Source organism: Apodemus sylvaticus, chromosome 13 (genome assembly GCF_947179515.1).
Source record: "Apodemus sylvaticus chromosome 13, mApoSyl1.1, whole genome shotgun sequence".
In the NCBI taxonomy this organism is placed as follows: domain Eukaryota; kingdom Metazoa; phylum Chordata; class Mammalia; order Rodentia; family Muridae; genus Apodemus; species Apodemus sylvaticus.
In genome coordinates, this window is record NC_067484.1 from 96,748,960 (window position 1) to 96,893,138 (window position 144,179).

Sequence of the window (144,179 nt, forward strand, 5' to 3'; positions counted from 1 at the left end):
AATATATACATTCAATTTTTCAAATATATTCTAATTGCATTTCCATGCCTATCATTGTATCTGAGTGTTTTTCAAAAAAGTATTTTTAATATCAGTTATCCTATGTAATCCTCAATTTTATGATACATTTTTCATATAAAAATATTCAGTTTAATCAGAAAATGTTACCACTGCATTTCTCAATTATAGCCTAAAAATATTTGTATGCCTATTTTTTATCTGAGCTTTTTTTAAAAATCTTCAATATTATCAATTATTCTATGTAATCCTCAATTTTCATAAAAGGTAGGTGAAAATCTTCATTATTTTCAAAAATATCTAAACTTATTTTCAATTATATTTTAAATGCATTTGTATATCTAGAATTGTATCTGCATGTTTTTCTGAATCATTTCTTCAATTTTATCAAAAGCACTATGTAATCCACAATTTTATCATATATATGTTCTATGAAAATCATGAGTTTTTACAGATAATACCTCCACTTCATTTTTCATTTATATTCTAAATGCATTGGTATGCCTATATTTGTATCAGGGTGTTTTTCAAAAAATTGTGTTATAAATTATTTTATAAATTATAAATCATGCTATTTTATATCTGAGTGTTTTTATAAATAAATATTTGATATTATAAATAACACTATGTAATTCTCAATTTCATCATACTTATGTTTTATGAAAATTTTCAGTTTTATCAAAAAAATGTCTCCACTTCCTTTTTCCTTTATATTCTAAGTACATTTGTATTCTTATCATTTTATCTGAGTTTTTAATAAAAATATTCAATATTATCAATTATCCTATATAATCCTTAATGTTATGATACATATGTATAAGAAAAACCTCAGCTTTATCAGAAAATGTTTCCACTTCATTTTTCAATTATATCCTAAATGTATTTATATGCCTATTATATTTTCTGATTTTTTTTCAAAAAATCTCTAATACTATCAGTCATCCTGTATAATCCTCAATTTTATCATACATATGGTTTATGAAAAACTTCAGTTTTTTCAGAAAATGTCTTCACCTTTGTTTTCATTTGCATTCCATATGAATTTGTATTGATAGCATTTTATCTGAATTTTTCCAAAAAATTTTTATATTATCAATAGTTCTATGTAATCCTCAATTTTTTGATACATAAATTATATGAAAATCTTCAGTTTCAACATATATTTCCACTTCATTTATCATTTATATCTTCAGATTTATCAGAAAAAGTTTACACTTCATTTTAATGTTATATCCTAAATGTATTTATATGCCTATTATATTTTCTGAATTTTTTCCAAAAATATTCAGTATTATCAGTTATCCTGTATAATCCTCAATTTCATCATAAGTTTTATGAAATCATCACTTTTTTCAGAAAATGTCTCAACTTGCAATTTCGTTTACATTCTTAATGCATTTGTATGCCTAGAATTGTATCTGAGTGTTTTTCCAAATAATTTTTATATTATCAATAATCCTATGCAATCCTCAATTTTATGATACATAAGTTATATGAAAATCTTCAGTTTTATCAGGAAATGCTTTCACTTCATTTATCAATTATATCATAAATGTATTTATATGCCTAATATTTTATCTGAATTTTTTCCTAAAAATCTTCAATATTATGAACTGTCCTATATAATCCTCAATTTTATCACATACAAGTTAGATATAATCTTAAGTACTATCTAAAAATTTTGCCACTTCCTTTTTCAATTATATTGTATGTGCATTTGTTTGCCTATCATTGTATGTGAGTGTCTTACAAAAACTTTTATATTACCTATTATCTTTTGAAATCATCAATTTAATGAAACATGTTATATGAAAATCTTCAGATTTATCACAAAATGTTTCCACTTGATTTTTAATTATCTCCTAATTGTATTTATATGCCTATTATTTTGTCTGTGTTTTTTTCAAAAAATCTTCAATATTATCAATCATCCTATGTAGTGTTCAATTTTTTCACACTCAGGTTAGATGAAAATCTTCAGTATTATCACAAAATATCAACACGAATATCTATACAGCTTCTGTTCCAGCAACCTAGTTCGTAATTGCTGCAGGCAGCTATAGAATACAACAGATTGGTGGCTGGAAGAATCACTGAATACAAGAAGGCTTCCTGAGGTGACCCTGTCTTGGCGAAGCTTCGAGGTAAAACAAAATGATGGTATCCTGCATAGTGAGCAACTATAGGTGCTAGAGGATATGGACTAAGTGAGGAAGTGTTAACCCAGTGCTGAATTCCTTGCTTAGAGGGCAGACTGGAAAATGGGGTAGGAACTTGGTAGGCATTTGTCCACAGCTCTTAAGAGCTGATTCAGGCAAAAAAGAAAAGGGTTTAAAAATAGGCATATGTCCGCAGCCTACAAGAGCTGCTTTACGAGGAAAATGGATGCAATTGCTTAGCAAGCACACTTCTCTTTCTGTGTATCATTGTTTGTCCAGGTGCACCGACTATTTGTCTATTTGTACGTTATGTCCTCTCTGTGCTTTTGTGTGAATGACTGTTTGTTTGTTTCATGTTAAAAAGAAAATTTGGTAAGGATTTTATCTGCTGGCAACCTCTTGAGCCAACTGCAGTTTGTGTGGGGACTGATTTAAAGCTGCGCAGCAGCACAACTCACTCACCCAAGAGGCAAACATGACTCGGGGAAAAGCCGCTTTTAAAAGTCCAGAAGCCTCAAGGTTTGGGAAAACTTTTGTTTAACTTAAGAAATTTGAGTAATTGCTTTATTATTCTTTCTAATTGGTCTTAATGGTATAAGGTTTTTCATATATTGACTATGGAGTTATAAATTAATTGGTTATGATTTAAAAGTTATAGTGTTATTAAGAAAAGGTTAGTTTAAAACTGGTGATTAAGTGTTGGAGCCAACTTAACTAGCTACACTTGGCCTAACACAACACACACTTTATTCTTGTTTATAATTGGTCTTAAAGGTATGAGTATATTTTGCATGTCTTGACTGTATAGAGTACTGGCTTATAAGTCATTGTACATGATTTAACAGGTATAATGTTACTAACAGAGAGTTAGGTTAAAACTCGTAGTTTAGGGTAGTAGCTGTGTTAAACAACATGTGGCATGACGCAACCCAGGAAATACAGGCCTTTAAGACACTTCTACATTGGCATGGTATTTTGTGTGAATCATGGGCTGGCGATTGGACTTATAAGAAATATGATTTAAAATAATGTCTCTTTAATAAGTAACACTGCCATACACTTGAACATAAGAACTGGGAGACAAAACTTGTGCTGTAAAAATAATGTGTTTGCCATTGATTTTAAAGAAAATACATTGTTTAAAATTAGGATTTGCTTTCAAAGTTATAGTTGTGCTCCAATATTGCAAGGAAAAATTGAGTTACAATAAAAATTGCCAGTGTGTCATTGGCTGCAGTTTGCAGTGTGGTTAAAGATTCACGATTCTTAACATATTTTGTAATTAAGATAATTTTAAGAGTGATACAGCAGTGGCCATTATAGGCCTATTGCCACTTTTCTACAAGTTTATTGGCAACAATGGTAGAAGCAAAATTTAACACTCTCAGTGGAAATTTATTTGATATCAAGCAGGTTCCTTTGACTACAAAATTACAGGTTACTTTTGATATTTAATCCTCAAAATATCCTTGCAGGACAGGTGGGTTTAGGTCTGGTCTTAGATAAAAGGCTCGGATTAGAAGATGGATACTTTGAGGAACGACATATAATGTCCTTGCAAAGGAATCAAGGTGGGTCCTTGGGCAACAAAAATAAAGAAATTTACATTTGAGGTAATGCAAAGCTTAGAGCTGCCTCAGTGAAAGCTAGTGAAGAAGCTTGCTTTTTTTTGTTTTGTTTTTGTTTTTTGTTTTTTGTTTTTTGCCTTTCAGGCCTCACATAGGGAGTATTTTGCTAAAAATAACATTCTTGACTTACTTATCTAGCTGTGTTTTAAAATGCTGTTCAAATCTATGAACGTTCAATTAGGCTGTAAAGGCATTAAAATTTTCCTCCCTACTTCCTACAAAATTAATTTGAAATTGCTATATTGTTTCTTTAAAGTTAGAAGCAAATGCTTTCATACTTATCAAAATGTAAAGCAAAAAACAACCCTTTAAATCCACAATAATTTTGTAGGGAGTAGGCAGACCAAATTTTAATGCCTTTACTTTTAATGTATACATCCTTGACTTTAATTGTCAGATGTCCCAGGTTAGATAAATTGCCTTACTTCAAGCTTTTAGACTTTGTGGGACAGAACATGGAAAGTGTTACGCTAGCTTAAGAAAAATTAATCTAAAGAGGAGTTATAGTGACTCTTTTCCTTATTGTGATCAACTGACTCAACCATAGACTGGTCTAGAAATAAATCCAATATTGGAAATTCCAATGTTAAAAATGGCTAACAATCTTCAGCCAGCTATGTTAATTTAACAGTCTCCTCTTTTCCTGAGAAGTAACAGCTTATCTCTTGTTACACAAAGGCTACCTCTTCTACCCCAGAGGCCAGGCTTTGTGTCTTTTAAGTTGCTAATTGGCAACTGAATTGAATACCTCAGGGACATCACAGACAAGTTCTACCTTTAACTCTTGACCTTGTGTATTAAGCAGACTGGCTGTCTCCACCCAGGCTCACATGGATGGAAGGATTGTGTGTCTGTTAAAGACCCTTGCACACCCCCTGGCTTCAAAACTTACACAAGTGGATCTCCAAAGCGGAAGCCACATAGAACTTAAATCGATGTGTGTTTTTTTATGAACAAACATGGGTACCAGTGAGAAGTGTGAGGCAAGGCACAGCATCGGGTGGTGAATTTCTGCTTCCGAGACTCCAGAAAGTACACCTAATTACATAGGGGTTAATGTCGAGAGGCTATCCTTAAAATAATAAGGGATACTATTACCCCTCCTCTGAAAAAGACTTTATACAGTATTCAAGAACAATATTCAATTATGGTCAATGCTTTCCCTCCTGGTTAAGGCCCACCTTCTTATAAAGGATGTTTATCCACTTGTTTTCTACCTTCTCATTTTCAATTTAATATAAAGGGGACAAAATGTACAGAACCATAATGGGGAGTCATTCCACATTGTACAGCAGTAAATATTATCCTTTTGTAGAGTGCTAAGTGTGTACTTGACATTGGTCAAGGACAATCTCTGGCTTCAGGCAAGAATCTGCTGTTATGATATAATAGGGAATTAGGATAAGGCAGGAATTTTCATCCTAGGGTGGAGAAGCTCACTAAAAGTTAAGCTCATTGTACCTTCAGGTCTAGGATTTCCTGAATTAAGTAGGTGACCCATCCAGATGCCGGAGCAGTTGAGAAAAGGACCTCCAAGAGAAGCTAGACAACTTCCACCAAAACTCAACCTGGAGTCTGGGGGGAGAGATTGCACAAACTGTTAATGGTCTGACGGACATTAAATTTCCAGTGTTGATCAGTGAAAGATTGTCCTGGCCCTTCTTCCTTTTTGCCCCTTCCCCATCTATCCTTCAGCTTCTGTTCAAGCAACTCAGTTCCTAATAGCTGTAGGCAACTATGGAATACAAGCACTATTATCTTATGTAGTCATCAATTTTATGAAACATTTTATATGAAAATCTTCATTTTTATCAGAAAATGTTTACACTTCATTTTTAATTATCTCCTAAATATATTTATATACCTATTATTTTATCTGAGTTTTTTCCAAAAAATCTTCAATATTCTAAATTATCCTAGGTAGTCTTCAATTTTTTTCACACTCAGGTTAGATGAAAATCATCATTATTATCACAAAATGTCTACTCTTATTTTTTCAATTATATTCTAAATGAATTTCAATGCCTTGCATTATATCTGAGTGTTTTTCCAAAAAAAATTATATTTTTACTTATCCTATGTAATCCTCAATTTAATGATACATTTGTGATATAAGAATCTTCAGTTTCATCAGAAAATATTACCATTTCATTTTTCAATTATATCTTAAATGTATATGTATGCCTATCATTTGATCAAAGATTTTTCCAAAAAAACCCTTCAATATTATCATTTATTCTATGTAATCTGCAATTTTCACAAATATGGTGGATGTAAAGCTTCATTATATTCAAAAATATCTACACCTCTTTTTCAATATTATTCTAAATACATTTGTATGCCTAGAATTGTATCTGAGTGTTTTTCTGAATCATTTCTACAATTTTATCAAAAACTCTATGTAATCCTCAATTTTATCATACATATGTTCTAAGAAAATCTTTAGTTTTGTCAGATAATATCTCCACTTCATTTTTCATTTTTTCCAAATGCATTTGTATGCCTAGATTTTATCAGAATGTTTTTCCAAAGAAATCTAGTTTATAAATTATCCTATGTAATCCTCAATTTTGTGATACATATGTTATATGAAAATCTTCAGTTTTATTAGAAAATGTTTCCACTTCATTTTTAAATTTTATTTTAAAAGTATTTATATTCCTATTATTTTATCTGATTTTTTCCAAAAAAATGTACAATATTATCAATTATCATATGTAATCTTCAATTTTCTAGCACACAGGTTAGATGAAAATCTTCAGTATATTCCAAAAATATGTACACTTTTTCAATTACATTCTAAATGCATTTGTATGCCTAGAATTGTATCAGAGTGCTTTTCTAAAACATTTCTTCAATTTTATCAAAAACACTATGTAATCCTCAGTTTTATCATACATATGTTTTATGAAAGTCATCAATTTTGTCAGACAATGTCTCCACTTCCTTTTTCCTTTTTTATTTTAAATGAATTTGTATGCCTATCATTTTATCTGTGATTTTTTTTAAAAATATTCACTATTATCAATTATCCTATGTAATCCTCAATGTTATGATACATATGTATATGAAAATCCTCAGTTTTATCAGAAAATATTTCCACTTCATTTTTCAATTATATCCTAAGTGTATTAATATGCCTATAATATTATGTGAATATTTTCAAAAAAACCTTCAATATTATCAGTTATCCTGTATAATCCTCAATTTTATCATACATATATTTATAAAAATCTTTTGTTTTTTCACGAAATGTCTGCATGTCCATTGTCATTTATATTCTTAATGCATTTGTAACCCTGGCATTGTATCTGAGAGTTTTCCAAATAATTTTTATAATATCAATAATCCTATATAATATTCAATTTTTTCAGACATAAACTATATGTAAATCTTCAGTTTTAAAAGAAAATGTTTCCACTTTATTTATCAACTATATCATAATTCTATTTATATACCTATAATTTTATCTGAATTTTTTCCAAAAAATCTTAATTGTGCAATATAATCCAAAATTTTATCACACACAAGTTAGATGTAAATCTTCAGTATTATCTAAAAATGCCACTACTTCCTTTTTCAATTATATTCTACATGTTTTCACAGGCTTATAATTGTATCTGAGTTTCTTCAAAAAAATTTAGATTACATATCTTATGTAATCATCAATTTTATGAAACATGTTATATGAAAACCTTCAGGTTTATCAGAAAATGTTTCCATTTCATTTTTAATTATCTCCTAAATGTACTTATATGCCTATAATTTTATCTTTGTTTTTTTCCAGAAAATCTTTAATATTATCAATTATCCTATGTTGTCTTCATTTTTTTTACACATACGTTAGATGAAAATCTTCAGTATTATCACAGAATATTTTCTCTTAGTTTTTCAATTATATTCTCAATGCATTTATTAATAACACTATATAATCCTCTATTTCATCATACATGTTTTATAAAAATCTTCAGTTTATCAGATAATGTCTCCACTTCCTTTTGCCTTTATATTCTAAATGCATTTCTAAGCCTATTATTTTATCTGATTTTTTATTAGAAATACTCAATATTACCAATTATCCTATGTAATCCACAATGTTATGATACATATGTATATTAAAATTCTGTTTTATCAGAAAATATTTCCACTTCATTTTTCAATTATATCCTAAATGTATTTATATGCCTATTACATTATCTGAATATTTTCCAAAAAATCTTCAATATTATCAGTTATACTGTATAATCTTCAATTTTACCATACATATGTTTTATGAAAATCTTCAGTTTTTCCAGAAAATGTCTAAACTTCTTTTTCATTTATATTCTTTATGGATTTATATGCCTAGCATTGTATCTGAATGTTTTTCTAAATAATTTTTTATTATCAATAATCCTAATTAATCCTCAATTTTATGATACATATGTTATATGAAAATCTTCAGTTTTATCAGAAAATATTTCCACTTCATTTATCAATTATATCATAAATCTATTTATATGTTTATTTTTATCTAAGTTTTTTCCAAAATATCTTCAATATTATGAACTGTCCTATATAATTTACAATTTTATCACACACAAGTTAGATGTAAATCTTCAGTATTATCTAAAAATGTCACCACTTCCTTTTTCAATATATCCTACATGCATTCATATGCCTATCATTGTATCTGAGTTTCTTCCAAAAATTTTTATATTATCTATTATCTTATACAATCATAAATTTTATGAAGCATGTCATATAAAAATCTTTAGTTTTATCAGAAAATGTTTCCACTTCATTTTTAATCATCTCCTATATATACATATATAGATATATGTATATATATATATATATACTTATTATTTTATCTGATTTTTTTCCAAAAATCTTCTATATTATCAATTATCCTATGTAGTTTTCAAAATTTTCACACTTAGGATAGAGAAAAATCTTCAGTATTATCACAAAATGTCTACACTTACTTTTTCAATTAAATTGTAAATGCATTTCTATGCCTAGCATAATATGTATATTATCACTTATCCTATGTAATCCTCAATTTTATGACACATTCATCATATAAAAATTTTCAGTTTATCAGAAAATGTTACCACTTAATTTTTCAATTATATCCTAAAAGTATTTTTATTCCTATTATTTTATGAGTTTTTTCCAAAAAAATTTCAATGTTATCAATTATTCTATGTAATCCTCAATTTTCAAAAACATTTTAGATGAAAAGCTTCATTACATTTAAAATATCTACACTTCATTTTCAATTTTATTCTAAATGCATTTGTATGCCCAGAATTGTATGTGAGTGTTTTTCTGAATCATTTCTTCAATTTTATTCAAAACACTAATCTTCAATTTTATCATACAATTGTTTTATGAAAATCTTCAGTTTTTTTCAGAAAATATCTCCAGTTCATGTTTCATTTATATTCTAAATGAATTTGTATGCCTAGATTTGTATCAGAGTGTTTTTCATAAAAAATTAATTTGTAAATTATCCTATGTAATGCTCAACTTTGTGATACATATGTTATAGGAAAATTTTCAGTTTTATCAGAAAATATTTCCATACCATTTTTAAAATATATTCTAAAATAATTATATGCCTCATGTTTTATATGATTTTTTTCCAAAAAACTCTTCAATATCATCAATTATCCTATGTAATCCTCAATTTTCTCACACACACGTTAGATGAAATCTTCAGTATATTCAAAAACTATCTACACTTCTTTTTCAATTGTATTCTAAATGCATTTGTATGCCTAGAATTTTATCTAAATATTTTTCTGAAACATTTCTTCAATTATATGAAAAACACTATGTAATCCTCAATTTTATCATACATATCTTGTATGAAAATCTTCAGTTTCTTCAGAAAATATCTTCACTTCATTTTTCATTTCTTTTCTAAATGCATTAGTATGCCTAGATTTGTATCAGATTGTTTCTCCAAAATAAAGGAATTTTATAAATTATCCTATGCAATCCTCAATTTTGTGATATATATGTTTTATGAATATCTTAAATTTTATCAGAAAATGTTACAACTTCATGTATCAATTACATCCTCAATGTATTTGTAGGCCTACTATTTTATCTGAGTTTTTTAAAAAAAACTTCAATACAAACAACTATTCTATGTAATCCTCAATTTTTACACACAGGATAGATGAAAATCTTCATTATATTCAAAAATATCTAAACTTATTTTTCAATTATATTTTAAATGCATTTGTATGCCTAGAATTGTTTCTGAGTGTTTTTCTGAATAAAACTGCAATTTTATAAAAAACACTATGTAATCTTAAATTTTATCATAAATATGTTGTGTGGAAATCTTCAGTTTTTTCAGATAATACCTCCACTTCATTATTCATTTATATTCTAAATGCATTTGCATGCTTAGGTTATTATCAGAGCATTTTTCACAAAAATAATTTTATAAATTATTTTATAAATTATAAATTATCCTAATATATATCAGTGTTTTTATAAATAAATCTTCAATTTAATCAGTAGCAGTATGTAATCCTCAATTTCATCACACATATGTTTTATGAAAATCTTCAGTTTTTTCATACAATGTCTCCACCTCTTTTTTCCTTTATATTCTAAATGCATTTGTATGCCTATCATTTTATCTGAGTTTTTATTCAAAATACTCAATATTATCAATTATCCTATAACACATATAGATATGAAATTTCTCAATTTCATCAGAAAATGTTTCCACTTCATTTTTTCAATTATATCCTAAATTAATTTATATGCCTATTTCATTTTCTGAATTTTAGCCAAAAAATCTTCAATATTATCAGTTATCCTGTATAATCCTAAATTTTATCATACATGTTTTATGAAAATCTTGAGTTTTTTTCAGGAAATGACACGACATCCGTTTTCCCTTATATTCTAAATGAATTTGTATTCCCAGCATTTTATCTGAATGTTTTTCAAAAAAAAAATTATATTATCAATAATTCTAGGTAATCCTCACTTTTTTCATACATAAGTTATATGAAAATCTCAGTTTTAACAGAAAATATTTCCACTTTATAATTATATTTATATGCCTATTATTTTATCTGAATTTTTTCCAAAAGTTCAATATATGAACATAATCCACAATTTTATCACACACAAGTTAGATGTAAATATTCAGTATTATCTAAAAATATCGCCACTTCCTTTTTCAATTATTTTCTACATGCTTTCCTTTGCCTATCATTGTATCTGAGTTACTCGCAAAAATTTTTATATTATCTTTTATCTTATATATTCAATTTTATGAAACATGTTATATGAAAATCTCCAGTTTTATCAGATAATGTTTCTACTTCATTTTTAATTACCTTCTAAATGTATTTATATGCCTATTATTTTATCTGATATTTTTCGAAAAAAATCTTCAATATTATTAATTATCTTAAGTAATCCTCAATTTTCATACACACAGGTTAGATGAAAAATTTTCAGTATGTACAAAAAATAGCTACACTTCTTTTTCAATTGTGATCTAAATGCATTTTATGCCTAGTATTGTATCCGAGTGTTTTTCTGAATTATTTCTTCAATTTTATGAAAACACTATGTAATCCTCAATTTTATCATACATACATATGTTCAATGAAAGTCTTAATTTTTTTCAGAAAATATCTCTACTTCATTTTTCATTAATATTCTAAATGGCTTTGTATGCCTAGATTTTATCAGAGTGTTTTTCCAAAAAAATTTATTTTATAAATTTTCCTATGTAATGCTTAACTTTGTGATACATATGTTATATGAAAATCTTCAGTTTTATCAGAAAATGGTACCCCTTCATTTTTCAATTATACCTAAAAGTATTTGTATGCCTATTATTATTAAAAAAACTTCAGTATTAAAAAAACTTCAGTATTATCAGCCATTCTATGTAATCCTCAGTTTCCACACACAGAATAGATGAAAATCTTCATTGTATTAAAAAATATCTATACTTAATTTTCAATTATATTCTAAATGCATGTGTATTCCTAGAGTTGTATCTGAGTGTTTTTCTGAATAAATCTTCAATTTTATCAAAAACTCAATGTAATCTTCAATTTTATCATATATATGTTGTATGAAAATCTTCAGTTTTTTCAGATAATACCTCCACTTTACTTTTCATTTATATTCTAATCGCATTTGTATGCCTAGATTTTTATCAGAGCATTTTTCAAAAAAATTATTTTATAAATTATTTTATAAATGATAAATTATCCAATTTATATCTGTGTGTTTTTACAAATAAATCTTCAATTTTATCAATAACACTACGTAACCCTCAATTTCATAATACATGATTTATGAAAATTTTCTGTTTTATCAGACACTGTCTCCACTCCCTTTTTCCGTTATATTCTAAATGCATTTGTATGCCTATCATTTTATCTGAAAATTTTATTAAAAATATTCAATCTTATCAATTACCCTATGTAAGCCTGAATGTTATGATACATATGTATATGAAAATCCTCAGTTTTATCAGAAAATGTTTCTACTTCATTTATCAATTATATTTTAAATGTATTTATATGCTTATTATTTTATCTGAATTTTTTGCAAAAAAATCTTCAATATTATGAACTGTCCTATAATAATCCACAATTTTATCAAACAAAAGTTAGTTGTAAATCTTCAGTATTGTCCTAAAATGTCACCACTTCCTTTTTCAATTATATTCTACATACATTCGTATCCCTATCATTATATCTTAGTTTCTTCCAAAAAATCTTATATTATCCATTATCTTATGCAATAATCAGTTTTATGCAACATGTTATATCCAAATCTTCGGTTTTATCAGAAAATGTTACCACTTCATTTTTAATTATCTTCTAATTTTATTTATATGCCTATTATTTTATCTGAGTTTTTTCCAAAAAATCTTCAATATTATAAATTATCCTTTGTAGTCTTCAATTTTTTCACACTCAGGTTTCAATGAAAATCTTTAGTATTATCACAAAATGTCTACAGTTACTTTTTCAAATATATTCTAAATGTATTTCTATGCCTAGCATTGTATCTGAGTGTTGTTCCAAAAAGTGTTTTAATATCAGTTATCCGATGTAATCCTCAATTTTATGAAACATTTGTCATATAAAAATCTTCACTTTAATGAAAAAATGTTACCACTTCATTTCTCAATTATATCCCATAAGTATTTTTATGCTTATTATTTTATCTGATTTTTTCCAATAAAATTTCAATATTATCAATTTTTCTATGTAATCCTCAATTTTCACAAACATGTTAAATGAAAGGCTTCATTATTTTCATAAAATACACTTCTTTTTCAATTTTATTCTAAATGTATTTGTATGTCTAGAATTGTATTTGAGTGTTTTTCTGAATCATTTCTTCAATTTTATCAAAAAAATGTGTAATCTTCAATTTTATCATACATATGTTCTATGAAGATCTTCAGTATTTTGAGAAAATATCTCCAATTAATTTTTCATTTAGATTCTAAATGCATTTGTATGCCTAGATTTAATCAGATTGTTTTTCCAAAAACATTTATTTTAGAAATTATCCTATGTGATGCTCAGCTTTGTGATACATGTTATATGAAAAGCTTCAGTTTTGTCAGAAAATGTTTCCACTTCATTTTTAGCTTATATTCTAAAATAATTATATGCCTATTAATTTATGTGATATTTTTTCCAAATATCTTGATATTATCTTCCAAATATCTTCAATATTATCAATTATCCTCTGTAATCCTCATTTTTTTCCTCAAACACAGGTTAGATGAAATTCTTGAGTATATTCATAAATATTTACACTTATTTATTATGTAATCCTCAATTTTCATACAAAAAATAGATGAAAATCTTAATGATATCTGAGTCTTTTTCTCAATAACTCTTCAATTTTATCAAAACACTATGTAATCCTCAATATGTTTATCATACATATGTTGTATGGCAATCTTCAGTTTTTTCAGAAAATATCTCCACTTCATTTTTCATTTATATTCTAAATGCATTTTTTTGCCTATATTTGCATCAGAGTGTTTTTCCAAAAAATTTGGAAATTCAGATGGCTGAGAAGCACCTTAAGAAATGCTCAACATCATTATTCATTAGGGAAATGCAAATCAAAACAACCCTAAGATTTTACCTCACACCAGTCAGAATGGCTAAGGTTAAACACTCAGGAGACAACAGGTGTTGGTGAGGATGTGCAGAAAGAGGAACACTGCTCCAATGCTGGTGGGGTTGAAAGATGGTACAACCACTCTGGAAATCAGTCTGGCAGTTCCTCAGAAAACTGAATGTGACATTACCGGAGGACCCTGCTATACCACTGCTGGACATATACCCAGAGGATTTTCTGGCATGCAATAAGAACACATGCTCCACTATGTTCATAGCAGCCATATTTATTATAGCCAGAAGCTGGAAAGAACCCAGATGTCCCTCAATGGAGGAATGGATATGAAAAATGTGGTATATTTACACAATGGAATACTACTCAACAATTAAAAACAATGAATTCATTCAATTTGTAAGTCAGATAACCCTATCACGAAAGAATATACATGGAATGCAATCACTGATAGGTGGATATCAACTAGCCCAGAAGCTCTGAATACCCAAGACGCAAGTAGGATATTAAATGACTTATATGAAGAAGTAGGGAGAGGCCCTAATCCTGGAAAGGCTTGATCCAGCATTGTAGGGGAGTACCAGGACAGAGAAAAAGGAGGGAAGTGATTGGAGTATGGGTGTAGAGAAAGCTTATGGGACATATAGGGAGGGGGGAACTGGGAAAGGGGAAAGTGTTTGGAATGTAAACAAAGAATTTAGAAAATAGAAAAATGGTGAAAAATGACAGCTACAGTGTACTTACATAAAATAAATAAATAAATCTTTGAAAAAAGAATATAAATGAAAAGGAAAGTGGAGATATTTTCTGAAAGAAGTGAAGATGTTCATAAAACAAATGTATGATAAAATTGATGATTATATAGAATAACTGATAATAGTGAAGATTTTTTGAAAAAAATTCAGATAAAATAATAGGCATATAAATACATTTAGGATATAATTGAAAAATGAAGTGGAAATATTTTCTCATAAACTGAGGATTTTCATATAATCTATGTATCATAAAATTGAGGATTCCATAGGATAATTGATAATATAACTATTTTATGCACAAAACTCAGATACAATGATAGGCATACAAATGAATTTAGAATATAAAGAAAAAGGAAGTGGAGATATTTTTCTGATAAGACTGAAGATTTTCATAAACCTATGTCTGATAAATTTGAGAATTACACAATGTTATTGATAAAATTGAAGATTTGTTTGAAAAACACTCAGATACAATGCTTGGCATACAAATGCATATAATTGAGGATTACATAGGTAATTGATAATATTGAAGAATTTTGGATAAAAACTCAGATAAATAATAGGCAGGATATAATTGAAAAATGAATTGGAAACATTTTCTGGTAAAATTGGATATTTTAATATACCATATGTTTATTAAATGTGAGGATTACAAAAGTAAATTGATAATTGAAAAACATTTTGGAAATATCTCGGTTACAATGATAGGCATACAAATGCATTTAGAATACAATTGAAAAAGGAAATATAGATATTTTTTGAAAATACTGAAGATTTTCATCTACCCTGTGTGTGATAAAATTGAGGATTACATAGGATAATTGATAATACTGAAGATGTTTTTCAAAAATCTCAGAAAAAAAAATAGGCTTATAAATACATATAGGATATAATCTATAAATCTTCAGTTCTTTCAGAAAATGTCTCCCTTTTTGTTTTCATTTACATTCTTAATGCATTTGTATGCCTAGCATTATATCTGAGTGTTTTTTCGAATAATTTTTATATTATCAATAATCCTACATAATCCTCAATTTTATGATACATAAGTTATGTGAAAATCATCAGTTTTACCAGCAAATATTTCCACTTCATTTGTCAATTATATCACAAATATATTTATATGCCTATTATTTTATCTGAATTTTTTTCCAAAATATCTTCAATATTATGAACTTTCTATATATTCCACAATTTCATCACACGCAAGTTAGATTTTTTTTTTGAAAAATGCTCTGATACAAATCTAGGCATACAAATGCCTTTAGAATATAATGAAAAATGAACTGGAAGTATTACCTGAAACAACTGAAGAATTTCATTCAACATATGTATGATAAAATTGAGGATTACATAGAGTTTTTTATTAAAATAGAGATTTGTTCAGAAAAACACTAAGAAAAAATTCAAGGCATACAAATGCATTTTGAATATAATTGAAATATATATATATATATATATATATATATATATATATATATATATATATATATACATATATATATGAATATAATGACAATTTTCTTCTATCCTGTGTGTGAAAATTGAGGATTACAAAGAATAATTGCTAATACAATACAATAATTGCATACAAATACTTTTAGGATATTATTGATAAATGAATTGGTAACATTTTCTGATAAAACTGAAGATTTTCATATAATCTATGTGTCATAAAATTAAAGAATACATAAGTTAATTTATAAAATAATTTTTTTGGAAAAACACAATGATAAAATCTAGTCATACAAATGGATTTAGAAAATAAATGAAACATGAAGTGGAGAAAGCTGAAGAAACTGAAGATTTCACACAACATATGTATGATAAAAATGAGAATGACATATTGTTTTTATTAAAATTGAAGATTTATTCAGAAAAATACTCAGATACAATGTTAAGCAGGCAAATTCATTTAGAATATAATTGAAAAATCAGTATAGATATTTTGGAATATAATGAAGATTTTTATCTATCCTGTGTGAAAATTGAGAATTCCATATGACAATTGATAATATTGAAGATTTTTTGGAAAAAACTCTTCAATATTAGAATATAGTTTGAAAATGAAGTGGAAACATTTTCTGATAAAACTAAAGATTTTCATATAACATATGTATCACACAGTTGAGCATTACATAGGATAATTTATAAAATAAATTTTTTTGGATAAACACTTTGAGACAAATCTAGGCATACAAATGCATTTAGAATATAATTAAAAAATCAGTATAGATATTTTTGAGTAAAATGATGATTTTCATCTTTCCAGTGTGTAAAAATTGAGGATTACATAGAATAGTTGACAATACTGAAGTTTTTTTTTTAAATACTCAGATAAATTAATAGGCATACAAATACTTTTAGGATATATTTGATAATTGAAGTGGTAATATTTTCTGATAAAACTGAAGATTTTCATATAACATATGTATTACAAATTGAGAATTACGTAGGATACTTTAAAAATTTATTATTATTGGAAAAACACTCTGATACAAATCTAGGCATACACATGCATTTAGCATATAAATAACAAATGAAGTGGAGATATTTCCTGAAAAAACTGAAGTATTTCATACATCATATGTATGATAAAAATGAGGATTACATAGTGTTTTTCATAATATTGAAAATTAATTCAGAAAAACACTCAGATACAATTCTAGGCATACAAATGCATTTAGAATATAATTGAAAAAGAAAAGTAGATATTGAAAAAGAAAAACACTCTGATACAAATTTAGGCATACAAATGCATTTAGAATATAAATAAAAAATGACGTGGAGATATTGCCTGAAAAAACTGAAGTATTTCATACATCATATGTTTGACAAAATTGAGGATTACATAGTGTTTTTCATAAAATTGAAAATTTATTCATAAAAACACTCAGATACAATTTTAGGCATAAAAATGCATTTAGAATATAATTGAAAAAGAAAGGTAGATATTTTTTGAATATACTGAAGATTGTCATTTAACCTGTGTGTGAGAAAATGGAGGATTACTTAGGATAATTGATAATATTGAAGATTTTTGGAAAAAATCTCAGATAAAAAAATAGGCATATGAATACATTTATAAGATAATTAAAAATGAAGTGGAAATATTTTATGATATAACTGAAGATTTTTATATAACATGTTTCATAAATTGATGATTACATAAGATAATAGATAATATAAAAATTTTTGGAAGAAACTCAGTTACAATGATAGGCATACGAAAGCATGTAGAATATAATTTAAAAAGGAAGTGATGACATTTTTAGACAATACTTAAAAATTACATGTAACTTGTGTGTGATAAAATTTTGGATTATATTGGACAATTAATAATATTGAAGATTGTATTGGAAAAAATTCAGATAAAATTATAGGCATCTAAATAGATTTATGATATATTTGACAAATGAAGTGGAAACATTTTATGTTATAATTAAAGATTTTCATATAATTTATTTATCAAAAAATTGAGGATTATGTAGAATTATTGATAATATAAAAATTTTTAAGAAAAACATTCAGATAAAATGCTAGGAATACAAATTCATTTAGAATAAAATGAAAACGGAAGTGTAAACATTTTCTGAAAAAAACTGAAGATTTTCATAAAATATGTATGATAAAATTGAGGATTATACAGGATAATTGATAATATTGAAGAATTTAAAAAATTCAGAAAAAATAATCAGCATATAAATATATTTAGGATATAATCGAAAATGAAGTGGAAACTTTTTCTGATAAAACTAAGGATTTTCAAATACATATTTATCATAACATTGAGGATTATATAGGATAATTGATAATATTGAATAGTTCAATAAAATATTCAGATAAAATAATAGGCATACAAATGCATTTAGAATATGAAGGAAAAAGGAAGTGGAGACATTGATAAAACTGAAGATTTTCATAAAACATATGTATGATGAAATTGAGTATAACATAATATTTTTTATAAAATTGAAGATTTTTAATAAAAATGCTCAGATACAAAATAGGATAAATTTTAATTTATAAAATATTTTATGAAATAATTTATTTTTGAAAAATTCTCTGTAAAATCTAGGCATACAAATGCATTGAGAATATAAATGAAAAAATGTGAATGTATTAGGTGAAACAACTGAAGATTTTCACATCATATGTATGATAAAATTGAGCATTATATAGAGTTTTTGATAAAATTGAAGATTTATTCAGAAAAATACTCAGAAGCAATTCTAGGCATACAAATGTAGTTAGAATATAAATTGAATATAAGTATAGATATTTTTGAATATAATGAAGATTTTCATCTATTCTGTCTGTGAAAATTAAGGATTACATAGAATAATTGAAAATCTTGAAAATTTTTTTAAAAACTCAGAAAAATAATAGGCAAACAAATACTTTTAGGATATAACTGATAAATGAAGTGGTAACATTTTCTAACAAAATGGAAGATTTTCATATAACATGTATCACAAAATTGAGGATCACAGAGGAAAGTTTATAAAATAATTTTTTTTTTTTTTGGAAAAACACTGATACAAATCTAGGCATACAAATGCATTTAGAATATAAATGAAAAATGAAGTCGAGATATTTAATGAAGAAACTGAAGATTTTTATACAACATATGTATAATAAAATTGAGGATTACATAGTATTCTTGACAAAATTGAAGATTAATTCAGAAAAATGCTCAGATACAATTCTAAGCATATAAATGTATTTAGAATATAATTGAAAAATAAGTATAGATACTTTTGAATATAATGAAGATTTTCATCTATACTGTGTGTGAAAAATGAGGATTACATAGGATAATTTGGGATTACTTAGTGTAACTGAAAATATTGAACATTTTTTGGAAAAAAATCAGATAAAAATATGCATGTAAATACTTTTAGAATATAATTTAAATAGGAAGTGGAAATATTTTCTGATAAAACTGAATATTGTCATGTAACATATGTATCACAAAGTTGAGCATTACATAGGATAATGTATAAAATAATTTTTTTGGAAAAACACCCTGATACAAAACTAGGCATACACATGCATTTAGAATATAAATGAAAGATTAAGTGATATTTTCTGAAAATACTGATGATTTTCATAGAACATATGTATGATAAAGTTGAAAATTACATAGTGATTTTGATTAAATTGAAGAAATGATTCAGGAAGACACTCAGATACAATTCTAGGCATACAAATGCATTTAGAATAAAATTGAAAAAGAAGTGTAGATATTTTTGAATATACTGAAGATATTAATCTAACATGTTTGTGAAAATTGAGGATCACATATAATAATTGAAACTATTGAAGTTTTTTTGGAAAAAAAATCAGATAAAATAATAGGCATACAAATACTTTTAGGATAAAATTGATAAATGAAGTGGTAACATTTTATGATAAAGATGAAGAGTTTTATATGACAAATGTAACATAAAATTGGGAATTACATATGATAAGTGATAATATAAATATTTTTAGGAAAACCTCTCAGATACAATGCTAGGAATAGGAATGCATTTAGAATAAAATTGAAAAACATAAGTGTAGACATTTTGTGATAATACTGAAGATTTTCATCTAACCTGAATGTGAAAAAATTGAAGACTATAAAGGATAATTGATAATATTGGAGTTTTTTGGGGAAAAACTCAGATAAAATAATAGGCGTCTAAATGCATTTAGAAGATAATTAAAAAATGAAGTGGAAACAGTTTCCGATAAAACTGAATTTTTTCATATAACAAGTTTCATAAAATTGAAGATTATATAAGATAATAAATGATATGAAAATTTTTGGAAGAAACTCAGAGACAATGATAGTCATACGAATGCATGTAGAATATAAATGAGAAAGGAAGTGGCGACATTTTTAGATAATAGTGAAGATTTACATCTAACTTGTGTGTGATAAAATTGTGGATTATACATAAGGAGGTCAAAGGGATACAAATTGGAAAGGAAGAAGTCAAACTATCATTATTTGCAGACGACATGATCGTCTACCTAAGTGACTCAAAGAACTCCACTAGAGAGCTCCTACAGCTGATAAACAACTTCAGCAAAGTGGCAGGTTATAAAATCAACTCAAGCAAATCAGTGGCCTTCCTATACTCAAAGGATAAGCAGGCTGAGAAAGAAATTAGGGAAATGACCCCCTTCACAATAGCCACAAACAGTATAAAGTATCTTGGGTGACTCTTACCAAACATGTGAAAGATCTGTATGACAAGAACTTCAAGACTCTGAAGAAGGAAATGGAAGAAGACCTCAAAAAATGGGAAAACCTCCCATGCTCATGGATCGGTAGAATCAATATAGTTAAAATGGCCATTTTGCCTAAAGCACTATACAGATTCAATGCAATACCCATCAAAATCCCAACTCAATTCTTCACAGAGTTAGAAAGAGCAATTATCAAATTCATCTGGAACAACAAAAAACCCAGGATAGCTAAAACTATTCTCAGCAACAAAAGAAAATCTGGGGGAATCAGTATCCCTGACCTCAAGCAATACTACAGAGCAATAGTGTTAAACTGCATGGTATTGGTACAGTGACAGACAGGAGGATCAATGGAACAGCATTGAAGATCCAGAAATGAACCCACACACCTATGGCCACTTGATCCTCGACAAAGAGGCTGAAAACATCCAATGGAAAAAAGATAGCCTTTTCAACAAATGGTGCTGGTTCAACTGGAGGTCAGCATGCAGAAGAATGCGAATTGATCGATCCTTGTCTCCTTGTACTAAGCTCAAATCCAAATGGATCAAGGACCTCCACATAAAGCCAGACACTCTGAAGCTAATAGAAAAGAAACTGGGGAAGACCCTTGAGGACATCGGTACAGGGAGAAAGTTTCTGAACAGAACACCAATAGCGTATGCTCTAAGAGCAAGAATTGACAAATGGGACCTCATAAGGTTACAGAGTTTCTGTAAGGCAAAGGACACCATCAAGAGGACAGATCAGCAACCAACAAATTGGGAAAAGATCTTCACCAATCCTACATCAGATAGAGGGCTAATATCCAATATATATAAAGAACTCAAGAAGTTAGACTCCAGAAAACCAAACAACCCTATTAAAAAATGGGGTACAGAGTTAAAGAATTCTCACCTGAAGAACTTCGGATGGCAGAGAAGCATCTTAAAAAATGCTCAACTTCATTAGTCATTAGGGAAATGCAAATCAAAACAACCCTAAGATTTCATCTTACACCAGTCAGAATGGCTAAGATTAAAAATTCAGGAGACAGCAGGTGTTGGAGAGGGTGTGGAGAAAGAGGAACACTCCTCCATTGCTGGTGGGGTTGCAAATTGGTACAACCACTCTGGAAATCAGTCTGGCGGTTCCTCCGAAAACTGGGCACCTCACTTCCAGAAGATCCTGCTATACCACTCCTGGGCATATATCCAGAGGATTCCCCACCATGTAATAAGGATACATGCTCTACTATGTTCATAGCAGCCCTATTTATAATTGCCAGATGCTGGAAAGAACCCAGGTATCCCTCAACAGAAGAGTGGATGCAAAAAATGTGGTATATCTACACAATGGAGTACTATTCAGCCGTTAGAAACAATGAATTCATGAAATTCTTAGGCAAATGGATGGAGCTAGAGAACATCATACTAAGTGAGGTAACCCAGACTCAAAAGGTGAATCATGGTATGCACTCACTAATAAGTGGTTATTAACCTAGAAAACTGGAACACCCAAAACATAATCCACACATCAAATGAGATACAAGAAGACAGGAGGAGTGGCCCCTGGTTCTGGAAAGACTCAGTGAAACAGTATTCGGCAAAACCAGAACGGGGAAGTGGGAAGGGGTGGGAGGGAGGACAGGGGAAGAGAAGGGGGCTTACGGGACTATCGGGGAGTGGGAGGTGCTAGAAAAGGGGAAATCATTTGAAATGTAAATAAATTATATCGAATAAAAAAATTGTGGATTATATTATGTTCATAATATTGAATATTTTTTGGAAATAATTCAGATAAAATGATAGGGATATAAATATATTTACAATATAATTTATAAATGAAGTGGAAACATTTTCTGATAAAATAAAGATATTCATATATCTTATGTATCATAAAACTGAGGATTACATAGGATTATTGATAATATAAAAATTATTTGGAAAAACACTCAGATACAGTGCTAGTCATACTAATGCATTAAGATCATAAATAAAAACAGAAGTGGACACATTTTCTGAAAAAAGTGAAGATTTTCATAAAACATATGTATGATAAAATTGAGGATTATACAGGATAACAGATCATATAGAAGTTTATTTGGAAAAAATTCAGAGAATATAATAGGCATATAACTAAGTATAGGATATAATTGAAAAATGAAGTGGAAACCATTTTCTGATACAACTGTGGATTTTCATATACATATATATCATAACATTGAGGATTACATAGGACAATTGATAATATTGAATATTATTAATAAAAAACTCAGATATAATTATAGGCGTACAAATGCATTTAGAATATAAAGGAAAAGGGAAGTGGAGACATTGTCTGATAAAACTTAAGATTTTCCTAAAACATATGTATGATGAAATTGAGGATTACATGGTGTTATTGACAAAATTGAAGATTTATTTACAAAAATACTCAGATCCAATGCTAGGCATAAAAATGCATTTAGAATATAATTGAAAAAAAAAGAGTAGATATTTTTTGAAAATTCTGAGAGTTTTCATCTAACCTGTGTGTGAGAAAGTGGAGGATTACGTAGGATAATTGATAATATTGAAGGTTTTTTTTGGAAAAAACTCAGATAACATAATAGGCATATAAATACATGTAGAAGGTAATTAAAAGTGAAGTGGAAACATTTTTTGATATAATATAACATGTTGTTTTTATATAACATGTTTTATAAAATTGATGATTACATAGGATAATGGATAATATACAACTTTTTGGAAGAACCTCAGATACAATGATAGGCATACGAAAGCATGTAGAATATAATTGAAAAAGGAAGTGGCGACATTTTTAGATAATACTGAAAATTTACATCTAACTTGTGTGTGATCAAATTGTGGATTATATTGGACAATTCATACTATTGAAGATTTTTTGGAAAATAATCGTATAAAATTATAAGCATAATATATATTTATGATATAATTGATAAATGTAGTGGAAACATTTTCAGTATGTTGAAAATGAAGTGGAGATATTTTATGAGAAATCTGAAGATTTTCATAGAACATATGTATATTATTGAGGATTACATAGTTTCTTTTAACTATTATCTTATGTAATCATCAATTTTATGAAACTAGTTATATGAAAATCTTTAGTTTTATCAGAAAATGTTTCAACTTCATGTTTAATTATCTCCTAAATGTATTTATATGCCTATTATTTTGTCTGACTTTTTTTCCAAAATCTCTTCAATATTATCAATTATCCTTTGTAGTCTTCAATTTTTTCCCACTCGGGTTAGATGAAAATTTTCAGTATTATCAGAAAATATATACACTTACTTTTTCAAATAAATTCTAAATGCATTTCTATGCCTAGCAGTGTATTTGAGTGTTTTCCAAAAAATATTTATATTATCACTTATCCTATGTAATCCTCAATTTTATGATACATTTATCATATAAAAATCTTCAGTTTTATCAGAAAAAGTTACCACTTCCTTTGTCAGTTATATTCTAAAAGTATTTGTATTCCTATTATTTTATCTGAGTTTTTTCCAAAAAATTCAATATTATCAATTATTCTGTGTAATCCTCAATTTTCACAAACATGTTAGATTAAAAGCTTCATTATATTCAAAAATATTTACACTTCTTTTTCAATTTTATCCTAAATATATTTGTATGCCTAGAATTGTATCTGAGGGTTTTTGGTGAATCATTTCTTCAATTTTATCCAAAACACTAATCTTCAATTTTATCATACAATTGTTCTATGAAAATGTTCAGTATTTTCAAAAAATATCTCCACTTCATGTTTCATTTATTCTAAATGCATTTGTATGCCTAGATTAGTATGAGTGTTTTTCAAGAAAAATTTTATTTTGTAAATTATCCTATGCAATGCTCAACATTGTGATACATATATTATAGGAAAATCTTCAGTTTTATCAGAAAATGTTTCCACTTCATTTTTAAATATATTCTAAAAGTAATTATATACCTCTTATTTTATCTGATTTTTTCCAAAAATCTTAAATATTATCAATTATCCTATATAATCCTTAATTTTCTCACACACATGTTAGATGAAAATCTTCAGTACATTCAAAAAAATACCTACACTTTTTTATATGTAAGTTATATGAACATCTTTAGTTTTAACAGAAAATGTTTAAACTTCATTTATCAATTATATCGTAATCTATTTATAGGCCTATAATTTTATCTGAATTTTTTCCAAAAGATCTTCAATATTATGAACTGTCCAATAAAAGCCACAATTTTATCACACACAATTTAGATGTAAATATTCAGTATTATCTGAAAATCTTGCCACTTCCTTTATCAATTATATTCTACATGCTTTCATATGCCTATCATTGTATCTGAATTTCTTTCAAAATTTTTTCTATTATCTTTTGTCTTATGTAATCATCAATTTTATGAAACATGTTATATGAACATTTTCAGTTTTATCAGAAAATGTTTCCACTTTATTTTTAATTACCTTCTAAATGTATTTATATGCCTATTATTTTATCTGAGTTTTTCCAAATACTCTTCAATATTATCAATTATCCTAAGTAATCCTCAATTTTCTCATACAAGAATAGATAAAAATCATTAGTATATTCATAAAATATCTACACTTATGTTTCAATTGTATTATAAATGCATTTAAATGCCTAGAATTGTATCTGAGTGTCTTTCTGAATCAATTCTTCAATTTTATCAAAACACTATGTAATCCTCAATTTTATCATACATATGTTCTATGTAAGTCTTCAGTTTTTTAAAAATATCTCTACTTCATTTTTCATTATTATTCTAAATGGATTTGTATGCCTAGATTTTGTGAGAGTGTTTTTCAAAAAAAATTATAAATTATCTTATGTAATGCTCAACTATGTGATACATATGTTACATGAAAATCCTCAGTTTTATCAGAAAATCTTACCACTTCATTTATCAATTATATTCTAAAATATTTGTATGCCTATTATTACATCTGATTTTTTTAAAAAAAACTTTAATATTATCAACTGTTCTATATAATCCTCAATTTTCACACACAAGATAGATGAAAATCTTCATTATGTTCAAAATATCTATACTTATTTTTCATTTATATCCTAAATGCATTTGTATTCCTAGATTTGAATCTTATGTTTTTCTGAATAAATCTTCGATTTTATCAAAAACACAATGTAATCCTCAATTTTATCATACATATGTTGTATGAAAATTTTCAGTTTTTCAGGTAATACCTCCACTTCATTTTTCATTTATATACTAAATGCATTTGTATGCCTAGATTTGTATCAGAGCGTTTTTCAAAAAAAATTTTTTTAGAAATTATAAATTATCCTATTTTATATCTGAGTGTTTTTATAAATCTTAATTTTTATCAATAACACTATGTAATCCTGAATTTCATCATATGTATGTCTTATGAAAATCTTCAGTTTTATCAGACAATGTCTCCACTTCCTTTTTCTGTTATATTCTAAATACATTTGTATGCCTATCATTTTATCTGAGTTTTTTATTAAAAATATTCAATATTATCAATTATCCTTTGTAATCCTTAATATTATGATATATATGTGTATGAAAATCCTCAGTTTTATCAGAAAATGTTTTCACTTTTTTTATCAAATATATCCTAAATGTATTTATATACCTATTATTTTATCTTAATTTTTTGCAAAAAAATCTTCAATATTATGAACTGTCCTATAATAATCCACAATTTTATCACACAAAAGTTAGATGTAAATCTTTAGTATTATCTAAAAATATTGCCCGTTCCTTTTTCAATTATATTCTATATACATTTGTATGCCTGTAATTGTATCTGAGTTTCTTCCAAAAATTTTTATATTATCTATTATCTTATGTAATAATCAGTTTTATGCAATATGTTATATCAAAATTGTCAGTTTTATCTGAAAATGTTTCACTTCATTTTTAATTATCTCCTAATTGTATTTATATCCCTATTATTTTATATGAGTTTTTTCCATAAACTCTTCAATATTATCAATTATCTTATGTAGCCTTCAATTTTTTTCAAACTCAGGTTAGATGAAAATCTTCAGTATTATCATAAAATGTCTACACTTACTTTTTCAATTATTTTCTAAATGCATTTCTATGCCTAGCATTATATCTGAGAGTTTTTCCTAATAGTGTTTATATTATAAGTTATCCTATGTAATCCTCAATTTTATGATACATTTGTCATATAAATATGTTCAGTTTTATCAGACAATGTTACCACTTCACTTCTCAATCCTATCCTAAATGTATTTGTATGCCTATTGTTTTATCTGAGTTTTTCCCAAAAACTTTCAATATTATCAATTATTCTATGTAATCCTCAATTTTTGCAAACATGTTAAATAAAAGGCTTCATTATTTTCATAAAACACACTTCATTTTCAATGTTATTCTAAATGTATTTGTATGCCTAGAATTGTATCTGAGTGTTTTTCTGAATCATTTCTTCAATTTTATCAAAAATACTATGTAATCTTCAATTTTATCACGCATATGTTCTATGAAGATTTTCAGTATTTTTAAAAAATATCTCCACTTCATTTTTCATTTATATTCTAAATGCAATTGTATGCCTAGATTTGTATAACAGTGTTTTTCCAAAAAAAATTATTTTATAAAATATCCTACGCATACCTCAATTTTGTGATACATATGTAATATGAAAATTTTCAGCTTTATCAGAGAATGGTACCAATTCATTTACCAATTATATCCTAAAAGAATTTGTATGCCTATTATTTTATCTGATATTTAAAAAAAAACCTTCAATATTATCAATTATCCTATGTAATCCTCAATTTTCACACACACAGGATAGATGAAAATCTTCATTATATTCAAAAAAATCTAAACTTATTTTTCAATTATATTCTAATTGCATTTGAATGCCTAGAATTGTTTATGAGTGTTTTTTTTTTGAAAAAATCTTCAATTTTATCAAAAACGCTATTTACTCCTCAGTTTTATCATACATAGGTTGTATGGAAATTTTCAGTTTCTTCAGATAATACCTCCACTTCATTTTTCATTTATTTTCTAATTGCATTTGTTTGCCTAGATTTGTATCAGAGCATTTTTCAAAAAAATTTATTTTATAAAATATTTTATAAATTATAATTTATCCTATTTTATATCTGAGTGTTTTTATAAATTAATCTTTGATTTTATAAATAACACTATGTAATCTTCAATTTCATCATACATATATTTTATGAAAATCTTCAGTTTTATAAGGCAATGTCTCCACTTCCTTTTTCCTCTATATGCCAAATGCATTTATATGCCTATCTTTTTATCTGAGTTTTTATTAAAAACATTCAATATTATCAATCATCCTATGTAATCTTCAATGTTATGATACATATGTATAAGAAAATCCCTTGTTTTATCAGAAAATATTTCCACTTCAATTTCAATTATATCCTAAATGTATTTATAGGCCTATTATATATTCTAAATTTTTTCCAAAATATCTTCAATATTATCAGTTAGCCTGTATAAACCTCATATGTTTTATCATACATATGTTTGGTCAAAATCTTCATTTTTTTTTCAGAAAATATCTCCACTTCCGTTTTCATTTATATTCTAAATGAATATGTATTCCTAGCATTATATCTATTATTTTTCCAAAGAGCATTTATATTATCAATAATTCTACGTAATCATCAATTATTTTGATACATAAATAATATGAAAATCTTCAGCTTTAACAGAAAAATTTTCCACTTAATTTATCAATTATATCATAAATCTATTTATATGCAAATGATTTTATCTGAATTTTTCCAGAAAAATCTTCAATATTATGAACTGTCCAATATAATCCACAATTCTGTCACAAATAAGTTAGATGTAAATCTTCAGTATTATCTAAAAATATCTCAACTTCCTTTTTCAATTACCTTCTACGTGCTTTCATATGCCTATCCTTGTAACTGAGTTTCTTCCAAATATTTTATATTATCTATTATCTTATATAATCATCAATTTTAGGAAACATGTTTTAAGAAAATCTTCAGTTTTATCAGAAAAATTTTCCACTTCATTTGCAATTATTTGCTAAATATATTTAAATGCCTATTATTTTATCTGAGTTTTTTCCAAGAAATCTACAATATTATCAATTATCCTATGTAGTCTTCAATTTTTTCACACTCAGATTAGAAGAAATTCTTCAGTATTATCACAAAATATCTACACTTACTTTTTCAATTGTATTCTAAATGCATGTCTATGCCTAGCATTGTATCTGAGTTTTTTTTTCTAAAAAATATTTATATTATCACTTAATCTATTTATTTTATAAATTATTTTATAACTTATAAATTATCCTATTTTATATCTGAGTATTTTTATAAACACATCTTCGATTTTATCAATAAAACTATGTAATTTTCAATTTCACCATATATATGTTTTATGAAAATATTCAGTTTTATCAGACAATGTCTCCATTTCCTTTTTCCTTTATGCATGTAGTATATAATTAAAAAGGAAGTGGCACCATTTTTAGATTAAACTGATGATTTACATCTAACTTGTGTGTGATAAAATTGTGGATTATATAGGAGAGTTCATAATATTGAAGATTTTTTGGAAAAAATACAGATAAAATAATAGGTATATAAATACATTTATGATATAATTGAGAAATATAGGGAAAATATTTTCTGATAAAACTGAAAATTTTCATATAATTTATGTATCATAAAATTGAGGATTATGTCGGATTAAAGATAATATAAAATTTTTTTGGAAAAACAGTCAGATACAATGCTAAGAATACAAATGAATTTAGAGTATGAAGGAAAACAGAAGTGGACACATTTTCTAGAAAAAATGAAGAATTTCATAAAATATATGCATGATAAAATTGAGGATTATACAGGATAACTGATAATATTGAAAATTTTTGGAAAAAATTTACATAATATAATAGGCATATTATATGATATAATCAAAAATTAAATGAAAACATTTTCTGCTAAATGTGAAGATTTTCATTTACATATGTATCATAACATTGAGGATTACATAGGATAATTGTGAATATTGAATATTTTCAATGAAATACTCAGATAACATGATAGACATACAAATGTATTTAGAATGTAAAGGAAAAACGAAGTGGAGACATTTCCTGAAAAACTGAAGAATTTCTTACAACTTATGTATGATAAAACTGAGGATTACATAGTGTTTTTGATAAAATTGAAAATTTATTCAGGAAAACACTCAGATATAATTCTAGGCTTACAAATGTATACAGTTGAAAATAAGCGTAGATATTTTTTTGAATATACTGAAGATTTTCATCTAACCTGTGTATGAGAAATTTGAGGATTACATAGGATAATGGATAATATTGAAGATTTTTTGGAATAAAACTCATATAAAATATTAGGCATAAAATTACATTTAGAATATAATTTAAAAATGAAGTGGAAACATTTTCTGATAAAACTGAAAATTTTCATATAACATATGTATCACAAAGTTGAGGATTGCATAGGATAATTTATAAAATAATTTCTTGAAAAAACCCTCTGATACAAATCTAGGCAGACAAATGCATGTAGAATGTAAATGAAAAACAAAGTGGAGATATTTTCTGAAGAACCTGAAGATTTTCAAACAAAATATGTATGATAAAATTGAAAATTACATAGTTTTTTGATAAAATTGAAGATTTATTCAGAAAACACTCATATACAATTCTAGGCATACAAATGCATTTAGAATATAATTGAAAAAGAAGTGTAGATATTTTTGAATATACTGAAGATTTTCATCTAAACTGTGTGTGAGAAAATTGAGGATTACATCGGATAATTTATATTATTCAAGATTTTTTTGGAAAAAATCTCAGATAAAATAACAGGAATATAAATACTTTTAGAATGTTATTTAAAAATGACATTTTCTGAAAGACCAGAAGATTTTCATATATCATACGCATCACCTCATTGATGGTTATATAGGAAAATTTATAAAATAAATTTTTTTGGAAAAACACTGATACAAATCTAGGAATACAAATGAATTTAGAATATAAATGAAAAATGAGGTAGAATTATTTTCTTAAAACACTAAAGATTTTCATACAACATATGTATGATAAAATTAAGGATTGCATAGCGTTTTTGATGAAATTGAAAATTTATTCAGAAAAACTCGCAGATACATTTCTAGGCATAAAAATGCATTTAGAATACAATTAAAAAAGAAGTGTAGATATTATTTGAATATAATGTTGATTTTCTTCTTACCTGTTTTTGAAAATTGAGGATTACAAAGAATAATTGATAATATTGAAGTTTTTTTTTTTTGGAAAAATCACAGATAAAATAATAGGCATTCAAATACATTGAGTATATAATTGAAAAATGAAGTGGTAACATTTTCTGAAAAAACTGAAAATTTTCATAAAACATCTGTATCATAAAATTGAGAATTACATAGGATAATTGATAATATAAATATTTTTGGAAGAAAAACTCAGATACAATGAAAGACATGCTAATGCACTTAGAATATAAATGAAAAAGGAAGTGGAGTCATTTTCTGATAAAACTGAAGATATTCATTAGACTTATGTATGATAAAACTGAGGATTACATAGTGTTATTGATAAAATTGAAGATTTTTTTAAAAAACACTCAAATACAATGCTAGACATACAAAAACCTTTAGAATATAATTGAAAAATAAGTGTAGACATTTTGTGATAATACTAAAGATTTTCATCTCTCCTGAGTATGAGAAAATTGAAGAATACATAGGGTAATTGATAATATTGAAGATTTTTTGGAAAAAAATCTTTGATAAAATAATAGGCATATAAATACATTTAGGAGAAAATTAAAAATTAAATGGTAACATTTTCTGATAAAACTAAAGATTTTCATATAACATATTTCATAAAATTAATGATTACATAAGATCATAGATAATATAAAATTTTTTGGAAGAAACTCAGATACAATGATAGGCATACGAATGCATGTACAACATGATTAAAATGGAAGTGGGACATTTTTAGTTAATACTGAAGTTTTACATCTAACTTGTGTGTGACAAAATTGTGGAGTTTGTTTATGTAGTGGATTGCATTGATGGATTTCGGTATATTGAACAAACCCTACATCCCAGGAATAAAGCCTACTTGATCATGGTGGATGATCATTTTTATGTGTTCTTGGATTCGGTTAGCAAGAATTTTATTGAGTATTTTTGAATCAATGTTCATAAGGGAAATTGGTCTGAAGTTCTCTTTCTTTTTTGGATCTTTGTGTGGTTTTGGTGTCAGTGTAATTGTGGCTTCGTAGAAGGAACTGGGTAGTGTTCCTTCTGTTTCTATTTTGTGTATTTGTTTGAAGAGTATTGGTGTTAGGTCTTCTTTGAAAGTCTGATAGAATTCTGCACTGAAGCCATCTGGTCCTGTGCTTTTTTTTTGGTTGGAAGGCTTTCTATGACCCCTTCTATTTCTTTACAGGTTATGGGACTGTTTAGATGATCTATTTGGTTCTGATTTAATTCTGGTATTTGATATCTGTCTAAGAAATTGTCCATTTACTCCAGATTCTCCAGTTGTTTTGAGTATAGGCTTTTGTAGCAGGATGTGAGGATTTTTTAATTTCCTCAGTTTCTGTTGTTACACCCCCCTTTTCATGTCTAATGTTGTTAATTTGGATACTTTCCCTGTGCCCTTTGGTCAGTCTGGCTAAGGGTTTACCTATCTCAAAAAACTCTACTAGAGAACTCCTACAGCTGATAAACAACTTCAGCAAAGTGGCTGGTTATAAAATCAACTGAAGCAAATCAGTGGCCTTCCTATACTCAAAGAATAAGCAGGCTGAGAAAGAAATTAGGGAAATGACACCCTTCACAATAGCCAGAAACTGTATAAATTACCTTGGGGTGACTCTTACCAAACATGTGAAAGATCTGTATGACAAGAACTTCAAGGCTCTGAAGAAAAAAATAGAAGACCTCAAAAAATGGAAAAATCTCCCATGCTCATGGATCAGCAGGATTAATATAGTTAAAAAGTCCAGTTTGCCAAAAGCAATATACAGATTCAACGCAATACCCATCAAAATCCCAACTCAGTTCTTCATAGAGTTAGACAGAGCAATTCTCAAATTCATCTGGAATAACAAAAAACCTAGGATAGCTAAAACTATTCTCAACTACAAAAGAAATTCTCTGGGAATCAGTATCCCTGACCTCAAGCAATACTACCGAGCAATAGTGTTAAAAACTGCATGGTATTGCTACAGTGACAGGCAGGCCGATCGATGGAACAGGATTGAATATCCAGAAATGAACTCACACACCTATGGCCACTTGATCCTCGACAAAGGGGCTAGAAACATCCAATAGACAAAAGAGAGCCTTTTCAACAAATGGTGCTGGTTCAACTGGAGGTCAGCATGCAGAAGAATGTGAATTAATCCATCCTTGTCTACATTTACTAAGCTCAACTCCAAATGAATCAAGGACCTCCACTTAAAGCCAGACACTCTGAAGCTAATAGAAATTAGAATGGGAAAGACCCTTGAGGACATCGGTACAGGGGGAAAGTTTCTGAACAGATCATCAATAGTGCATGCTCTAAGACCAAGAATTGACAAATGGTACCTCATAAAATTACAAAGTTTCTGTAAGGCAAAGGACACCATCAAAAGGACAAATCGGCAACCAACAAATTGGGAAAAGATCTTCACCAACCCTACATCAGATAGAGGACTAATATCCAATATATGTAACGAACTCAAGAATTTAGACTTCAGAAAACCAAATAACCCTATTAAAAAATGGAGTACAGAGTTAAACAAAGAATTTTCACCTGAAGAACTTCGGATGGCGGAGAAGCATCTTAAAAAATACTCAAGTTCATTAGTCATTAGGGAAATGCATATTAAAAAAAACCCTGAGATTTCACCTTACACCAGCCAGAATGGCTAAGGTTAAAAACTCAGGAGACAGCAGGTGTTGGAGAAGATATGGACAAAGAGGAACACTCCTCCACTGCTTGTTGGGTTGCAAATTAGTACAACCACTCTGGAAATCAGTCTGGTGGTTCCTATGAAAACTGGGCACCTAACTTCCAGAAGATCCTGCTATACCACTCCTGGGCATATACCAAGAAGATTCCCCAGCATGTAATATGGATACATGTTCGACTATGTTCATAGCAGCCCTATTTATAATTGCCAGAAGCTGGAAAGAACCCAGGTATTCCTCAACAGAAGAGTGGATGCAAAAAAATGGTATATATACACAATGGAGTCCTATTCAGCCATTAGAAACAATGAATTCATGAAATTCTTAGGCAAATGGATGGAGCTGGAGAACATCATACTAAGTGAGGTAACCCAGACTCAAAAGATGAATCATGATATGTACTCACTAATAGTGGATATTAACCTAGAAAACTGGAATAACTCAAAACATAATCCACACATCAAATGAGGTATAAGAAACGGAAGAGTTGCCCCTTGTTCTGGAAAAATTCAGTGAAGCAGTATAGGGCAAAACCAGAACAGGGAAGTGGGAAGGGTTGGGTCGGAAAACTGGGGGAGGGAAGGGGGCTGATGGGACTTTCGGGAAGTGGGGGTCTAGAAAAGGGGAAATCATTTGAAATGTAAATAAAAATATATTGAATAAAAATTTAGAAAAAATAAAAATGAAGTTGAAACATTTTCTTATAAAACTGAAAATTTTCATATACATATGTATCATAGCATTGAGGATAACATAAGATAATTCATAATATTGATTTTCTAAATAAAACTCTCAGATAAAATGATAGGCATACAAATGCATTTTGAATATAAAAGAAAATGGAAGTGGAGATATTTTTCTGATAAAACTGAATATTTTTAAAAAACATATGTATGATGAAATTGAGGATTACATAGCGTTATTGATAAAATCAAAGATTTATTTATAAAAAACTCATATATAAAATATTTATGAAATAAATTATAAAACATATTTTTAAAAAATGTGATACAAATCTAGGCATATAAATGCATTAAAATATAAATGAACAATGAAGTGGAGGTATTATCTGTAAAAACCAAAGATTTTCATACAACGTATGTATGATTAATAAGAACACTACACAGTGTTTTTGATAAAATTGAACATTTATTCAGAAAAACACTCAGAAACAATTCTATGCATACAAATGCATTTAGAATATAATTGTATAATAATTTTAGATAGTTTAGAATATAATGAAGGTCTTCATCTCTACTGTGTGTGAAAATTGAGGAATACATAGAATATTTGATAATGTTGAAGTTTTTTTTTTTTAAAAACACCCAGATAAAATAATATGCATACAAATATATTTAGGCTATAATTGGTAAATGAAGTGGTATCTTTTTCTGATAAAACTGAAGATTTTTATATAAAATATGTATCACTAAATTGAGAATTACATAGGATAATTTATAAAATAAAATTTTTTTTGGAAAAACTCTCTGAAAAAAATCTAGGCATACAAAAGCATTAGAGTATTAATGAAAAATGAAGGCGAGATATTTTTTGAAGAAACTGAAGATTTTCACACAACATATGTTTGATAAATTTGAAGATTACATTGTGTTTTTGATAAAATTGAAGATTTATTCAGAAAAATACTCATATAAAATTCTAGGCATTAAAATGCATTTAAAATGTAATTGCATAAGAAGAGTAGATATTTCTGAATATACTGAAGATTTTCATCTAACGTGTGTGTGAGAAAATTGAGGATTACATAGTATAATTGATAATATTTGAAATGTTTTGGGAAAAAAATTAGATAAAATTATACAGTTATAAATACTTTTAGTATGTAATTTAAATATGAAGTGGACAAATTTTCTGATAAAACTGAGATTGTCATATAACATATGTATCACAAAGTTGAAGATTACATAGGATAATTTATAAAATAAAAATTTTTCTGGAAAAACACTCTGATACAAATCTAGGCATACAAATGCATTTAGAATATAAATAAAAATGAAGTGGAGATATTTTCTGAAGAAACTGAAGATTTTCATACAATGTAGTTATGATAAAATTAAGGATTACATAGAGGTTTTGATATAATTGAAGATTTTTCAGAAAAACATTCAGATACAATTCTAGGTATACAAATACATTTAGAATATAATTGAAAAAGAAGTGTAGATATTTTTGAATATACTGAAGATTTTCATTTAACCTTTGTGTGAGAAAATTGAGGATTACATATGATAATTGATAATATTGAAGGTTTTTTGGAAAAAAACTCAGATAAAATAATAGGCATATAAAAGCTTTTAGAATAAAAATTTAAAAATGAAGTGGAAACATTTTCTGATTAAACTGAAGATTGTCATGTAACATATGTATCACAAAGTTGAGCATTACATACGATAATTTATAAAATAAAATTTTTTGGAAAAACACTGATACAAATCTAGGCATACAAAAGCATTTAGAATAGAAATAAAAAATGACATGGAGATATTTTCTGAAGCAACTGAAAGTTTTCATAAAACTTGTGTATGATAAAATTGAGGATTACAAAGTGTTTTTGTTAAAATTGTAGATTTATTCAGAAAAACACTCAGATATAATTCTGGGCATACAAATGCATTTAGAATACAATTGAAAAATAAGTGTAGATATTTTTTGAATATGCTGAAAATTTTCTTCTAACCTATTTTTGAGAAAATTGAGAATTACATAGGTTAATTGTTAATATTGTAGATTTTCTGGTAAAATCTCAGATAAAATAATAGGCATATAAATACATTTAGGAGATAATTAAAATTGAAGTGGAAATATTTTCTGTTAAAACTTAAGATTTTCATATAATTTATATATCAAAAAAACTTGTTATTATGTAAGATTATTGACAGTATAACATTTTTTTGAAAAATAATCAGATTAAATGCTAGGTATACAAATTCATTTAGAATATAAATAAAAACAGAAGTGGAGACATTTTCTGAAAAAAACTGAAGATTTTGATGAAATATATGTATGATAAAATTGAGGATTATACAGGATAACTGATAATATTGAAGATTTTTTGCAAAAAAAATCGGAAAATATAATAGGCATGTAAATACATATAGGATATAATTGAAAAATGAAGTAGAAATATTTTCTGATAAAACTGAAGATTTTCATAGACACAAGTTTGATATTGATAATTACATAGGATAATTGATAATATGGAATATTTTTAATAAAAAATTAAGATAAAGGGATAGGCATCTAAATATATTTAGATTATATAGGAAAAAGGAAGTGGAGACATTGATAAAAATGAAGATTGTCATAAAATATATGTATGATAAAATTGAGGATTACATAGTGTTATTGATAAAATCAAAGATTTATTTATAAAAATATTCAGATATAAAATATGATAATTTATAATTTATAAAATTATTAATTAAATTTTTTTGAAAAATGGTATGATACAAAACTAGGCATAAAATGCATTTTGAATATAAATGAAAAATGAGGTGGAGGTAATATCTGCAATAACTGAATATTTTCATGCAAAATATATATGATAAAATTGATGATTACATAGTGTTTTTTATAAAATTGAAGATTTACTCAGAAAAACACTCAGAAATAATTCCTTGCATACAAATGTATTTTGAATATAAGTGAAAAATAAGTTTAGATATTTTTGAATATAATGAACATATTCAATTATCCTGTATGTGAAAATTGAGGATTATACAAAATAATGGATAATATTGAATTTTTTTGAAATAAACTAAGATAAATTAATATGCATACAAATACTTTTAGAATATAATTGATAAATTAAGAGGTAACATTTTCTGATAAAATTGAAAATTTTCATATTTTATATATATATCACAAAATTGAGCATTACATAGAATAATTTATAAAATAATTTTTTTGGAAAAGCATTCTGATACAAATCTTGGCATACAAATGCATTTAGAATAAAATTGAAAAAGAAGTGTAGACTTTTTTTTAATATAATGAAGCTTTTCATCTAAAATGATTGTGAAAATTCAGGATTACATAGAATAATTGATGATTTTGAAAATTATTTTGGAACAAACTAAGATAAAATAACAGGCATACAAATACTTTTAGGATATAATTGATAAATGAAGAGGTAACATTTTCTGATAAAACTGAAGATTTTCATATAACATATGTATCAGAAAATTGAGGATTACATAGGATAATTCATAAACAAATATTTTTTTGCAAAAACACTCTGACAGAAATCCAGGCATGTAAATGCATTTAGAATATAAATGAAAAACAGAGTGGACATATTTCCTGAAAAAAACTGAAGATTTTCATACAACATATGTACGATAAAATTGAGGATTACATAGAGCTTTTGATAAAATTGAAGATTTATTTAGAAAAACACTCAGAAAGAATTCTAGGCATACAAATGCATATAGAATATAATTGAAAAATACATTTAGATATATGACAAAGATATCCTTAAATTTTGGATTACTTAGGATAAGTGATAATATAAATATTTTTTTGAAAACTACTCAGATACAATGCTATGAGTAGAAATGCATTTAGAATATAATTGAAATAATAAATGTAGACATTTATGATGATACTGAAGATTTTCATCTAAACTGAGTGTGAAAATATTGAACACTACATAGAATAACTGATAATACTGAAGATTTTTTGGAAAAAATCTCAGATAAAATAATAGGTAAATAAATACATTTAGGAGATAAATAAAAATGAAGTGGAAACATTTTCTGATGAAACTGAAGATTTTCATATAACTTGTTTCATAAAATTGTTGATTACAGATGATGATAGATAATATAAATTTTTTTTGAAGAAACTCAGATACAGTGATAGGCATAGGAAAGCATGTAGTATATAATTGAAAAAGGAAGTGGCGTCATATTTAGATAATACTGATTTTTCATAAAACATATTTTTCATGAAATTGAGGATTACACAGTGTTATTGATAAAATCAGAGATTTGTTTATAAAAACATTCAGATATAAAATAGGATAATTTATAATTTATAAAATAATTTATGAAAAAAATTTTTTGAAAAACGCTCTGATACAAATCTATGCATAAAAATAAATTTAGAATATAAATGAAAAATGAAGTGGATGTATTTTCTGAAAAAAAAACTGAAGTTTTCCATACAACATATACATGATAAAATTGAGGATTATGTAGTGTTTTTGATAAAATTGAAGATTTATACAGAAAAACACTCAGATACAGTTCTAGGCATACAAATGCATTTAGAATACAATTGAAAAATATGTATATAGATTTTTGAATATTCTGAAGATTTTCATCTAACCTGTCGATGAGAAAATTGAGAATTACATAGGATAACTGATAATATTGAAGATTTTTTTGGAAAAAATCAGATAAAATAATAGGCATATTAATACACTTGGGAGGTAATTAAAAATGTAGTTGAAACATTTTCTTATAAAACTGAAGATTTTTATATGACAAATGTATCATAAAATTGAGTATTACTTAGGATAACTGATAATATAAATACTTTTTGGAAAAACACTCAGATACATTGCTAAGCATAGAAATACATTTAGAATATAATTGAAAAAGTAAGTGTAGATATTTTGTGGTAATACTGAAGATTTTCATCTAATCTGAGTGTCAAAATACTAAGGACTACATAGGATAATTGATAATATTGAAGATATTTTGGAAAAAACTCAGATAAAATCATAGGGATATAAATACATTTAGGACATAATTAAAATGAAGTGGAAACATTTTTTGATAAAACTGAAGATTTTCATACAACATATGTCTGATAAAATTGAGGATTACATAGTTTTTTTGATAAAATTGAAAATTTATTTGGAAAAACATTCAGATACAATTCTAGGCATACAAAATCATTTAGAATATAATTGAAAAAGAAGTGTAGGTATTTTGGAATATACTGAATAAACTGAAGATTTTCATGTAACGTATGTGAGAAAATTGAGGATTACCTGGGATAATTGATAATATTGAAGATTTTTTGGAAAAAAACTCAGATAAAATAATAGACATATAAATACATTTAGGAGATAATTAAAAATGAAGTGGAATTTTTTCTGATAAAAGTGAAGATTTTCCTATAACGTTTCGTAAAATTTATGATTACATAAAATATTAGGTAATATAACATTTTCTGAAGATACTCAGGTACAATGATAGGCATACAAATGCATGTAGAATATAATTGAAAAAGGAAGTGGTGACATTTTTATATAATAACAAACATTTACATCTAATTTGTGTGTGATAAAATTATGGATTGTATTGGACAGTTCATAATGCAGAAGTTTTTTTGGTAAAAATTCAGATAAAATTATAGTCATATAAATAGATTTATGATATAATTGATAAATGAAGTAGAAACATTTTCTATTTAAAATGAAGATTTTCATATAATTTGAGTAGCAAAAATTGAGGATTATGTAGAATTATTGATAATACAAAATTTTTAGAAAAACATTCAGATAAAATGCTAAAATTACACATTCATTTAGAATATAAATGAAAACGGAAGTGGAGACATTTTCTGAAAAAATAAAGATTTTAATAAAATATATGTATAATAAAATTGAGGATTATACAGGATAACTGATAATACTGAAGACTTTTTTAAAAAATCAGAAAATATAACAGGCATATAAATTCATTTAGTATATAATTGAAAAATGAAGTGGAAACATTTTCTGATAAACTGAGGATTTTCATATACATATGTATCATAACATTGAGGATTACATAGAATAATTGATAATATTGAATATTTTTGATAAAAACTCAGATAAAATGATAGGCATACCAATGCATTTAGAATACAAAAAAAAATGTAAGTGGAAATATTGTCTGAAAATTGAAGTATTTCATAAAGCATATGTATGATGAAATTGATGATTACATAGTGTTACTGATAAAATCGAAGATTTATTCATAAAAACACTGAGATATAAAATAGGATAATTTATATTTTATAAAATAATTTATAAAATATTTTTGAAACAACGATCTGATACAAATCTAGGCATAAAAATGCATTTGGAATATAAATGAAAATAGAAGAAGAGGTATTATCAGAAAAAACGGAAAATTTTCATACAACTTATGTATGATAAAATTGAGGATATCAAAGTGTTTTGATAAAAATGAAGATTGATTTAGAAAAAGACTCAAACAGTTCTAGGCATACAAATGCATTTAGAATATAATTGAAAAATAAGTTTAGATATTTTTGAATATAATGAAGATTTTCCTTTATCCTGTGTGTGAAAATTGAGGATTACATAGAATAGTTGATAATATTGAAGTTTTTTTTTGAAAAAAAACTCAAATAAAATAATAGGCATACAAATACATTTAGGATATAATTGATAAATGAAGTGGTAACATTTTCTGTTAAAACTGAAGATATTCATATATCATATGCATGATAAAATTGAGGATTACATAGGATAATTTATAAAATAAATTATTTTGGAAAAACACTGATAAAAACTAGGCATACAATACACTTTATAATTCCCTATTTTATCATGAATATATTGTATGAAAATATTCAGTTTTTTCAGATAACTCCACTTAATTTTTCATTTATATTCTAAATGCTTTTGTTTGCCTAGATTTGTATCAGAGCATTTTTCATCAAAATTATTATATGAATTATGTCATAAATTTTAAATTTTCCTATTTTATATCTGAATGTTTTTATAAATGAGTCTTCGATTTTGTCAATAAGACTATGTAATACTCAATTTCATCATACATATGTTTTATGAAAATCTTCAGTTTTATCAGAAAATATCTCTACTTCCAATTTCATTTATATTCTAAATGCATTTGTATGCCTATCATTGTATCTGAGTTTTTTAATTAAAAATACTCAATATTACCAATTATCCTATGTAATCCTCAATATTATGATACTTATGTACATGAAAATCTTCAGTTTTATCAGACAATGTTTCCAATTCAATTTTCAATTATATCCTAAAAGTATTTACATGCCTATTATATTTTCTGAATTTTTTTACCAAAAATCTTCAATATTATCTGTTATCCTGTTTAATCCTCAATTTTATCATCCATATGTTTTATGAAAATCTTCACTTTTTTTAAGAAAATGCCTCCACTTCAGTTTTCATTTATATTCTTAAAACATTTTTATGCCTACCATTGTATCTGTTTTTCCAAAATTTTTTTTATATTATCAAAAATCCTACATAATCCTCAATTTTATGATACATAAGCTATATGAAAATCTTCAGATTTATCTGAAAGTGTTTGTACTTCATTTATCAATTTTATTGTTAATGTATTTATATGCCTATTATTTTGTCATAATTTTTCTAAAACAATTTTAATATTATGAACTGTCATACATAATCCACAATTTTATCACACACAAGTTAGATGTAAATCTTATCCTGTGTAATCCTCAATTTTATCATACATATGTTTTATGAAAATCTTCAGTTTTTTTCAGAAAATGTCTCCGCCTCTGTTTTCATTTAAATTCTTAATGCATTTGTAGGTCATCGAATCTGACCGTTTTTCCAAATAATTGTTAATTTATCAATAATCATACGTAATCCTCAATTTTATCGTACCTAAGTTATATGAAAATCTTCAGTTTTATCAGAAAATGTTTCTAATTCATTTATCAATTATATCATACATGTATTTATATGCCTATAAATTTATCTGAATTTTTTCCAAAAATCTTCAATATTATGAACTGTCCTATATAATCTACAATTTTATCACAACCAAGTTAGATGTAAATCTTCAGTATTATCTAAAAATTTCACCACTTCCTTCTTCAATTATATCACATGTATTCGTATGCCTATCATTGAATCTGAGTTTCTCCAAATAATCTTAAATTATCTATTATCTTATGTAATCATCAATTTTATGAAACATGTTAAAAATGCAAAAAATGTGGTATATATACACAATGGAGTAATATTAAGCCATTAGAAACAATGAATTCGTGAAATTCTTAGGCAAATGGATGGAGCTGGAGAACATCATACCCAGTCTCAAAAGATCAATCATGGTATGCACTCACTATGAAGTGGATATTAGCCTGGAAAACTGGAATACCCAAAGCATAATCCACGCACCAAATGTGGTACAAGAAGAACAGAAGATTGGCCCCTGGTTCTGGAAAGACTCAGTGTAGCAGTGTAAGTCAAAACCAGAACAGGGAAGTTGGAAGGGGTGGGTGGGAGAACAGGGGGAGGAAAGGGGGCTTATGTGACTTTCGGGGAGTGTGGGACCAGACAAGGGGAAATCATTTGAAATGTAAATAAAAATATATCGAATAAAATAAAAAATTAATATAAATAAAAATGGAAGTGGAGACATTTCCTGAAAAACCTGAAGATTTTCATCAAATAAATGTATGATAAAATTGAGGATTATACAGGATAACTGATAATATTGAAGATTTTTTGGAAAACATTCAGATAGTATAATAGGCATATAATTACATTTATAATTGAAAAATGAAGTAAAACTGAGGATTTTCATATACATATGTATCATAACATTGAGAATTACATAGGATAATTGAAAATATTGAATAATTTTAATAAAAAACTCAGATAAAATGATATGCATAAAAATGCATTTAGAATATAGAGGAAAAAGTAAGTGGAAACATTTCCTGATAAAACTGAAGATTTTCATAAAACATGTATATGATAAAATTGAGGATCACATACTGTTATTGATAATATTTAAGATTTATTTAGAAAAAACACTCAGATCCAATGCTAGGCATAGAAATGCATTTAGAATATAACTGAAAAATAAGTGTAGATATTGTTTGTATGTACTGAAGATTTTCATATAACCTGTGTGTGAGAAAATTGAGGATTACATAGGAGAAATTATAATATTCAAGATTTTGGGGAAAAACTCAGATAAAATAATAGGCATATAAATACTTTTAGAATATCATTTAAAAATGAAGTAGAAACATTTTCTAATAAAACTGAAGATATTCATATATGTATCACAAAGTTGATAGTTACATAGGATAATGTATAAAATAAATTTTTTTTTGGAAAAACACTCTAATACAAATCTACACATACAATTGCATTTAGAATATAAATGAAAAATGAAGTAGAGATATTTTCTGAAAATACTGAAGATTTTCATACAACATGTTTGATAAAATTGAGGATTACATAGTGTTTTTGGTAAAATTGAACATTTATTCAGAAAAAAACTCAGAAACAATTCTAGGCCTACAAATGAATTTAGAATATAATTAAAGCATTAGTTTAGATATTTTTTAATGTAATGAAGATTTTTATCTATCTTGTGTGTGAAAATTGAGGATTACATAGAATAATAGATAATATTGATTTTTTTAAAAAACTCAGAAAAATAGGCATCCAAATACTTTTAGGATATAATTGATAACCGAAGTGGTATCATTTTCTGATAAAACTGAAGATTTTCATCTAACATATGTATCACAAAATTGAGGATTATATAGGATAATTCATAAAATAAATTTTATTTAGAAAAACACTCTGATAGAAATCTAGGCATACAAATGCAATTAGAATATAAATTAAAAATTACGTGGAGACATTTTCTGAAGAAACTGAAGATTTTCATACAACATATTTATGTTAAAATTGAGAATTACATAGTGTTTTTGATAAAATTGAAAATTTATTCAAAAAACACTCAGATCAAATGCTAGGCATACAAATGCATTTACAATATAATGTAAAAAGAAGTGTAGATATTTTTTGAATATACTGAAGATATTCATCTAACCTGTGTGTGAGAAAATTGAAGATTACATAGGGTAATTGAAAACATTGAAGATTTTTGGAAAAAATCAGATAAAATCATAGGCATATAAATACTTTTAGAATATAATTTTATAATGAAGTGGAAACATTTTCTGATAAAACTGAAGATTTTCATGTAACATGTTTCATAAAATTGATGATAACATAAGATAGTAGATAACATAAAATTTTTGGTAGAAACTCAGATGCAATGTTAGGCATACGAAAGCATGTAGAAGATAATTGAAAAAGGAATTGGTGACATTTTTACATAATACTGAAAATTTAAGTCAACTTGTATTTGATAAAATTGTGGTTTATATTGGACAGCTCATAATACAGAAGATTTTTTTGGAAAAAACAGATAAAATTATAGGCATATAAATAGATTTACAATATAATTGAATTAAAGTGGAAACACTTTCTGTTAAAACTGAAGTTTTTCATATAATTTATGTATCAAAAAATGAGGAATACATAGAACTATTGATAATATAAAAAATTTTTGGAAAAACATTCAGATAAAATGCTAGGATTACAAATTCATTTAAAATATAAATGAAAACAGAAGTGGAGACATTTTGTGAAAAAACTGAAAATTTTCATAAAACATATATGTGATAAAATTGAAGATTACAGGAAAACTGATAATATTGAATATTTTTTGAAAAAAATCAGTAAATATAATAGGCATATAAAGACATTTAGGATATAATTGAAAAATGAAGTGGAAACATTTCTGATAAAACAGGGTTTTCATATACATACATATCATAACATTGAAAATTACACACAGTATTTTTAATAAAAACTTATAAAGTAATTTAAGAAATATTTTTTAAAAAATGCTCTAATACAAATCTAGCCATACAATTGCATTTAGAATATAAACGAACAATGAAGTGGATGTATTATCTGAAAACAACTCATGATTTATATACAACATTTGTATGGTAAAATTGAGGATTACATATTGTTTTTGATAAAAATTGAATATTGATTCACAAATACACTCAGATACAATTCTAGGCATACAAATGAATTTCAAAAATAATTGAAAAATGCCTTTATATATTTAGGACTATAATGAAGATTTTCATCTATCCTTTGTGTGAAAATAGAGGATTACTTTGTATAGTTGATAATATTGAAGTTTTTTTTTTTGAAAAAAATCTCAGATAAAATAATAGGCATACAAATACTTTTAGGATATAATTGATAAACAAAATGTTACATTTTCTGATAAAAATGAAGATTTTCATATAACATATGTATCACAAAATTGAGGATTACATAGGATAATTTATAAAATTTTTTTTTTGAAAAACACTCTGTTACAAATCTAGTCATACAAATGCATTTATAATATAAACGAAAAAAGAAGTAGAGATATTTCCTGAAAAAACTGAGGTTTTCATACAACATATGTTTGAAAAAACTGAGGATTACATTGTATTTTTGATAAAATTGAAGATTTATTCGGAAAAACACTCCGTTACAATTCTAGGCATACCAAAGCATTTAGAATACAATTGAAAAATAAGTGTAGATATTTTTGAATATACTAAATATTTTCATCTAATCTGTTTGTGAGAATATTGAGGATTACACGGGATAATTGATAATATAGAAGATTTTTTTTGGAAAAAATATCTCAGAAAAAATAATAGGCATATAAATAATTTAGCAGATAAGTAAAAATGAAGTGGAAACATTTTCAGATAAAACTGAAGATTTTCATGTTACATTTTTCATAAAATTGATGATTATATAAGATAATAGATAATATAAATTTTTTTGGTAGAAACTCAGATACAATGATAGGCATACAAAAGCATGTAGAAGATAATTGAAAAAAGAAGTTGCAACATTTTTACATAATACTGAAGATTTAAGTCTAACTTGTGTTTGATAAAATTGTGGTTTATATTGGACAGTTCATAATACGGAGATTTTTTTGGAAAAAATCAGATAAAATTATAGGCATATAAACAGATTTACAATGTAATTGCTAAATGAAGTGGAAACATTATCTGTTAAAACTGAAGATTTTCATATAATTTATTTATCAAAAATGAGATTTACATAAAATTATTGAAAATATAAAAATTTTTGGTGCCGGGCGGTGGTGGCGCAAGCCTTTAATCTCAGCACTTGGGAGGCAGAGGCAGGTGGATTTCTGAGTCCGAGGCCAGCGTGGTCTACAAAGTGAGATCCAGGACAGTAAGCCCAACACAGAGAAACCCTGTCTCAAAAAAAAAAAAATCTAAAAAAAAAAAAATTGGAAAAATATTCAGATAAAAGGCTAGGAATACAAATTCATTTAGAATATAAATGACAATGCAAGTGGGGACATTTTGTGAAAAAAAAAACCTGAAGATTTTCATAAAATTTATGTATGATAAAATTGAGGATTATACAGGATAACTGATAATATTGAATATGTTTTTGAAAAATTCAGTAAATATAATAGGCATATGAATACATTTAGGATATAATTGAAAAATGAGTGGAAACATTTTCTGATATAATTGAGGATTTTCATATACATATGTATCATAACATTGAGGATTACATAAGAATTTATAATATTGAATATCTTTAATAAAAACTCAGATAAAGTGATAGGCAGACAAATGCATATAGTATATAAAGGAAAAATGAAGTAGAGACATTTTCTGATAAAACTGAAGATTTTCATAAAACATGTGTGATGAAATTGAGGATTACATAGTGTTATTGACAAAAATCAAACATTTATTTATAAAAATACTCAGACATAAAATAGGATAATTTAGAATGTATAAATAATTTATAAAATAAATTATTCAGAAAAAAGCTCTGATACAAATCTAGGCATGCAAATGCATTTAGAATATAAATGCAAAATGAAGTGGAGATACTTTCTGAATAAACTGAAGATTTTCATACAACATATGTATGATAAAATTGAGGACTACATAGTGCTCTTGATAAAATTGAAGATTGATTCAGAGAAACACTCAAAAAGAATTCTAGGCATATAAATGCATTTAGAATACAAACCCAGCCTAGTTCTTCATAGAGCTAGAAAGAGCAATTCGCAAATTCATCCAGAATAACAAAAAAACCCAGGATAGCTAAAACTATTCTCAACAGTAAAAGAACTTCAGGGGGATTCAGTATCCCAGACTTTAAACTTTACTGCAGAACAATAGTGATAAAAACTGCATTGTATTGGTACAATATCAGGCAAGCGGATCAATGGAATAGGATTGAAGACCCAGAAATGAACCAACACACCTATGGTCACTTGATCTTCGACAAAGGAGCTGAAAGCATCCAGTGGAAAAAGATAGTCTTTTCAACAAATGGTGCTGGTTCAATTGGAGGTCAACATGCAGAAGAATGTGAATTGATCCATTCTTATCTCCTTGTACTAAGCTCAACAAGGACCAAGGACCTCCACATAAAACATGACACACTGAAACTAATGGAAAAGAAACTGAGGAAGACCCTTGAGGACATGGGCACAGGGGAAAAGTTCCTGAATAGAACACCAATAGCTTATGCTCTAAGATCAAGAATTAGCAAATGGGACCTCATAAAACTACAAAGTTTCTGTAAGGCAAAGGACGCTGTCAAAATGACAAAACGTCGACCAAGAGATTGGGAAGGATCTTCACCAACTCTAAATCCTACAGAGCGCTAATATCTAATATATACAAAGAACTCAAGAAAGTAGAACCCAGAGAACCAAATAACCCCATTAAAAAGTGGGGTATGGAGTTAAACAAGAATTTTCACATGAAGAACTTTGGAGAGCTGAGAAACACCTTAAGAAATATTCAACATCATTAATCATTAGGGAAATGCAAATCAAAACAACCCTGAGATTTCACCTCACACAAGTCACAATGGCTAAGGTCAAAAACTCAGGAAACAGCAGGTGTTGGCGAGGATGTAGAGAAAGAGGAACACTACTCCACTGTTGGTGGGTTGGCAAGATGGTGCAACCACTTTGGAAATCAGTCTGCCGGTTCCTCAGAAAACTGGACATGACACTTCCTGAGGACCCTGTTATACCACTCCTGGGCATATATCCAGAGGATTCTTCAGCATGCAATAAGGACACATGTTCCACTATGTTTATAGCAGCCCTATTTGTAGTAGCCAGAAGCTGGAAAGAACCTAGGTGTCTTTCAACGGAGGAATGAATACAAAAAATGTGGTATATTTATACAGGAGTACGATTCATCCATTAGAAACCATGGATTCATGAAATTCTTAGACAAATAGATGGAGCTGGAGAACATCATACTAAGTAAGGTAACCCAGTCTCAAAAGATCAATCATGGTATGCACTCACTGATAAGTGGATATTAGCCTAGAAACTTTGAATACCCAAGACATAGTCCACAAATTAATGATGTCCAAGAAGAATGGAAGAGTGGTCCCTAGTTCTGGAAAGACTCAGTGCAAGAGTATAGGGAAATTCCAGAACAGGGAAGTGGGAAGGGGTAGATGAAGGAATTGGGGGAGGGAAGAGGGCTTATGGGACTTGCGGGGAGTGGGCACCCAAAAAAGGGGAAATCATTTGAAATGTAAATAAAAAATATATCAATAAAAAATAAAATAAATACAAAAAATAGAATATAATTGAAAAATGAGTTTAGATATTTTTGACAATAATCAAGATTTTCAAGTGTCCTATGTTTGAAAATAAAGGATTACATAGAATAGTTGATAATATTTAAGGGGTTTTTTTTGGAAAATCTCAGATTAAATAATAGGCATACAAATACTTTTAGGATATAATTTATAAAGTAAGTGGAAACATTCTCTGATTAAACTGAAGATTTTCATATAACATATGTATCACAAAATTGAGGATTAAGTAGAATAATTTATAAAGTAATTTTTTTTGGAAAAACACTCTGATAAAAATGTAGGCATACAAATACATTTAGAATATAAATGAAAAATGAAGTGAAGATATTTTTGAAAAAAAATGAAGATTTTAATACAACATAGGTATGATAAAATTGATGATTACATAGTGTTTTTGATAAAATTGAAGATTGATTCAGAAAAACACTCAGACACAATTCTAGGCATAGAAATTCATTTAGAATTCAATTGAAAATATAAGTGTAGATATTTTTTGAATATACTGTAGATTTTCATCTAACCTGTGTGTGAGAAAATTGAGGATTGCATATGATAGTTGATAATATAGAAGACTTTTTTTGGAAAAAAATCAGATAAAATAATACACATATAAATACATTTAGGAGATAATTATATGTGAATTGGAAACATTTTCTGATAAAACTGAAGATTTTCATAAAACATGTTTCATAAAATTGATGATTACATAAGATAGTAGATAATATAACCTTTTTGGAAGAAACTCAGATACAATGATTGGCATACGAAAGCATGTAGAAGATAACTGAAAAAGGAAGTTGCATTCCATGTGTATTATTTTGTGATTGGTTTTCCTTACTTATGATGATATTTCCCAGATCAAACCATTTGGCTAAAAATTTTGTGAATTCATTGTTTCTAATTTCTGAGTAGTATTCCACTGTGTGAATATACCACATTTTCTGTATCCATTCCTCCCTTGAGGGACATCTGGGTTCTTTCCCGCTTCTGGCTATTATAAATAAAGCTGCTATGAACATAAAGGAGCATGTGTCTTTATTACATGCCAGGGAATCCTTTGGGTATATGCCCAGGAGAGTTATAGCAGGGTCCTTGGAAGTGTCATGGCCAGTTTTCTGAGGAACCGCCAGACTGATTTCCAAAGTGGTTGTACCGTCTTACAGCCCCACTAGCAGTGGAGGAATATTCCTTTTTCTCAACATCCTCACCAACACATACTGTCTCCTAAGTTTTTGACCTTAGCCATTCTGACTGGTGTAAGGTGAAATCTCAGGGTTGTTTGATTTGCATTTTCCTAATGACTAATGATGTTGAACACTTCTTAAGGTGCCTCTCAGCCATGCGAATTTCTTCAGGATGATTACAAATGGAATGCAATCGCTTATAAGTGGATATTAATTAGCCCAGAAGCTCTGAATACCCAAGGCACAAATCACATAACAAATGACTCCCATGAAGAAGTATGGCGAGGGTCCTGATCCTGGAAAGAATTGATCTAGCATTGATGGGGAATATAAGGACAGAGAAAAAGGAGGGAGGTGATGGGAGAATTGGTGGAGAGAAGAATGTCTATCGGACATATGGGGAAGGGGAATCTGGGAAAGGGGAAATCTTTTGGAATGTAAATAAAGAATATAGAAAATAAAAATATCAAAAAAATAAAAAAAAGAAAAAGGAAGTGGCAATATTTTTAGATATTATTAAAGATTTACACCTAACTTGTGTGTGATAAAATTGTGGATTATATTGGACAGTTAATAATATTGAATATTTTTGGAAATTTTTCAGATAAAATTATAGGCATATAATTAGATTTACGATATAATTGATGAATGAAGTAGAAACACTTTCTGTTAAAACTGAAAATTTTCATATAATTTATGTATCAAAAAATTGAGGATAACAGAGAATTATTGATAATATAAAAGTTTTTGGAAAAAGATTAAGATAAAATGCTGGGAATACAAATTCATTTACAACATAAATGAAGACGAAAGAGGACAAATTTTCTGAAAAAAAACTGAAGATGTTCATAGAACATATGTATGATAAAATTGAGGGTTATACGGGATTACTGATAATGTTGAAGATTTTTTTGGAAAAAATTCAGAATATATAATAGGCATATAAATACCTTTAGGATATAATTGAAAAATGAAGTGGAAATATTTTCTGATAAAACTGAGGATTTTCATATACATATGTATCTTAACATTGAGGATTACTTAGGATAACTGATAATATTTAATTTTTAATAAAATACTCAGATAAAATGACAGGCATACAAATCCATTTAGAATAAAAAAGGAAATGGAAGTGGCGAATTCTCTGATAAAACTGAACATTTTCACATAACATATATTTGATAAAATTGAGGAATATATAGTGTTTGTGAAAAAAATTGAAGAAATGATAAAGAAAAACTCTCAGATTCAATTCTAGGCATAAAAATGCATTTACAATATAATTGAAAAATAAGTGTAGATATTTTTTGAATATACTGAAGGTTTTCATCTATCCTGTGTGTGAGAAAATTGAGGATTACATAGGATAATTGATAATATTGAAGATTTCTTGGAAAAATCAGATGAAATAATAGGTATACTAATATTTTTATGATATAATTCAAAAATGAAGTTGTAAGATTTTCTGATAAAGCTGAAGATTTTTATATGACAAATGTATCATAAAATTGTGGATTACATAGGATAAGTGATAATATAAATATTTTTTGGAAATCACTCAGATACAATGCTAGGAATAGAAATGCATTTAGAATATAATTGAAATAATAAGTGTAGACATTTTGTGATGATACTGAAGATTTTCATCTAAACTGAGTGTGAAAAAATTGAAGACTACATAGGATAACTTATAATATTGAAGTTTTTTTTGGAAAGAAACTCAGATACAATAATAGGCATATAAATAAATTTAGGAGACAGTTAAAATGAAATGGAAACATTTTTTGATAAAACTGAATATTTTCATATAACATGTTACATAAAATTGATGATTGCATAAGATAATAGATAATATAAAAATTTTTTGAAGAAACTCAGATACTATGATAGGCATACGAATGCAGGTAGAATATAACTGAAAAAGGAAGTGGCGACATTTTTAGATAATGCTGAAGATTTACATCTAAGTTGTGTGTGATATAATTGTGGATTATATAGGACAGTTCACATTATTGAAGGTTTTTGGAAAAAATTCAGATAAAATAACACACACACATATATATACAGTTATAATATAATTGATAAATGCAGTGGAAACATTTCCTGATAAAACTGAAGATTTTCATATAATTTATGTATCATAAAATTGAGGATTATGTAGGAGTATTGATATTATAAAAATTATTTGAAAAACACACAGACACAATGTTAGGCATACGAATGCATTAAGACTATAAATGAAAACAGAAGTGGAGACATTTCCTGAAAAAACTGAAGATTTTCATAAAACATATGTATGATAAACTTGAGGATTATACAGGATAACTGATCATATAGAAGAGTTAAGAATATAAATGAAAACTGAAGTTCAGGTATTATCTGAAAAAACTTAGATTTTCAGAGAACATATGTATGATAAAATTGTGGATTACAAAGTGGTTTGATAAAATTGAAGGTTCATTAAGAAAAACGCTCAGATACAATTCTAGTCATACAAATGCATTTAAAATATAACTGAAAAATAAATATAGATATTTTTGAACATAATGAAGATTTTCATCTTTCCTGTGTGTGAAAAATGAAGATTACATAGTATAATTGATAATATTGCTTTTAAAAAAACTCAGATAAAATAATAGGCATAAAAATACTTTTAGGATATAATTGATAAATGAAGTAGTAACATTTTCTGATAAAACTTAAGATCTTTATATAACATATGTATCACAAAATTAAGGATTACATAGGATAATTTATAAAATATTATTTTAGAAAAACAATTGGATACAAATCTAGGCATACAAATGCATTTAGAATATAAATGAAAAATGTAGTGAAGATATTTTCTGAAGTAACTGAAGATTTTCATACAACATATGTATGATAAAGTTGAGGATTATCTAACGTTTTTGATAAAATTGAAGATTTATTCAGAAAAACACTCAAATACAATTTTAGGCATACAAGTGTATTTAGAATATAATAGAAAAAGAAGTGTAGATGTTTTTTGTATATACTGAAGATTTTTATCTAACCTCTGTGTGAGAAAATTGAGGATTACATAGAATAATTGATAATAATGAAGATTTTTTGAAAAAAAACTCAGAAAAAATAATAGGCATATAAATACATTTAGGAGATAATTAAAAATGAAGTGGAAACATTTTCTGATAAAACTGAAGATTTTCATATAATGTGTTTCATAAAATTGAAGATTACATAAGATAATAGATAATATAAAATTTTTGGGAAGAAACTCAGATACAATGATAGGAATAGGAAAGCATGTAGTACCTAATTGAAAAGAAGTATCAGGATTCTTAGATAATACTGAAGATTTACATCTAACTTGTGTGTGATAAAATTGTGGATAATATTGGACAGTTCATAATATTGAATATTTTTGGGGAAAAATCATATAAAATTTATAGGCATATAAATAGATTTACGATATAATTGATAAATGAAGTGGAAACATTTTCTGTTAAAACTGAAGATTTTCATATAATTTATGTATCAAGAAATTGAGGATTATGTAGAATTCATAATATAAAAATGTTTTGGAAAAACATACAGATGAAATGCTAGTAATACAAATTTTGTTATAATATAAATGAAAATGGAAGTGGAGATATTTTCTGAAAAAACTGAAGATTTTCATAAATCTGCTGTATGATAAAACTGAGGATTATCCATGATAACTGATAATATTGCAGATTTTTTAAAACAATCAGAATATATAATAGGCATATAAATATATTTAGGATATAATTGAAAAATTAAGTGGACACATTTTCTGATAAAACTGAGGATTTTCATATACATATGCATCATAACATTGAATATTTCACAGGATAATTGATATTATTCAATATTTTTAATAAAAACTTAGATAAAATGATATGCATACAAATTCATTTAGAATATAAAGGAAAAAGTAAGTGGAGACATTGTTTGATAGATCTGATTTTTCATAAAACACATGTTTGAAGAAATTGAGGATTACATAGTGTTATTGATAAAATTGAAAATTTGTTTATAACAACATTCTGATATAAAATAGGATAATTTATAATTTATAAAATAATTTATAAAATAATTTTTTTGAAAAACGCTCTGATACAAATCTAGGCATACACATGCATTTAGAATATAAATGAAAAATGAAGTGGCGGTATTATCTGAAAAAACTGAAGATTTTCATACAATACATGCATGATAAAATTGAGGATTACGTAGAGTTTTTGATAAAACTGAAGATTTATTCAGAAATACACTCAGATACAATTCTAGGCATATAAATGCATTTAGAATATAATTGAAAAATAAGTATAGATATTTTTGAATATAATGAAGTTTTTCATTTATCCTGTGTGTAAAAATGGAGGATTACATAGGAATGTGATAATTTTGAAGTTTTTCTTTTGAGAAACACTCAGATAAAATAATAGAAGTTGTATTCCATAGCTGCCTGTAGCTATTATAAACTGGGTTGCTGGAACAGAAGCTGAGGAATAGATGAGGAAAGGGAGAAAATAAAGAAGGGCCAGGATAATGTTTCACTGATCGAGGCTGAAACATTAATGTCGGTCAGACCTTTTAACAGTTTGGGCAAACCCTTACCAGCAGACTCCGGCCTGAGTTGAGGTGGTAGTTGTCTAGCTTCACCTGGTAGGCCTCCTTGTCTTGACTGCTCCAGCAGTTGCGTGGGTCACCTGCTTAATTCAGGAATTCCTAGACCTGGAGGAACAATGACCTTAACCTTCACTGAGACTTTCTACACTAGGATAAAATTCCTGCCTTATGGAAAGAACCCAGGTATCCCTCAACAGAAGAGTGGATGCAAAAAATGTGGTATATATACACAATGGAGTACTATTCAGCCATTAGAAACAGTGAATTCATGAAATTCTTAGGCAAATGGATGGAACTAGAAAACATCATACTAAGTGAGGTAACCCAGACTCAAAAGGTGACTCATGGTATGCACTCACTAATAAGTGGATATTAACCTAGAAAACTGGAATACTCCAAACATAATCCATACATCAAATGAGGTACAAGAAGAAAGGAGGAGTGGCCCCTTGTTCTAGAAAGACTCAGTGAAGAAGTATAGGGCAAAACCAGAACGGGGAAGTGGGAAGCGGTGGGTGGGAGGACAGGGGGAGAAAAGGGGGCTTATGAGACTTTCGGGGAGTGGGGGGCTAGAAAAGGGGAAATCATTTGAAATATAAATTAAAAATATATCGAATAAAAAAAAAAGAATTATCCTATGTGTGACAGTCATTGTGAACAGCCTTCACAGGAAAAAAAAAGAAATGTAAATAAAGAAAATATCTAATTAAAAAATATTTAAGCAATAAAAAAAAATCCTGCCTTAACCTACTTCCCTATTATGTCCTAAAGGCAGATTCCTGCCCAAAGCCAGGGATTGTCCTTGGCCAATGTCAAGTACACTCTTAGCACTCCACACAAAACTAAAAATTACTGCTGTACCGTGTGGAATGACTCCCCATTATGGCCCTGTACAAATAGGCATACAAATAATTTGAGGATATAATTGATAAATGAAATGGTAACATTTTCTGATAAAGCTGAAGATTTTCATATTACATATGTATCACAAAATTGAGGCTTACATAGGAAAATTTATAAAATGTTTTTTGAAAAAGTATCTAAAAATATAGGCATAGAAATGCATTTAGAATATAAATGAAAAAGGAAGTGGAGATATTTTCAGAAAAAAATGAAGATTTTCATACAACATATGTATGATAAAATTGAGGATTACATAGTGTTTTTGATAAAATTCATGATTTATTCAGAAAAACACTCGAATAAAATTCTAGGCACACAAATGCATTTAGAATATAATTTAAAAATTGTAGATATTTTTGAATATACTGAAGATTTTCATCTAACTTGTGTGTGAGAAAATTGAGGATTACATAGGAAAATTGATATAAATACTTTGAGAATATAATTTAAAAATGAAGTGGAAATATTTTCTGATAAAACTGAAGATTTTCATATGACATATGTATTACAAAGTTGAGGATTAAATAGGATAATTTATAAATTAAAGTTTTTTAAAAAGCACTCTGATAAATATCTAACATACAAATGCATTTGGAATATAAATGAAAAATGAGTAGAGATATTTTCTGAAGTAACTGAAGATTTTCATTATAACATATGTATGATAAAATTGAGGATTACATAGTTTTTTGATATAATTGAAGATTTATTCAGAAAAACACTCAGATACAATTATAGGCATACAACGATTTTCATCTTACCTCTGTGAGAGAAAATTGAGGACTACATAGGATAATTGATAATATTAAAGATTTTTTGGAAAAAAACTCAGATAAAGTAATAGGCCTATAAATACTTTTAGAACATAATTTAAAAATGAAGTGAAAACATTTTCTGATAAATCTGTAAATATTTTCAGATATAACTGAGGATATTCATATGACAAATGTATCATAAAATTGAGGATTATATTGAGGATTACTTAGAATTATTGATAATACATAAATAATTTTGGAAAAATATTCCGATAAAATGTTAGGAATACAAATTCATTTAGAATGTAAATGAAAACGGAAGTGGAGACATTTTCTGAAAAAAAACTGAAGATTTTTCATAAAACATATATATGATGAAATTGTGGATTATGCAGGATAACTGATAATATGGAATATTTTTCAGAAAAAATTCAGAAAATATAATAGGGGTAGAAATACATTTAGGAGATAATTGAAAATTGAAGTGGAATCATTTTCTGATAAAACTGAGGAAGTTCATATACATATGTATCACAACATTGAGGATTACATAGGACAATTGATAATATTGAATATTCTTAATTAAATCTCATATAAAATTATAGTCATAAAAATTCACTTAGAATATAAAGGAAAAAGGAAATGGTGACATTGTCTGATAAAACTGTAGATTTTCATCAAATATATGTATGATGAAATTGAGGATTACATAGTGTTATTGATAAAATATAAAATTTTGTTATAAAAACACTCAGATATAAAAAAGAATATTTTATAATTTAAATATAATTTATAAAATATATTTTTAATTGAAAAATGCTCTGATACAAAATTAGGCATACAAATGCATTTAGAATATAAATAAAAAATTAAGTGGTGGTATTATCTGAGAAAACTGAAAATTTTCATACAACATATGTATGATAAAAATAAGGATTACATAGTGTTTTTGATAACATTTATTCAGAAAAATTCTCAGAAACAATTCTAGGCATACAAATGTGTTTAGAATATAATTGAAAAATAAGTTTAGATATTTTTTAATATAATGAAGATTTCCTTCTATCCTGTTTGTGAAAGTTGAGGATTACGTAATATAATTTATAACATCGAATGTTTTTTGACAAAAAAATCAGATAAAATAATAGGCAGGTAAAGGCATTAGGAGAAAATTAAAAATAAAGTGGAAACATTTTCTGATAAAACTGAAGATTTGCATGTAACATATATATCAGTAAATTGAGGATTCTATAGGATAATTTATAAAATAAAATTTTTTTGGAAAAACACTCAGATACAATGCTAGGCCTACAAATGCATTAAGAATATAAATGAAAAGAGTACTGGAGACATTTTTAAAAAAAAAAACTGAAGATTTATTTAATAAAACATATCTAAAAATTTTTTAAAATATATGTATGTTAAAATTGAGGATTATATAGGATAACTGTTAATATTGAACAATTTTTGGAAAAATATAAGAATATATAATAGGCATATAAATACATTTAGGATATAATTGAAAAATGAAGTGGAAACTTTGTCTGATAAAACAGGATATTCATATACATATGTAACATTGAAGATTAATATTCAAGGATAATTGCTAATATTGAATATTTTTAATAAAAAGCTCAGATAAAATGATAGGCATACAAATGCATTTAGGATATAAGGGAAAAAGGAAGTGGAGACATTGATCAAACTGATGATTTTCATAAAACATGTATGATGAAACTGAGGATTACATAGTGTTATTGATAAAATCGAGGATTTATCGAAGATAAAAAATTTCAGATATAAAATAGTTTAATTTATAATTTATAAAATAATTCATAAAATAATTATTTTGAAAAATGCTCCGAAACAAATCTAGGCATAGAAATGCATTTAGAATATAAATGAAAAATGAAGTGGAGTTATTCCCTGAAAAAAACTGAAGATTTTCATAGAGCATATGCATGATAAAATTGAGGATTACATAGTGTTTTTAATAAAATTGAAGATTCATCCAGAAAAACACTCATAAACAATTCTAGGCATAAAAATACATTTAGAATATAAATGATAAATAAGTTTAGATATTTTTGAATATAATGTAGATTTTCATTTATCCTGTGTGTGAAAATTGAGGATTACAGAGAATAATTGATAATATTGAAGATTTTATTGAAAAAACTCACATAAAATAATAGGCAAACAGATAATTTTAGGATATAATTGATAAATGATGTGGTAACATTTTCTGATAAAACTGAAAATTTTATATAACATATGTATCACAAAATAGAGGATTACATAGGATAAATTATAAAATAATTTTTTGGAAAAAAACTGTGATACATATCAAGGCATACAAATGCATTTAGAATATAAATGAGAAAAGACTTGAAGGTATATTCTGAAAAAACTGAAGATTTTTATCAAAGATATGTATGATAAAATTGATGATTACCTAGTATTTTTGATAAAATTGAAGATTTATTCAGAAAAAAACTCAGATACAATTCTAGGCATAGAAATGAATTTAGAATACAATTGAAAATAAGTGTAGATAATTTTTAAATATGTTGAAGTTTTTCAACTAACCTGTGTCTGAGAAAATTGAGGATTACATAGGATAATTGATAATAGTGAAGATTTTTTGGAAAAAAAAACAGAAAAAAATAATAGGCATATAAGTACATTTAGGAGATACTTAAAAGTGAAGTGGAAACATTTTCTGATAAAACTGAAGATTTTCATATAACATGTTTCATAAAATTGATGATTACATAAGATAGAAGATAATATAAAAATTTTTGGAACAAAATCAGATACAATGATAGTTATACCAAAGCATGTAGAAGATAATTGAAAAAGGAAGTGGCGACATTTTTAGTTAAAACTGAAGATTTACATCTAACTTATATGTGATAGCATTGTGGATTATATTGGACAATTCATTATTTTGAAGATTTTTTTGGAAAAAATTCAGATAAAATTATAGGCATATTAATAGGTTTATGACATAATTAATAAATGAAGTGAAAACATTTTCTGTTAAAACGAAAGATTATCATATAATTTATGTATCAAAAATTGAGGATTATGTAGAATTATTGATAATATTAATTATTTTGGAAAAACATTCAGTTAAAATGCTAGGAATACAAATTTGTTTAGAATATAAATGAAAGTGGAAGGGAGACATTTTCTGATGAAAACTGTAGATTTTCATAAAACATGTATGATAAAATAGAGGATTATAGAGGATAACTTATGATATTGAAGATTTTTGGAAAAAAATCAGAAAATATAATAGGCATATAAATACATTTAGGATATAATTGAAAAATGTATTGGAAACATTTTCTTAAAAAATGATTTTCATATACATATATATCATAACATTGAGGATTACATGAAATAATTGATAATATAAATATTTTTTGGAAAAAACTCAGATTCAACGATAGGCATACTAATGAATTTAGAATATAAATGAAAAATGAAGTGGAAACTGAAAAAAACTGAAGAATTTCATATAACATATGGATGACGAAATTGAGGATTACATAGTTTTTATGATAAAACTGAAGATTCATTCAAAAAAACACCTAGATACAATTGTAGGCATACAAATGCATTTAGAACATAATTAAAAAATAAGTATAGATATTTTTGAATATAATAAAGATTTTCATGTATCCTGTGTGTGAAAGTTGAAGATTACATATAATAGTTGATACTACTGAAGTTTTTTTTTTTTTTTTTTTTTTTTAGGAAAAAACTCAGATAAAATAATAGTCATACAAATACTTTTAGGATATAATTGATAAATGAAGTGGTAACATTTTCTGAAAAAAATGAAGATTTTCATATAACATATGTAAATGTATTTTTATGCCCATCATTTTTTTCTGAGTTGTTTATTACAATATTCAATATTATAAATGATCTTATATAATCTTCAATTGATATATATGTAAATGAAAATCCTGTTTTATCAGAAAATGTTTCCACTTCATTTTTCACTTTTATCCTAAATATAATTATCTTCCTATTATATTATCAGAGTTTTTCCCAAAAATTCTTAAATATTATCTGTTATCCTGTATAATCCTCAATTTTATCATACATATGTTTTATGAAAATCTTCATTTTTTTCAGAAAATGTTTACCCTTCCATATTCATTAGTATTATTAATTCATTTGTAAGCCTAGCATTGTATCTGAGTGTTTTTCCCAATAATTTTTATATTATCAATAATCCTAAGTAATCCCCAATTTTAAGATACATAAGTTAAAGGAAAATCTTCAGTTATATCAGAAAGTGTTTCTACTTCATTTATCAATTATATCATAAACATATTTATATATGCTTATAATTTTATTTGATTTTTTTCCAAAAAATCTTCAATATTACGAACTGTTCTATATAATCCACCATTTTATCACACACAAGTTTAATGTAATTTTTCAGTATTATCCTAAAATATAGCCACTTCCTTTTCAGTTATATTCTACATGCTTTCATATGCCTATCATTGTATCTGAGTTTCTTCCATAAAATTTTTATATTATCTATTATCTTATATGATCATCAATTTTATGAAACATGTTACATGAAAATCTTCAGTTTTATCAGAAAATATTTCCACTTCATTTTTAATTATCTCCTAAATATATTTATATGCCTATTATTTTATCTGAGATTTTTCAAAAAAAATCTTCAATATTCTCAATTATCCTATGTAGTCTTCAATTTTTTCACACTCAGGTTACATGAAAATCTTCAGTATTATCACAAAATATCTACACTTACATTTTCAATTATATTATAAATAAATGCATTTCTATTCCTAGCATTGTATCTGAATGTTTTTCCAAAAAAATATTTGTTTTATAGCTTATCCTATGTAATCCTCAATTTTATGATACATTTTTCATTTAAAATATTCAGTTTTATCAGAAAATGTGACTACTTCACTTTTCAATTATATCCTAAAAGTATTTGTATACCTATTATTTTATTTGAGATTTTTAAAAAAAACTTCAATATTATCAATTATTCTATGAAATTCTCAATTTTCACAAACATGTTAGAAGAAAAGCTTTGTTACATTCAAGAAATATCTACACTTCTTTTTCAATTTCTGAATTTTTTCCAAAAAATCTCCCATATTATGAACTCTCCAATATAATCCACAATTTTATCACATGGAAGTTACATGTAAATTTTCAATATTATCTAAAATTTTTGCCACTTCCTTTTTCAGTTATATTCTACATGCTTTTGTATGCTTATCATTGTATCTGAGTTACAAAAAATCTTATATTATCTATTATCTTATGTAATCATCAATTTTATGAAACATGTTTTTTGAAAAATCTTCAATTTTATCAGAAAATGTTTCCACTTCATTTTTAATTATCTTCTAAATGTATTTATATGTCTATTATTTTATCCGAATTTTTTCCAAAAAATCTTCAATATTATGAACTGCCCATCATAATCCACAATTTTATCACATACAAGTTAGATGTAAATCTTCAGTATTATTCAAAAATATCACCACTTGCTTTTTCAATTATATTCTCCATGCACTCGTATGAGTATCATTTTATTTTGGTTTCTTCCAAAAATTTTTATATTCTGTATGATCTTATGTAATCATCAATTTTATGAAACATGTTATATGAAAATCTTCAGTTTTTTCAGAAAATGTTACCACTTCTTTTTTATTATCTCCTAAATATATTTATATGCCTATTATTTTACCAGAGTTTTTTTCAAAAAATCTTAAATGTTATCAATTTGCCTATGTCGTCTTCAGTTTTCTCACACTGAGGATAGATGAAAATCTTTAGTATTATCAAAAAATGTCTACACTTACTTTTTCAATTATATGCTAAATGCATTTGTATGCCTAGCGTTGTATCTGGGTGCTTTTCCAAATAAAACTTCAATTTTATCAATAATATTGTGTAATCCTCAGTTTTATCGTACATAAGTCTTATGAATATCTTGAGTTTTATCAGAGGATGTCTCCTCATAATTTTTCCTTATATTCTAAATGCATTTGCATGCCTATCATTTTATTTGATTTTTTTCCAAAAAATTCAATATTATCAATTCTATGTAATCCTCAATTTTCACAAACATGTTAGATAAAAAGCTTCATTATATTCAAAAAATGTCTACACTTTTTTTTCAGTTTTATACTAAATGCATTTGTATGCCTAGAATTGTACCTGATCTGAGTGATTTTATGAATCATTTCTTCAATTTTATCAAAAACACTTTGGAAACTTCAATTTTATTATACATATGTTCTATGAAAATCTTCAGTTTTTCAGAAAATATCTCCACTTTATTTTTCATTTATCTTCTAAATGCATTTGTATGCCTAGATTTCTATCAAAATATTTTTCCAAAAAAATTTATTTTATAAATTATCGTATATAATGGTCAAGTTTGTGATACATATAAGTAAATCTTATGTTTTATCAGAAAATGTTTCCACTTTAATTTTCCATTATATTATAAAGTATCTATTTGCCTATTAATTTATCTGATTTTTATAAAAAATATTCAGTATTATTAATTATCCTATGCAATCCTCAATTTTTTCACACACAGGTTAGATGAAAATCTTCAGTATATTCAAAAAATATTTACACTTCTTTTTCGATTATATTCTAAATTCATTTGCATGCCTAGAATTGCATCTGAGTGTTTTTGCTGAATCTTTTCTTCAATTTTATCAAAAAAACACTATGAAATCCTCAATTTTATCATACGTATATTGTATGAAAATCTTCTGGGTTTTTTTTTTCAGAAAATATCTCTACTTCATTTTTCACTCATATCCTAAAAGCATTTGTATGCTAGATTAGCATCAGAGTGTTTTACCAAAAAATTTTTATTTTAAAAATTATCCTATACAATCCTCAGCTTTGTGATACATATGGTATATGAAAATCTTCAATTTTATAAAAAAATATTTCCACTTAATTATTAAATTATATTCTCAAAATATTTATAGGCCTATTATTTTATCTGAGGTTTTTTCCATAAAATCTTCAATATTATCAATTATCTTATCTAATTCTCAATTTTCTGACACCCAGGTTAGATAAAAATCTTCACTATATTCTAAAAATGCATACATTTCTTTTTCACTTACATTCTAAATGCATTTGTATGCCTCAAATTGAATCTGAGTGTTTTTCTGGATTAATCTTCAATTTTATCAAAAAAACTATGTAATCCTCAATTTTATCAAACATATGTTGCATGAAAATCTTCGGCTTTTACAGAAAATATATCTACTTAATTTTTCATTTGTATTTAAATGCATTTCTATGCCTAGATTTGTATCTGAGTCTTTTAAAAAAATTATTTTATAAATTATCCTATGTAATGATCAACTTTGTGATATATATCTTATATGAAAATCTTCAGTTTTTTCAGAAAATGTTTCCACTTCATTTTTAATTATATTCTATATATATTTATATGCCTTTTACTTTTTTTTGATTTTTTTCAAAAAATCTTCAATATTATCAAATATCCTATGTAATCCTCAATTTTCTCACACACAGGTTATATGAAAATCTTCAGTAGATTTAAAAAATATCTACACTTCTTTTTCAATCATATTCTAAATGCATTTGAATGCTTAGAAAAGAATCTGAGTGGTTTTCTGAATTAATGTTCAAATTTAACAAAAACACTATGTAATCCTTAATTTATTATACATATGTTGTATGAAAATCTTCACTTTCTTCAGAAAATATCTTTAATTCAATTTTCTTTTATGTTCTAAATGCATTTGTATGCCTAGATTTTTATCACAGTGTTTTTCCCAAAAAAAATTTATAAATTATTCTACATAATCCTCAATTTTGTGATACTTGTTATATGAAAATCTTCAGTTTTATCAGAAAATGTTACCACTTCATTTATCAATGATATCCTAAATGTATTTGTGTGACTATTATTTTATCTGAGTTTTTTTTCAAAAAAACCTTGAATATTATCAATTACTCTATTTAATCATCAATTTTCACACACAGGATAGATGAAAATCTTCATTATATTCAAAAATATCTAAACTTATTTTTCAATTATATTATAAAGGCATTTGTATGCCTAGAATTGTTTATGAGTGTTTTTCTGAATAAATCTTCAATTTTATCAAAAACACTATATAATCACCAATTTTATCATGCACACATTGTCTGAAAATCTACAGTTTTCTTCAGATAATGCCTCCACTTCATTTTTCATTTTTATTCTAACTGCATTTGTGTGCTTAGATTTGTATCAATCGTTTTTCAAAAAAATTTCTTTTATAAATTTTTTTACAAATTATAAATTATCCTATTACATATCTGAATGTTTTTAAATAAATCTTTGAATTTATCAGTAACACTACATTTATCAATTATATCCTAAATGAAATTATATTCCTATTATATTATCTGAATTTTTAACAAAAAACTTCAACATTATCTCTTATTTTGTATAATCCTCAATTTTATCATACATGTGTTTTATGAAAATCTTCAGTTTTTTCAGAAAATGTCTTCTTTTCAGATTTCATTTATATTTTTATTGCATTTGTATGCTTATCATTGTATCTGTGTTTTTCCAAATAAATTTTATATTATCAATAATCCTACATTATCCTCAATTTTATGATATGTTAGCTATATGAAAATATTCACTTTTATCAGAAAATGTTTCCACTTCATTTTTCAGTTATATCATAAATGTATGTGTATGCCTATTAATTTATCTGATTTTTTCCCAAAAAGTCTTCAATATTACAAACTGTCCTATATAATTTTGCACAATTGATCACACAAAAGTTAGATGCAAATTTTCAGTAATATCTAAAATGTCTCCACTAACTTTTTCAAGTATATTCTACATGCATTCTTATGCCTATCATTGTATCTGAGTTTCTTCCAAAAATTATTCTATTATCTATTATCTTAGGTAATCATCAATTTTATGAAAAATGTTATGTGAAAATCTTCAGTTTTATCAGAAAATATTTTCACTTCATTTTTAATTATCTCCTAAATGTATTTATATGCCTATTATTTTTTCTGCATTTTTCTAAAAAATCTTCAATATTATCAATTATCCTATGTAGTCCTCAATTTTATCATACATATGTTGTATGAAAATCTTCATTTTTTTCAGATAATAACTCCACTTCATTTTTCCTTTATATTCTAAATGCGTTTGTATGCATAATTTTGTATCAGAGTGTTTTTCAAATAAAAATGTATTTTATAAAATATAAAATATTCTTTTGTATATCTGAGTGTTTTTATAAAATATCTTTGATTTTATCAATAACACTATGTAATACTCAGTTTCATCGTGCATATGTTTTATGAAAATCTTCAGTTTTATCAGTGTCTCTACTTCCTTTTTCATTTATATTCTCAATTCATTTGTATGCCTATAATTTTATCTGAGTTTTTATTAAAAATATTCAATATTATCAATTATCCTATGTAATCCTCAATGTTATGACACATATGTATATGACAGTCCTCACTTTTATCAGAAAATGTTTCCATTTCATTTTTCAATTATATCCTACATGTTTTTATACCCCTATTATATTTTCTGAATTTTTTTCTGAGAAATCTTCAATATTATCTGTTATCCTGCATAATCCACAATTTCATCATATATAAGTTTTATGAAAATATTCAGTTTCTTTCAGAAAATATCTCCACTTGTGTTTTCATTTATATTCTAATTGATTTTTTCCAAAACATCTTCAATATTATGAACTGTACTATATAATCCACAATTTTGTCACACACAAGTTAAATGTAAATGTTCAGTATTATCTAAATGTGTTTCCACATCCTTTTATAATTATATTCTACTTACTTTCATATGCCTATCATTGTATCTGAGTTTCTTCTAAAAATTCATTATTATCAATTATCCTATGTAATCCTCAATTTTCTCACACACAGGTTTGATGAAAATCTTCAGTATATACAAAAATATCTACACTTATTTTTCAATTGTATTCTAAATGCATTTGTATGTCTAGAATTGTATCTGAGTGTTTTCCTGAATAAATCTTCAATTATATCAAAACACTAAGTAAATCTGAATTTGTATTCCTAGCATTTTATTTTAATATTTTTCCAAAAATATTTTTATATTATTAATAATTCTAAGTAATCCTCAATTTTTTGATATGTAATTTATATGAAAAATTTCAGATTTAACAGAAAATATTTCTATTTCATTTGTCAATTATATCATTAATATATTTATATGCCTATAATTTTATCTGAATTTTTCCAATAAATCTTCAATATTTTGAACTGTCCTATGTAATCCACAATTTTACCACAAACAAGTTAGATGTAAATCTTCAGTATTAAATAACAATCTTGCCACTTCTTTTTCAATTATATTCTACATGCTTTTGTATGCCTATAATTGTATCTGAGTTACTTCCAAAAAAATTATAGTATCTATTATCTTATGTAATTATCAATTTTATGAAACATGTTTTATGAAAATCTTCCACTTCATTCCACAAGTATTTCCACTTCATTTTTAATTCTCACCTAAATGTATTTATATGCCTATTATTTATCTGACTTTTTTCCAAAAAATCTACAATTTTATCAATTATCCTATGTAATCCTCAATTTTCTTACACACAGATTAGATGAAAATCTTCAATATATTAAGAAAATATCTACACTTATTTTTCAATTGTATTCTAAATGCATTTTTATGCCTAGAATTGTATCTTAGTGTTTTTCGGAATAAATATTCAATTTTATTAAAAACCCAAAGTAGCCCTCAATTTTATAATACATATGTTGTATGAAAATCTTCAGTTTTATCAGAAAAGGTTTCCACTTCATTTTAATTATCTCCTAAATGAATTTATATGCCTATTATTTTCTCTGAGTTTTTGTCCAAAAAATCTTCAATATTATCAATTATCCTATGTAGTCTTCGAATTTTTTCACACTCAGGTTAGATGTAAATCTTGAGTATTATCACCAAATATCTACACTTAGTTTTTCAATTATATTCTAAATGCATTTCTATGCATAGCTATATCTGAGTGTTTTTCCAAAAAGGAGTTATATTATCATTTATCTTATGTAATCCTCAATTTTATGATACATTTGTCATATAAAAATCTTCAGTTTTATAAAAAAAAGTTTCCAATTCATTTTTAATTATCTCCTTAATGTATTTATATGCCTATTATTTTATTTGATTTTTTTTTCCAAAAAAATCTTCGTTATTATCAATTATCCTATGTAATCCTCAATTTTCTCACACACAGGTTTGATGAAAATCTTCAGTATATACAAAAAATATCTACACTTATTTTTCAATAGTATTCTAAATCCATTTGTATGCCTAGAATTGTATCTGAGTGTTTTCCTGAATAAATCTTCAATTATATACACTAAGTAAATCTAAATTTTATCGTACATGTTATATGAAACTCTTCCATTACTTCAGAAAATATCTCTACTTCATTATTCATTTATATTCTAAATGCATTTGTATGCTAGATTTTTATCAGAGTGTTTTTCAAAAAAATTATTTTATAAATTATCCTATGTAATCCTCACCTTTTAATACATATGTTATAAAAATTTTTCAGTTTTATCAGAAAATATTTTCACTTCCTTTTTAAATTATATTGTAAAAGTATTTATATGGTTATTTTTATCTGAGTTTTTTCCAAAAAATCTTCAAAATTTTCAATTACCTTATGTAATCCTCTATTTTCTCACACACAGGTTAGATGAAAATCTTCAGTATATTCAAAAATTACCTACAAATTTTTCAATTATATTCTAAATGCATTTGTATGCCTAGAATTTCATTTGATTTTTTCTGAATAAAACATAAATTTTATCAAAAACACTATGTAATCCTCAATTTTATCATACATATATTGTATGAAATTCTTGTTTTTTCATAAAATATTTCCACTTCATTTTTCATTTATATTCTAAATGCATTTCTATGCCTATATTTGTATTAAAGAGATTTTCCAAAAAAAATATTTTATGAATTATCCTATGTAATCCTCAATTTTTTGATACATATTTTATATGAAAATCTTCAATTTTATCAGAAAATTTACCACATCATTTATTAATTATATCCTCAAATTATTTGTATGCCTATTTGTACAGAGCCATAATAGGGAGTCATTCCACATGGTACACCAGGAATTTTTAGTTTTGTGTGGAGTGCTAAGAGTGTACTTGACACTGGCCAGGGACAATCCCTGGCTTTTGGCAGGAATCTGCCTTTATTACATAATAGGGAAGTAGGATAAGTCAGGAATTTTTATCCTAGGGTGGAAAGGCTCAGTGAAGGTTAAACTCATTGTTTCTTCAGGTCCAGGAATTCCTGAATTAAGCAGGTGACCCACCCAACTGCTGGAGCAGTGAAGACAAGGAGAAACTCCAGGTGAAGCTAGACAACTTCCACCACAACTCAGCCCTGAGTCTGGGGGGAAGGGTTTGCCCAAATTGTTAAAAGGTCTGACCAACATTAAAGTTTCAGCCTCAATGAGTGAAATATTGTCCTGGCCCTTCATTCTTTTCTACCCTTGCACATCTATTCCTCAACTTCTGTTCTAGCAATCCAGTTCACAATAGCTACAGGCAGCTATGGAATACAACACCTATTTTTTTATCTAAGTTTTTTTCAAAAAAATCAAAATTATCACATTTCTACGTAATCTTAAATTTTTACACACAGGATAGATGAAAATCTTCATTATATTCAAAAATAGCTATACTTATTTTTCTATCATATTCTAAATTCATTTGTATGCCTAGAATTGTATCTGAGTGTTTTTCTGAATAAATCTTCAGATTTATCAAAAACACTATGTAATCCTCAATTTTATCATGCATATGTTTTAAGATAATCTTCAGTTTTCTTCAGATAATACCTCCACTTCATTTTTCATTTATATTCTAAATTTATTTGTATGCCTATATATGTATCAGAGCATTTTTCAAAAAAATATTTTATAAATTATTTTATGAATTATAAATTATCTTATTTTATATCTGAGTGTTTTTATAATCAAATCTTCGATTTTATCAAAAACATTATATAATCCTCAATTTCATCATTCATATGTTTTATGAAAAATCAGTTCTATCAGACAATGTCTCCACTTGCGTTTTCCTTTATATTCTAAATGCATTTATATGCCTATCATATTATGTGAGTTTTTTATTAATTCAATAATATCAGTTATCCTATCTAATCTTCAATATTATGATGCATATGTATATGAAAATCCTCAGTTTTATCAGAAAATGTTTCCACTTCATTTTTCAATTATATCCTAAATTATTTATATGCCTATTATATTTTCTGAATTTTTCCAAAAAATTTTTAATATTATCAGTAATCATGTATAATCCTCAATTTTATCATACAGCTGTTTTATGGAAATCTTCAAATTTTTTAAAAAATAGAAGATTTATTTATAAAATATCAGATATAAAAATAGCATAATTTATAATTTATAAAATAATCCTGTTTTATATCTGAGTGTTTTTATAAATAAATTTTGATTTTATCAATAGCACTATGTAATCCTCAATTTCATCATACATATGTTTTGTGAAAATCCTCAGCTTTAGCAGAAAATATATTCACTTCCTTTTTCCTTTATATTGGAAATGTATTTTTATGCCTATAAATTTATCTGAGTTTTTATTAAAAATATTCAATATTATCAATTATCCTTGATAAATTTGTATATGAAAATCCTCATTTTTATCAGAAAATATTTCCAATTCATTTTTCAATTATATCCTATATGTATTTATATGCCTATATTTTCTGAATTTTTTCCAAAAAATGTTCAATATTATCAGTTATCTTGTATAATCCTCAATTTTATCATACAGTTGTTTTATGTATATTTATTCACTGTCTTTTTCCTTTATATTCTAAATACATTTTATGCCTATAAATTTATCTGAGTTTTTTATTAAAAATATTCAATATTATCAATTATCCTATGTAATCCTCAATGTTATGATACTTACGTATATGAAAATCCTCAGTTTTATCAGAAAAATGTTTCCAGTTCATTTTTCAATTAAATCCTAAATGTAATCATATGCCTATTATATTATCTGAAATTTTTTCCAAAAACTCTTCAATATTATCAATGTTTTTATGTATTTTTCAATTTTTTCACCCACAGGTTAGATGAAAATATTCAGTATTATCACAAAATGTCTACACTTACTTTTTCAATTATATTCTAATTGCATTTCAATGCTTAACATTGTATCTGTATGTTTTCCCAAAAAAATATTTATATTATCACTTTTCCTTTGTAATCCTCAATTTTATGATAAATTTGGCATATAAAAATCTTCAGTTTTATCACAAAATGTTACCATTTTATTAATCAATTATATCATCAACGTATTTTTATGCCTATTATTGTATCTGAGTTTTTCAAAAAGAACTTCAATATTTTCAATTATTCTATGTAATCCTCAATTTTCACACACATGAAATATGAAAATCTTCATTATATTCAAAAATATCTAAAATTTTTGTTCAATTGTTTTCTAAATGCATTTTATGCCTGGAATTGTTTCTGAGTGTTTCCATAAATAAATCTACGATTTTATCAATAACACTACTAGAATCATCACTTTTATCAAAAATTGATTCCACTTAATTTTTAAATTATATTCTAACTGGATTTATATGCCTATCATTTTATCAGGTTTTTCCAAAAAATCTTCCATATTATCAAATATCCTATGTAATCCTCAATTTTCTCACACACAGGTTAGATGAAAATCTTGAGTAATTTCATAAAATACCTATACTTCCTTTTCAATTATATTTTAAATCCATTTGTATGCCCAGAATTAAATTTGAATGTTTTTCTGAATAAATCTTCGATTTTATCAAAAACACTATGTAATCCTCAAATTTATCATACATATATTGTTTGAAAATTGTCAGTTTCTTCAGAAAAAAAATCTCCACTTCATTTTTCATTTATATTCTAAATGCATTTGTATGCCTAGAATTGTATCAGAGTGTTATTCCAAAAAATATTTTATAATATATCCTATGTTATCCTCAATTTTTGATACATATGTTATATGAAAATCTTCAATTTTATCAGAAAATGTTACCACTTCATTTATCAATTATATCCTAAAGTATTATTTGCTTATTATTTTATCTGAGTTTTTCTCAAAAAGCTTCAATATTTTCAATTATTCTATGTATTCACACACAGGAGAGAGGAAAATCTTCATTATAATGAAACATATCTAAACTTACTTTTCAATTATATTCTAAATGCATTTGTATGCCTACAATTGTTTCTGAGTGTTTTTCTGAATAATTCTTTAATAATACTATCAATATTTCTTCAATAATTTTATCAAAAACGCTATGCAAGCCTCAATTTTATCATACATATGTTATATGAAAATCTTGTTTTTTTTTTAGATAAAACTTCTACTTCATTTTTCATTTATATTCTAAATGAATTTTATGCCTAGATTAACATCAGAGCATTTTTCAAAAAATTTTATTTTATTAATTATTTTTTAAATTCTGAATTATCCTATTTTATATCTGATTGTTTTTATAAATAAATCTTGGATTTTTATCACTAACAATATGTAATCTTCAATTTCATATACATATGTTTTATGAAAATCTTCAGTTTTTTCAGACAATGTCTCTATGTCCTTTTACCTTTATATTCTATATGCATTTGTATGCCTATCATTTTATCTGAGTTTTTATTAAAAATATTCAATATTATCAATTATCCTATGTAATCTTCAATGTTATGATACATATGTATATGAAAATCCTCAGTTTTATCAGAAAATGTTTCCACTTCATTTTTCAATTATATATTAAATATATTTATATGCCTCTTATATATTCTAATTTTTTCCAAAAAAATCTCCAATATTATCAGTTATCCTGTATAAGCCTCAATTTTATCACACATATGTTTTATGAAAAATCTTCATTATTTTTCAGAAATGTCTCCACTTCCATTTTCATTTATATTCTAAATTAATTTGTTTTCTTAGCATTTCATCTGAATATTTTTTCAAAAAATTTTCTTATTATCAATAATTCTACATAATCCTCATTTTTGATACATAAATTATATGAAAAATCTTCAGTTTTAACAGAAAATGTTTCCACTACATTTATCAATTATATTGTAAATCTATTTATATGCCTATAATTTTATCTGAAATTTTCCCAAAACATCTTCAATATTATGAACTGTACTATATAATCCACAATTTTGTCACACACATGTTAAATGTAAATGTTCAGTATTATCTGAATGTATTTCCACATCCTTTCATAATTATATTCTACTAACTTTTGTATGCCTATCATTGTATCTGAGTTTCTTCTAAAACTTTTTATATTATCTATTATCTTATGTAATCATCAATTTTATAAAACATGTTATATGAAAATTGTTAGTTTTATGAGAAATTGTTTCCAATTAATTTTTAATTATCTTTTAAATATATTTATTTGCCTATTATTTTATCCGAGCTCTTTTCCAAAAAATCTACAATATTATTAATTATCCTATGTAGTCTTCAATTTTCTCACACTCAGGTTAGGTGAAAATCTTCAGTATTATTACAAAATGCCTACACTTACTTTTTCAATTATATTCTAAATGCATTTGTAAGCCTAGCATTGTATCTGAGTGTTTATCCAAATAAATCTTCAATTTTATCAATCACGCTATGTAATCCTCAGTTTTATTATACATGTTTCATGAATATATTCAGTTTTATCAGAAAGTGTCTCCTCATCCTTTTTCTTTATATTCTAAGTGCATTTGTATGCCTATCATTTTCTCTGAATTTTGTGGAAAAAATATTTACATTATCAATTATTCTGTGTATTCCTCAATTTTATGATACATATGTTATATGAAAATCTTCAGTTTTATCATTAAATGTTTCCTGTTCATTTGTAAATTATATACCATACTTATTTATAAGCCTATTATTTTATCTGAGATTTTTTCCAAAACATCTTTCATAGTATCAATGATCATATGTAATCCTCAATTTCAACACACAGATTAGATGAAATTCTTCAGTATCTTCAGAAAATGTCAACACTTGCTATTTCAATTATATTTTAAATGCATATGTATGCCTGTCATTGAATCGTAAATTTTTTCAAAAAATTTTTATATTATCAATTATCCTACGTAATCCTCAATTTTGTGAGACATATATTATTTGAAAATCTTCAGTTTTATTAGAAAGGTTTCTACTTCATTTTCCAATTGTATCAAAAAATGTATATATAAGCCTATTATTTTTATCTGAGTTTTTGCCAAAAGTCCTCAATATTATCAATTATCCTCTGTATTTTTCAATTTTATCACACACAGGTTAGATGAAAATCTTTAGTTTTATCAGAAAATAGCTACAATTATTTTTTCAATTAAATCCTAAATGCATTTGTATGCCTAGCATTGTATATGAGTTTTTCCAAAAAAATCTTTATCTTTATCAATAACTGTATGTAATCCTCAATTTTACATATATATGTTGTATGAAAACATTCAGTTTTATCAGAAAATGTCTCCACTTCCTTTTTCATTTATATTCTAAATGCATTAGTATGCGTATCATTGTATCTGTGTTTTTCCAAAAAATATTTATATTATCAACTATCCTATGTAATCCACTATTTTATGATACTTATGTTATATGAAAATCTTCAGTTTTATCAGATAGAATATAAATGAAAAATGAAGTGGAGATATATTCTGAAAAAACTGAAGACTTGCATACAACATATGTATGATAAAATTGAGGATTACATAGTGTTTTTGATAAAATTGATGATTCACAAAAACACTCAGATAAAATTCTAGGCATACAAATGCATTTAGTATAAAATTGAAAAAGAAGTGTAGATATTTTATGAATATAATGAAACTTTTCATATAACATGTTTGTAAAAATTGAAGATTATATAGGTTAATTGATAATATTGAATATTTTGGAAAAAAACATAAAATAATAGGCATACAAATACTTTTAGGATATAATTGAAAAATTAAGTGGTAACCTTTTCTGATAAAACTGCACATTTTTATATGACAAATGCATCATAAAACTGAGGATTACATAACATAAGTGATAATATAAATATTTTTTTGAAAAACACGCAGATATAATGCTAGACATAGAAATGCATTTAGAATATAATTGAAAAAGTATGTGTAGACATTTTGAGATAATACTGAAGATTTTCATCTAAACTGAGTGTGAAAAAAATGAAGATTACAAAGGATAATTGATAATATTGAAGATTTTTGGAAAAAAACTCAGATAAAATAATAGGCATATAAATACATTTAGGAGATAATGAAAAATGAAGTGGAAATATTTCGGAAAAAACTGAAGGTTTTCATATAACATGTTTCATAAAATTGATGATTACATAAGATAATAGATAATATAAATTTTTTTGGAGAAACCCAGATACAATGATAGGCATAGGAATGCATGTAGAATATAATTGAAAATGGAAGTGGCAATATTTTTATATAATACCAAAGATTTACATCTAACTTGTGTGTGATAAAATTGTGGATTATTTGATAGGACAATTCATAATATTGAAGATTTTTTGGAAAAAATTCAGATAAAGTAATAGTCATATAAATACATTTACGATATAATTGATAAATATAGTAGAAACATTTTCTGATAAAACTGACGACTTTCAAATAACTTATGTATCATAAAATTGAGGATTATGTAGGATTATTGATAATATAAAAAATGGTTGAAAAAAACACTCATATAGAATGTTAGGCATACAAATGCAATAAGAATATAGATGGAAATGAAATTGGAAACATTTTCTCAAAAAACTGAAGATTTTCCTAAAACATGTATATCTTAAAATTGAGGATTATACAGGATAACTGATAATATTGGAGATATTTTTGGAAAAAATTCAGATAATATAATAGGCTTATAATTACATTTAGGATATAATTGAAAAATGAAGTGGAAACATTTTCTGCTAAAAGTGAGGATTTTCATATAACTATTTATCATTGTACAGAGCCATATGGGGCAGTCATGCACATGGTTTGAGTTTGACTTTGGTCAAGGACAATCCCTAGCTTCAGGCAGGAATCTGCCATTAGGACATAACAGGGAAGAATGTTAAAGCAGGAATTTTTATCCTTGGGTGGAGTGCTAAGAGTTTACTTGACTATGGTCAAGGTTAACTTCTCCCAGATAGCCAGGATCCTGCTCCACCTAGGGTGGAGTGCTCGAATTAAAGGTTAAGAATTAAAGGTTAAGTTCATTGTTCCTCCAGATCTAGGAATTCCTGAATTAAGCAGGTGACTCACCCAGTTGACAGAGCAGTCAAGACGAGGACCTTGAAGAGAAGCTAGACAACTTCCACCGGAACTCAGCTCGGAGTCTGGGGGGAAGGGTTTGCCCAAACTGTTAAAAGGTCTGGCACCATTAAAGTTTCTGGCCTCGATCAGTGAAATACTGTCTTGGCCATTTTTCTTTTCGCACCTTCCCTATCTACCCCTCAGCTTCTGTTCCAGAAACCCACTTCCCCACTTCGTAATAGCTACAGGCAGCTATGGAATCCAACAACCATAACATTGAGGATTATATAGGATAATTGATAATGTATAATATTTTTATAAAAACCAAGATAAAATGATATGCATAAAAATGCACTGAGAATATAAAGCAAAAAGTAAGTGGGGGATATTTTCTGATGGAACTGAAGATTTTCATAAAACATGTGTATGAGAAAATTGAGGATTACATACTGTTATTGATAAAATTGAAGATTTATTCAGAAAAGCACTCAGATCCAATGCTAGGCATACAAATGAATTTAGAATATAATTGAAAAAGAAGTGTAGATATTTTTTGAATGTACTGAAGATTTTCATCTAAAATGTGTGTGAGAAAATTGAGGATTACATAGGATAATTAATAATATTGAAGATTTTTTGGAAAAAACTCAGATAAAATAATAGGCATATAAATACATTTAGAAGATAATTAAAAATGATGTGGAAACATTTTCTGATAAAACTGAAGATTTTTATATGACAATTGTATCATAAAATTGAGGATTACATTGGATAACAGGTAATATAAAAACTTTTAGGAAAAACACTCAGATACAATGCTAGGCATAGAAAAGCATTTAGAATATAATTGAAAAAGTAAGCATAGCAATTTTTGATAATAATGAAAATTTTCATTTAACCCGACTGTGAAAAATTCGAAGACTACATAGGATAATTGATAATATTGAAGATTTTTTTGGAAAAAAAACTCAGATAAAATAGTAGGCATATAAATACATTTAGGAGATAATTAAAATGAAGTGGAAACATTTTCTGATAAAATCGAAGGTTTTCATACAACATATGTATGATACAATTGAGGATTACATAGTGAGCTTAATGAAATTGAAGATTTATTCAGAAAAACACAGAGATCCAATTCTAGGCATACAAATGCATTTAGAATATAATTGAAAAAGAAGTGTAGATATTTTTGAATATACTGAAGGTTTTCATCTAACCTGTGGGTGTGAGTATTACATAGGATAATTGATAATATTGAATATTTTTTGGAAAAAGACTCAGATAAAATAACAGGCATATAAATACATTTAGGAGACAATTAAAAATGAAGTGGAAACATTTTCTGATAAAAAAGAAAATTTTCATATAACATGTTTCATGAAATTGATGATTACATAAGGTAATAGATAATATAAAAAAATTTAAAAGAAACTCAGATACAATGATAGGCATATGGAGGCATGTAGAATATAATTGAAAAAAGAACTGGCGACATTTTAGATAATACTGAAGATTTTCATCTAAGTTCTGTGTGAGAAAATGTGGATTATATTGGACAATTCATGATATTGAAGATTTTTTGAAAAAATTCAGATAAAATTATAGGCATATAAATAGATTTATGAAATAATCACTAAATGATGTAGAAACATTTACTGTTAAATCTGAAAATTTTCATATAATTTGTGTACTAAAAAACAGGATTATTTAGAAATATTGATAATATAAAAAATTTTTGGAAAAACATTTAGATAAAATTCTAGGAATACAAATTCAGTTAGAATATAAATAAAACGGAAGTGGAGAAATTTTCTTAAAAAACTGAAGAATTTCATAAAATGTAGTATGATAAAATTGAGGACTGTACAGGATAATTGACAATATTGAAGATTTTTTGGAAAAAATTCACATAATATAATAGGCATGTAACTACATATAGGATATAATTGAAAAATGAAGTGGAAACATTTTCTGATAAAACTGAGGATTTTCATATACATATGTATCATAACATTGAGGATTACATAGGATAATTGATAATGTTTAATATTTACATACAACATACATATGATAAAATTGAGGATTGCATAGTGTTTTCGAAAATATTGAAGATTTATTCAGAAAAACACTCAGATACAATTCTAAGCATACAAATGAATTTAGAATATAATTGAAAAATAAGTTTAGATATTTTTGAATATAATGAAGATTTTCATCTATCCTGTGTGTGAAAATTAAGGATTACATAGAATAGTTGATAATAGCGAAGTTTTTAGTAAAAAAATTAATCAGATAAAATATTAGGCATACAAATAATTTTAGGATATAATGGAGAAACGATGTTGTAAAATTTTCTGATAAAACTGATGATTTTTATATAACATATCCATCACAAAATTGAGGATTACATAGGAAAATATATAAACTAATTTTTTTTTGGAAAAACACTCTGATACAAATCTATGCATAGAAATGCATTTAGAATATAAATGAAAAATGAAGTGGAGAAAGTTTCTGAAAATACTGAAGGTTTTGATACATCAAATGTATGATAGTTTTTTGATACAGTTGAAGATTTACTCAGAAAAGGACTTAGATACAATTCTAGGCATACAAATATATTTAGAATATAATTGAAAAAGAATTGTAGATATTTTTTGAATATACAGAAGATTTTCATCTAACCTGTGTGTGAGAAAATTGAGGGTTATGTAGGATAATTATTAATATTGAAGATATTTGGAAAAAAATCAGAAAAAATAATAAGCATATGTATACATTTAGGAGATAATTTATAATATTGAAGATTTTTGGTCCAAATTCACATAATATTATAGGCATATAGTTACATTTAGGATATATCAATATTGAATATTTTAATAAAAAACTCAGATAAAATGATAGGCACTAAATGCACTTTGAATAAAAAGTAAAAAGAAGTGAAGACATTGTCTGATAAAACTAAAGATTTCATAATATATATGTATGATGAAATTAAGGATTACATAATGTTATTGATAAAATAGAATATTTATTTATAAAACTCTCAGATATAAAATAGGATAATTTATAATTTATAAAATAATATATAAATTTTTTTTTAAGAAAAACGCTCTGATATATATCTAGGCATACAAATGCATTTAGAACATAAATGAAAAATAAAGTTGAGGACTTATCTGAAAAAGGTGAAGATTTTTGTACAACATATATAAAACAAAATTGAAGAATCCATAGTGTTTTTGATAAAATTGAAGATTTATTCAGAAAAACACTCAGATAAAATTCTAGGCATACAAATTCATTTAGAATATAATTGAATAAGAAATGTAGATATTTTTTGAATATACTAAAGATTTTCATCTAACCTGTGTGTGAATAAATTGAGGATTACATAGGATAATTGATGATATTGAAGATTTTTTGGAAAAAATCAGATAAAATAATAGGCATATAAATTTAGAATATAATTTAAAAATTAAGTGAAAACATTTTCTGATAAAATTGTAAATTTTCATATAACATATGTATCACAAAGTTGAGGTTTACATAGTATAATTTATAAAATATTTTTTTTAGAAAAACACTTTGATTCAAATCTAGGCATATAAATGCATTTAGATTATAAATGAAAAATCAAGTCGGATATTTTCTGAAAAATTGAAGACTTTAATACAACATATGTATGGTAAAATTGAAGATTATATAGTATTTTTAATAAAATTGAAGAAATAATTAAGATAAACACTAAGATAAAATTCTAGGCATATAGATGAATTTAATATGAAATTGAAAAAGAAGGGTAGATATTTTTTCTATATGATGAAGCTTTTCATCTAACATGTTTGTGAAAATTGAGGATTACATATAATAATTGATAATATTGAAGTGTTTTTGTAAAAAAATCAGATAAAGTAATAGGCATACAAATACTTTTAGGATATAATTGAGAAGTTAAGTGGTAACATGTTCTGATAAAATTGAAAATTTTTATATGACAAATTATCATATAATTGAGGATTCCATAGGATAACTGATAATATAATTTTTTTGAAAAAACATTCAGATACAATGCTGAATGTATTAGAAGGTTTAGAAATGCATTCAAAATATATTTGAAAAAGTAAGTGTAGACATTTTATGATATAACATGTTTCATAAAATTGATGATTACATAAGATAATAGATACTATAAAATTTTTGGAAGAAACTCAGTTACAATCATAGGCATACATAGCATGTAGAATATAACTGAAAAAGATGTGTCAAAATTTTTAGATAATATTGAAGATTTACATCTAACTTGTGTGTGATAAAATTGTGGATTATATTGGACAGTTCATAATATTGAAGATTTTTTGGAAAATTTTCAGATAAAATTATAGGTATATAAATAGATTTATGATGTAATTGATAAATGAAGTGTAAACATATTCTGCTAAAATTGAAGATTTTCATATAATTTATGTATCAACAATTGTGGATTATGAAGAATTATTGACAATAAAAAAATTTTTGGAAAACTTTGAAATAAAATGCTAGGAATATAAATTCATTTAGAATATAAATGAAAATGGAAGTGGAGAAATATTCTGAAAAATACTGATGATTTTCTTAAAACATATATATGTTAAAATAGAGGGTTATACAGGGTAACTTACAATACTGAAGATTTTTTTGGAAAAATTTCAGAAATATAATAGGCATATAATTACATTTAGGATATAATTGAAAAATTAAGTGAAACATTTTCTGATAAAACTGAGGATTTTCATATACATTTGTAAAATAATGTTGAGGATTACATAGGATAATTGATATTATTGAATATTTTTAGGAAAACTCTCAAATAAAATGATAGGCATACAAATACATTAAGAATATAATTGAAAAAGAAAATTTTCATCTAACCTATGTGTGAGAAATTTGAGGATTACATAGGAGAATTGATAATATTGAAGACTTTTTAGAAGAAAAATCAGATAAAAAAGACATATAAATACATTTAGGACATAATTAAAAATGAAGTGGAAACATTCTCTGATTAAACAGAAGATTTTCTTTTTTTAATATTTTTATTTTCTATATTCTTAGTTTAGATTCCAAATGATCTCCCTTTGCCAAGATCCCCCCTCCCCATATGTCCCATAAACCTTCTTCTCGGCCTCCATTCTCCAATCACCTCCCTCTTTTTTCTCTGTCCTTATATTCCCCTCCAATGCCAGATCAATCCTTTTCAGGATCAGGACCCCATCCATACTTCTTCATGGGAGTCTATTGTTATGCGATTTGTGCCTTGGGTATTCAGGGCTTCTGGGCTAATTAATAGCCACATATCAGAGATTGCATTCCATGTGTATTCTTTTGGGATTGGGTTACCTCACTTAGGATGATATTTTCCAGATCAAAACCATTAGCCTAAAATTGAGGATTACATAGGATAATTGATAATATTGAAGATTTTTTTCAAGAAAAAATCAGATAAAAAGTCATATAAATACATTTAGGACATAATTAAAAATGAAGTGGAAATATTTTCTGATTAAACTGAAGATTTTCATATCACATGTAACATAAAATTGATGATTACATAAGATAATAAATAATATAAAAATTTTTGGAGAAACTCAAATACAAAGATAGGCATACGAATGTATGTAGAATATAATTGAAAAAGGAAGTGGCAATGTTTTTATGTAGTACTGAAGATTTACATCTATCTTGTTTGTGATAAAATTGTGGATTATATAGGAAACTTCAAAATATTGAAGATATTTTGGAAAACATTCAGATAAAATAATAGGTATATGAATATATTTACGATATTATTGACAAATGAAGTGGAAACATCTGATAAAACTGAAGATTTTCATATAACTTATGTATCATAAAATTGAGGATTACGTAGGAATATTGATAATATAAAAATTATTTGGAAAAATACTCAGATATAATGCTAGGCTTACAAATGCATTAAAGATATAAATGGAAATGGAGGTGCAAATCAAAACAACCCTAAGATTTCATCTTACACCAGTCAGAATGGCTAAGATTAAAAATTCAGGAGACAGCAGGTGTTGGAGAGGGTGTGGAGAAAGAGGAACACTCCTCCACTGCTGGTGGGGTTGCAAATTGGTACAACCACTCTGGAAATCAGTCTGGCGGTTCCTCCGAAAACTGGGCACCTCACTTCCAGAAGATCCTGCTATACCACTCCTGGGCATATACCCAGAAGTCTCCCCACCATGTAATAAGGATACATGTTCTACTATGTTCATAGCAGCCCTATTTATAATTGCCAGATGCTGGAAAGAACCCAGGTATCCCTCAACAGAAGAGTAGATGCAAAAAATGTGGTATATCTACACAATGGAGTACTATTCAGCCATTAGAAACAATGAATTCATGAAATTCTTAGGCAAATGGATGGAGCTAGAGAATATCATACTAAGTGAGGTAACCCAGACTCAAAAGGTGAATCATGGTATGCACTCACTAATAAGTGGATATTAAACCTAGAAAACTGGAATACCCAAAACATAATCCACACATCAAATGAGGTACAAGAAGAAAGGAGGAGTGGCCCCTGGTTCTGGAAAGACTCAGTGAAACAGTATTCAGCAAAACCAGAACGGGGAAGTGGGAAGGGGTGGATGGGAGGACAGGGGAAGAGAAGGGGGCTTAAGGGACTTTCGGGGAGTGGGGGGGGGGCTAGAAAAGGGGAAATCATTTGAAATGTAAATAAATTATATCGAATTAAAAAAAAAAGAAAAGAAAAATGAAGTGGAAACATTTTCCGATAAAACTGAGGATTTTCATAAACATATGTATCATACCATTGAGGATTACATAGGATAATTAAAAATATTGAATATTTCTAATAAAAAACTCAGATAACATGATAGGTATACAAATGCACTAGAATATAAAGGAAAAAGGAAGTGGAGATATTTTCTGGGAAAACTGAATAGTTTCATAAAACGTATGTATGATGAAAGTCATGACTGTAGTGTTATTGATAAAATGGAAGATTTATTTATAGACTCAGATATAAAATAGGAAAATACAAAATTTATAAAATAAAAATTAAATAAACTTTTCTTGAAAAATGCACTGATACAAATCTAGGCACACAAATGCATTTAGAAAATAAATGAAAAATGAAGTGGAGGTATTATCTGAAATAACTGAAGATTTCCGTACAACATATGTATGATAAAATTGAGGATTTCATAGTGTTTTTATAAAATTGAAAATTAATTGAGAAAAACACTCAGATACAATTCTAGGCATACAAATAGTGGAAATATTTTCTGATAAAACTGACGATTTTCATATAACATGTTCCATAAATTGATAATTACATAAGAAAATAGATAATATAAAAATTTTTGGAAGAAACTCAGATACAAAGATCGGCATACGAAAGCCTGTAGAATATAATTAAAAAAGGATTTGGCGACATTTTTAGATAATACTGAAAATTTACATCTAACTTTTGTGTGATAAAATTGTGGATTATATTGGACAGTTCAGAATATTGAAGATTTTTTGGAAAAAATTCAGCTAAATTATAGGCATATAAATAGACTAACAATATAATTGATAAAAGAAGTGGAAACATTTTCTCTTAAAATTGAAGATTTTCATATACATAAATATCAAAACATTGATGATTACACAGAATAATTGATAATATTGAATATTTTTAATAAAAAACTCAAAATGATAAGCATAAAAATATACTTAGAATATAAAGGAAAAAGGAAGTGGAAACATCGTCTGACAAAAGTGAAAATTTTCATCAAATATATGCATGATGAAATGGAGAATAACACAGTGTTATTGATAAAAATCAAAGATTTATTTAAAAAAACACTCAGATATAAAATAGGATAATTAATAATTTATAAAATAATTTATAAAATTATTTTTTTTAAATTCTCTGATACAAATCTAGGCATACAAATGCATTTAGAATATAAATGAAAAAAGAAGTGTAGGTATTATCTGAAAAAACTGAAGACTTTCATATGACATATGTATGATAAAATTGAGAATTACTTACTATTTTTGGTAAAATTGAAGTTTTATTCAGAAAAGCACTCAAACAATTCTAGGCTTACAAATGCGTTTAGAATATAATTGAAAAATAAGTGTAGATATTTTTGAATATAATGAAGATTTTCATCTTTCCTCTGTGTGAAAATTGAGGATTATATAGAATAAATGATAATATTGAAGTTCTTTTTGAAAAAAACTCAGATAAAATAATAGACATACAAATCCTTTCATGATATAATTGTTAAAGGAAGACGCAACATTTTTAGATAAAACTGAAGATTTTCATATTTCATATGTATAATAAAATTGACGATTACATAGTGTTTTTGATAAAATTGAAGATTTATTCAGTAAACACTCAGAAACAATTCTAGGCATACAAATGCATTTAGAATATAAATGAAAAATAAGTTTAGATATTTTTGAATATAGTGAAGGTTTTCATCTATTCTGTGTGTGAAAATTGAGGATTACATAGAATATTTGATAATAGTGAAGTTTTTCTTGTGAAAAGTATCAGATAAAATAATAGGCATACAAATATTGTTAGGATATAATTGAGAAATGAAGTGGTAACACTTTCTGATAAAACTGAAGATAACATATGTATCACAAAATTAAGGATTATATAGGATAATATATAAAATATTTTTTTGGAAAAACACTCTGCTACAAATCTAGGCCTACAAATGCATTTAGAATATAAATGAAAAATGAAGTGGAAATATTTTCTGAACAAACTGAAGATTTTCATACAATATAAGTATGATTAAATTGAGGATTACATAGTGTTTTTGATAAAATTGAAGATGTAGTGAGAAAAACACTCAGATGAAATTCTAGGCATACAAATGCACTTAGAATATTATTGAAAATGAAGAGTAGATATATTTTGAATATACTCAAGATTTTCATCTAACTGTGTGTGAGAAAATTGAGGATTACATAGGAAAATTTATAATATTGAAGACATTTTGGAAAAACTCTGATATAATAATAGGCATATAAAAACATTTAGGAGATAATTAAAAATGAAATGGAAACATTTTCTGATAAAACTGAAGATTTTCATATAACATGTTTCATAAAATTGATGATTACGTAAGATAATAGATAATATATAAAATTTTTTGGCAGAAACTCAGATACAATGATAGGCATACGAAAGCATGTAGCATATAATTGAAAAAGGATGTGGTTACATTTTAAGATAATATTGAGGATTTATATCTAACTTGTGTGTGATAAAATTGTGGATTATATAGGACAGTTCAGAATGTTGCAGAATTTTTGGAACAAATTCAGATAAAATTATAAGCTTATAAATAGATATATGATATAGTTGATAAATGAAGTGGAAACATTTTGAAGATTTTCAAATACATAAGTATGAAAACATTGAGGATTACATCAGATAATTGATAATATTGAATATTTTAACTAAAAACTCAAATAAAATGTTAGGCATAAAAATATATTTAGAATATATAGGAAAAAGGAAGTGGAGACATTGATAAAACTGAAAATTTACATAAAACATATATGCATGATAAAATGGAGAATTACAAAGTGTTATTGATAAAACTGAAGATTTATGTATAAAAACACTCAGAAATAAAATATAATTAATAATTTATAAAATAATTTATAAAATTATTATTTTTTTGTAAAACGCTCTGATACAAATCTAGGCCTACAAATGCATTTAGAATATAAATGAAAAAGATTTGGAGGTATTATCTGAAAGAAGTGAAGACTTTCATACACCATATGTATGATAAAATTGAGAATTACATAGTGTTTAGATAAAATTGAAATTCTATTCAGAAAAACACTCAGAAACATTTCTAGGCTTACAAATGCATTTAGAATATTACTGAAAAATAAGTTTAGATATTTTTTAATATAATGGAGATTTTCATCTTTCCTGTGTGTGAAAATTGAGGATTACATAGAATAATAGATAATATTGCAGTTCTTTTTGAAAAAAACTCAGATAAAATGATGGGCATACAAATACTTTTATGATATAATTGTTAAATGAAGTGGTAATATTTTAAGATAAAACTGAAGATATTCATATTTCATATGTATGATAAAATTGACAATTACATAGTATGTTTGATAAAATTGAAGATTTATTCAGAAAAGCACTCAGAAACAATTCTAGGCATACAATGCACTTAGAATATAAATGAAAAATAAGCTTAGATGTTTTTGAATATAGTGAAGATTTTCATCAATTCTGTAGGTGAAAATTGATGATTACATAGAATATTTGATAATAGTGAAGTTTTTCTTGTGGAAAATATCAGATAAAATAACAGGCATACAAATACTGTTAGGATATAATTGAGAAATGAAGTGGTAAAACTTTCTGATAAAACTGAAGATTTTCATACAGCACATGTATCATAAAATTGAGGATTACATAGAGTTTTCCATAAAATTGAAGATGTATTCAGGAAAAATCTCAGATACAATTCTAGGCATACAAACGCATTTAGAATATTATTGAAAAAGAAGTGTAGATATATTTTGAATATACTGAAGATTTTCATCTAACCTGTGTGTGACAAAATTGAGGATTTCATAGGATAATTAAATTTTTTGGAAGAAACTCAGATACAATGATAGGCATACGATAGCATGTAGAAAAAAAATTGAAAAAGAAAGTAGCAAAATTGTTCGATTATACTGAATATTTACATCTAACTTGTGTGCGTTAAAAATGTGGATTATAAAGAAAAGTTCAAAATATTGAAGGTTTTTTGGAAAAAAATTCACATAAAATTATATGCATATAAATAGATCTATGATATAATTGGTAAATGAAGTGGAATCATTTTCTGTTAAAACTGAAGATTTTCATATGATTTATGTATAAAAAACTGAGACTTATGTAGAACTATTGGTAATATAAAAATTGAGGATTTCATAGGATAATTAAATTTTTTGGAAGAAACTCAGATACAATGATAGGCATACGATAGCATGTAGAAAAAAAATTGAAAAAGAAAGTAGCAAAATTGTTCGATTATACTGAATATTTACATCTAACTTGTGTGCGTTAAAAATGTGGATTATAAAGAAAAGTTCAAAATATTGAAGGTTTTTTGGAAAAAATTCACATAAAATTATATGCATATAAATAGATTTATGATATAATTGGTAAATGAAGTGGAATCATTTTCTGTTAAAACTGAAGATTTTCATATGATTTATGTATAAAAAACTGAGACTTATGTACATATACATATGTATCATAACATTGACAATTACAAAGGATAATTGATAATATTGAATATTTTTAATAAAAAACTCAGATAAAATGATAGGCATACAAATTCATTTTGAATATAAAGGAAAAAGGAAGTAGAGACATTTTCTGATCAAACTGAAGATTTTCATAAAACATGTATGTTGAAATTGATAATTACATACTGTTATTGATAAAATCAAAGATTTATTTTTAAAAACACTCAGAAACAAAATAGGATAATTTATAATTTATAAACTAATTTATAAAGTATTTTTTTAAAAAAACGCTCTAATACAAATCTAGGCATACAAATGCATTTGGATATAAATGAAAAATGAAGTGGAGGTATAATCTGAAATAACTGAAGATACATATGTGTGATTAAATTGAGTATTACATAGTGTTTTTGATAAAATTGAAGATTTATTCAGAAAAACGCTCAAATAAAATTCTAGGCATTCAAATACATTTAGAATATAATTGAAAAAGAAATGTAGGTATTTTTGAATTTACTCAATATTTTCATCTAACTTGTTTGTGAAAATTGAGAATTACATAGAATAGTTGATAATATTGAAGGTTTTTTGAAAAAAATCTCAGAAAAAATAATAGGCATACAAATACTTTTAGGATATAATTGATAAATGAAGTGGTAACATTTTCTGATAAAACTGAAGATTTTCATATAACATATGTATCACAAAATTGAGGTTTGCATAGGATAATTTATAAAATATGTTTTTTTTGGAAAAACACTCTGATACATATCTAGGCATACAAATGCATTTAGAATATAAATGAAAAGTGAAGTGGAGATATTTTCTGAACAAACTGAAGATTTTCATGCAACATATGGACTGGATAAAGGAAGTGATCTTGGCCACTGCTAGTAGTGTGCAGGCTATGGATCTGAAGTCAACCCAGAGGTGATACTGTTGTGCCAGTGGGTTAGAGGAATGGAAGCCAGGGTTTTGAGGAGGCATTGTTTGTTGGCTTTGGAGACCACAAGAAGACGGCAGGAAGGGCAATTCATAGATTCCTACAAAAACCTGAGAGCTTCACCTGGCTGGGAAGGCAAGGATCTAGCTGGCTGCATCTGCATCTGCCTGACAATGGGACAACCAAGCCCCCAAGTTCTAGCCTCATGGTACCTCTTCTCTAGCAAGTGTTCAAAATCATGAATGGGGTACAAGATGACTCAATGTCTACACTCCAATATTTCTCTTTGCCCATGTGAATTATCTTTACATGTTCCTTCCCCCCCCCCTTTTCCCCCACAACACAAACCAATCTCAAATGGGATACACTCTCATCACTGAAGTTAAGTTAAATGGAACTATTGATAAAGTGAATTAAGAGTTTATAGGAACCAGTCATATTGTACATCCTATCTAGCCCACCCAAAGGCATTGGCTCTGGAGTGGAGAGGCATGGGAAGAAAGGACAGGTGCCAGGGCCCTGGGGGATTGTCCTCACTGAAGTAACAAGCCAGAATCCCTTGGTAAACTGCCTATCAGCACTGACCACATCACTCCAAATCACGATTTTTGGGCCGAATACCCTACAAGAGATATGGCTGAGTACCACACCCCCAACTCAAGGACAGGAACTGCAGGATGGGTAAATGTATATGTGAGAGAGAACCACAATAGGTAACCATTATCAAGGGACCATGGACACTCAAAGCACATTTCCTTTTCCTCCCTTGGATTCTTCACTTCTGTGGACAGCTAAACTCCATCTGCAGTAGGGAGGCTCATAACAGGTAGCTCTGGGCACTCAGAGAACTTCAATAGGAAAGGCCAGCTGCTTCCTCCTATTCTCCACATTGTCCTTAACTGAACCCAAGCCAGAAGTGGCCGACCTGGGCCTAAGGTTCCTAATCTTCAAGGGCCTATTCCATGCATCTGTAGGAGGTCATACAAGATTAGGGGGATGATACATTGGAAACCAAGGGAGTCCCTAAAATGTCCCCTTCCTCAGTGGGGCAGTCCATCCCAAACCCTACGGAGAAGAGGGCAAGGCTTGGAGAGGGCTCACAGATATCTACTGGAGAGTCATGGTACTTCTAGGGTCACAGTTCTCTCTGATGGTAGCGGTGTCATTTTCTCTTGTGTTGCAGTTCTTAGATGTCTTTCAGGGCTGCTGTGGGACTTGAAGTTGTGATTAAAGAGAACCATCTTCACTCTTCAAAACAGGCCAGCCATAAGCTCTCCCTGACAGGCAGAGCCTGCTGCCCCTAGCTGGTCCTGTGTTTCAGGCTTTGGCCAATGTCATAGACCTCCAATGTCACAATCCAGTGTCTCTGAAGACCTAGATGCAGAAGAAACCCTTCAAAACATGGGAGGTCCCAGCAGAATAGCACTGCACTGGCCTAGAGCCAAGTCAGAAATGAGACAAGTGATATCCAGGCCCTCCATCTCCTGTGGTGGGCTAGAACCTTTTAACAAATATTTCAAGATACATGCATCCTTTCTTTTTCATTTTCTTTTATTCTTTTTCTTTCTTTTCTTTTCACTATCATAGTCACTCTGGTGAACCCAGACAAACAGACTAATCCAACTACAACCCAGCAGGATGCAGACAGGAAAGAAAGGGCTGAATCTGTGGAAATGGCTGGCTGCTCCAGCAAGGAGAGGCAGCACCATTTCCATGGGACTGGAGGAAAAACACTGCAATCAAGGTGTATGTTCCATAAACTGGGGTGTGGCGACTGATTATGTCATGGGGATTTAATGGCAGCTGAGCTCTGGGAGGCTAGCAATCACAAGCTGGGGTGGAAGCAGAAGATGGAAGAAGTGTGGCCGTGTCCTGGGACACGTCACTGTTCATACTGATGCCAGGACACTGGCACCTCACTTGGCTGCCTCCAGCCCAACACAAGGAGGCGTCAGGCCTAGGAAGCAACCACTTCAGGTAAAAAAAAAAGTAGAGGGTCATTTTCAGGACCACACTGGCTCCTGTCCAGGATGGAAAGTGATGGAGCGGGCCAAACAAGGTTATAAGGTCCCTTGGAGGCACACTGGTTAGATTCGTGGAACGTAGGACTAGAGACTAAGGCCCAAATCTGCCTTCCCTGGACTTCCTTAGAGTGAGCAGGTATTGCCCATATCTACCCAGGGGCCAGGGATGGGTCTGGGGAAGGCTGTACCCGCAGGACAGTGAGACATGATGTACGGATGGTAGTGACTGGTTCTTGTGGCAGACATAGGCATGATAGGAGAGGTAGAGGGGAAACAGTGGCTGTGTGAGGGATGGGAGGCCTGAGACCCACAGCCCAGAATACCACCCCCATCCCTCACACTGCAGAAGTGCCAGAGGACCAGGCTTGCAAACAGACAGTTGTCCCCCAAGAGACACACGACCTTACAAAGAGAACTGGTTAGCCCTAAAGTCCCAGGTCTGTATGGTGGCGAAAATCATGGCTGTAGTTCCAAATTTCAGAACTCAGTAAAGCAGGTTTTCCTGTGAGAGCAAAGGGAAGCCCAGGACCTCCTACCCTGATGGAGGGAGAAGAATGAACCAGTGCCATGGGATACCACAGTCAGCCTTCAGAGAACCAGTCTACAAAGTGCCACCCTCTGGCTTACATTCTTCCGCAGGCTGCCCTTCCGAAGGGGCACACCCCCCACTATACCCACTGTGATTTACCTAGCTGGCATCTGTTCTAGCTAAGACTGCTGCAAGCAGCTGGGGTTACCTGTCCTTCCCAAGCTACTTGGCAAGGAGCCAATGGCCCATTCTGCCAACCTGTCTTCCTCACTTCTCTCCTCTGATTCCAAGGCAACCCACATCTCCGCCTTAGTTGTTTCAGTCCTCCCTCACACACAAACAGCATTAACACTGAAGATTTTCATCTAACTTGTGTGTGAGAAAATTGAGGAATACATAGGATAATTGATAATATTGAAGATTTTTCGGAAAAAACTCAGATTAAATAGTAGGCATATAGATATATTTAGGAAATAATTAAAAATGAAGTGGAAACATTTTCTGAAAAGCCTGAAGATTTTCATTTAACATGTTTCATAAAATTGATGATTATATAAGATAATAGATAATATAAAAATTTTTGGAAGAAACTCAGATACAATGATAGGCATACGAAAGCATGTAGAATATAATTGGAAAAGGAAGTGTCGACATTTCTAGATAATAGAAAAAATTTACATCTAACTATTGTGTGATAAAATTGTGGATTATTAAAGGACAGTTCATAATATTGAAGATTTTTTGGAAAAAATTCAGATAAAATTATAGGCATATAAACAGATTTACAATTTATTTGATAAATGAAATGGAAACATTTTCTTTTAAACTGAAGATTTTCATATAATTTGAGTTTCAAAAAATTGAGGATTATGTAGAATTATTGATAATAAATTTTTTTTGGAAAAACTAAGATAAAATGCTAGGAATACAAACTCATTTAGAATATAAATGAAAAAGGAAGTGGAGACATTTTCTGAAAAAAACTGAAGATTTTCATAAAACATGTATGATAAAATCGACGATTATACAGTATAACTGATAATATAGAAGATTTTATGGAAAAACTTCAGAAAATATAATAGGAATATAAATACATTTAGTATATAACTGAAAAATAAAGTGGAAACTTTTTCTGATAAAACTGAGGATTTTCATATACATATGCATCATAACATTGAAGATTACATAGGATAATTGATAATATTGAATATTTTAATAAAAATCTTAGATTAAATGATAGGTATACAAAGGCATTTAGAATATAAGGGAAAAGGGAATTGGAGATATGGTCTGATAAAACTGAAAATTTTCATAAAACATGTATGATGAAATTGATGATTACATAGTGTTATTCATAAAATCAAAGATTTATTTATAAAAAACAGTCATATATAAAAGAGAATAATTTATAATTTATAAAATAATTTATACAAAAATATTTTTTTAAAAATGTTCTGTTAACAAATCTAGCCATAAAAATCCACTTATAATTTAAATGAAAAATGAAGTGGAGGTATTATTTCAAAAACCTGAAGATTTTCATACATCATATGTATGATAAAATTGAGGATTACATAGTGTTTTTGATAAAATTGAAGATTTATTCAGAAAAACAATCAGATGCAATTCTAGGCATAGAATGCATTTAGAATCCAATTGAAAAATATGTGTAGATTTTTTGAATATATTGCTGATTTTCTTTTTTTATTTCATTCAAAATATTTTTTATTTACATTTCAAATGATTTCCCCTTTTCTGGTCCCCCACTCCCCGAAAGACACATAAGGCCCCTTCCCTCCCCATATTCTCCCATCCAACCCTTCCTACCTGCCTGTTCTGGTTTTGCTTTATACTGCTCCACTGAGTCTTTCCAGAACCAGGGGCCACTCCTCCGTTCTTCTTGTGCCTCATTTGATGTGTGTATTATGTTTTGGCTATTCCAGTTTTCCAGGCTAATATCCACTTATTAGTGAGTGCATACCATGACTGATCATTTGAGAATGGGTTACCTCACTTAGTATGATGTTCTCCAACTCCATCCATTTTCCTAAGAATTTCATTAATTCATTGTTTCTAATGGCTGAATAGTACTCCATTGTGTATATATATCACATTTTTTTGCATCCATTTTTCTGTTAAGGGATACCTGGGTTCTTTCCAGCTTCTGGCTATTATAAATAGGTCTGCTATGAACATAGTGGAGCATATATCTTTATTACATGCTGGGGAATCCTCTGGGTATATGCCCAGGAGTGGTATAGTAGGATCTTTCGGAAGTGACATGCCCAGTTTTCTGAGGAACCGTCAGCCTGATTTCCAGAGTGGTTGTACCAACTTGCAACCCCACCAGCAGTGGAGGAGTGTTCCTCTTTCTCCACATCCTCGCCAACACCTGCTGTCTCCTGAGTTTTTAATCTTAGCCATTCTGACTGGTGAAAGGCGAAATCTCAGGGTTGTTTTCATTTGCATTTCACTGATGACTAATGAAGTTGAGCATTTTTTAAGATGATTCTCTGCCATCCAAAGATCTTCAGGTAAGACTTTTTTCTTTAACTCTATACCCCATTTTAATAGGGTTATTTGTTTTTCTGGGATCTAACTTCTTGAGTTCTTTGTATATATTGGATATTAGCCCTCTATATAATGTAGGGTTGGTGAAGATCTTTTCCCAATTTATTGGTTGCCGATTCGTCCTTTTGATGGTGTCCTTTGCTTTACAGAAAATTTGCAATTTTATGAGGTTCCATTTGTCAATTCTTGATCTCAGTGCATATGCTATGGGTGTTCTGTTCAGGAACTTTCCCCCTGTACCGATGTCCACAAGGGTCTTCCCCAATTTCTTTTCTATTAGCTTCAGAGTGTCTGGCTTTATGTGGAGTTCCTTGATCCATTTCGAGTTGAGCTTAGTACAAGGAGACAAGGATGGATCAATTCACATTCTTCTGCATGTTGACCTCCAGTTGAACCTGCACCATTTGTTGAAAAGGCTATCTTTTTTCCAATGGATGTTTTCAGCCTCTTTGTTGAGGATCAAGTGGCCATAGGTGTGTGGGTTAATTTATGGATCTTCAATCCTGCTCTATTGATCGGCCTGCCTGTCACTGTAGCAATACCATGCAGTTTTTAACACTATTACTCGGTAGTATTACTTGAGGTCAAGGATACTGATTCCCACAGAATTTCTTTTGTTGTTGAGAATAGTTTAACTATCCTGGGTTTCTTTGTTATTCCAGGTGAATTTGAGAATTGCTTTTTCTAACTCTATGAAGAATTGAGTTGGAATTTTCATGGGTATTGCGTTGAATTTGGATATTGCTTTTGGAAGAATGGGCATTTTAACCATATTAATCCTGCCAGTCCATGAGCATGGAAGGTTTTGCCATTTCTTAAGGTCTTATTCTATTTCCTTCTTCAGAGTCTTATAGTTCTTGTCATACAGATCTTTCACATGTTTGGTAATAGTCACCCCAATGTAATTTATAATGTTTTTGGCTATTGTGAAGGGTGTCAGTTCCCTAATTTCTCTCTCAGCCTGCTTATCCTTTGAGTATTGGAAGGCTACTGATTTGCTTGAGTTGTTTTTATAACCAGCCACTTTGCTGAAGTTGTTTATCAGCTGTAAGACTTTTCTAGTTGAGTTTTTTGTGTCACTTAAGTAGACAATCATATCATCTGGTAATAATGATATTTTGACATCTTCCTTTCCAATTTGTATCCCTTTGACCTCCTTATATTTTCTAATTGCATGAGCTAGGGCCTCAAGTACAATTTTGAAAAGATAAGGAGAAAGGGGGCAGCCATGTCTAGTCCCTTATTTTAGTAGGATTGTTTCAAGTTTCTCTCCATTTAGTTTGATGCTGGCTACTGATTTGCTGTATATTGAATATTTTAATAAAAAGCTCAGATAAAATGATAGCATACAAATGCATTTAGAATATAAAGGAAAAAGGAAGTTGAGACATTGTCTGATAAAACTGAAGATTTTCATAAAACATATTTATGATTAAATTGAGGATTACATAGTGTCACTGATAAAATCGAAGATTTATTTATAAAAACATTCAGATATAAAATAGGATAATTTATAATTTATAAAATAATTTATAAAATAATTTTTTTGAAAAATGCTCTGATACCAATCTAGGCATATAAATGTATTTAGAATATAAATGAAAATTGAAGTGTAGGTATTATCTGAAAACACTGAAGATTTTCATATAGCATATGCATGATAAAATTGAGGATTACATAGTGTACTCATAAAATTGAAGATTTATTCAGAAAAACACTCAGAAACAATTCTAGGCATACAAATGCATTTAGAATATAATTGAAAAATAAGTATAGAATTTTTGAATATAATGAATATTTTCATCTATCCTGTGTGTGAAAATTGAGGTTTAGATAGAATAGTTAATAATATTCAAGGTTTTTTTTGAGAAAAAATTCAGATACAATAAAAGGCGTACAAATACTTTTAAAATATAATTGATAAATAAAGTGGTAACATTTTCTGATAAAACTGAAGATTTTCATATAACATACATATCACAAAGTTTAGGATTATATAGGATAATTTATAAATTAAATTTTTTTTGTAAAAACCCTCTGATACAAATCTAGGCATACAAATGCATTTAGAATATAAATGAAAATGAAGTGTATAATGAAGTGAAGATACTTTCAGAAAAATCTGATGGTTTGTACAAAAATAGTTATATCAATCATCCTATGTAATGCTCTATTTAATGATACATATGTTATATGAAAATTTTCAGTTTTATCAGAAAATATTTCCACTTAATTTGTCAATTATATCCTATATGTATTTATAACCCTATTTTTATCTGAGATTTTTGAAAAAAATCTTCAGTATTATCAATTATTCTAAGTATTCCTCAATTTTATCATACACAGGGTAGATGAAAATATTCAGTATTTTCAGAAAATATCTATACTTCCATTTTCAATTCTATTCTAAATGCATTTGTATGCCTATCATTGTAACTGAGATATTTCCAAAAAATTTCAATTATCAATTTCCTTTTGTAATCCTCACATTTAATAAACATATGGTATATAAAAATCTTCAGTTTCATCAGAAAATGTTTCCAATTCCTTTTTCAATTATATCCTAAATGTATTTATATGCCGATTAATTGATGTGAGTTTTTATCCAAAATTCTTCAGTATTATCAATTACTTATGTAATCCTCAATTTTATGCATTTGTATGCCTAGCATTGTATCTGAGTGTTTTTCTAACAAATCTTTAATTTTATCAATAACACTGTGTAATACTCAATTTTATCATGCATATGTTTTATGCAAATCTTTAGTTTTATCAGAAAACGTCTCCACTTCCTTTTTCCTTTATATTAAAAATACATTTTATGCCTATCATTTTGCCTGAGTTTTGTCCAAAAAATTTATATTATCAATTATCCTATGTAATCCTCAATTTTATGATATATATATATATTAGATGAAATTTTTCAGTATTATAAGAATATATCTCCACTTCCTTTTTAATTTATATTCTAAATGCATTTGTATGCCTAGAATGTATCAGACTGTTTTTCCAACAACTTTTTATATTATCAATTATCCTATGGAATCCTCAATTTTCTCACACAATGGTTAGATGAAAATCCTCAGTATTATCAGAAAATGTGTACAATTCCTTTTTCAATTATATTCTAAATACATTTTTATGCCTGTTATTTTTTCTGATTTCTTTCCCCCAAAAATTTTATATTATCAGTTATCCTATGTAACCCTCAATTTTATGATACATATGTTGTATGAAAGTTCAGATTAATCAGAAAATGTCTCCATTTCCTTTCTCATTTATACTCTGAATGCATTTGTATGCCTACCATTGTATCTGGGTTTTTCAAAAAAAATTCTATTTTCAATTACGCTATGTAATCCTTATTTCTATGATACATATGTATCATATGTTATATGAAAATCTTCAAGTTTATAAGAAAATGTTTCCTCTTCATTTTTCAATTATAACCTAAATGTATTGATATGTCTATTGTTTTATCTGAGGTTTTCCCAAAAATTCTTCAATATTATCAATTATCCAATGTAATCCTCAATTTTATCACACAGAGGTTAGATGAAAACTTTCAGTATTATCGGAAAACACCTTCATTTCCTTTATCAATTATATTCTATATGCATTTGGAGGCCTAACATTGTATCTGTGTGTTTTTTCAAACAATTCTTCAATTTTTCAATAACAGTATATAATCCTTAAGTTTATCATGCATACGTTTTTAAGAAACACTTCAGTTTTATCAGGAAATGTTTCCATTTCATTTTTCAATTATATCCTAAATGTATTTATATGCCTACTATTTGAGATTTTTTCAAAAAACCTTCAATATTTTCTGTTATCTTATGTAATCCTCAATTTCATTTTACATAAGTTTTATGGAAATCTTCAGTTTTATCAGAAAATATTTCCACTTGCTTTTTCATTTATATTTGTATTGCATTTGTATTTCTATCATTTTATCTGAATTTTTTTCCAAAAATTTCTATTATTTCCCTATGCAGTCCTCAATTTTATGATACTTATTTGTCTGAAAATCTTCAATTTTACCAGAAAATGTTTCCACTTCATTTTTCAATTATATCCTAAATATATTTATATGCATATTACTTTATCAGAGATTTTTTCCAAAAAGTCATATATGTTATCATTTATCCTATATAGTCCTCAATTTTATGTGCATGTTTTATGAAAATCTTCAGTTTTATTAGAAAATGTCTCCACTTCCTTTTTCATTTATATTATAAATGCATTTGTATGCCTAGCATTGCATCTGTATGATAAAATTGAGGATTACATAGTGTTTTGATAAAATTAAAGATTTATTCAGAAAAACACTCAAATACAATTCTAGGCATTCAAATACATTTAGAATACAATTGAAAAATATGTGTAGGTATTTTTGAATATACTGAAGATTTTCATCTAATCTGTGTGTGAGAAAATTGAGGATTACATAGGATAATTGATAATATTGAAGAAATTTTGGAAAAAACTCAGATAAAATAATAGGCATATAAATACATTTAGAAGTTAAATAAAAAAGAAGTGGAAACATTTTCTGATAAAACTGAAGATTTTCATATAACATGTTTCATAAAATTGATGATTATATAAGATAATAGATAATTTAAAATTTTTTGGAAGAAACACAGATACAATGATAGGCATATGAAAGCATGGAGAAGATCATTGAAAAAGGAAGTGGCGACATTTTAGACAATACTGAAGATTTACATATAACTTTTGTGTGATTAAATTGTGGATTATATTTGACAGTTCATAATATTGAAGATTTTTTTGAAAAAATTCAGATAAAATTATAGGCATAAAAATAGTTTTACGATATAATTGACAAATGAAGTAGAAACATTTCTGTTAAAACTGAAGATTTTCATATAATTTATGTATGAAAAATTGAGGATTACATATAATTATTGATAATATAATTTTTTTTTGGAAAAACATTAAGATAAAATGCTAAGAATACAAATTCATTTAGAATATAAATGAAAACTGAAGTGGAGACATTTTCTGAAAAACACTTAAGATTGTCAAAAAACATATGTATGATAAAAACTGAAGATTATACAGGATAACTGAAAATATTGGAGATTTTTTGGAAATATTCAGATAATAAAATGGTCATATAAATTCATTTAGGATATAATAGAAAATGAAGTGGAAATATTTTCTGTTAAAACTGAGGATTTTCATATACATATGTATCATAACATTGAGGATTACATATAATCATAGATAATATTGAATGTTTTTAATAAAAACTCAGACAAAATGATAGTCATACAAAAGCATTTAGAATATAAAAGAGAAAGGAAGTAGAGACATTGTCTGATATACTGAAGATTTTCACAAAACATGTATGATGAAATTGAGGATTACATAGTGTTATTGATAAAATTGAAGATTTATTTATAAGAAATTTCAGATGTAAAATAGTATAATTTATAATTTATAAAATAATTCATAAAATAATTATTTTGAAAAATGATCTGAAACAAATCTAGACATACAAATGCTTTTAGAATATAAAGGAAAAATGAAGTGGATGTATTACCTGAAAAAACTGAATATTTTCATACAATATATACATGATAACATTGAGGATGACATAGTGTTTTTGATAAAAATGAAAATTGAGGATTTTAAAGAATAGTTGATAACATTGAATTTTTAAAAAAAAAACTCAGGTTAAAAAAAGGCATACAAATACTTTTAGGATATAATTGAGAAATGAAGTGGTAACATTTTCTGATAAAACTGAAGATTTTCATATAACATATGTATCACAAAATTGAGGATTACATAGGATAATATATAAAATTTTGGCTACAGGATGCCATAGAGTTCTAACAGGCAAAGCCAGCTGACAGTCATAGACGGAGGCTAACATAGTGTGGGTCTAAGCCTGCCAGGCTTTGGATTACACCCAGGCCCTGGGTTGTCCCATGGACCTTCTGTGTGCCAGCCTGGCCAGGAGGTTGTTAGCCGGGCAGACTCTCCCAACTCTTTCAGGGAGTGTGCACAGGTCGCCCTCCTGGCCACCTGACAGAACCAGTTAAAACTCATAGCCCGAGGAGAACTTTGCTCAGGCCTTGGCCTGCCAGGCTTTTGCCTAGACTCTGTCCTGAGCAGCTAGGCTAGCCTTGTGTGCAAAACATCCGTTGGGAGATCAGCTGCCCAGCAAAATGATCATCACTCAGAAAATGTCCTGCAGCATACACCATCAGCACTTCCTGAAGGAGCAAACAGGCACCACCTGGTTTACAGAGACAATCTGGGGCAAGGCACACTAGGGCTCCAAGGGCACCCAAGAGGAGGACAGCATATCAGCAATCTGTGACAAGGGAAACCCAGCCATCCAGTGTTGAGGAAATAGCCCTAGAGCCTCACAGGAGTCAGAAACACCAGTCAGAGACAAGACCAACTAACGCCAGAAAACAAGATGGCAAAGGGCAAATGCAGGAACACTACTAACAGAAATCTAGGAAATATGGCAGTGTCTGAACCAAACTCTCCAACATCAGCAAGTCCTGGTTATGCCTGCACACCAGAAAAGCAAGATTTGGATTTAAAATCATAGTCATGATGCTGCTAGAACACAAAAAGGACATAAGTGAATCTCTTAAAGAAATACAGGGGAACATGAATAAGCTAGAAACCTGTATAATGGAAACACAAAAATCACTTAAAGAAATTCAGGAGAATAAGGATCAAGAGATAGAAGCCAACAAAGAAGAAATGCAAAAAATAATTTAAAGAGATGCAGGAGATCTTATGTCAACAGGCAGAAGTCATGAAAGAAGAAACTCAAAAATCTCTTAAAGATTTAAAGGAAAACACAAACAAACAAATGATGGAACTGAGCAAAACCATCCTGGATATAAAAACAGAAGAAGAAACAAATAAGAAATCACAAAGGGAGACAACTTTGAAGATAGAAAACCTTGAGAAGAAATCAGGGGCCATAGATGCAAATATCAACAACAGAATACAAAAGATGGAAGAAAGAATCTCAGATGCCGAAGATACCATAGAAACCATGGACTCAACAGTCAAAGAAAACACAAAATGCAAAAAGCTTGTATCCCAGAACAACCAGCAAATCCAGGACAAAATGAGAAGACCAAACCTAAGGATTATATGTATAGATGAGAGTGAAGATTTACAACTGAAAGGGCCAGCAAATATCTTTAACAAAATTATAGAAGAAAACTTTCCCAACTTAAATAGAGAGATGCCCATGAATATACAAGAAGCATACAGAACTCCAAACAGACTGGACCTGAGTCTGAGGACAGAAATACCTCCTGTCACATAATAATCAAACCTCAAATGCACTAAACAAAGAAAGAATATTAAAGGCAGTAAGAGAGAAAGGCCACATAACATATAAAGGAAGACCTATCAGAATCACACCAGACTTCTCACGAAACCATGAAAGCTAGAATATACTGGGAGATCTCATGCAGACTCTAAGAGAACACAAATGTCAGCCAAGATTACTATACCCAGCAAAACGCTCAATCACCATAGATGGAGAAACCAAGATATAGCATAACAAAACCAAATTTACACAATAACTTTCCACAAACCCAACTCTGCAAAGACTAATAGGAGGAAAACTCCAATACAAAAAAGGAAACTACCCCCTGGATAAAGCAAGATAGTTACCTTCTTTCATCAAACCCCAAAGAAGGTAACCACTCAAATATAAAAATAACATCAAAAATGACAGGAAGTTATAATCACTATTCCTTAATAACTCTTAACTTCAATGGACTCAATTCCCCAATAAAAAGACTTAGTCTAACAGACTGGATAAGGAAACAAGACCCTATATTTTGCTGCATACAGCAGACACACCTCAGTGTCAAAGACAAAATCTACCTTAGAATAAAAGGCTGGAAGACAATTTTACAAGCCAGTGGTCTCAGGAAATGAGCCGGAGTAGCCATTCTAATATCAGATAAAATTGACTTCCAACCTAAAGTCATCAAAAGAGACACGGAGGGACACTTTCTTGCTGGTCAAAGGAAAAATCCACCAAGAAGAACTTTCAATTCTGAACATCTATGCGCCAAATGCAAGGACACCCTCATTCATAAAAGTAACTTTACTAAAACTAGAAGCACACATTGCAACCTAACACAATAATTGTGTGTGACTTCAACACTCCACTCTCCTCAATGGACCGATCAGGAAAACAGAAACTGAACAGGGACAGAGTAAAACTAATTGAAGCTTTGGACCAATTGGATTTGACTGATATTTATAGAACATTTCACCCTAAAGCAAAAGAATATACCTTTTTCTCAGCACCTCATGGTTCCTTTTCCAAAATTGACCATATAATTGATCATAAGACAGACATCAACAAATATAAGAAGATCAATATAATCCCATGGCTCCTATCAGATCACTATGGAAGTGGTTTTCAATAACAATAAAAACAACATAAAGGCCACATACACACGGAGGCTGAACAACACTCTACTCAATGACAACTTGGCCGAAGAAGAAATAAGGAAAGCAATCAGAGACTTTCTAGAATTTAATGCAAATAAAGGCATAACATACCCAAATCTTTGGGACACAATGAAAGCAGTGCTAAGAGGAAAACTCATAGCCCTGAGTGCCTCCCAAAAGAAAATTGAGAGAGCATACACTAGCAGCTTAAGGACACACCTGAAAGCCCTAGAACAAAAAAAAAAAGCCAATTCACCCAGGAGGAATAGAAGACAGGAAATCATCAAACTCAGGGCTGAAATCAATCAAGTGGAAACAAAGAGAACCATACAAAGAATCAATGAATCCAAGAGCTGGTTCTTTGAAAAAATAAACAAGATAGATAAACCCTTAGCCAGACCAAATGGTACAAAGAAAGTATCCAAATTAACAAAATTGGAATGAAAAAGGGGATATAACAACAGAAATTGAGGAAATTCAAAAAATTATCAGATCCTACTACAAAAGCCTATACTCAACACAAATCGAGAATCTGGAGGAAATGGCCAATTTCCTAGACAGATACCAAATGCCGAAATTAAATCAGGACCAAATAGATCATCTAAACAGTCCCATAAACCCAGAAGAAATAGATGGGGTCATAGAAAGACTTCCAACCCAAAAAGCACAGGACCAGATTGTTTCAATGCAGAATTCTATCAGACCTTCAAAGAAGACCAAACACCAATACACTTCAAAGTATTCCACAAAATAGAAACAGAAGGAATACTACCCAATTCCTTCTACGAAGCCACAATTACGCTGATACCAAAACCACACAAAGATCCAACAAAGAAAGAGAACTTCAGACCAATCACTCTTATGAACATTGATGCAAAAATACTCAATAAAATTCTTGCCAACCGAATTCAAGAACACATGAAAACAATCATCCACCATGATCAAGTAGGCTTTATCCCAGGGATTCAGGGTTGGTTCAATATATGGCAATCCATCAATGCAAGCCACTACATAAACAAACTCAAAAAAAAAAAAAAACATATGGTCATTTCATTGGATGCTGAAAAAGCATTTGACAAAATTCAGCATCCTTTCATGCTTAAAGTCTTGGAAAGAACAGGAGTTCAAGGCCCATACCTAAACATAGTAAAAGCAATATACAGCAGTACAGTAGCCAGCATCAAACTAAATGGAGAGAAAGTTGAAGCAATCCCACTAAAATCAGGGACTAGACAGGACTGCCCCCTTTCTCATTTTCTTTTCAGTATTGTATTTGTGGTACTAGCTCGCACAATTAGACAACATAAGGAGGTCAAAGGGATACAAATTGGAAAGGAAGAAGTCAAGCTATCATAATTGGCAGATGATATGATAGTCTAAGTGACCCAAAACACTCCAATAGAGAACTCCTATAGATGATAAACAACTTCAGCAAAGTGGCAGGTTATAAAAATCAACTCACGCAAATCAGTAGCCTTCCTATACTCAAAGGATAAGCAGTCTGAGAAAGAAATTAGGGAAATGACACCCTTCACAATAGCCACAAACAGTATAAACTTCCTTGGGGTGACTCTTACCAAACATGTGAAAGATCTGTATGACAAGAACTTCAAGACTCTGAAGAAGGAAATGGAAGAAGATTTCAAGAAATGGAAAAAGTTCCCATGCTCATTGATCGGCAGGTTAATACAGTTAAAATTGTCATTTTGCCTAAAGCAATATAGAGATTCAATGCAATACCCATCAAAATCCTAACTCAATTCTTCATAGAGTTAGAAAGAGTAACTCTCAAATCATCTGAAATAACAAAAATCCCAGGATAGCTAAAACTATTCTCAACAACAAAAGTAATTCTGGGGGAATGAGTATCCCTCACATCAAGCAATACTACTGAGAAATAGTGTTAAAAACTGCATTGTATTAGTACAGTGTCAGGCAGACAGATCAATGGAACAGGATTGAAGATCCAGAAATTAACCGACATACCTGTGGCCACTTGATCCTTGACAAAGGGGATGAAAACATCCAATGGAAAAAAGATAGCCTTTTCAACAAATGGTACTGGTTCAACTGGTGGTCAGTATGCAGAAGAGGGCGATTTGATCCATCCTTATCTCCTTTCCCTAAGCTCAACTCCAAATGGATCAAGGACCTACACATAAAGCCAGACACTCTGAAGCTAATAGAAAAGAAACCAGGGAAGACCCTTGAGGACATCGGTACAGGGGGATATTTTCTGAACAGGTCACCAGTAGCATATGCTCTAAGATCAAGAATTGACAAATGGAACCTCATAAAACTACTAACTTTCTGTAAGGCAAAGGGCACGATCAACAGGACAAATCATCAACCAACAAATTGGGAAAAGATCTTCACCAACCCTACATGAAATAGAGGGCTAATATCCAATATATACAAATAACTCAAGAAATTAGACTCTAGAAATCCAAATAACCCTATTAAAAATGGGGTACAGAGTTAAACAAAGAATTTTCACTTGAAGAACTTCAGATGGCGGAGAAGCATCTTAAAAAATGCTCAATTTCATTAGTCATTAGGGAAATGCAAATAAAAAAATACCCTGAGATTTCACCTTACACCAGTCAGAATGGCTAAGATTAAAAATTCATTAGACAGCAGGCGTTGGCAAGGATATGGAGAAAGAGGAACACTCCTCTACTGCTGGTGCTGTTGCAAATTGATACAACCACTCTGGAAATCAGTTTGGCGGTTCCTCAGAAAACTGGTCACGTCAGTTCTGAAAGATCCTGCTATACCACTCCTGGTATATACCCAGAGGATTCCCCAGCATGTAATAAGGATACATGCTCCACTATGTTCATAGCAGCCCTATTTATAGTAGCCAGAAGCTGGAAAGAACCCAGGTATCCATCAACAGAGGAATGGATGCAAAATATGTGGTATATATAAATAATAGTGTACAATTCAGCCATTAGAAACAATGAATTCATGAAATTCTTAGGCCAATGGATGGAGCTGGAGAACATCATACTAAGTGAGGTAACCCAGACTCAAAAGATCAATCATGGTATGCACTCACTAATAAATAGATATTAACCTAGAAATCCGTAATACTTAAAACATAATCAACACAACAAATGAGGTGCAAGAAGAACGGAGGAGTGGCCCCTTGTTCTGGAAAGACTCATTGTAACAGTATAGGGCAAAACCAGAATAGGGAAGTGGGAATGGTTGGGTGGGAGAATAGGGGGAGTGAAGGGGGTTTATTGGACTTTGGGGAAGTGGGGCCAAAAAGGGGGAAATCATTTGAAATGAAAATAAAATAATATATCGCAGAAAAAAATCTCCCAATAAAGCACTGTTCCTCACATATACTCTGACCAGCAGTATCAGAGGAGGCCACCGTGGAAGTCACGGATATAGGGATTGGATTATCAGAATGGAATCACAGCCTTTCCTGCATTCCAGACCCACGCAGGACATACAGGTGGCAGAGAGTGTAGGTTCCCCCATTTGTTTTTCCACTCAGAAGCATTTGAAGCCTGCAAGTGACAGAGACATCTGAGACCTTCTAACTCAGCATAGTTGTGCCAGCAGTTCAATCCATACAGGTTCTCCTGCTTTCTAACATACTGTTATTTAATGTCCAAAAAAAGAATATAAATGAAAAATTAAGTGGAGATATTTTCTGAAGAAACTGAAGATTTTCATACAACATATGTATGATAAAATTAAGGATTACAGAGAATTTTTGAAAAAATTGAAGATTTATTCAGATATACACTCAGATAAAATGTTAGGCATACAAATGCATTAAGAATATAATTGAAAATAAGTGTAGATATTTTTTAATATAATGAAGATTTTCATCTAACCTGTATGTGATAAAATTGAGGATTATATAGGATAATTGATAATATTGAAGATTTTTTGGAAAAAAATCAGATAAAATAACAGGCATATAATTACTTTTAGAATATAATTTATAAATGAAGTGGAAAATTTTTCTGATAAAACTGAACATTTTCTTATTACATATGTATCACAAAGTTTAGGAATGCATAGGATAATTTATAAAATATTTTTTTTGGAAAAACACTCTGATACACATCTAGGCATACAAATGCTTTTAGAATATAAATGAAAAATGAAGTGGAGATATTTTCTGAAGAAACTGAATATTTTCATACAAAATATGTATGATAAAATTAAGGATTACATGGTGTTTTTGATAAAATTGAAGATTTATTCAGAAAAACACTCAGATACAAATCTAGGCATATAAATACACTTAGAATATAATTGAAAAAGAAGTGTAGAGCATTAGAACATAAAAGAACTCAAGAGTCATAAGAGAAATATATCATAAAAACATAATCAGCATGAGGGGAAAAATAAATAAGATAGAAACAAAGAACACAAATAATCAAAGAAAAGAGTCTGTTTTTAAAAAATTCTTAAGAGAGTCACATACATAGCCATTCTAAATAAAAGATCATGAAAAAAATCCAAATTAATAAAATCAGGAGTGAAAGATGGTCATCAGAAGAAGTACCAAGTAACTCTAAGAATCATGAAGGCATTCATTAAAATTCTGTTCTCAATTAAATTGGAAACTTCAAGAGAAATGATTAATATTCTCAATAGTGATCACTTAGAAAATTTTGGCCATGTAAATATCAACATTTCAAATAAACCTACAGTACTGAAAGAAAAAGAAGCAATCAAAAGATCCCACAGTCTGACTTCAAGCAGTTTAACAGAGCTAGAGTAATGAAAATGTGTTGTATTAGTATAGAAACAGACAGGGTGATCAATGGATTAAAATGAAAATGCCAGAAATAACACTGTACAGTTGCAGACTTTAGCCACCCATGGCTGCATTCGAACGGGTTACCAGGTCACCTGGAAGGAAACTGGAGATAGGAACAAGGTGACAGGAGAAACATGGCGTCAACACAAGGTTTTCTGCTCAAGCCTCAAAGTTTTTTGGGGGTCTCTAAATAAATAGGTGAGGGAAGACCCTTCTCCCAAAGGCCGGAAACGGGTCTGCAGAACTGGTTCTGCTTGTTCCGCTGGAGGCTGACATCAGGTGGAGGCTAGCATCTTTCAGGAAGTGGCAGGTTCTTGGAGAACAATGGGCCTTACCTTGGTCTGAGGGCTCCACCCCAGGTGGGGGAGGCTTGTGGCTAACTGAGGTCTGGAAATCCTTGCTCAGAGAGCTGAGGGAGGAGGGCACAGCAGACAATTGATTTTTACAAAGATGCCAAAATAATTCCAAGAGTAAAGCAGTGCATATTCACCACCTGCTGCTGGTCGAACTGAATGTCTGCATGTGGAAAAATGCAAATAGACCCACATTTGTCACCTATGGAAAACTCAAGTCCAAGTGGATCAAAGACCTCAACTTTACATTTGAAATACCTCAGGCCTCACATCCCTAGGGGATAAAAGAACCATGTCATAGGGTTTCTGCTGATGGAGATGAATTAATTCTTGGATACACTCATTCATTCCAATAAGTCAGACAAATGCTTTAACTTAGCATCTCAGAGGGACAGGTTAGAAGTGTGGCTGTATCCCTTCACTCTAGTGGCATTAGGTGCTGAGCAAGTCCTGGGAAGGGGATCAGACAAAGCTTGTATTGTAACAGCCACAGACTGAGGGACAAGTGTGAGGTTACAACTAGATTCTGCCCTCCTGCAGACTAGGTTTCCAAACATTTATGAACTGTTGTTCTATAGATGCCCTGATTGAAAGTTTTCCCAGGGGATGACAGTTTGCTTTATTATCAGAAAAACCTGAGTCATGACCCCTACCACTATAGGACATGCCATCATTACACATTCCTAGAAATGTCAGTCCTCTAACACGCTCTAAAAACCAGGCTGGCCTTGGGCACATAACCTGCCTCTTTGCCTTCTTAGTCCTGGAATTAATGAAGTGACCACTTCACAGTGGAAACTGGTTTTGGTATGAATGGCTTTATTTTCTTAATACAATTCTCACTTGGTATCCATTGTTTCTTCATGAAATATAATTGTGGCCTTGGTAGTATTTGAAAACCAAGTCCTAGAACACATGCATATATCAAATTTTGTTGGATATTTATCTTGTTTTGATTTTAGGTTACAAGTATAGATCAAAACAATTTAGCAATATTTTCTGCTTTGTGGAGGAATTCAAAGCATTTTTGGGAACCTAGGCAAGTCTTTAGAGCTATAGAAGTCATGGATAATAGGAGAGAATCTGCTACTGCCGCTTTACTAAACCAACATGATTCCTAACTGCATTGTAAATGTTTATCCCTATACCCACAGTACACTGCATCTCTCACCCCTCTTAAGAAAAATATGGATTGAAACAGATAGGTCCCATTATGGGGAACCAAAGAGAACAAAACTCAGAGAATAAGAGATTGTGTGGTGTCTATCCCTATATTATTCATCTACAACACAATTGCATATAAAGCTTAGGATGAAAGTAGAAGTTGAAAATGTTGCATGAGCCAGAGGAACAGGGCATTTTCTTTGAGAATATTCTCCTATAAATGCTGGAGGGATGGCCTCCATGATGTCTTATAAATTTGACATCCTAATGTAAAATGGAAAATGTGTGACATTGATAAACATACTACCATGGATGTGTTGAATTTCATGAGGACTCAACCATATGAAGAAAACTACAGACTACCAATGAATATAGAAATTTGGAGAAATAATCTATGGAAGGGAAGAGATTCAGTTCTGAAATATTTGACACATAAGTTATGCTGTATTCTCTATGCAGGACCTATATCTATATCTAATCTAATCTTATCTAATCTAATCTAATCTATATCTATCTATCATTCATAAATGGACACTATGAATATGCAAGTATTGATGAAAATGATAGTGTTTGAGGAATATACACAGGAAGAATTGAAGGTTTGAATGAAACGGGGACATGATGTAATTATATTTAAATTTTAAAAGTAAAGATACTTCTTTTTTGAATTTTTATTAGATATTTTCTTTATTTACATTTCAAATGTTATCTTCTTTCCTGTTATACCCCAAAAAATCCCTATCCCCTCCACCATCCCCCTGCTTCTATGTGAGTGTTTCCCCAACCTCCCACTCCCATTTCCCCATCCTGGCATTCCCCTATACTGGGGCATTGAGGCCTCAGTTTCCATGGCCTCTCCTCATACTGGTATCAGACAAGGCCATCCTCTGCTAAATATATGATTGGAGCCATGGGTCCTTCCATGTGTACTCCTTGGTTGGGGGTTTAGTCCTTTAGAACTCTGGTTGGTTCATATTGTTGTTCTTCCTATGGTGTTGCAAACCCCTTCAGCTCCTATGTTCTTTCTCGAGCTCCTCCAGTGGGGACCTCATGCTCAGTCTAATGGTTGGCTGTGAGCCCCTGCCTCTGTATTTGTCAGGTACTGGGATAGCCTCTAATGGGACAGCTATATTAGGCACCTTTTACAAAGCACTTCTTGGAATCCAAAAGAGTGTGTGGGTTTGAGGATTATAAATGGGATGGATCCCCAGGTGGGGCAATCAATGGATGGCCTTTCCTTCAGTCTCTGCTCCACACTTTGTCTCTGTATTTGCTCCTATGACTATTTTCTTCCACTTTCTAAGAAGGACCAAAGCACACTTCAGTCTTCCTTCTTCTTGAGCTTCATTGAACTGTGAATTGTATCTTGGACCACATGTATAATGTCATGCCATGTTTCTACATTAGTTTTATATTATATTAAACATATGCAGGCTGAGATATAAAATGCTAAATGCCTAAATAGTCTCTAAAGCAAGAATCATATGGCAATATCTCATGCTTAGGATCTTAGATATTGAGGACATCTTCTCAAAAAGAAGTATATTTATTCTCCTAGATATATTCAATAGTTAGCAGAAATATTGACCATTAGTCTGATCCTGACAATAAGTATATTCTGTGTCTGGGTATTTGTGGAATTGAACCAAAAGTTAATTCTCATAACAGAATATGAAGCCTGGCAGCCTTTTCCCACATTCAGAGTTAAATCTAGAATTTCAAGAGGTTCTCATTTAAGGACTATTTTATAAAGCAAAGTATATGTATATTCACAAGTATATATGTAATGTTATACTTGTAATCAGGTACAGTAAACCAAAACATACTGAAATCTTTCAATGAATGAATGTATGCCCAACTGTTGTAGACCAAAATTAGATAACCATTTTATGAAGGCATTTAGATGTGTGCTCATACAGGAATCATTGGCAGGCAATTGAATATAGTCAGTGATGCTGTTTTTTCATATTGAATTGTTAATAAAGGTGGGAATTGTGAATTCAAGGCAGATGAAGAGACATCTTTCAATAATACATATTATCAACAAATACTCAAGAGGGAGAATCAAGAGTCATTTTCCATCATTGTGAGATGGAGCCCAATGTATTAAAGCTATACTAAACTGTGATACATTTGAAGCTATTAAAATAGTGATTGGTGTAATAGTTAATTTGCAGTTGTTTCTAAAGTTACAGGGGGTAACATATTTCTAATTCATGACACTGATGCAGAAAATAAAGTTAATGACTTACCTAAAATCAATCATTTTATTATATAAATTGTCTTCAATAGGTCCCTCCTCTGGCCAAAGTAAAAAACCACCATCACTTCTCAAATCTCCATCATTATCTTCACTATTTTTCATCCTCCAAAAGCAAATGGGTTCTGTCAAACAGCACAAGAAGGGAAAAAAACTTCAGGAGCAAAAATGAAATAGAGAAAGCATACAGCTTCTTCATGTCTGCTAGGCCCTCCGATGTAGCAGTTGTGAAATCCATTTCTTATGCAGACAAACATAACACACACATTTACAACTAAGTATCTGTTTTAAGACTATTGCTGTCTGGAGATTCACATAATTATATTTGTAATTCCTTTCCATTCAAACTATGTCATGCTCCCTGGATACTTTGAGAAAAATCTGGCCTCAAGCTTTACATCTGAGGTCTGAAAACTTTTGATCAAAACATTTCTGAAAACATGGTTTGGAGATCATGTTCTCCATCCTCAGGTACCATGATGTCATTCATATTTCTGAAAACATGTTTTGGAGGTCATGTTCTCCATCCTCAGGTGCCATGATTTCATTTGTATGCATGGCATAATTCCCAAGGAAAATCTTCTCCTGGGCAGGTTGAGCCAGAATATGTGTCAACAGCCATATGTACGAACACAATGTATTTCAACAGAAATTCCATGGACAAGAGTTTAGAAGGTCATAAAAGTTCGATATTTTTCACACTCTGATAAGAATCATGGGACATTATGTCTTCCACTGTCTAGTGTAGGGAAGCGCAGTCTCACATGAAATATTGATCCAGGAGTTGAACATTCTCTCTGTTGTTCATATGATATTGTATGCTAGTCATGTTTACAAAATATCTTCAAACTTCCTGTGATTCCTGTCATTTGGGGAACACGTCACTATGCTAAATCCAAAAAGCCTATATTTGTAAAGATTCATCACCCATTCTGTCCAATATCACTACCTGTGGGGGCATTCACTGAGTTATTATGCTGATCTCTTGGCTGATAGTCTGTCCCTGGCAGTCAGTGGCATTTGATGAAACATTTCTTTGTTGATGTTTGTTCACAACTCATTAAGAATTTGAAAACAATTTCATACATTTTTCTCAAAGAAATGAAAGAATTAATGTGCCATTTCTGAGAGAGAAATGTATTGCTAATCTTAGTATATATCTTATATTTTACAACCATGTCAAGTTGGTGTTTGTTTTGAAATGGTCCTGATTTGGATTATATTGCAACAACACACATGTATGTCTGCTTTGCCAATTGATGTAACTTGGTTAGATTACCTATGAGTGACACAGATCGAACATTGAATTTGATTTATATTTGCTTCAATTACATTATTTTTGGCTCATAATCTTCACACAGAATGGAATCCTTAACTCCATTTTTGGAATGGTTGCAATGTCACAGGCTTATAATAAAATCTTGCTATGGAGTTTATTGTACCATCTTAGATACTATGAATAAAAGTTTGTTTCATAATTTGCTTGAATTATGACTGTCAATTTGAATATTTTTAGTAGTTTTGCAGACCTTGGGAAAATTTTGAGCCTTGATATTGTGATATTCCATATTTTTGTGTACAGGGTGGTAATTCAAATGAATTGGGAATGTGTGTGGAAGCTGACTCTTTACTCTACTGTGACTACTATGGAAATGCCATCCCGGGCTATGGCAAACTTTTGGAAATCATTTGGTGCACATGAGTAGTGGACTTGGATCCATACCATACTCATGATAGAAAGACTACCGGTCAAACATAAAGGTCCTTCAATAAATTTTAATTTGATTTTGCCAAGATTGAGAGGTTTTCTACAGAGAACTTCTCCATGTCCTTTGAACACAAATAGTATTTATTGAAATTGCTTTTCTTTCTGTTTTAAGATCATGTTATTGACTTGGGATGTTGGAAAGAAGGCACAGCACACACCACTGTATCCTTCCTGAGTATCAAGGGAGTCTTTTTTTGTTTTGTTTTGCTTTTGTTTTCATTTTCCTTTAAGTTATACATTTGCATTGCAGTCTTAAGATATTCCCAACAGTACTTTATGAGTATATAAAAGAAAATGTTCTTCTATGTCTCACAAATAAGATTTCATAGCTTATTTTCAGTTTGTTGTCCTTTTATTTCTTGTTGAAATCAAATATCTGATTCCATGTTGTGCTGTGTGGAACATGAAATAGCCTCTATCCATTTTCATTTCATAGAAAGTATTCTATATATAGTTTATAACTAAAGGATTTATACTGTCTGAATTTATGAAAAACAGGGTGTGCCTCCAACTCCTAACAGTCTACCTGTCAAACAGGTGGCCTTCCATATCTAGAAATATAGGTCAGACCTTTTTTTACCCCCACACCAATTTGTACCGCCACAGAGACCTGCAGATATGGTATCTAGTAGGCTCTTCCTGAGCCACATTGTCCTTCCAGACTGTATTTCCACCACACACTAGGGCAGATCAATGTCTGCCCCAGAACCCAAAGCCAACCTGGCTTTCAGGAGGTCTTCCTTAATCAGAGACATGGGGACACATGAAGGTTGCACTGAGCATGGACACGGAAGGCCTGACCTAACCAGAGGCAGCACTGCCTATCTCCAAAGTCGCCTGCTCCAGTCAGAGGGGCCCAGGCAAGTTAACAAGAGAAATGACCAAGAGGTGAAAGAAAAAGGCAAGAACATAACCAACAGAAGATAATGTAATTTGGCAATATCAGAACCCAGTTCTCCTATCCTGGATACCCAAACACACAATAAGAACAAGTCTAACCTAAAATGCCACCTCATGAGGATGACAAATGTCTTTAATGAGGATAAAAATGATGCCTTTAATGAAATACAGAAATCCACAGACAAACACATAGAAGCCGTTAGAGAGGGAAAAATAAATCACTTGAAGAAATGGAAGAAAATACAATTTAAAAGGTGGTGGAATGGAATAAGAGAGACTAAGACTTAAAATCAGAAGCAATGAAGAAATCACAAAATAATTAAAAGTGAATTATAAACATTTCTGATAAAATTTAAGAAATATATATAAAAACGTTAAAATTGATGATTTTCATGGAATAATACAGATAAATTGGCTGACTTGAAAAACAATTCTAATTTACTTGAAGGAGGATGTATAAACATTTTCTGGTAAAATTGAAATGGAAAATATAACATGGATATTATTTCAGATACAGTTGTATAAATATATAGATAAACACATCAAAATTGACAATATTAATGCAAAATTATACATAGAAAATTGCAGGCATTATAAATATTGGTAAATAATTTGAAAAATGAAGTAGAACTATTTTATGAAAAATTGAAGATTTACATGGAAATTATTTTTGATCAAATTGAAGAATTATGTAGAAAATAGTGGTAAAATTGACAACTTTAAAAATATTGACAAGTTTCATGGATAATAATATATCAATTGGTTGACATAAAAACTATTCCAATTTATGAGATAATTGAAGATTATAATAGAAAATAAAATGGATAAATTTTTGACTGAAAATATATCTAAATTAATTGAAGAAGAAAGTATAATAAATTTCTGATTAAATTGAAGATACATGGAAAATATTTCTGATAATTTGATGAACTATATCAACACATTTAACAGAAACACATGTCAAAATTGAAGATTATAATGGAAAATTACACAGATAAAAATATTGAAAATATTTTTAAATTGATTTAAAGTTGGATTACATACATTTACTGACACAGAAAATATTTCTCACAAAGTTTAAGATATATATAAAAAGATATATTAAAATTAACAATTTTCATGGAAAATTATACAAATAAAATGGTAGACATAAAATATTCCTAAAGTAATTGAAAAGGGAAGTAAAATACATTCTGATAAAATGAAAATACATGGATAATATTTCTAAAGTAATGAAGAAATATATGGAAATTCACATTAAAATTGACAATTTTCTTTGAAAATTATACAGATAAAATGGTAGGCATAAAAACATTCCTAAATTAATTCAGTAATGATGTAGATTTTTTTTTTTAAAAAAATAGAAGGTTTAAATGGAAATTTTGTTTGGTATAATTGAAGAAATATATAAAAAATGTTAAATTTAATGATTTTCTTCGATAATAACATAAATAATTTGACATCAAAAACATTTCAAAATTAATTGAAAGTGGAAGTATAAACACTTACTGATAAATTGAAGATTATAATGGAAAATAATATGGATAAATTGGTTGACTTGAAGAACATTTCTGAATTACTTGAAGGAGGATGTATACACATTTTCTGATAAAATTGATGATTTAAGTGGAAAATAAATCTGATAAAATTGAAAAAATATACAGGAAAACATGTTAAAATTGACGATATTCATGGCACATTATTCAGATAAAAAAGTAGACCTATATACATGGCTAAATTAATTGAAAAAGAAGGTAGAAGTATTTTATGAAAAAGTCAAAGAGTTACATGGAAATATTTATGAAAAAATTAAGAATTATATAGAAAAACAAGTTAAAATTCAAGATTATCATGGACCATTTAACATATAAAATGGAAGGCATAAAATATTTCTAAATTAATTGAAAGTCAAGTTAAATACATAATTAAAATATTCTTACAATGTAAGAAAAAAAGAATGGAACAAAATGAAACCAATTTTCCCATATGTTTCTTTGTAAAATGAACTAAAATTTTTGTAATTTCAGTTATGTGTATGTGGGTTTTTTGAGTGTCTTTTTATGTGAACTTCTGAGCTAAGGTCTATTCTGATTCCAGAATAGGAATATAGTGCATCTGATTCTTTGGGAGAATTCTTTTCTTTTCTTTTCTTTTTTCCTTTCTTTTCTTTTCTTTTCTTTTCTTTTCTTCTCTTCTCTTCTCTTCTCTTCTCTTCTCTTCTCTTCTCTTCTCTTCTCTTCTCTCTTTTCTTTCTTTCTTTCTTTCTTTCTTCCTTTCTTTCTTTCTTCTTTCTTTAATTTTCTATATTCTTTGTTTACATTCCAAATGATTTTCCCTTTCCCGGTTCCCCCCTCCACCTAAGTCCCATAAGTCCTCTTCCCTATACCAGTTCTCCAATCAATCCCCTCCCCTCCTCTGTCCTGTTATTCCCCTACAATGCTGCATCAAGCCTTTCCAGGACCCGGGTCCTCTCCTTCCTTCTTCTAGGGAATAATTTGATATGTGGGTTGTGTTTTGGGTATTCTGAGCTTCTGGGCTCTTATCAGTGACTGCACTCCATATGTGTTCTTTTGTGAATGAGTTACCTCAATTAGTATGATATTTTTCCAGTACCATTGATTTCCCTAAGAATTTCATGAATTCATTGTTTTTAATTGCTGAGTAGTATTCCATTGTGTAAATATACCACATTTTCTGTATCCATTCCTCTGCTGAGGGACATCTGGGTTCTTTCCAGCTTCTGGCTATTATAAATAAGGCTGCTATGAACATTGTGGAGCATGTGTCCTTAGTACATGCTAGGGAATCCTCTGGATATATGCCCAGGAGAGGTATAGCAGGGTCCTCTGGAAGTCTCATGTCCAGTTTTCTGAGGAACCGCCACACTGATTTCCAAATTGGTTGTAGCATCTTACAACCCCACCAGCAGTGGAGGAGTGTTCCTCTTTCTCCACATCCTAACCAACACCTGCTGTCTCCTGAGTTTTTAACATTAACCATTCAGACTGGTGTGAGGTGAAAACTCAGGGTTGTTTTGATTTGCATTTCCCTAATGACTAATGATGCTGAAAATTTCTTAAGGTGCTTGTCAGCCATCCGAAATTCTTCATGTGAAAATTCCCTGTTTATCTATGTACCCCAATTTTAATGAGGTTATTTGGTTCTCTGGGGTCTAACTTATGATTTCTTTGTATATATTGGATATTAGCCCTCTGTCAGATGTAGGGTTGAAGATCTTTTCCCATTTGTTGGTTGCTGTTTTTTCCTTTTGATGGTGTTCTTTTCCTTACAGAAACTTTGTAATTTTATGAGGCCCCATTTGTCGATTTATGATCTTAGAGCATAAGCTATTGGTGTTCTGTTCAGGAAATTTTCCCCTGTACCCGTTTCAAGGGTCTTCCCCAGTTTCTTTTCTATTAGTTTCAGAGTGTCTGGTTTTATGTGGAGGTCCTTGATCCACTTGGAGGTGAGCTTAGTACAAGGAGATAAGGATGGATCAATTCGCATTCTTCTGCATGCTGACCTCCAATTGAACCAGCACCATTTGTTGAAAAGGCGATCTTTTTTCCACTGGATGTTTTCAGATCCTTTGTCAAAGATCAAGTGACCATAGGTGTGTGGGTTCATTTCTGGGTCTTCAATCCTATTCCATTGATCCACCTGCCTATCACTGTACCAATACCATGCATTTTTTAACACTATTGCTCTGTAGTATTGATCGAGGTCCAGGATACTGATTAACCCAGAAGTACTTTACTGTTGAGAATAATTTTAGCTATCCTGTTTTTTTTATTATTCCGGATGAATTTTAGAATTACTCTTTATATCTCTTTGAAGAACTGATTTGGGATTTTGATGGGGATTGTGTTGAATCTGTATATTGCTTTTGGCAAGATGGCTATTTTAACTATATTAATCCTTCCCATCCACAGGCATGGAACGTTTTTCCATTTTCTGAGGTCTTCTTCAATATCCTTCTTCAGAGACCTGATGTTCTTGTTACACAGATCTTTCACTTCTTTGCTTAGAGTCACACCAAGATATTTATATTGTTCTTTCTGCTATTATGAAGGGTGTCATTTCCCTAATGTCTTTCTCAGCCTGCTTATACTTTGGGTATAGGAAGGCTACTGATTTGCTTGAGTTGACTGTATAACCTGCCACTTTGCTGAAGTTGTTTATCAGCTGTAGGATTTCTCTGGTGGAGTTTTTTTGGGTTAGTTAAGTATACTATCATACCATCTGCAAATAGTGATAGTTTGACTTCTTCCTTGCCAATTTGTATCCCTTTGATCTCCTTATATTGTCTAATTGCTCTAGCTAGTACCTCAAGAACTATATTGAAAAGATATGGAGAGAGGGGGCAGCCTTGTCTAGTCCCTGATTTTAGTGGGATTGCTTCAACTTTCTCTCCATTTAGTTTGATGTTGGCTACCGGTTTGTTGTATATTGCTTTTATTATGTTTAGGTATGAGCATTGATTTCCTGCTTTTTCCAAGACTTTTAGAATGAAAGGTTGCTGACTTTTGTCAAATGCTTTTTCAGCATCTAATGAAATATCCATGTGGATTTTTTCTTTGAGTTTTTAAATAGTGGATTGCATAGATGGATTTCCGGTATATTGAACCATTTCTGCATCCCTGGGATGAAGCCTACTTGCTCATAGTGAGTGATCATCTTGGATTTGATTGGCATAAATTTTATTGAGTATTTTGCATCATAAGGGATATTGGCCTGTAGTTCTCCTTCTTTGTTGGATTTTTTTCTATATATTTCTTCAATTTTATTCAGAAATATTTTCAATGAAAATCTACAATTTTATGAGAAAATATTTCTACTTAACACTTCAGTTAGTTTAGAAATGTTTAATATGTGTACCATTTTATATATTATTTTCCATGAAAATATTCAATTTTAAAACATTTTTGTACATATTTCTAAGGCTAAGAGACAGACCGGGGCTGTTTGGGACATGTAGAATTTGACATTCATTGACAGATGTGGAGCTCTAGGCATCCCCTGTGATGTCTCCAATGATGTCACAACACCCACTGCTCTCAGGGCTTTCAATTCGTCCCTAGAGAGTTCACCCATATTTATGTGTCCAAGATGGAGGAGGAGTGTACTTGAGAGTGAGAATGGGGAGCTTAGAGAAATGAGAGAGAGGCCAAAGGAAGATCACTTTCCATCTCACTGTAAACCAGCAAGGAAGATGTGGTTATGGGAAAGGCACAGTGACTCATGGAACAGTGATGTGAAAAATCCTGAAACAGGCACACTTGAGCCTGGCTTCCCAGTAGTTTGTAACAGGAAATGCTGACACAGTGAATTTAATGAACTTTCCTGACTATAATTCCTGAAAGTTGAGGATTCTAGTACATTAGTTTGTCCACCCCAAAGACACAAACTGGCTATTTCAAGGCTATTATATTGTGAATTTTTATATTTTCCACTTACTGACCATGGAGTGGGGTGTAACCTGGGCTCAAGAGGAGTCCATAAAGAGTCAGGGAGGAAATATTTCCCAGTTTCTATCAGTTCAACATTTTACATCCAGTTTGCTTTTATAGGTAGAGGAGATATGAGATTATAGTAACTCAGAGCAAAATATTCTTATGAGACCTTACATTCTCAGACCTCCTCTGACAAACTTAGCCCTGAGAATGATCCCCTGACCTTACTGAATCAGCAGATTGGTGGTCAGACACATCTCTAATGCAGCCACACAACTCTCAGAATCAGAAACCGGATATTTTTCCAGCTCTAGATTGCTTTAGTCTTTCTGTTGGATGAACTGTTCAGTCTTTTGATAATGTTTTGCCATATGCAACTATTTAATCCACAGTTATGAGCCTAGAATCCACGATAGCGCATCTTACTATGAACACTGCATATGGGTGCTTGGGGACTCTGCCATGTTTTCTGGATTCTGTAGATTCCCTTTTGGGGGCTCTGAAGCCAAGTAGCACCCTGTGCAGTTACTAAAAACCGTGGGGAGGCCATCTTTGAGATCATCATAAACATGTGTTGGGAGAGGCCAAAATGCCTGTCTGCTTAGATATCCAAATCTCTACAGAATGATGGGAGAGTTGAGATCCACTGAGCAGGCATTTCAAGTCTGTGCCAAAGTCTTTTCTGTCTCACTGGATTCCAGGTGTGCTCTCTTTCTCTTTGGTCCTCAGCCTGGTCTGTGTATTCTCTATGCCTTCCCACTTTGGGAGTTTATTTGTGCTCCTCTAGCTGCAGAGGCTGGTGTATGACACAAATATCCTCCCCCAAACAACTGTTATCAAGAAGTAAGAAAATAAATTGGAGAATCTGACCACTCACCTGATATCCAGCGAGAGAAATGAGCTCCAAGATTGCCTGGTATTTATCACTGATAAATGGACTGATAAATAGGACTACAGCTGTTCCTTGTTTCAAATCTCATGGTGTCATTCTTGGGTCTGCAAGGCCCTGCTCATATTTTTCCATGAAACCCTCTCTGTGGTCGCTATTCTTTGTTGTCAACTTGATTAAATCTCCAATTAACCAAAAATCCAAAACTTAAGGACACACCTTCAGGGGATATTTGTTTACTACGTAGAAAGTATTCAGTGTCTTTGAAGTTGGAAGACTGGACTTTAATGCAGAATTTTTTGAGCTTGAAAGACACAGGCCTTTAATCTAGATATGGTGGAAGAAAGCCACAGAACTTTGTGATGTTATCATGAAATAGGGTTTCTCTGTAAGACTAATGGCTGTCTTGGAACCAAATATGTCTATGGAACCAGGCTACTCATAGATGTAGCACCTGCATGATTCACTCTGATAGTGCTTGGATTAAAGGCATGTGTCACTACACCCAGCAGAAGACACTCAGCTTTAATCCAGAGATTGATTCTGGAACACACACCTTTAATTTGGGCCACACCTTCATCCTGGGGCCTATATTAGAACACAGAGGAAGAAAGCTTTCACATTGTCCATTTGCTCTCTCCTATATAACAAATCTTATTACTTCGCTGGCTTAGAGCTTGCTTGTCTGTTATTCCATCTTCTACTGAAGAGAAGCAGAGACTTCCAGCCACAGGAACTGAGAACTTCTGTATTCTTGGACTTTGTTTCCTATATGGCTGTTGTGGAATAAGGCAGACGGCATCCTGTAAGTCATTCTAATATATCACCTTTCAGGAATGATAGAGTGATTGAGAGATCATTCTATGTGATCTTTTACTCATTAAAAGATCTTTTACTCCTAGGATCCCCAAGGAGAGTTGCTGACCCATGAGCACTTTATCCTTTGCCTGTCTCATCAATCACCTATAATGGTTAAGTCTTGAAAATTGCATCCAGAGTGATAGGATCTTAATTTAAGAAGCTTCACTCTGTTTTATTGCTGCTTCTTTTGTCTTTTGAGCCTAGGTCAGAGGACTAAATGGTGGTTTTTTTTTTTTTAAAGAAGTTTTCAGGCAGTCTTAGGAAATCTGGTTCTCATGTGTCCTGGGCAGGAAGAAACCTTGAGAACTTTGAGAAACCCCTCTGCTGTGTCAACATGGATGGCAGCTGTTCTGAGAGTGTAGAGATTCAACACACCCCAGAGATACTTAGAAATGATAGCAAACAGAGAAGACCTGAAAAAAAATGAAATTGTATCTGGATCACATTTCTTTTATACTGGCACATCGACACCAGGGGTTTCATTCAGGATTTCCTCCACAACTTCTGGAAATGGGTTTACAAAGGATCTCACTACAGCCTCCCTAGCAGAGTCTTGTTCCATTTGAAGAGTAAAGCACATAGAAACCTAATCAAATATGTTGTTCGCAATCAAGGTCTGATTTAGCCTCAGCCTGCTGACAGCACAGCATCACATCTCCTGCACACTCACACTCGGATACCAAGCATTTTGGTCAGTGTGTTGGTGCATGGGGTCCAGATCTTGGGTTTGCACAGAATCCCACTGCAGCCTTCCTGGCAGGATCTGATCTCATTGGCAAAACGATAGCACCTAGATACAAAATCACCTGTGAGGTTTGAAATCATTATGGAATTTCAGCTTGTAGTTGTTGGCAGCCTAGTGGAATTTAACTAGGCTGCGAATCTCAAGTTGAAGTAGTTAGTGGCTTGCAGCTCACAGCCAAGAAACATTTAACCTTCGGGCCAGGCTCATTTCCTGTCTAGGCTCCTTCTCTGGCGAGAAGAATAGAGACCACAGAGTGTATTGCTCTGTGTAACCATGGCTGTTCTGAAATTCGGTTTTACTTGAATACATCACGAATTATGCAAAATCCAAAATTTAAGGACCCAACTTCAAGGGATTTGTTGTTTAATTTGTACAAGGCAATCAGGTTCTTTGAAGTAGGAACACTCCAATTCAGTGCAGATCTCTTTGAGCTTGAAAGACACAGGCCTTTAATTTGGATATTGAGCAAGAAAGCCACATAACTGTGTTATTGTTATTGGTATTGTTTCTATGAGCCAGAGTTTGTCTGCAATACCACTGGCTGTATAGTAATACACTTTGTAGACCAGGCAACTCACAGAGATTCAGCTTCATGATACATTCCCATAGTGCTTGGATTAAAGGCATGATGCACCACACCCAGGGGAAGACACCTTTAATACAGAGATTGATTATGGAACACACACCTTTAATTTCTGCCACACCTTCATCTTGAGGCCTATATAAGAACACAGAGGAAGCAAGTTTTCACAATGCATGCTTGCTCTCTCCTAGCTACTAAGTCATATTACTTAGCTGGAATTAGAGCTTGCTTGTCTGTGATTCCATCTTCTACTGAAGACCAGCTGAGACATCCAGCTTTGGGTAGTGAGATCTTCTGGCTTGGACTTAGCATCCTATCCAGCTCTTATGGAATAAGACAGACTGCATCCTGTAAGTCAATTTAATATATCCCCCTATCAGAAAAGAGAGAGTGAGTGAAAGATCGTTTTATGTGATCTTTTGCTCTCAAAAACAGGTACCCCAAATAGACTCCCTGGCCTAAGAGAACTTTCCCCATTGCCGGTCTAATCAGTTGCCTATAATGTTTAACTCTAGACAATTGTGTGATCTTGAAAGATATTTCCTATCCATTTACATTGAGGTGGTGAGAGGCTAGTGATTAGAAGGGAGTGAGGAGGAGGAGCTAGGGAGAGAGACACAGGGAGATGCATGCAGGAGCCATGAGTGGGAGACATAGCATACTAAAATGGAATCAGAGGTAAATATATCTAAAAGTTAGACTATTGGGATAGAACTTTTACTATAAGAGATGTCTTTGTTATTACCTTATTGACATCTTGAAGTTTTTAAAAATATATTTAAATCTAATTGGCAAATTAATTAAGTGTTGCAAGTCTGTTCTTCTGGGTAATTTGAGGCACCTTGATTGTGGAACAGCAAAGCTGGTGTCCCACGGGTAGTGTGACATGTGTGAAATATGGATCCCCTGCATATTGCAGAGAGAGAACTCAGCAGAGGTGCTAAGAAAACTAGTTGGAAGAGATTGCCTCAAAGGCAATAGTGAGAGCATCTCTGAAGGAGACCTTGTGGAGACATGGTAAGTGTCTTGTGAGGAAAGAGAGATGCTCAAATTGGCCCAGACTGCTCTAGAGAGTCTGAGGCAGTGACCAGATTCTTGATAGCCAGGCTTGACCCTACCAAAAAGTTAGATTGCTGCCTCTCCCAAGGACCTCACTGAGCAGACTGGCTGTTTCACCTGCAGTTATTGTAGGTGAGGAATGTATTGGCTCATTTTTAAATTAAATACTATTACGGCATCCAGAGTGATAGCATCTTATGTTGAGAAGCTTTACTCTTTTTGTGTTTGCATGTTTTGTTCTTTGAGCCTAGGTATCCTGTGTAGCCCTAGCAGTCTTGAAATAGGTCTGACTACCAGGCTGGCCTTGAGATTATAGATCCACCTGCCGCTGCTTCTATCCCCAATCTGCTTCATTCCTATAGATGCTGAGATTAAATTCTTGCACCACCAGACTGGGCAGTATCTTGCCTCCTTAGGCAATGCAAATAAATGTTAGTATTGTGGATTTAACACCCAATTTACCAGAGTGCAATGCTTGGGAGGGTATAATTAACTAACTGGAGACTTCTTTATATAAGAAGGTCAAGGACTTACCCTCAGCTTTCCATGGATATTCTGAAGGATCTGAGGGACTACTGTCTCAGTTTTGTCAAAAATACAGCAGATTACAAAGTGCATGGACTGCTAAGTGGACATGACTTGCCAGCCATGAGTACAGGGTCTTCCACATCTCAGCATCTTTCTTTCTGTGGAGAGACAAACCACAGCTTTGATGATGGCTGGACTGTTGATTGGGAGCTATACCCCTTTTACTATGTATTTGAGAGCTTGGACAACCTGAGATAGAGCAGCAGATTGAATTGTGCCATGAAGGGCACAGAGGTCTTCAAGAGTGAGAGTCAGAGGGAGCCACCCGTGTTCTCAAGAGATGTGGACAACAAGAAAAACAAAGATATAGCAGAGCCAGACCAACCCTCGACAAGTTTGCTCAGGGAGAAATGCCTGGAACTTGAGACCTGTGATGGTGGAGGCTGCACTGACCAGGATCCTGCTTCTGACATTTCCAGGAATCTAGGCTACTGGGCATGGCTTCAAAGGGCTTTTGGCCAGAAGAAGAAGTGAAAAAAATTAACTCAGAACTCTGTTTGGGGCCCAGGAACCCTGATGCCTGCTAAGACTTGCAATCAGGGGATCATCTGTCAGCTCCTGTATTATAGCAAAGGCCTTCACAAGGCATCTATGTCTTTGCAGCCAGCTATTTCATGTTTGTTATTTTAATAAAAGTGTTGAAATGCTGGAAATTTGTGTTCTTCTTTATATGGACCTAGGGAAAAAATGAACTGTGGTATGGATACAGATCAGGATACACTGATCTCTCAACCAGGCACCCCAAATTGATTTGTTGGCACATTATCCCTTTTCCTTTGCCTGTCTAATCAGTTTCCTATTATGTTTAACACTAGAAAACTGCATCCAGAGTCAGAGGATTTTACTTTGAGAATTTTCAGTTTTGTTTTGTTTTCTTGTTTTGTTTTTTGAGCCTAGGTCACAGCTATAAATGGTGTTTTTTTAAATAAGTATTCAGGCTTTCTTAAGATACCTGGTTCTCATGTGTGCTGGGCCATAAGATAACCAGAAAACAGGGAGTAACCTTGAGAACTTTAAAAAAAAACCCTGAGTTGAATCAATGTGGACAACAACTGTACTGAGAGTGTAGAGATTCAACATACCCCTTAGAAACAATGGTGAGCAGGGAGGACCTGAAAACAAAATGAAATTGGGTCTGGATCTCATGTCTCATATACTGGCACAATAGGCACCAGGAGTTCTGTCCAGTGTTTGCTCCACTCTTTCTGGACTCTAGGCTTTTGCAAAGGATCCTACTACAGCCTGGAAAAGTGTGGTTCCTTTTGAAAATTAAAGCACCAAGAAACAAAATCAAATATGGTGTTTGCAACAAAGGTATGATTTAGCCTCAGCCTGCTGACAGCACAGCATCACATCTCCTGCACACTCACACTCTAATGCCAAGCATTTTGGTTGGTGTCTAGGCACATGGGGTCTAGATCTTGGGTTCGCACACAATCCCACTGTGGTCTGCCTGGCAGTGTCTTATCCTGTCATTAAAACGGAAGTACCTAGAAACAAAATCATGTATAAAGTTTGAAAACTTCAGAGTTGAAAGCTAACAGATTTCAACTCAGGTTATTGACAACCTAGTAGAAATTTTATAGGCAGCAAGTCTCAAATACTCATGGATAAAGATGACCAGGGGGAACTGTGACAGTGCACAGTGCTAGCTCCTGCATGCCCCCTTCTGGAAGCAGTCACAGGCTTGGAGCTTGGGGCCAAGACACATTCATGCTTCTGGCCAGAATTATTCATTGGCCAGGCTCTTTTTCTAACTACCACCAGTGTGGCCATGAGATGCCAAATCATTTAAGTTCAGATCCAATTTAGAGAACCTGACCTGTGCTTAAACACAGGTAAAGTAACAGGCTGGTACCTAGCATTAGTTTCCACATTGCTCCCCCCACCCACCCCAATAAAACCCTGTCTCCAGGCTAATCCCCAACAAGACCAGCATTTCCAGGTTGCACTTTCAACAAGACCTGCAACTCCAGGTCATTCCCCCAACAAACCCACAACAACAGGTTACAACCAACCCCTTGCCTAACCTCCACCAATGTAGAGGAGAACAGAAATTAAGTTTATGATATGACTCTAAGCACCAGACAACTATGGTAAAGGCCACAAAGGCTTTCCAATTAATTGCATACACATGGACTCCCTGCTTACAACTTTCTATAAAGCCTTGTCCTGATAGACATATGGGGTTCTCCTCCCAACACACAAAAAACTTTCCTGAGTGAAGGTTGTGTGAAGCAGGGATGACTGCAAACTAGCTTGAGTAAATACCCTGCTGTGAGTTGCATCAATCAGTTCCTGTCTGTGTTTTGGAGATCACTAACGTCTCCCTGGCACTATAGAAAAAGGAGTGGGCAGATTAATTATGGACTTAACCAGGATTGCAAAGCTGGCCCCAAACCATGCATGTGTGAGTGAGAAGCCATCAGTTACCATCTTCTGGCACTGGACAAGTGTACGCCAGGACTATAGCCATGGAACAACTACAAAAAGGAAGCCAAGCTCGAGAAAGCTCAGAGAGCAGAGTTTTGGTGTTCTGGACCATGCTGTCCTGGAAAAGCCTCTTCACAAAGAGAGAAATGCAGCTTCATTTGAGATTCTGGCAAAGAGCAGTTTATAGACCTCCAGAGGTGGGTGGCGATGGGGGAAGGCAGCTGACTTTGTACACATGCAGGGCCTAAAGGGTGCCTTTGTCAAGACTGCCTCACCATGCATTCAACAATGGAAAGAATGTCGATGAATTTTCAGCATTTAGAAACAACAGTGTGCAGAGAGAACATGAAACAACCTCAAACCGCAGATTCTGCAGCTCATCTCATTTATTCTCCCACCTGGGCACCTGGCATTTCTGTCGGCATTTAGGAGCACTTCGTGGTTTCTAATGAAATCTGACCACAGCCCATCAGCATAATGAGAATACATAGAAACAAAATCCTATATGTGTTTTGAAATCATCTTCAGATTGCAGTTCAAGCCTGCTGACTGCATAGCAAAACTTGACTGAGCTGTGGATCTGCAAACGGAGACTTTTGCCTTCTTGCCAGGACTTGCCTCTGGCTCCTACATTGCCCTCAACCACCACAACCATCCTGAGTGACAGTGGTTCCTTGGAGCTGATCAAGATAATTCAAATAAAATAAAGGCCCTACTTTGAGTTACATCAGATTGTTTCCTCTCTGTTATTTTGGAGATCTCTAACATTTCCCTAGGACTACACTTCTCTTCTTGTCCCTGAGTTCCTTTGAGCGTGTTTTTTTCTGTTTTATGTAATCTAAAAATTACTTGTGCCTTTTTCGCATCTTTGTTTATTTTGTGGATCTGTAAGCACCAGGTGTTGTGGTCCTTTGCTTCCCTCACCCACCTCTTTCATGATTGTGGATACCACCCACAGATGGAATGCAGAAGGCTCAGTGTCTTCCATCCCAGTAAACACACTGCTGATGTCCTTGTGTGCCTGGACTTAGGTAAGGAGAGCTGGCTTTTTGGTTCTTGTGTGTGAATAACCTGTCAAGGGATTCTGCACCAGGGGCTCCTGGCCTCCTCCAGTCCTTCCATGAGCTGATCTATAGCCATGGCCTTCTCCCCATGATATCCCTGACTTAGAAGACCTCTGGTTTGACAGGACTTCAAAAAACTGCTTTCGAGACTTGCCGTCTGTTTCCTTGTACATATGACTGTAGTTCAGGGAAGCCTGGAACCAAACTATCCCAGCAGATCCCTGACTGCCTTCTGTGCAGACACAGAGACTACAGGATGGAAATGTTAGGTGTATTTATCTCAAAGACAGGGCATAGAATATGAGACAGAAACAGGGGCTGGAGAGTGGGCAAGTGAAGAGGAGATTCTGTGTTCTGAAGCTTCTTTTTTACACTTAGCTCTTCCCCCCTAACCATCATTCTGCTGGGAACACAGGATTAGCATCTGCTCAGGATGCCAGCTAAAAGCAAGAACTCTTAACAGGATTTCTAAGCTGGACATGTTGCCATGTGCCTTTAATCTCAGAACCAGGGAGGCAGAGACAGGAAGATCTTTAAATAGTAGCCACTTTGGTCTATAAATCCATTTTCAAAACAGCCACAGTTACACAGAGAAATACTATCTGTGGTCTCTATTCTGTGTTGTGAATTTGATTATATCTCAAATTATGCAAAATCCAAAACTAAAGGACACACCTTCAAGGGATTTGTTGTTGCATTTGTATAAGTTAATCAGGGTCTTTGATGTAGGAGTGCTCCAATTAAATGCAGATCTCTTTGATCTTGAAAGACACAGGCCTTTAATCTGGCTATGGAACAAGAAAGCCATAGAACTGTGTTATTGTGATTGTTGTTGTTGCTATGGGCCCGGGTTTTTCTGCAATACCACTGGCTGTATGGAAACTTACTTTGTAGACCAGACTACACACAGAGATCCACTTGCATAATTCACTCCCTTAGTGCTTGGATTAAAGGCATGGGTTGCCACCCTCAGCAGAAAACACTCATCCAGAGGCTTTAATACAGCCTTTAATCCAGAGATTGAATCTGGAACACACACCTTTAATTTAGGCCACACCTTCATCTTGAGGCCTATATAAGAACACAGAGGAAGAAATTTTCACATTGCCTGCTTGCTCTCTTCTAGCTAGCAAATCTTTTTACTTCGCTGGCATTAGAGATTCACGTTGCCTTGCTTCTCTATTATGGGGTGAGTGGTCTGTGCTACTATTTGTGTACAGGAGAATTTTACTAATTTTAGCAATTTCCAAAGCAAATTTCTGCATCACAAGGGAACGCACTTGCAGAAGCAGGACTGGCTAAGTATGCAGGTCAGGGCAGTGTTGGTCTTGACACAGAAAAACTAGCCATCTAGCCTTGAGATGGTGTCCTTCATGTTCTTCCAGTCTTGGAAGAACTTCTCATTTTTAAAGCTTTCATTTAGCTCTTGCTCTTCTACACTGTTTAATCTCTCAGTACGAAATGGATCTGAGGTAGGCATGTTCACTCAGGCAGGTGGATCCCTGCAAGTCCCAGTCTGGCCTGATTTACACAGAGAATTCTAGCACAGATAGGTTTATATAGAGAGAGGAGCAAATGAAGGAAGCAGGAAAGGAAGGAAGGAAGGAAGGAAGGAAGGAAGGAAGGAAGGAAGGAAGGAAGGAAGGAAGGAAGGAAGGAAGGAGAAAGGGAGTGTTAGAAGACTGAGTGATGGATGGGTCTGATTGACAGGCCTTGCTGCACTTTTGGAGAATAAAAGTAAGCAGCTGTGTAAAACAGTGTTCAGGAACTCAGAGAGTCAACTCTGACCTTTCTCATGAGACTTCACCTGTACAAGACAATGCCTGGGAAGTTAGTAGCTCTCACTCTGCAGCCCACCCTTTCCCTCCAGGGCCAAGTGAGTTCTGTCCAGCCTGCCAAGGATCTGGGTACTAGTACTTAAGCATGGTTTATATCCGGTGTGATTCTAAGATACTATTTTTGTACTTGGTTGGACTATTGGTTGCATTTTTTCTTTTCAGTATGCCCTGAAATTTTAAGAGATATTTTCCCTATTAATACATAATCTGTTTCAGCCTAGAGAGTAGTCACAAAGCTGTCATTGTGAAGAAGACACTTGAGCATCATTGCTAACACTCTGTTCTCTGAACTTCATTTTTCAGAAAATGTATATAGGAAAGATATATGCACTATAGAGAAATACTGACCAGCATGTTTTCCTTTGAATTTTCTTTAATTCACATCACCTGGAACATTCAACAGAGACTGGAGGACTCAGGTAATACATCTTGGATTCACTGAGAAAATGACAGCCTTTCATAATTTCTTCCATAAAGAGCAGCTCTGGAGGAACTCCTGAGATCCAAATAGCCCTATTAAAATGGGGCACAGAGCTAAATAAAGAATTCTCAACTGAGGAATACTGGATGGTTGAGAAACACCTAAAGAAATGTCCAGTATCCTTAATCATCAGGAAATTTAAATCAAAACAACCCTGAGATTCCACCTCACACCAGTCAGAATGGCGAAGATCAAAACCTCAGAGGACAGCAAATGCTGGAGAGGATGTGGAAAAAAGAAGGACAGTCCTCCATTTTTTGTGTGATTGAAAACTGGAAAAACCACTCTGGAAATCAGTCTGGTGGTTCCTCAGAAAACTGGACATAGTACTACCTGAGGAACCAGCTTTACCACTCCTGGGCATATACCCAGAAGATGCTCCAACATGTAATAAGGACACATGCTCCACTATGTTCACAGCAGCCTTATTTATAATAGCTAGAAGCTGGAAAGAAAGATCTCCTTCAACAGAGGAATGGATACAGAAAATGTGGTACATTTACACAATGGATTACTAATCAGCTATTAAAAACAATGAATTCATTAAATTCTTAGGCAAATGGAAATAGCTAGAAACTATCATCCTGTGTGAAATAACCCAATCCCAAAAGAACACACATGGTATGCAATTACTGATAAGTGGGTATTAGCCCCAAAGCTCTGAATACCTAAGATACAATTCACAGACCACAAGAAGCTCAAGAAGAAGGAAGAACAAAGTGTGAATACTTTGATCCTTACTGCAAAGTGGATCAAAATACCCCTGGCTTACAGCCAACCAATAGAATGAGCATAGGTTTCCCAATGGAGCAGCTGGAGAAAGGACCCTAGGAGCTGAAGGGATTTGGAGTCCAGGAGGAACAATAATTTTGTTCTGTGGGAGCAGTACCCACAGAACTCCCAGTGCCGCGGTGGTCCAGTGAAGTCTGTAAACATGATATTTTACAGACAGAGGTGAAAGAAAAAAATGTCTCCTGGGGATAGCAGGCCTCTCTATATATTTAGAAGCTAAAAATCTCACTTGGCAATTCTGATGGCCGGGTCATGGTCTAACCAAGCAAACATAGATGTATAAGATTCCATCTTACAGCAAAAAATTCTGCTTTGCTTTGCTCCAACCATTTATGTTATTATGGTAGAAAAGGTATTCCAGAAACTCCAGTCACTAGTTCTTTTTTTTGGTTTTCTAGTCACTGCCTTTCAGGACAGGTGTATTCCAAACAATGTGCCCAGACTAAGGATATTTACATCTGAAAAATCTTATGAGGTCCCTGCCATACAAATGAATATTGGGCAAGGTAAAAAGAATTTACATTTGAGTTGGTTTCCTAGCGACCTTCCCCCACAGGTTAATCCAGTTCCTCCTTTAACTATTGATTTTGCTTGCAGACAGGCTATCTCAGGCCCACCTGAATAGCAAGGGAAGTTGATGAGGAACTGCCTTTTATTACAGACCCCACCCAGGGAGTCCTTGAACAAGGCAACCTTAGCTTATCCAGGTGTGATTCAGGAACAGTTTATACTTATTACTCAAAAAGGCTCACTTTAGAGTCTGGGAGAGAGACAGTAGATACTTTTTTCTACTCAGAGAAACTCTCAGAGGACGAATTAGTTAGTTCATTCAGGCTGGGCCTAATGGCTAACAGCCAATTAATTTACCAGGCTGGCCCAAAAAGCTGTAGCCAATTCCTTTTACCAGGCTAGAGGCTAGAGGCTGCTACCAGAGCTAATCATTAGAGCTGATCGCCCTGGGCCTACGATGGCCCCAGGCATGACACAGAGAAGAATGAAACCAGCAGACTAGGCAGAAGTACTCTTGAAAGACAGCGTGAGCCAGACAGCTTCCCAAGCTCTACAAAATCACCATTTTTTGCCAGGAGGCTGGGCACAAGAATCATCCTTCTTCAACTCCTGGGTCAGTGCGACATTGAGACCCAGATGAAGAAGCACTTTAGCCACATGGGCCCTGGACTTTGGGTAAACACCCTGTATTGCCCAAGAAAGTCAAGCTAGCCTTTTACAGATGTATATGATGCTTAATTTGAGATGTTAACTTGACTGGACTTTGGGAGATACCTGAAAATACATTCAGAGTTCAAACCACCTCTGTAGTCATGTCAGTTTGTAACTCCTGTGGGACCTGTGTCTTCCTCGACCTAAAAATCCTGGTTATCCCACAGCTGACCCACAGTCTGTAACATCCCAGGGGCTGAATCACCAGTCAAAGAGTACACATGGAGGGACCCATGGCTCCAGCTACCTATGTAGCGGAAGATGACCATTTTACACATTAGTGAGAGGAGAGGCCTGTGGTCCTGTGAAAGCTCAATTCCCAAGAATAGGGGAATGCAAGTCAGGTAATTGAGAGAGGGGCTTCATCAGGGGGAGGAGGATGTAATAGGGGGATTTTCAGAGGGATAACTTATTCAGAAAGAGGACATGTAAATATTTGACATGTAAATAAAGCAAATATTAAAAAAAGAAAAAAAGAAAAAAAAGAAAGAAAAAAGTGAGGGCATGTCCCATGTTGTTTACCCAGAAGCCTTTTTTTAGCTTAGCACTGGCTTGAGCTATAAGCTCAGCAGACATTGTTTGAAAAGATGAAAATGTCACCAAGGTACTACTGGACTCAGAAACCCTCCACTCAGCTGCTCTCTGTCTGCAAGGTGACTTTAATGTAATGTCATTGCTACAGTGCAATTCTTCTTAAGTAGCCACATATGCTGGGTCAATTTAATTGCTGTTAATGTGACACTCGTTTGAAAGTTTCTGTCTGCTCGGACAATGCAATCATACTGCCTGATTCCAATCTTATGTTTCGTTTTCATCAGCTCTATTGATCTGCAGACTGCTCAGAGCTTGCATTCTATGTTACACATAGATGACTTTAAGTTTTTGTTTGGTTTTGTCCTAATATTTCAGTGAAATAGAAAGGCCCAGAATATAAAAATATGTCACGAATCAATCATTAGGAACTGCCTTTTATATAGAGAAGCTGAATGACTTCTAATAACTCTGACTGATTTTAGCATCGACAACATCAACACGAGTCCTGCCCTCCCTATTTGTTGTGCAACAAGGATGTGGTTTTCTGAGCCGGCCTGTGCAAAAGGTCAAAGCCACATTTTCCACTTATGTGTGAGTCACGCCCCTTTCTCAAGAACAATTGGATCTTAAATGATGGAAGGCACTGCTGGGAGCTTTGAGATGAATAGGGTTAAGTTCTTGCTTCCATGTGACTGCATCTGCAGAAGGTGTTTGAGAGGTAGGGAGGCTAAAATAAAGGAAAAGAGGAAAAGTCATGCAGAGTAAGAACATGGCCTATGGACAAATCAATGCACACCACTGAATAAAGTAAACAACACAGAGGCTGCCAAAAGGATGCAGTGTCCATTTTGGTTCATTATCTGTGATAGTTGATTGGCGTTTTAGAGAAATGCCAGAATCCTTGTGGTATCTTTTTTTTTAATTGGATATTTTATGCATTTACATTTCAAATGTTATCCCCCTTCCTGATCCCCCACAGAAAATCTGTATCCCACACCTTCTCCTGCTTCTATGAGGGTGTGTCCCCCCCTCCTGCCTCCTTGCCCTGGCATCCTCCTACACTGGGACATTGAGCTTTGATGGAAACAAGGGCCTCTCCTCCCATAGATGCCCAAAGTCATCCTCTGCTACATATAATGCTGGAGATTTGGGTCCCTCTATGTGTGCTTCTTGGTTGGTGATTTAGACCCTGGGAGCTCTGGTTGGTTGATATTGTTCTTCCTATGTTTGCTCCTTCACTCCTTTCTCTAAGTCCTCCACTGGGGACGCTGTGATCAGTTCAATGATTGGCTGCCAGCATCCACCTCTGTATACGTCAGGCTCTGGAAGAGGCTCTCAGGAGAGAGCTATACCAGGCTCCTGTCAGTGTGCACTTCTTGGCATTGACAATAGGGCCTGAGTTTGTTGACTGCTTATGAGATGGATCCCCAGGTGGGGCAGTCTCTGGATGGCATTTGCTTAAGTCTGCTCCACCCTTTGTCTCTGTATTTTGTTACCCCTTCTAAAACGGATCAACACACCCACACTTTGGTCTTCCTTCTTCTTCAGCTTCATGTTGTTTGTGAATTGTATCTTGGATATTCAGAGATTTTAGGCTAAAATCCCCTTATCAGTGAGTGAATCTGAGTGGATACCCTGAGCAAACTTGTGAGCTAGTTCTTTTTTGTTGTTGTTTTGTTTTGTTTTGTTTTTGTAGTTCATAAACACACATTTACAATCACAAAGAAATTCTTGTGAACCATACCTGAAAGCAAGTCTGTTTAGTCATTGATTATTTAGACCTGAAACTTAATGTCTCATTTTATTTTTTACGTTTATCTAGTGGCCATTATGTTTCTAGGAAATGATTTCTACATACAGGACGCCATCCTGGAGAACTTCCTGAAGGGACTGATGCCAAGGTAGGATGTCATCCTTAATGTCACAGAGCATTTTGTTTGATTCATCACAGGAATGGAATGGTACAATGTACATTGATGGTCTTCTCTTTTATCTCTCATTTATTTTGATCATTTATTTCATACATTATATTCTGATTAACTCTCTCCTTACTCAACTGTTTCCAGATTTTCCTGCCCCATGCAACTATCTCAAATCCATAACCTTTCTTTCTTTTTCAGGTGATAGAGCAAACACCTAAACATTATTATTATTATTATTATTATTATTATTATTATTATTAACTATTATTAAAATCAAATCTTGTAATAGGGAAAAATGAAAAATAAACAGATAAAAAGACAAAGAAAACCTCTAAGAAACCTCAATATACACCAACTCAAATTGACAAAAAACATTTACACAAAACCACAAAAGTATAAACCACACTATACTTAAAAAGAAACTTTGAGGTAAAAACAAAAACAATACACAGCAAAACAAATAAACACAAAAATAAAACAAATATAAAATTCCTGGAAAAGCATTGTGAGACAAAGAACTGCCAACATTGTCTTTGAGGTTTTTTTTGTTTGTTTGTTTTTTTTTTTTGTTTTTTTTTTTGTTTTTTTTTTTTTTGTTTCCCATCTAATGCTGAGGAAAGGTTTGCCCTTAAGAGTAGTTTGGATACACCGTGAATGTCCAATTGTTGAGCACATCTCTTGAAAAATAAGATTTTTGTAAATCATACCTAAAAGCAAGTTTGATATTACATTTTTAATTTAGGCCTAAACACTAATGTTTTCTTTTTGATTCATCTCATGGCCATTATATTTTCATAAATTGATTTCTAAACTACTTAGACACAAAAACATGCTTACACACAAAATCATGCATACACCCACACAAACATACATTTAAGTGAAAAAACATTGATGCAAAGAAAATTCGTATGATTTCTGGATTGTTTTTCAAATTAAAAAAGTTTAAATGGGAGAGTGGGGGCCTTTGGTGTAGGACCTCGGCTGACGCAAGCAGGCAGGAAGCTTTTCACACACAACTGCACTGCCTGTCCATCAGCTGATGTCCTGGTTATGCTCATGTTAGGAAAACTCATTAGTCTGCACGTGTATGTGTGTGTGTGTGTGTGTGTGTGTGTGTGTGTGTGTGTGTGTCTGTGTGTGTGTTACATATGTGTTGCATTTCAATTCTCAAAGATTACTACCCTAACACATCCATTTTAAAAACAGTGACAATTAGAATAAATCTTTCCTAGAACTATGTGTAAAAAATGATAAGGGGAAAAGGGGATGAAATAAAAGAAGACACTTTATCACAATCAAAATCATTCGAATTATTGCAACAAAATTCTACTTCATGCAGTATCTTCAGAGGTTAAAAACTGTTGAGAAGTAAGTAAACACATTCATTTCCTAGTGTACACATGAGTGTGAAAGACAGTAAGAGGGTGGAACAAAGAATAATTATGTGGGAACAAACCTCAATAGGACAGTCAGAGAATGTGAACATATTAAAGTGACTTAAATAAGAAAGAACAACATGCCTCAAGTTGAGATGGATCAACTCCACAGCATGGGACTTTAAAATGTGCTTGCCAGTCCTCCTGGTCACCAAGCCTGTCTTCCGATTTGTAACTGAGGCAATTTGGAGGCGGGGAGGGCACAAAATCTGCCTGTTGAGAGATTAGAAGAGGAAATTTTGTATAGTCTGCAGGCAATATTTTACAGAAATCCTGGTTGCATCAAGATACTTTATCTTAAAAACTACAGATATAATATACTCCTCTGACCACTCAAACACTTGTAAAAAGAGTTAATTACTAAGGTGTATAGCAAGCAACAGTTAAATATATGAACCATAAGAAAACAACAATGAGGAATAACAGAATAGCTCACTGTGGGGTGACAGGACAGGGGAGCCACTCAGGGCTTCTTGAGTACAAGCCTGTGTGCTAAGAAGCCAAACCAGCATTGCACTTAAGATTCTTTCTTTAAGGATGAACTGGACAGTCATGTGGGTATCTGACACCGGGGCTGCCAAACACAAGTTCTACCACTGAGCCACACTCCAGTCAATACCCCAACTTACTCCATTTTCTTCTACTAATCATCAAGAAAATCATTATAAACCTTTTTACTCACTGTTGAAGAACTATTTATCAAGCTTCACATACCAAGTACAAGAAGCTGTGGGGAACACCAAAATAAGACATGATCCCTGCTCACAGGTTTATAATCTACTAAAGAATAAAAGTCATGCGCGAAAACGACCTTACATAAATAGAGATAGTGTTAAGGCAAGCACAGTAGATCCTTATGATTTAGGGAAGGATGCCTTCCCACTGATATGTGAAAGAAGCATCTAAGCAAAGGCTGCCTTTGTTCTAGGCCCTGAGAGACCACCAATATTCCTCTAGAGAAGTGATCTAGTTTCACTAGGGCACAGGGAGGATGATGGATAAAGCAGTAATAAATGGGAATATGTGTGGGTAATGGAACTATGGGTAAGAGTCCCACAGTCCACTCAGTTGCTATTCTGTTATCCACCAAGTGATCAGCCAACTCTACAAAAAGACAACCTCAACACAGGGTAACTATTAATATTTTTAAAGAAAGTACATCTATGGCAACACATTAAAATGTAACTAAAAGGAAGCTAAGAGATCAATCAGGGAACTATTATAATAAACAGGTAAAATAAGCAGATAAGGCTGATGAAAAAAAAAACACAAAAGACACTGTGGGAATGAAATTAAAGCCCTAAGAATGACAGACAGGACATGTGTAAGGACATGGGACACTGGTTAAGAGCACTTGTGAAGAGCCCAAGTTAATTTTCATGTTGGGTGGCTCACAACTGCCTGTAATCTTGTAATTCCAACTCCAGGGGATCCAATGTCTTCTTCCAGCCTCTGTAGGCACTTGCATGCATGTGCACACACAAGCCCCCTTCCCAAGATGCAGATACATACACACGATTAAACATGTGGATCACAAGAGCCAGTGTGACACTAGGGATCTGGCTGGCAGCACCTTCTAGAGAAAGGAGAATACAGTTGCACTCAGTCTGAGGAGCAAAGGAATGTGTAATTTGGGCAGGAACAGTAAAATAACCTTTGGATGAATGGAAGAAAACAAAGAAGAAATGGGGCTTGAAAAGCTAGCAGGGTTTAAAGAAGTGTCTCTAGGAACAGACAGCTTGTTTTCCACTATGGGAGGTTTAAAAAGAAAAATCTAGAATGAGCAAAGGGCACCAAGACAGTTGAGAGAAGGATATTGAAGATCTAAGCCAGAGGGAAAATGATATAAAGGGTCCTAGGAGAGAATGTGGTAAGAACACAAATGAAAAGGTTCTCTGAAGAGAGGGAAAAAAAATCCCTCAGACACAAAGGAATGATATAGAAATTTTTCCCTGGTAAGAAATGCAGGCATTAAGACCAGGCAGTGATGGAATACCCCTTTAACCCCAGCACTCAGGAGGCAGAGGCAAGTAGATCTCTGAATTTGAAGCTACCCTGGTCTACAGAGTGAGTTCTAGACAGCCACGGCTACCAGAGAAACCCTATCTCAACCCAACAAAAACAAAGAAATTCACGAATTGGTATGTGTGTGTGTGTGTAAATAGGACCTACTCAGTCTACTCAGTTGCTTGCATATACATGCTTTGAGGACCAGACACTTGGCACTGAATAACCAATTAGAGGGCATCTTCCATAGGGAAGACAACCTCTCTCAGCATCCCTTAGTTGCCTGCAGTTCTTGTCTGAGGTTGGGGTCCCATGGGATTTCCCTCTTCCACTTTCCCCCCTCATTGTCCTTGTTCAGGCCCTGCCATATTGTAACAATTAAAGAAGATGAGGCCAGAAACTTGAGAAGGAGCAAGGGTGGGGCCATGGAAGTTGTTAGAGGAAGGAAAGGGAATGGAGAGAAATGATGTAATTATATTTTACTTAAAACAATAATAAATACACTTAATGTTTTTAAAAAGAAACACAGATATTACGACTCCAGTTAAGAGCACAAACTAGAGAACAACTGGAGAAGAGAAAAGGAACAGTCTACTTAAAAAGGCAATGAAGGTCAGAATCCATGAGCGGTGACCAGAAGACAGGTCAACTGCAGAGACGGCTGCCCCTGAAAGTACTTAGGAAGCCTCCTCCCAGTCAAGACAAAGTTGGCTTCAAGACATGCACTGGGCTTAGTAGTTAAGAACATGCACAATTTTTTTTTTTGCATGGGATCCAAGTTCAGTTCCCAGTACCTACATGAGATGGCTCACACCTGCTGTAACTATAGCTCCAGGGGATTTGAAAATCAGGTGCATACATACATACATACATACATACATATGTACATAGGTGCATTCATTTTCTCTCTCTCTAAGATTTATTTATCTTTTAAAATTTAAAGAATGTTTTTTTTAAGGCAGTGTAGTTAGGAGTTGGAAATACTGACACTGAAATCTGAAATACTGAAAACCAATAAAGGGTTCTGAATGCAGAGAGTAATGCCTTGCTCCAGAACATATAGCCCAGGAAAGAAACAGAACTTGGGGAACTATAGTGATCACATACATTCCCACACTGAGGAGTTCATGTAAAAGAATTAAAATGCCAAGAATACATTTTAGACCAAATTATTTGATCTTTATTTATTCATAAACCCAATTCTAAATATATACAGAGCATTTAAAAAAAATGGCTGCAAGTTTACTCCTGGCTAACGAAATTCCCCAAAGCAAATAAAAACTGGAAATATTTTGAACTATATCACATATATGATTTGAATGAAGGAGAGAGGAGATGTCTAAGAATATTGCTTCATTAGCAGACATGAGACAAAGCTGAGGCGGTAAGCCCCGCCCCCCCACCCCTTACTGCTAACTCCTACCTCCAGGCCCATGTGATCCAAAGTCACATCAACTTTCTACCCAATTAGTGAGGATTGTATTAGGAGAACTCAGCACTTTTTGTCCAGAATCCCTCTAGAGACCAGGGAAATGATGAGTTCCATCACATGGCCAGTATCAACAGCCACTGAACAAACACCTCAGGGACATGGACAAAGACATTTATCTGCTGTGCTGGCAGCCACTACAACAAGCCTTCCTAACAGAGTCCTTTCTGTAAGGACCGCTGTCTAAGTGACCTGTCATATAGCTTTATAAAGTAGCATTAATACTGTGGGTCAAAATGAGATTGATCTTTGAGCTTCGTGGTCTCCTGTTGTCAACAGTGCATTATAAAACCAATACTAAATACTTTATAAACAGGTCTCCCTACAGTGTATTAGAGAAACAGTGCATATTTCATGCTCCATAGTTAGGTAGCCACATTTCCATCAGGCTAATAAATTATTTATTAGATACCCAGAAGTGCAATAAGAGTCAATAAACTAACTTCTGAATACTTGTATGCAACGATTTCAATGGAAATTGTAACCTGGATGGGAAAACATTCTCACTAACAATGGCAGATGGAAGACCCTCTCTCAAGTATACCATTAGAAGGGAGCACATACGTTGAGAGAGAGAGAGAGAGAGAGAGAGAGAGAGAGAGAGAGAGAGAGAGAGAGAGAGAAGAAATTCCTGTCTAGAAGATAATTTTTGTTACTGAACTTTAAGCGATAGCCAACACCATACACATTTCTTTTGTTTGTATATACAGGCCTCTGATTCCCCCATCCTCAGGGAAATAATAATTGGTAGAAACATGTCTATCATACCTCAACTCAGATGACAGCTCCTACTAATGCTTTGCAGTTGTGTTCACAAAGAAACTATGCAATGCCTTGAGAGTGTATACAACAAGGTCTGTGATATACATGCAGTAAGGAATGCAGAAGTTATTAACCAAAGATTTAAAGGAACTTTAATTTATTTTTTTGGGGGTTGGTTTATGAAGTAGGTGAAGGAGATCTGTAAAGAATGCTGTAATTCACATCAACCAAAGGAATGGGACTGTTCGACAAGTGGGAGGGGCCTGTGTACCCTGGCGCTCTTGCCCAATGAAAGCACTCATCTCTGCTTCCTGGTGATGAAAAGCATTAGTCTATGTAATGCTGTCAGGTCAAACACAAAAGCCATATGTGCATTACGTTATGGTCAGGGAGAGAGACTCTACAAACATCCCTGTGGGCTCGGGTTGTGGGGCTGAGCATGCGCAGAAGGTAAGGTCCCTTCTCCATCCGTGCACCAGCCTACAGAGACTTAAATGCTCAACATCTTACCTCACAGAGAACCATAGCACATCAAGAAAATAAAACACTTCTAGATTGTAGTTGATACCATGAGAAAGTTCCTGAAAGAGGGAAAAAATGGTCTAGATGTGCCCAGGGAGCAAGCCAAAAGATACCAGACAGCACTGAACTCCCAGGTACCGCCGTTGAACTCTGCCAGCCTGGTTCCCTCCAAGATTGACTTCCTTTCTGATATGCTAGTAACCACACCATTCACTTCAGGTTAAAAAAAACATGCCTTGACCCTTTCCCTGAATCAAACCCCAGCCAGAAAGCTCAGATTGGGCTCCCCGTCATGGTGGTTTTCCATTCCTGGTAGAGGTGATAGAGGTCGTGGAACCATTGGACTTCAGAGGTGGGAAAGAAGTGACATCTGATCTACCAGGAGCTGAATGGGAACAGAGCCTGTATATTCTATTAAAAAGAGGTCTCGCTTCAGAAAATTCTACCTGGCCACCTGATTTTGAGGTCTCACCTTCAAGGCAAAACTAGCCAGGTGAATATGATGTGTTTAAGGCAGGGCTGCACTGTACCTATAGGATTTACTAAGGCTAGACTATTACCTTGCTCATCCGCAAAGCCTTCTGGCAGGAACAGTAAAGAAAGTCCTACTTCCTAGCCCCAGGACCTAGTATTTCAAACTGTTGGGGTTCTCGCTTTGATTATCAGCTCCAGGTATGCACATCTCCCCTCAAGGCAGAAGTGGTTTCTTAGGAAAGCTCAGGTGGCCCTTCTCTAGCAGGTCTTCGAAACAAGGGATAACGTTGGGGGAAAGTAAATTTTTATTTTTAAAATAGGAAAATACTACATAAGGCCCAGGGCCAGACAATAGGACATCTATACTAGTCAAGATGTCTAAATGCTCATAAATAAAGTAACAATGCCCTAATAAGTATGTTAGCAAATATGTCTTCAAGGTGATACGAAAGTCACCTTTGGATGCAGAATCTCAGGGTCTCTCTGCACTAGAATGGCAGTGAGAGAGAATCTGATCCCAAGGTCACAGGCTTCCCATCTCGTCACTATCTAACCATGTGACTGGCCCCAGAAGGGCACTTGGACACCTTAGCATTATCATGCAGATTCTGGCCCCAGATTGATCCACCTGAGGCACAGTAACTTCTGGGAAGACAGAACTGTGGAGGAGCCATAACCTCAGAAGGAGGCTCAGGAGCCATTTAAACAGAGAATTCTGGAATCCCAGGAGCCCGAGAGAGGTTTCCAGGGAGTGCCCACACATTTCTCTCCTCATAGAGATATATTACTAGCAAAGTCAAGTCCAAGGATACATCTTGCCCATAGCAACTAAACAGCCAGGAGCCAGAAGCAAACCCACCGTGTCCTCTCAGCCACAGCCTAACCTGAATGTTGAAGAAAAACATATTCTCGGCATAGAATTCCCTTCCCAAGGGCTCACTGCTCATAGCCTCCTAAAGCCTCGGTCTTCCTAGGCCAGACCCAAAGCAGGACTCCGAGGCCTCTCTTCAGAGCGAGGGATCCCTAAATCCCCCATGACGATTGAGTTCCCTTCCGGTGTCCTCTAGAAATAACGGGCAGGTCTCTATAGTAGCTTCAGGAACCCAAGCAGCGAAGGTTTCCCCATCTAACCTGGGCAGGAAGGGAGTGGCGAGGTATAGCTATCCACTCGCTCAAAGCACTGAGCGCCCCAAAGCCGGAGGTGAGGGTGAAGGTTGACATTGTGCAGGAAGGCGAGTGGTTTTTTTTTTTTTTTGTCATTTACGACTCTGATGATGGACTCACGTTGCCTGCTCTCCCCTTTCTCTTACACCTTTCCTACTAAAGGAGGAGTCCTTGCTTGGTAAGTGGATGTAATCCGCGAAGACACGAGAGATTTCATTAGAAGCCACTCAGGGTGCTTAGCTGCCTCCTACAAGGGAGAAAAGAAAGAAAAAGACCTCAATCCTCATCTTTATTTCTTTGACCCATGTGACATTTCTTCAGGATTTTATTCAGCCAACTTTTAAGAGACAGAGAAAGAGACAGAGAGAGAGAGAGAAAGAGAGAGAGAGAGAGAGAGAGAGAGAGAGAGAGAGAGAGAGAGAGAGAGAGAGAGAGAGAGAGAGAGAGAGAGAGTTAGCTGAGGGTTCTGGTTAAAATATAAACCTTGGCCTTTTGCATTTTTTAATTTCCAAGCTATAATTTTTGAGGCCTGTAGCCCCTTCTTTTCCTTCCCTGTTCCCCTTTCTTTTGTTTATTGTTTGAGGTTAAGGGTGTCTATAGCTCTCCCCTTTCTATTAATTTGCCTCTTTTGTTTGAGTTTAATGAAGACTACATTTTTGTATAATTTCCTTTTTTTCTTTCGTTTACTCTGAATCGCATGCCGTTTCCCTGCATGACTCCTAAATCTTCCAGTTCTTCTAGCAGGGGGTTTAAAAAAAATCAAAACAAAACAAAAAGATCTAGAGATCTCCTATTTCTGTGGAATTCTTTTAGGAATTTGTGCTTTTGTTTTTTGGCGTCTCTTCTCTCCCCTCTCTCTTTGCTTTCGTTACAGTGACTCATGACTCATGATGGTTAACATTCTAGGTTACTGACACACAGCCCGGGAGCTCAGGAGTGTCTGACGGGTCTTTTTGCTTTCAGATCTCTGGGTCGGGGTCCACGGCTGACTTCTTTAGCAAATCGGCCAGCCCGCTTGCCGCCTCCCGAGGGCGCTCGCAGGAGTACGACTCGGGCAAGGACAAGTCCTCGCCCCCCTCCAGGCAAACCAGCTTGGCTAGTTTGCAGTGCAGTTAGTTTGCAGCTAGTTTGCGAAGTGCAGTTGGCAGAGAGAGCGGGCAAAGGCTGTGAGAGAAATTGAATTTCTCAGGCTTTGAAAACTGGATTGGCTGGATGTTGCCCCCTCCCCCCAGATAGGGATATCTTTCTAGACATCTCCACTCACCCCAGAGACCAGCAGGTATCATGGAAGCACACTGTATCCTTCCTGGAGAGGACCAGGAGGCAGGATAAAAACAGGGGGCCCACAGTGACAGATGGAGTTGCCTGCTCAGCCTACAGTGCTCTCTTCCCAACATCTGGGCATCCATTGGCATCTTGGAGGCTGGTCACCAATGCTGCTGGCTAACTGATCAAGGATGTAGTTCATTTTCTTAAAAATCAGTGTGTTCTTTTTCACAGACCCCCCGCCCCTTATACACACACACACACACACACACACACACACACACACACACACACACCGTGAACTTGTTTTGAAAAAGAAACAATATACTACAGTAAATGGAAAACCAGCCTCTCCTGCCTAGAAACAGAACCTACTAGGAATAGAAGGTTCTAGTAAAAGTAAAAATAGCAAAGCAAAAACTTCAGTTAAAGTGGCAAGGCAGACACTGTTGCAAGCTGGGAACTCTGAGCCCCAAACCTGATTTGATTTGTTGATTTTTTTTTTCTTAAGTGACATTATCCCTTTTTCCAGCTTCAGCAGGATTTTTTTTTTTTTTTTTTTTTTGGTTTTGTTTTGGTTGGGGGTGGGGTGGGGTTTTTTTGTTTTGTTTTGTTTTGTTTTGTTTTGTTTTGGTTTGGTTTGGTTTGGTTTGGTTTGGTTTGGTTTTTGGTTTTTCGAGACAGGGTTTCTCTGTGTAGCCCTGGCTGTCCTGGAACTCACTCTGTAGACAAGGCTAACCTTGAAATCAGAAATCCACCTGCCTCTGCTTCCCAAGTGCTGGGAATAAAGGCATGCCACCACTGCCCAGCAGGATACAGCAGGAAATAGCTAGGCCTTTACTAGTCTCAGAACTACAGGGGTGGGGTGATGGCTTTTGTTTGTTTTGTTGGGGTTTTTCTGGTTTGCTTTTTCTCACTAAGAGACTGGGGGATAGAAGGATATTGTTTTCCCTGAAACAGCACTGGGGCTCCCTGAGCCTGATTGAACCTCACACTTACTATCTCTGATCTCTCTCCAG